General features: G+C 34.7%; 6 protein-coding genes across 20 annotated transcripts; 1 reads left to right on the top strand and 5 right to left on the bottom strand.

Annotated features, from left to right (window-relative positions):
- Positions 1–2,986: 2,986 nt before the first annotated feature.
- Positions 2,987–9,466, bottom strand: LOC141721573 (protein DEFECTIVE IN MERISTEM SILENCING 3-like). 3 transcript variants are annotated; one of them, XM_074524539.1, is made up of 8 exons: positions 9,285–9,463; positions 7,494–7,619; positions 7,261–7,375; positions 6,446–6,662; positions 5,554–5,745; positions 5,135–5,455; positions 4,267–4,489; positions 2,987–3,365 (listed from the first exon to the last, which is right to left on the bottom strand). In XM_074524539.1, exons 1-8 carry the CDS (start codon positions 9,306–9,308, stop codon positions 3,285–3,287), a joined length of 1,299 nt encoding a protein of 432 aa, XP_074380640.1. In that variant the 5' UTR covers positions 9,309–9,463; the 3' UTR covers positions 2,987–3,284. The 3 variants fall into 3 exon arrangements, with proteins under 3 accessions (XP_074380640.1, XP_074380641.1, XP_074380642.1); XM_074524540.1 differs by having other exon boundaries at positions 7,494–7,616; positions 9,285–9,462; XM_074524541.1 differs by lacking the exon at positions 2,987–3,365 and adding an exon at positions 3,917–4,171 and having other exon boundaries at positions 9,285–9,466.
- Positions 9,467–32,106: 22,640 nt separating this feature from the next.
- LOC141720051 (uncharacterized) lies at positions 32,107–32,880 on the top strand. The gene has a single exon (XM_074522405.1). It carries the CDS (start codon positions 32,107–32,109, stop codon positions 32,878–32,880), a length of 774 nt encoding a protein of 257 aa, XP_074378506.1.
- A 3,325-nt stretch (positions 32,881–36,205) lies between these two features.
- LOC141721572 (protein DEFECTIVE IN MERISTEM SILENCING 3-like) lies at positions 36,206–44,280 on the bottom strand. 3 transcript variants are annotated; one of them, XM_074524536.1, is made up of 8 exons: positions 44,092–44,278; positions 40,716–40,841; positions 40,482–40,596; positions 39,666–39,882; positions 38,773–38,964; positions 38,354–38,674; positions 37,486–37,708; positions 36,206–36,584 (listed from the first exon to the last, which is right to left on the bottom strand). In XM_074524536.1, exons 1-8 carry the CDS (start codon positions 44,113–44,115, stop codon positions 36,504–36,506), a joined length of 1,299 nt encoding a protein of 432 aa, XP_074380637.1. In that variant the 5' UTR covers positions 44,116–44,278; the 3' UTR covers positions 36,206–36,503. The 3 variants fall into 3 exon arrangements, with proteins under 3 accessions (XP_074380637.1, XP_074380638.1, XP_074380639.1); XM_074524537.1 differs by having other exon boundaries at positions 40,716–40,838; XM_074524538.1 differs by lacking the exon at positions 36,206–36,584 and adding an exon at positions 37,158–37,390 and having other exon boundaries at positions 44,092–44,280.
- Positions 44,281–57,792: 13,512 nt separating this feature from the next.
- On the bottom strand, positions 57,793–65,808 carry LOC141721571 (structural maintenance of chromosomes flexible hinge domain-containing protein GMI1-like). Of its 3 annotated transcripts, none has more exons than XM_074524533.1 (22): positions 65,509–65,808; positions 65,372–65,406; positions 64,909–64,984; positions 64,628–64,810; positions 64,294–64,452; positions 64,001–64,022; positions 63,778–63,895; positions 63,540–63,656; positions 63,046–63,363; positions 62,786–62,904; positions 62,476–62,656; positions 62,278–62,386; positions 62,056–62,150; positions 61,738–61,833; positions 60,937–61,003; positions 60,181–60,272; positions 59,778–60,059; positions 59,501–59,704; positions 59,060–59,174; positions 58,603–58,804; positions 58,324–58,515; positions 57,793–58,132 (listed from the first exon to the last, which is right to left on the bottom strand). In XM_074524533.1, exons 1-22 carry the CDS (start codon positions 65,582–65,584, stop codon positions 57,808–57,810), a joined length of 3,183 nt encoding a protein of 1,060 aa, XP_074380634.1. In that variant the 5' UTR covers positions 65,585–65,808; the 3' UTR covers positions 57,793–57,807. The 3 variants fall into 3 exon arrangements, with proteins under 3 accessions (XP_074380634.1, XP_074380635.1, XP_074380636.1); XM_074524534.1 differs by having other exon boundaries at positions 62,786–62,895; positions 65,509–65,801; XM_074524535.1 differs by lacking the exon at positions 63,046–63,363 and having other exon boundaries at positions 62,786–62,895; positions 65,509–65,797.
- Positions 65,809–74,132: 8,324 nt separating this feature from the next.
- Positions 74,133–80,635, bottom strand: LOC141721570 (protein DEFECTIVE IN MERISTEM SILENCING 3-like). Of its 3 annotated transcripts, none has more exons than XM_074524530.1 (8): positions 80,442–80,633; positions 78,642–78,767; positions 78,408–78,522; positions 77,592–77,808; positions 76,700–76,891; positions 76,281–76,601; positions 75,413–75,635; positions 74,133–74,511 (listed from the first exon to the last, which is right to left on the bottom strand). In XM_074524530.1, the coding sequence occupies exons 1-8, from the start codon at positions 80,463–80,465 to the stop codon at positions 74,431–74,433; spliced, it is 1,299 nt and encodes a 432-aa protein (XP_074380631.1). In that variant the 5' UTR covers positions 80,466–80,633; the 3' UTR covers positions 74,133–74,430. The 3 variants fall into 3 exon arrangements, with proteins under 3 accessions (XP_074380631.1, XP_074380632.1, XP_074380633.1); XM_074524531.1 differs by having other exon boundaries at positions 78,642–78,764; XM_074524532.1 differs by lacking the exon at positions 74,133–74,511 and adding an exon at positions 75,064–75,317 and having other exon boundaries at positions 80,442–80,635.
- A 6,355-nt stretch (positions 80,636–86,990) lies between these two features.
- On the bottom strand, positions 86,991–105,137 carry LOC141721568 (structural maintenance of chromosomes flexible hinge domain-containing protein GMI1-like). Of its 7 annotated transcripts, none has more exons than XM_074524524.1 (38): positions 103,241–104,786; positions 102,511–102,894; positions 102,379–102,408; positions 102,190–102,276; positions 102,071–102,123; positions 101,457–101,540; positions 100,753–100,825; positions 99,846–99,901; positions 99,639–99,744; positions 99,430–99,498; positions 98,818–98,904; positions 98,041–98,091; positions 97,306–97,441; positions 97,158–97,219; positions 96,339–96,467; positions 95,107–95,197; positions 94,970–95,004; positions 94,507–94,582; positions 94,226–94,408; positions 93,892–94,050; positions 93,599–93,620; positions 93,376–93,493; positions 93,138–93,254; positions 92,644–92,961; positions 92,384–92,502; positions 92,074–92,254; positions 91,878–91,986; positions 91,656–91,750; positions 91,338–91,433; positions 90,535–90,601; positions 89,775–89,866; positions 89,372–89,653; positions 89,095–89,298; positions 88,654–88,768; positions 88,197–88,398; positions 87,918–88,109; positions 87,406–87,726; positions 86,991–87,251 (listed from the first exon to the last, which is right to left on the bottom strand). In XM_074524524.1, exons 2-38 carry the CDS (start codon positions 102,889–102,891, stop codon positions 87,011–87,013), a joined length of 4,839 nt encoding a protein of 1,612 aa, XP_074380625.1. In that variant the 5' UTR covers positions 102,892–102,894; positions 103,241–104,786; the 3' UTR covers positions 86,991–87,010. The 7 variants fall into 7 exon arrangements, with proteins under 7 accessions (XP_074380625.1, XP_074380624.1, XP_074380627.1 ...); XM_074524523.1 differs by having other exon boundaries at positions 103,345–104,785; XM_074524526.1 differs by having other exon boundaries at positions 92,384–92,493; positions 103,345–104,776.
- Between the last annotated feature and the right edge of the window lie 9,191 nt (positions 105,138–114,328).

Below are 114,328 nucleotides of genomic sequence, written 5' to 3'. Positions count from 1 at the left end.
ATTACTTCACTTAATCGACTGCAAATTTTTTGAGTTTGATTATCCAGTTGCAAGTTACTGATCAGTTCAATTATGATTTAGCCTATTAACCCAACATTATCATTCTCGTACTTATCAAGCTTATTAACCCAATATTATCATTCTCGTACTTATCAAGCTGAATCACATTTGATAAAATGTTAATATCTAAAATAATAATTTACATTAAAATGAAAGATTCTGAGTTCTAGTATTTTAGAAAATATTTTTAAATTTTAAAAAATTTATCTACTATTTATTTTTATTAAAATCAAATAAAAAAATCAAAAATTAAAAATAAATAGTTGATAAAATTTTAAAAATCTAACAATATTATCTAAAATAGTAGAACTCGGAAATTTTTATTTGGATGTAATATCATTCATAAAAAATGTGTGAAACTCAATATATAATACTTTTAACAATTTTGACTAACGATAAAGTGATATTTTTGATACAATTTTTAAATGAGTGACTCATTCAATTCTATAATTAGTGACTCACTTGATATATTTGAACGCACTAAGTGATCTACTTGATATTTAACCCAAATGAAAAACAGACTTTCATCAGGAAAGTTAGAGTTGAGGTATTTATGATGAAAGAAGGTACATAATTCATAGACAAAGGTCGTTAATAAGCTAAGATATAACGCCAAAACCAATTGATGATATGCATTGTACAACTAATCCTGCAAGTTTGTTTCCTCAGTTTGCAGCATGAAATGCATACCATAGGCTCATAGTTGGAATTTAGAGAACAATACTAACTAGATGTTCAACCCTTTTTGTTGCAGTCCTTACAATTCATGAGGAAAAACTTTGCAATTCTTAATGTCCTGAAATGGTCTCATTCTTTACTTGTGATTTTATCCAGAATCTCAGTGCTCAGTGCGATCAATGTCGAGCTACTGGACTCTGGTAATCACATCAAAAAGTGTTACAACTCAAACTTCTTTTCATTCATTATGTATATTTAAAACCACAAGTGTGCAAAAAGTAGTCAGATCAATATGCGGAACAAAAGCAGATTAGGCTTGATCACATTCAACTGTATACAACATTCAGGAAATAAAGATCAAAAACCAATGATACACACCAACCACAAAAAATCTTAAATTACCAATAAAGATCAAAGCTTTTTAGCATAAAAATTTTCAATCCAAGCTCACTATTAGAGTGATTGTTTAAATTGTAGCTTAGCAGGTAGAAAATAATCTGTAGATTTACACCCTAGCATACCAAGACATGTTACCCCCACCTAATACATGAGTGCAACTCAACATGATGAGGTGAAAATAAACTCTAGCTTTCCATTTACAAATCCAACGTTCAATTCATCCGTTATTAACTAAAAACTAAAGAAGACTTATTTAACTGTGTGCATCTCATTAAATCGCTTAGTTAATTAAATATTCATTGTTAAACTAAAATCTTCCTATAAATGGGCTTCCGAAAGCTCACAATTCACATATACTTAAGGTGTTCACGGAGACCACCCGAGTAGGGTTACAGATTGTTATCACGAAAACGACTAGTCGACGACAAGTCAATGCAAAGGTACTGGGGCGTCCAGAGTCTCGAAACCCGACTTGTCATCGACTAGTTGACGTGAAGGTCACCCAAGAGTCTCGTACCCTGACTTGGGGCCTTCATAACCATAAATGTGGTGTACTATGCTTATTTTTTTACCATGCATATTTTGAATGTATTATTCTATTACTTTTGATTTAAATTATAAAACTAACATGTTAAGTTATATTATATATTAAATCTAGTAATTTTATGTATAATCCACTTTATAGACTTTTTACGACTTATCGACTAGTCTTCACGAAGGTACTCGGGTGTTTAGAGTCGACTTGGCGCCATGATAACCTACCCTTGCACATTTTTACCTCCCTATGGTTAGTATGGCTTCATTGAAGTAAAAGCCCTCTTCCCAATTTCACAAAGCAAACATATATAATTAGATATCACTACCAATCAACTCTACCCAAGCTCTAACTTTGAGAACCAAGAATCCAGCGGACACATATTACTGACTACTAAATAGTAAATACTAATACATGCGAAATAAATTCCGATAACCACTAAAAGATCAAATATAGCATAAAGTCATTGTTTGATTATATAAAACATGTCATCCATATTGGTAAACACATAAAGAACCAAGTCTACCCAAGTTTCTGATTTTCAAACAAAAAATTAGCTAAAACATCACGAAAAAACAAGTATTACGTACAAATCACAAAATATCGCTAAATCACCAATAAAAATCAAAGCTTTATAGCATGAAACTGTTTGGTGCGAAAAACATGCAATTCATATACAAAACTCATAAAGAATTAAATCTGGCCAAGTTTCTAAATTTGAAAACCAAGAATTAAGCAAAACACATATTTATACTATCTATCTATACTATTTATACTATATATTATAATAGACGAAACATTAAAATTTATACTATATATTATAATAGACGAAACATTAAAAGTTGGTAGTCGGTCTCGATACTTGCTGAAATTACTTAAGAACCCTTATTTAATTATTCTAATTCTAATTATTGAGTCGATCAATTCTAATTCCTATTGATATAATTATTAAGATTTAGTTGATGTAAAATCTTTATACCCATGTAATTCATATAAAAAAAATATAATGAGTATAAAAAAACATGTAATTCATATAAAAAAATATAATAAGTATCAAAACTCAAATCTTCCTAATAATGAGCTTCATAAATTTCACATATAATCGCTATTATTTCACTCTCATCAGAAGAAAATGCCGAGGAGATCAGTTTCTAATGAACAACCGAAAAGCACTACCAAACCGCCCTCTGACAAGAACAATCTGAAATGTACACATGTACTGCTGAAAAACACAGAGACTTTCAACAGGAATTTTCGAACTGAGGCATCTATGACGAAGGGAGGGGCATATTTCAAAGACAAAGGTCGAAAAGCTAAGATAAAATGTGAAACCAATTGACGATATGCATTGTACAGCTGATCCTACAAGTTTGTTTAATCAATTTGCAGCATGAAATGCATACCACGGCTCAAGAGTTGAGAAATAAAGCAACAGTACTAACTACAAGTTCAACACTTTTCTTGCTGTATAAATTTTTCTCCGGTGAAAATAAATGAAACTGTAGAACCAGTCCCCCACAGTACATATGGAAAAACTCTGCAATTCCTTCACAGCAGGAAAAGGACCTCAACCAGCCACAGTTGCCAGAAGTAGGGGTACGCAATAGTACCCTTAATTTCCTGAACCGGTTTCATTCTTCACTTCTGATTTTATCTGGAATCTCAGTGCCGATCCATCTCGGGCTGCTGGACTCTGGAAATCACATCAAAACGTGTTACAAACTCCAACTTTTTTTCATATATGGTGTAAATTTGGAACATACAAAAAGTAGTCAAATTATTATGCGGAACAAAAGCAGATTAGAATTAAACTTTGATCACTTTCAACTGTATAGATGCAATGTTTTCGAAAAATCTGATATTTAGTAATATTAAGTATATACCTATTGTGAACTTGAGGTGCACTAATAGAAAACTTTTCTACTGTGAACTTTCGATTCTCTTTTCCTTATTAAGTAATGTTTTTGAATAAAGCTTAATGTTCTTTGCATAGTATATATTAAGTAATAAATCAGCATAGTAATCATTTATTTAGTAATTCAAGAACATTTTAGGGCCCAGGTTAAACTCTATATAAAATGATTAATAATCCATGTCCTCGCAAAGAAAATCTTCCAAAAACTTATCAAGCAATTTACACACAATTATGACTCACATTGTAGCATGTAAAATTCAAAAATTCTTAATATATCTTTGAAATAGATTTAACGACACGTACAGCTTTTTCAGGCCCCATACAGTTCTTGCACTGTTATATTTGTGACAGATTATTGCTACTAGGACAGATTTAAAAAGCAGTCTTGACTCTTGACACCCAAACACAATCGCTAAATAATACTAAGACATTGAAGATCATTATCAAGTAATTTACATACAGGTATGACTCACATTGGTCTACTCTAGCTTGCAATACTGAAATACGGATAGATTCATGTTCGAAATATAATTTATGATACACATAGCTTTTCCGAGACCAGCACAGTTCTTGCTCTGTTATTTCTGTGACAGGGATTATTGCTACTAGGAAAGAGTTCAACATAGTTTTGAAACCCAGAGAAAACAACTTGTAGTACTTGTTCATTGAAGAGTATTACCTGAACAGTTTTCGAACTCTGTGCTAGGAACTGGATAAGCTCTTCCCTCTGGGCATCGAAGGTGACTTTAGCCTGCTTTAAAAGTACTTGCTCTCTTCGCAGGTCATCCGATATCCGTTCCTTTTCCCACTCTGTCTTCTTTATCTTGTCTTCAATTGCAGAGTAATCGGCAGTTGGACATGGTGGTCCAGAGGCTTTCAGGAATTTTACATCTGCTTCTTCCCTTGAAGAAATATAAATACAAAGGAAACCATATAAGCATAACAAATTAAACATAAAATTAGCATGTCGACCAAAAACATTACAAGGACTAGTTTCAAGTTAAAGAATGAACTGTGCTGATGGTCTCTAGCCAGACTTCTTCTACTTAAAATTACACAAAATTCAACAAGGCATATACAATTCAACTTTAAATGGTCATTAAAGAACAATATGTATATTTACTAATATTAAGCACCAACAACTATTTTATTTTCTTTTCCATAAGAAAGCCTTTGTCTATCAACTTTACATGCAAATTATATTAATGATTTTTTATGCTGAAAGATTTGGCAAAAAGATGTGTTTTGAAAGAGAAACAGATATTTAGCCATACGGCAGAACAACTATCTATGCAAAGACAAATTTTACAAGCTAATAAGTTGTGATTCTCTACAAGCTCAAAAACCAGTGGTTTGTTTACTAGGTAAAAAGAAATTGTTAGCCAATCATAGATACGATTCTTTAACTTCGAAGAACTAAGCATAAAAACCAGGCTCACTAAGCATAAAAACCAGGCTCTTGCACCACTCAGTTACTAGAAAAAAGTGACATACAACTCTTGCACACTCGGTTAATAAAAAGTGATAATAAAGTCAAATGAGCTTACACAGCGCCAAAGATATAATCTCCAGGACTCTTTATTATTTCACCATCCAAAGATATGGCTCCATCAGTTATCAAGGAAACAGCCTGCATCATATCTTTCCTAGTTTGATAAACTTGCACGCGTGAGAACAGATTATAAAACAGGGTCTCTCTAAGGCCATGACCATCATGTGTGACATAAAATAAGTTTTCCCTTTCAATGTGAATCATATTCACAGCATAATCAATGAAGCCATGTGGAATTTCTCCATCGGGTAATCTTGGTTTTTGAATATCAAGCCTTCTTTGTGGGTCATTAGTTATAAACTTGCCAACATATGGACTGCAGGCATACATAATACATGAGACAGAGTAAAGAAATATCAAATAAGAAATAAAAGAAACATGGTATAGGGTCATATAAGAGCAAAAATCATTTACCTAAGACATTCAAGACATATGACACGAAATCGTCCATCTATAGTTTGTCCGATTGAAGCTCCAAGTCCATGAATGCCAGAATTCTTCTTTACTAAGCCTTCTTTATCATAAGACTCCATAGCGTTAACAGTGTCAAGAGTCTTGCAAACAACTGCCAGCATATTGTTTTTCCCCAAGTAACTCGAGAGATGGCTAACACAGAAAAGATTGTACTGTTGTTTTAACTTTGAAATTTTCAATTAAAAAAAAACAAAGTGTCAATATACTAAATTAACAGTGAAAGTCCTAAACAAGTTCAGTAGACCATGTCTGGTATCATAAGATCGGTGTAAAATGTGGAATTGTTTTTGCCCATTGCTTATGCAAATATCAACAATAACGGACTTAGTCTGTTCTAATAGCTTCTCCAGATTGTTCTAACTCTCCCAGATATTCTCTTTATAAAGAGAAAGGAGTTTTAGGATTGGGTATGGGAGTAGGAGTGTGAGGGGAGAGCCGCATCTAGAATATGAATCTATCAGTCCTTGCATCATTATAATTCAAACTAATCACCATTTATACATACCAACATTATATATTTTAAGAAAAATAATCATCAAACTTTCAAAATATATCATAATTTCCCCATTTACAACATATGAGTTTTGTTTTGTTACACCAGACGAAACCAGACAAGGGAGACATTTAAATTAACTTGGGGAAAACTTGGAGCCGTAAGTAGGATATCTTGATCATGCCTGATATTTGTAGTATTTCGGATCAGATCAACAGAATATATATCTAGACAAACTATGAAGGAGGAACCTTTAATTTCTCGAAAAATCAGAAAAACTTAGGACCCATAGAACTTGGTTGAATACAAGATTTACAAATGAATATGAACGGCGCAAACCTGTTTATAGTATCATCATCCACCTTCCCAAGGGTTGCGACAATTCCAAGCATACCCTTCGTCAATGGAAATTGAGAACCCCGAGTACTGTGGCGAGTCTTCAGCTGACACACAATCCCAGCTGCAGAATTTGTGTGCTTCAACTTACGTTGAATATTCTCTAACTCGCTCTCTTCTTGGGCAAGGCTATTTGAAGAATGATACTTGCCAAGAGTAACTGGGAAGTACACATTTATGGAGGTTATACAGAAACAATAATCAGGGAAATTAAAGTTAATTGTACTGCAAAACCACGCTTTACATATAAGCTGTAAAGATTTAGTTTCCAAAATCAATCTCTTTGGTCGGGGAACTTTCTTATAGACAGAGAAATAAAGTTGTACTTGTTATCATTATAAAAAAAGGAAATACTTTATTTTATTATTGGTAGTGAGATACTTTATTTACTATTGGTAGTGAGATACTTTATTTACTATTGGTAGTGAGATGACAAGAATTATGCTTAAAAAATCATGGTGAGTATCACTAAGATTAGAAGTAACTTTTTATATTAAGGACACATGGAAATAGCTAAATAAAGGTTGTATTATTGAATAGAGTTCTAGATATGGAATTTGGTATGCTATGCATTCTTTTCCTATCAGAAGAAGGTAGACAATAAATCAAAAAAGGAAATTTAAAGATTTGTGACGTTATTTTCTGAGCATTAGGCAGAAAAATTCTGACTTTTTATTTTCTGAGCATTCGTAATATGATAATGAAGAGCGTTAATCTCGTGCTGACACTCGAACTAGGTGAATGGTAATACATCATACCTTGCAGGTCTAGAATGGTGTCATTTAAGGTGTTTTCCTGTCTCCTTAAAAACTTAATGTTTTCTTCATGTTTCTTCAGTATTAGACCTTTCTTTTCCAAAGCATCCTGCAATTTCTGCAATATTGAACATAACATAGCACTCAATTATTAATAACAGACAAAAGCGCATATCTATAATTATACAACAATTATACTTGAAGATCACATATTGAACTTTGAAATTTGAAATAACCTTAGAAGGATTAAGAGCTGTTTGTGCCTGTGAGAGTGTCTCACTTTTTGGTTCACTCTTTACAGTAATATCATGCCAATCTTGATCCACAAGTAGTGCCGGTGATGAATTTTGGGCATATATCTGCTGAAAAAAATGATCAAGCATATAGTCAAATATTTGATAAGAAGATGCAATACCATCAGAGAAGGCTCAAATTGAGATAATCTGGAAATTTGGCAATGTTTTTAGAAGAAAATCTGGCAGAGGCATTTCGGCAGTCCGGAACTCCTTCCATTAGGTTTAATTGTTGAGCGACTAGGTAAATAATTTTTTCTCACAAGCAGGCAGACACACAATTCATACCAACTACATGCATGCAAACACACACCTAAAGTGACCACGCCAATAATAGAAACATGACACAAATCATAATTAAGCATAACGCATTGAAATGGTAAAATAACATTAAGAAGTAAAAAATAATTGTGCTTCAAAGTTAAAGACTGCAAAAAAAGGAAATATCACCTGGAAGGCTGGAACAATGTCACTAGTGAAATGTGGATTAATTGTGACACATCACATTGTAATAATTTTTGGTCTTACACCCTAGCGTAATGTGCAAGACAAGTTACACACCGGATACATGAACCTAACCATGATGAGGTGTACTATTACCGAATTTGAAAACCAAGAATCAAGCAAAACACATATTACTAACAACCGCTGATATACACATGTTAAAACAAATCTCAAATTAACATAAAAATCAAAGCTTTATAGCATAAAACCACTGTTTGATGTAAAAGACATGATAACTATATGCAAAAACAAATAAAGAATCAAATATACCCAAGGTTCAGAAAACAAATATCACTAACAACCAGCGACACATACCAACCACAAGATATCCAAATTACCGATATAGATCTAAGCTTTATAGCACAAAATCGTTGTCTAATACAAGAAAACATGTAATTCAAAAATAAAAACACAAAATCTATATACCTGCTCACTATTAGATTCATGGTTTTTACAACTAGTTTTTGTTCCAATAAATTAAATGTTCGGTATCAAACTCAAATCTTCCTAATAATGAGCTTCATTTCATATATAATCGCTAAAATTACCCTCTCTTACCGTCTGACTAGGGTTAATTCTAGCCAAATTTCTGAATTTGACAACCAAAAAATCATCAAACAGATATCACTAACAACCACTGATATATACAAATCCGGAAACTGCCAGTAAAGATCAATACTTTATAGCATAAATAACTGTTTGATACAAGATAAAAATGTTATTCACATTCAAACACACACAAAGAATCAACTTACCAGAGTTTCAGCAAACACACAACACTTACAACCACTGATACACACAAATCATAAAATAAAACCAAGATAACCAATAAAGATCAAAACTTTATATCATAAAATCACTGTCTGGTACAGGAAAAAATGTATTCACATACAAAAACACATAAAGAACAAATTACTCAAGTTTCAGCAAACACAGAACACTTACAACCACTGATACATAAGAAATCATATATTAAAACCAAGATTTCCGATAAAGATTAAAACTTTATAGCATAAAACTACCATTAAATACAAGAAAACATGAAATTAACATACAAAAACACATCAAGAATCAAATTACCCAAGTTTCAGAAAACACACAACACTTACAATCACTAAAAACCCAAGATTATCAATAAAGATCAAAACTTTATAGCATAAAACTACTAATTAATACAAGAAAACATGAAATTCATATTAAAAAATCCAAAACATAAGAAAATGTATATACCTGCTCATTAGAGTGATTGGTCATGATTTTTTGAAGTAATTGTTGTTCCGACAAGCAAAAGAACACAAGTAGAAAGCTAGGAGAGAGAGTGGCTACTGCCCAGGTATAAATTGTTGTCAAATGAAGGGTGGTTGGAAGTTGTAACGTACGAGGTCTATTACACTCGGCAGTTATGTTTTTGGGTGCTTGATAGAACACAACACTATATTTTTAATACTATTTTTATTTTGAAGAGTGATTCCAGCTGTACACTACTTTTTTGAATCGAATAAAATTGAAATAAATGGCTGAGTAAATAAAAAAGATACTCGGTGTATTTTCGTTAAATGCTAAACTAATCTACGATTTATTTATTTCCGTATTTGTATATTTTCGTGCATTATGTATTTTTTGTGTCGTATTTTTGTGTAAAAATTAAATTTAAATATAACTAAAAATAAAGAAAGTTTAAATATTTTATATAAATTATAAAAAATAATATATATATGTATATATATATATATTTAAACCAAATTTAAATATAATTTGTAAAATTATAGATTATTATACAAATAAATATACATATATCTACTATAAATACCCATATTTAAATGTAACTAAATCCATTTCTTGTGCACAAAATCTCTATTGTTAGCATGTACACGGCCGGGTCGTGTTCTCTAATCGAAGACATTAAGAGTGGTGTATTTAATTGGGATTTTAAAGATTTTTTTGGATTTTAAAAATTTCAGGATATTCAATTTGGATTCTAAAAAATGCTTTAAAAACTTATGGTATTCAATAGGAATTGGAAATAAACTTTTAAAATCTGGGGTATTCAATTTAGATTTTAAAAAAGTCCATTAAAATTTGGTGGTATTCAACTTGGATTTTAAAAAATTCATTAAAATATGGTGGAATTCAAAATTTCATGGATTTTTTTTTATTTTATAAAATTGTAGATTTTAATGGATTTGCTAGTGTATTTAATATTTTCAAAAATCTTAGTAAAATCCAAGGATTTGTAGAAATCACTATTCAAATCAATAAGACTTAATGAAATTTATTCAACAACTCCGGTAAAATCCGCGTACAATTAAAATCAGCCAAAATCAACAACAATCATTCAAAATCAGTGAATTATTATAAATCCTCTAAAATCTGAATTGAATACACCCCTTAAATTTTGTATTTTTTTATGATTTGAAAATATTAAAAGCGATTAAATTACAAATGTGCGAGATAAATGAGCAACATGTTGTTCTCTCAGATTTTGTTAAATTACAAAACATAATCGTCGAAATAAAAATCTCATTGTAATGGTTAGATATTGAATGTTATGAAATGTAATACAGATTGGGAGTGAATGTGTTTCTTGGATTGTTATTTGGTTTTTAAGCTAACTGGATTATGGTGAACAAAGTAGATAATATTTGTAGAGATGTAATGTATCACAGAATCACACAGAACACACAATATCAAAAACTCACTTATTTGTATTAATTAAGTTTGTCTTGCTACAAATCTGTGTTCTTAAGAAAATAAGAACTCAGCTTCTATCATGAGAGAATAAAAGAAAATCTAGATATGTTTTTTACTTGTAAACTAAGGACTCGTGCATGCTTTATAGACTAGCAATACGGGTTTACAAAACGTGCACTAAAATGTACTAAACCAATTTCTAAAGCAACCTTGTCTATTTCCTTTTCTGGTGTTAGCAAATTTGTGCAGAATCTTGCAGGTCTGTAATCACCCTTTGTCCAGTGAATATTGGCCCTTAATCTAGTATTCTTCAAGCTGATTTTGTAGACTTTCCAATTCAGTGAATGCATTGTTTGTTGACTGATAATCTTGAATCTTACACTTGTCTGTATTCTGAATTTGAGAAAGTATGTCGAGATCTCCTTTTTAATTCAATAGAGAAGTGACATCTCGATAACTAAAGTGACTTATCGATATGTCTGAGTTCTTGACATATGTTAATGACTTATCGAGATGTCTCTAGTTCTCGATATATGTTAATGACTTATCAAGGTCTCTAGTTCTCGATATGTAGAATGACTTGTCGACATCTTCCAGTTCTCGATATAAGCTTTTGACTTATCAACATCTTCGAGTTCTCTACATGAAGAATTTAACTTGTCGATATCTCTAAGATCTCTACATGCATAATTGACTTGTCGATATCTCCAGTTCTCTACATCTTCATTTGACTTGTTGATATCTCTAAGATCTCTGCATGTATTTGACTTGTCGATATCTATGAGACTTCTCTATAAGTCAATTTGGACTTCTCGAATGACTTCTAGATATACCTTGATCTATGACTTGTCGATATCTTGACTTAGAACATTTTTCATAGAACAACATAATATAACTCCAAGCTTCCACATATTTTCTATGAGGCATGATCATGGTTTGATTTTCTTCCAGAGTTTATTCCTTAGTTTGAAAATGTTCACAGATTAATCCCCCAGTATAATCTACTAAATATTTTTACAGACTCAAGGAATACAATTACAGAATACAAATATTGATTATCAAGAAACTTAATCCTAGGGTTGTCAATTTGACTTGGTCTTGTTATTATACAGGCATATCTTGCACAACAATCTCCCCCAATTTGTGAGAAGATTGCTTATCACAAATTCATGCCTGATAACAAGATTAACCCCAAGTTAAAATTAAATACAATAAATTGACAGAGATACTTATACATTGATTAATTACATATGTTCAAAATTACAGACATCAGGTGAATTTTTCATAACCAGGTTCTTTCCTAATGAGTTCCTAAAGATTTACTAGCACTTGAAATTCTTTAATAATTTTTTCCCCTCTTAAGGCTTCCACCAGTTTGAGTCATTCTTTCAATGAGTAATTGTTGAGATAATTAACCCTGAATCTTGAGAATCTGCCACCTTGAATATTCAGAAAATGTCCATCTTTTGAAATTCTACTTAACGCCCTTGTGTTGAGTTCATTTTATCTTTGTTCAAACATTTCAATCTCCTTGGCATATTGCCTTTCTCTTTCTTCCCTCTCAGCCTTTATCCTTACATGCCTTTCATCCCTTTCTCTCAACCTTTCAGACATCACATCCTTTTACATTCGTGTGCTAGTATCCTTATCTTTCATAAAACTTATCACTCTCTTCAATTATGTGGTTAAAAATGTTTCCATTACTTCTCTGCTCATCAAAATGAAGGAACCATCCAAGTAGTAGATTCTAACTTCTCTCAGACAGACAACCCAAACTTTGAATATATCCTCAACTAGTTGTTGGTAATAGTCATCATCTGTTATGCTCCCAGTTGGAGGTAGAAAATTAGCTTGATCGAAGCAGTTCCAGATAGCACCATCATTAGCTTGAATTTTTTTTGGTGTTCTCCCAACAGTTTCGAAGTGAGTCTGATTGGAGGCTTGAATGAAGGTAGGTTTGAAATTTTCTTTAAAGAGACTTGGATGAATGTGATTGGTATTTTGAGTAAGGAGTTTGTAGTTTATTTGTAAAGGTATTTAGGCTTTGAGGTTGGAGTTGAGTGTTTGATTAACTAGGTTTGAGGGTTTGAGTTAGAGTGATTTGGATTTCTTGGACTTTCTGCTATTTTGTTCCTTTCTCTCCATCCTTCTTTCTTTTCTTGCTATCATATGTCCCCTTCTTTTCTTTCTTATTTTTCTTCTTCTCAACCACCTTACTACCAGCTGCTTTGCTAGACTGACTTGGATTTGAGTCAGAAGGTTTTTGTTCATCTTTCTTCTGCTCATCATCATCCAAGTCATCTCTAGTGTTGATTTTAGTTTTGGGCAACACGGTTTCAGCATTTCTCAGATATTTACCCAAAATCTTAATCATTTCTACATTTTCAATGCTCTTGTTCTTCTCGTGGTTTAATTCTGACTCCAATGTCATGATAAATCTTAAGTTACCCATAACACGGTATTTGGGAATCATAAATTGTTTGCATTTTCAGGTTGTAGAGCAGATGTAGGCCACCCCTTACCTGGTTGAAGACAAGCTTCAGGAAAAATACAGCAATTTGTGCCTTTTTAAGCTCTCCAAGTAGTCGAGTGTCCTCTAGAATCACCCTATTGACTTTCTCAATGATGACATCCAGCTCAGATGTTCTCTTGGATTGAAGATTTGAGAGAGACACCTGCATACACCTGTCTACACCACAATCATTGACATTGGGCAATACTCCTCTTTTCTTTGAAATTTCCATTTGTCACTAACACTACTCTTGGAAAGTTTATGTTCTTAACCAAAGCTCTTTTGTATGTGATGTAGTTGTCATTTAGAGAAACTCTCAGTACTGTAAGCAATTCATTGAACTCCTTGTCAAGGCAAGGTCTTTCTGCATCCAATTGAAGTCTGTCTTTACCAACATCATGTTTATCTTGATTGGTTTGGCTTGTGGATTTTGGCTTGGTCACCATCTCCCCCTATTCTGGTTAGTAGGCATAGTGATTGAAGGTAGAGGAATCTGAGATCTTACAGATTGAGCTGTTTCTGGCAGAGGTACATTTAAAGCTCCCATTATAGCTCCCAAGAAAACTGAGTTTTGCATTTGGAGATGCTTATGGGAGTCTACAAGGGGCTTAATGTCCTGTTGTTGAGATTGAACCAGAGTGGTGGGAGCAGTGACTTGAGCTGAAAGAGAATCATTGGAAGCTTGAAGAGATGAGACTTGTTGTTGCAGAGCCTAGATTTGCAGATTGGTGGATGTGGATGGTATGGATTGTGAGCTGTGAGAGAGAGATGTACCAAAGTGGCATGAACTGAGTTCTTGATTTCCTCCATCAATAAGGCTGGAGGCTCATATCTTGCTTGGTAAAGTTGCTCCGACTTGACCTTTGTGTCATTGTTGCTTGTAATTTGTTGTTGGACAACCTCATGCAAGGCAATAAATGATTGCCTTATCTGACGCCCTCAATCTTGGGGTTAGAAAATGAGGACCCACACACCATTAACTAATATAATAACAGCGGATATAATAAACCCTGATTAAACAGTAACAGAATCAAATATAATTAACTATGAGACAAGATTACAGCTACCAACCAGCATAAATATATTACAGCCCAAAATAGTAACAAATTCAAATTTATTCGATTCTGACATGGAACCGGCAGATAACCCATTGTATCTGATCCAACTTATACAATCCTTCCAACTCAGATGTTTTCTCACACACACAGCTACCTGCTCTGGCATCTGGAAACCTATGATACGGTAGAGACCGCCGGGAACGCTCTGACTATCGGTGCGCCTAAGTCTGGCCATCTTCTTTCTTGACTGCAATGGTTAGCAAAATATATGAGTAAAGAAGCTCAGCAAGTAACTATATAAATAGTCTATAATGCAATAACAATATCAATATCAACATACGAGTCAACATATGAGGCATTCTACTTTAAATATCTAGGTGGCAGATTTCTATCTCCGACTATGAAAGGGTTATGAAGAAGGATTTGGGCTTTCAGGAATCAAGGCTCAAGATAGGGTGAAAGCCGACATTCATCTCAAATCATACACATTAATGAGAAAACAACCAATAGAGATGCGACATCCTATATTTCTGGAAAGTTCTGGGAAAATCTTCTGGGATCTAGGGAATTACTCAAAGCTTAATGTTCTTTGTCATAGTAGATATGTTGAGTAATAAGGTGACTATAGCCTGTTCTAAAAGTACTTGCTCTTTCCGCAGGTCATTCAATATCCGTTCCTTTTCTCATTCTGCCTTCTTTATCTGGTCTTCAATCGCAGAGAAGTCAGCAATTAGATAGGCTTTCAGGAATTTCACATCTGCTTCTTCCCTTCTGTCAAGTAACCAGTCGCACTAAAATCTTAAGGTGATAGAGGAAGGCCCGAATATGATCTTATACTCTCTAACACCTTGAATTAAGCACAGACGAAACCATATATGCGTAACAAATTCAACATATTTTAGCATGTCGACAAAAAACATAACGAGAATTGGTAAGTTAAAGAGCAAACTGTGCTGATGGTCTCTAGCCTTCTTCTAATTAAAATTAAAAAAAAAAATCAACAAGGCATATACCAGTCAACTTTAAATGATCAACGGAAAACAATATCCTAGCTCTAAAATCCATCACATATTCACAGTACGGGAATTCAAGAAATCCTGTAGCTGGGGATGTACACATTTTGTATTTTTACTAATATCACGCACCAACAACTATTTTATGTTCTGATCAGTAACAAAGACTTCGCTCTATCAACTTTTACATGCAAATAATATTAGAGAACTTTTATGGTTAAGATTTAGCACAATGTTGGATTTTGAAAGAGGAAAAGAAATTTAGCCATCCTGCAGAACAACTATCCATGGAAAGAAAAACTTTCCAAGCTAATTAGTTGTGATTCTCTACAAACTCAAAAGCCAGTGGTTTGTTTACTAGGTACCAAGAAATTGTATACCAAAGCATAGATACAATTTTTTTTAACTTCAAAAAACTAAGCATAACCAGAGCTCTTGCACACTCGGTTATTAAAAAAAGTGATATAGATCTCTTGGACATTCCGTTAAAAAAAGTGAAAGCCAAATCAACTGAGCTAACACATTGCCCTAGACATGATGTCCGGGACTCAATATTGTTCCGCCATCCAAAGATAGGGCTCCATTAGTTATCAAGGAAACAACCTTCATCATATCTTTCCTAGTTTGGTAAACCTGCATGCACGAGAACAGATGATAAAACAGGGTCTCTCTAAGGCCATGACCATCAACATGGAATAGGTTTTTGTTAGGAATATATGTGCATTAGTTTGATGATATGTTAAATAAAACACTTAAGTAGAAATCTAGTGTTTGTAGCCTCAACGGATAAGACCACTTTGGCTATCCGTTGATGGTGTAGCTTTACTTAGAAATAAGTCTAGTGTTGTAGCACATTTCAGTCTCTGTATTTGAGTTATAATTCTTAGAAGTTGTGGGAAATTATAAGTCATGTTGACTACTAGAGGATATGAAAATAGGAGGGCTAATTGTAAATACTTTATGCCTTGTAATTTTGTATAAATGAAGTGGTATCAACTGATAACTTAAAGGCCTTCAACGGATGAGAAACAAAGCTTCAACGGATGTCTCTAAAGCTTCAACGGATAACATCCTTCAACGGATGAGTACACCAACGGATAAAACTTCAACTGCTAAAGCATCAACGGATAAAGCATCAACGGATAAGAGTGTCAATAAAGCCATCAACGGATGAAAGCTTCAACGGATACTCAGTTACATAGCAGTTGATAGTGACAGTTTCTAAAGCTGACAGAGGCACATGGGTTGACAGAGACAACTGGAATGTGATAGCCTCTTTGAGGAACAGAAGAAAAAGCAGTCGTTTTAACTCTGGTACAAAAAGGAAAGTCAACAGATAATCCAATATTGTACTGGATAGAAATGGAGTAGAAACAAGTGGAGTACTATTTTATTATTGTACTTTATCTTTGTCTTCACTTGTAAAAACTTGATGATATATAAACCAAGTTGCAGCTAGTAATTAGATGTGAATTTTCCAGAGCTGTTTAGAAAAACCTTGAGAGAAAATCATCTAGTTTGTACTAGGACTCAGCTGTGATCAATTCTTTGTATCACATATTCTTCGGAATACCATCTCTGGTGGAACAACAAATCCACCAGAAAAGTTTTTAAGGTCTTTGTGTTATTTACATTTGTGTTCTTGAATATATATCTGTCTGCACTTGCTTAAAGCAATTCACACACAATTGTATTGTATTCACTTAGTCTTAAAACTGCTCAAAACTTGAAAAAGTTTTGAGATTTACATTCAACCCCCCTTCTGTAAATCTCATTGTTAGTTCTTTATAAATAACAATTGGTATCAGAGCAAGCTCTTGACACACAAAGAGTTTAAAGATCTTGGAAGCTAACAAAGATGAGCAAGAAGGATATTGGTGTAAAGATCCCAGTTCTTGACAAAGACAGTTATCACCACTGGAAGGTGAAAATGCACCTTCATCTACTTTCTCAAGATGAAGGTTATGTAAACTGCATAGAAAATGGTCCTCACATTCCCCATAAGGTAGCCACGGTTGCTACAGCCACAGTTGCTGTTGGCCAATCCATTCCAAAGCCTAGAGCAGAATGGACATTGGAAGACACTGAAGAAGTCCACAAGGATAAGAAGGCCATGAACATTTTGTTTAATGGCCTGGATAAAGACATGTTTGATAATGTGATCAATTGTACAACTGCCAAAGAGGTTTGGGACACAGTTCAGTTACTGTGTGAAGGTACAGAACAAGTAAGAGAGAACATGATGCAGCTTCTCATTCAACAGTATGAGTATTTTCATTTTAAAGAAAATGAATCTTTAAATGACACATTCAATAGATTCCAAAAGCTGTTGAATGGATTGAAGCTATATGGTAGAGTGTACCAGGTGAAGGATTCAAATCTTAAATTTTTAAGATCCTTGCCAAAGGAATGGAAACCCATGACTGTCTCCTTAAGAAATTCTCAAGATTATAAAGACTTCACTCTTGAAAGATTATTTGGAATTTTGAAGACTTATGAACTTGAGTTGGAGCAGGATGAGGTGTTGGAAAAGGGGAGAAAGAAAGGAGGTTCAGTTGCTTTGGTAGCTGAAAATGAAAAAGAAGAATGCAGACAAGAGACTGTGAGATCAACATCAAGCTTCAAGGTTGGTGTAAGCAAGCAAGAATCAAGAAAGGGAAAGGAAGTAGCTGTTGACATTGAGGACAACTCCAGTCAAGATGACTCTGATGGAATTGATGAATATCTTGCATTCCTGTCCAGGAGATTTGCAAAGATGAAATTCAGGAAAAACACTAGAGCCACTGAACCATACAAGAACATGGTTGACAAGTCTAAGTTCAAGTGTTATAACTGTGGTACAAGTGGACACTTTGCAAGTGAGTGCAGAAAGCCAACTTCTGAAAAGAAGAAATTTGAGCAAGTAGATTACAAAAAGAAATATTTTGAACTGCTCAAGCAAAAGGAAAGGGCTTTCATCATTCAAGAAAAAGACTGGGCAGCTGATGGAGCTGAAGCGGATGAAGATGTGGAATATGTCAACTTGGCTCTCATGGCTGATTCTGAAAAAAAATGAAGTTAGTTCATCTAGCAACCAGGTAATCAATACTGATGTTTCACAGCTTACTAAAGAAGAATGCAATGATGCTTTCAATGACATGTCTACTGAATTGTATCATTTGCGTGTGTCTCTTAAATCTCTTGCTAAGGAAAATAGTAGGATTAAAGAGAACAACATGTTTTTAAGTGATAGAAATGCTGTGCTAGAAAATAAGTTGATTGACCTTGAGAAAATCATACTGCATTGTTTATCTGTTGAAAATGAACTAGCTGAATCTGTTAAGAGGGTAGAAATACTTTCTAAATAATTAGAGAGAGAGCAAGAGGTGATTAAAGTCTGGAAAACATCTAGGGATGTTAGTGCTCAAATTGCCAAGGTTCAAGGAATTGAATCATTCTGTGAGAATGCCTGGGAGAAAAACAAAAAGAAAATAGAATTAATTGATGGATTTTCAACGGATGTGGAATCAACGGATGATGAAAGTTATCCGTTGAAGGAAGAAAAGGAGCATCCGTTGAAGGCTCATCAATTAAAACAGGCAAATGATTCTAAAAGAGACAATTTGAAAAATCTCAATAAGAAGTTTGGTTCAACTTCCAAGAACTTTGTCAAAGAAGGAGCAAGCACATCCAAAGATGCCAGTAAGGTGAATATAGGACACATGACTTTAGATCAGTTGAAAAATAGGCTTAAGTTGGTTGAGAATAAAAAGGAAACTAAAAGAAAATCTAATAGAAATGGGAAGAAACACAACAATTACACACCTGATAAGTATGCTCCTAGAAAAAGTTGTGTGCATTGTAAAAGTGTTAATCATCTATCTGATAACTGCAAATCTGTTAAGAATGCTCCCATGCCTTTAACTCCTTCCATGCCTAACATGTCTATGTCACCTCTGCATGCTATGCCTGTTATGTCTCAACAGAATCCTTATGCACATTTTGCAAACATGCCATATGTTAATAATCCTTATTTTGCTGCATTTAGTATGCCTCAATTGCCATACAATATGCCTATATGGAATAACATGTTTGCACAATCCATGCCTTATCCAATTCAACCAAATGTGCTAAATTATTCTGTGACTAACCCTACACTTCAACCATCTACATCTGAGACCAAGGCTAACTCAAAGTTACCTAAGTCAAAAGGTGCAGTAAGTGTGAAGTCTAGGAAAAAGACTAACAAGGCTGGACCCAAGGAAACTTGGGTACCAAAATCAACTTGATTTGATTTTGTTGTGTGCAGGGAAAAAGAAGGAATCTATGGTACTTGGACAGTGGTTGTTCAAGACACATGACAGGAGATTTCACCCTGCTCACAGAGTTTAAGGAGAGAGCTGGCCCTAGCATAATCTTTGGAGATGATAGCAAAGGGTTCACTATGGGATATGGCTTGATTTCAACAGGGAATGTCATCATTGATGAAGTTGCATTAGTTGATGGTCTCAAACACAATCTACTGAGCATCAGTCAACTATGTGACAGAGGGAATACTGTTTTCTTCAATTCTGAAGCATGTGTTGTCACCAGCAAGAAGGACAACAAAGTGGTTCTAACTGGAGTTAGAAAAGGAAATGGGTACTTGGCTGACTTCAACTCTACAGATGCAGAATCAATCACTTGTCTTTTCAGCAAAGCAAGTCAAGAAGAAAGTTGGATATGGCACAAGAAGCTATCCCATTTGAATTTCAAGACAATGAATGATCTAGTCAAGAAGGACCTAGTTAGAGGAATCCCTCTAGTTGAATTTTTAAAGGATGGCCTGTGTGATGTTTGCCAGAAAGGTAAACAAAGGAAAACATCATTCAAAAAGAAGCTTGAAACAACAATTGATGAACCACTACAGCTACTGCATATGGATTTGTTTAGACCAGTCAATGTATTGTCAATTGCAAGGAAAAGATATTGCTTAGTGATTGTAGATGATTTCTCCAAGTTTTCATGGACATATTTTCTTGGCTCAAAGGATGAAGCAAGTGAAATCATTATCAATCACATTAGACAAGTCAACAATCATCCTGACTTGAAGGTTAGGAATATCAGGAGTGACAATGGAACTGGGTTCAAGAATTCAACAATGAGGCTGTTCTGTGAAGAAAATGGAATCATGCATGAGTTCTCAGCTCCAAGAACCACAGCATAATGGTGTAGTTGAAAGAAAGAACATATCCTTGATTGAAGCTGCTAGAACAATGCTTGAAGAATCAAAGTTACCAATATATTTCTGGGCTGAAGCTGTTAATTGTGCTTGCTACACTCAGAATATTTTTTTGGTCAATCAAGCTAAAGGTATGACTCCTTATCAGTTGTTCAAGAGAAGAAAACCAACTCTAAACTTTCTTCATGTCTTTGGATGTAAATGCTTTATACTAAGGAATCAATCTGACCACAAAGGGAAGTTTGATGCAAAGGCTGGTGAAGGAATATTTGCTGGTTATTCAGCTGGTAAATCATATAGGGTCTACAATCTAAGAACCAACATTGTTATGGAATCTGTGCATGTTCTATTTGATGATAAAAAGATTGATGGACTAACAGATGAGGGACACCATGAAGGACTCAAATTTGACAACATTGAGATATATTGTGATGATAGTGAAGATGAGAATGGTGGAGATGACACTTCAAAAGGGATTCAAAATCTGCCTTTGGATAATGCACAAAATACTGCATCAGTTGGAAGTCATAATTCAGCATCCGTTGATAGAGGCAATGCAGTATCCGTTGAAAGACATAGTGCATCATCCGTTGAAGTACATAATGAAGCATCCGTTGATCATAGTTCATCAACGGATAATTGAATTACATCATCAGTTGATAGAACTCCAAGTTCCCTGCAAAGGACCAACAACTCAGGGGGAGTTTCAACCAATCAACACTCTATCTCACATCATGACAATACTGAGGCCACCTCATCTAGAGCAAATTTTCCACCTCAAAGGAAATGGACCAAGAGTCATCCCTTTGAACTGATCATTGGTGATGCAACATCTAAAGTACAAACTAGAAGAGCTACTCAAGATGAATGTCTGTATAGTAGTTTTCTATCACAGGAGGAGCCTAAGAGAGTGGAAGAAGCTTTATTGGATCCAGATTGGATATTAGCCATGCAGGAACAGCTAAACCAATTTGAGAGAAACAAAGTATGGAAGCTGGTACCCAAACCAAAGAACAAGAGTTCTATTGACACAAAATGGGTATTCAGAAACAAGATAGATGAAAATGGCATTATCATAAGGAATAAAGCTAGATTGGTTGCCCAGGGTTACTCTCAACAAGAGGGAATATATTTTGATGAGACATTTGCTCATGTTGCAAGACTTGAAGCCATCAGAATCTTTCTAGCCTATGCAGCCCATGCCAATTTCAAAGTCTATCAAATGGATGTCAAGAGTGCATTTCTGAATGGAGAATTGGAGGAAGAGGTTTATGTGAGCCAACCTCCAAGGTTTGAAGATCCAAATTTTCCAGACTATGTGTACTATCTATTAAAAGCACTCTATGGACTGAAGCAAGCACCTAGAGCCTGGTATGAAACCTTGTCAAAATTCCTTTTGGAGAATCACTTCACTAGAGGTACTGTTGATAAAACTCTCTCCTTTAGGAATGTTAATGGCTCTAGTATACTTGTTCAAATTTATGTAGATGACATAATATTTGGTTCTACAGATGATAAACTTTGTAAAAAATTTGCTAAGCTAATGCAAAGTAAATATGAAATGAGCATGATGGGAGAACTAACTTATTTTCTTGGTTCACGAGTTAAACAAGTTAGTGATGGAATTTTCATTAGTCAAACTAAATACATTTATGATCTTTTAAAGAAGTTTGACTTAATGGAATGTTCATCTGCAAAAACTCCCATGGCCACTGCCACCAAACTTGAATTAAACAAGGCTGAAAAGTCTGTGGACAGTACAAGTTATAGAGGCATGGTTGGTTCACTGTTATATTTAACTGCTAGTAGACCAGATATAATGTTTGCTACATGTCTTTGTGCTAGATTTCAAGCTGATCCTAGGGAGTCTCACTTAATTGCTATCAAGAGAATTTTCAGATATCTCAAGGGTACACCAAATTTAGGTATTTGGTACCCTAGAGAGTCTGGATTTGATCTAATTGGCTATTCAGATGCAGACTATGCAGGTTGTAAAATAGACAGGAAAAGTACAACAGGCTCCTGTCAATTTCTAGGAAATAAGCTTGTATCATGGTTCAACAAGAAGCAAAATTCAGTCTCCACTTCTACAGCTGAGGCTGAATATATTGCTGCAGGAAGTTACTGCTCTCAAGTGTTATGGATGAGGAATCAACTCCTTGATTATGGACTTCATGTTGATAGAATTCCTATCTTTTGTGACAACACAAGTGCCATAGCCATAACAGAGAATCCAGTGCAGCATTTTCAAGGACCAAGCAAATTGATATCAAGTACCACTTCATAAGGGAGCATGTCATGAATGGTACAGTGAAACTTCACTTTGTTCCAAGTGAACAACAAATTGCAGACATATTCACCAAGCCACTTGATGAATCAACATTCACAAGGTTGATAAGTGAGCTAGGTATGCTTAATTTTTCTTAAAAAATTCTTGTCTTTATTGCAATTTGTGTTGGAGCCTGAAATGAATTTGTTGCAAGAACAAAGTTGGCTTTAAGTAAAGATTATTCTATCAATGGATATTCCCTATCCGTTGAAAGTCAAAATTGTTCTATCAACGGATGTCCATTATCCGTTGAAAGACAAATACATCTCTGGAAATTTTATCCTTCAACGGATAAAATTGTGTTGCTTTTCAACGAATGCCAGTTTACTTTATCCGTTGAAATGTCACATCAGTCGATTCAAGTGTATCACAGCCGTTGATTCTATTTTCTTAACTGTTGATACTTATATATACAGCTGTATGTATTTGTATTAAAGGCAGTTTTAAGAATACTTACAGTTTATTCATAAACGGCTGTAATCGACTTAGATATTGTTTAAACATTTTATTTAAGCTTTTTAATTTGAGAAAGTATAAAAGCCCTTTTGATTTCTCATTTTTACTTTACGCTTTCTTGAATCTTCAAAAGCTTTTACTATCCTTTCTCTGCAAAACCCTCAATCTTTTCTCTGCAACTTCTACTCACAAGAATGGCGCCAGTAGTGAAAATAATGTCCCAATCTGGGTTCATTTATGAGAAAAACAATTGCATAGCTTTGGTGGAAAAGAATGAAGCCCACTCAGATTATCACAAGATGATGGATTTCATCAAGAAATGCAAACTAAACTATGCAATGCTGGAGGCCCCAATGATTTACTGTGAAGTAGTTGAGGAGATTTGGACAACTGCTGAGTTCAATTCCACAGATATGACTATCTCCTTCTCTCTCAAAGGTAAAGATCACTATATTAATTGTGATGATATACAGTCATGTCTTAAATTACCTGAGAACAATGCCATGACACCACACACTGATAATGATGTATCTGCCATGTTAGATTCCATAGGCTATTCTTTTAATTCTGCTAGTTTAGGGAGCATTAGAAGAAAGGGCCTTAGGAAAGAATGGAGTTTTCTTGGAGATGCCTTTATTAAGGTTTTCTCTGGGAAGATTAGCAATTTTGATGCCATAACTTCATCTCTTGTTAATATGCTCTATATGCTAGTTTCTGATAGGTACTTTAATTTTAGCAATTATGTTATGCTAAAACTGGGTACTAGGTTAGGTAACAAAGCTAATAAATCAAATAACATCTACTATGCTAGATTCTTTATGTTGTTGGCTAACCATGCTACTGAAGGCTTGGTCATAAATAATGAGAATAACAAGCTCAAATGCTGGGCACAAGAAAAGAGGGTCCTTGCAGACCTTTTAAGGATGGATATAAATAACAGTGTGTAATTGGTATATTTGTCAATCATGAATGCACCTCAGGTAAATGAGGTAAATGCTCTTTCAACTCCTACTACTTCCAACCCCATTATTTCTTTGCCTTCAAGTGTGACCATGGAATCTGTGTCTTTGCCCCAACAGATTCCTACCAAGGCCACCAAATCTAAAGTTTCAAAACCAAAGTCAAAGAAAACCACCTCTGTTGTGTCTCAAAAGGCAACAGTTGTAACAACTACCATAAACCCTGAGGGAAGTGAACAGGGTGTGAGTGGTGAGGGGAGGGGTGAACATCAAGAAAACCCCCAGGATAAGGTAGGAGAGGTGAGTGACACCCCAGCTAGCCAAGCCACAGTTTCTCAAAAAGTTGTGGTGGTTGAAAAGGATTCAAGCTCATCCCTAGTTGCATCCTCCCAAAAGGATGCAACTATTGAAAATAGTCCCCATCCAGGGACACGGAACAAAAAAGGGAGGGACACTGAAGCCAAACACTCACTTGCAAAAGCCTTTAGAAGAAGAAAGAGGGTCAAAACCCAAATTTCTACACAGGGTACACACACTGCACATATACACCCACCTGTATCTATGCCTTCTCAAATTCAGCTTGATGTGACTCCAACAAATGTGGAGTCACAACCTCATTCTCTAACAATTGACACACATCATTCACCAAATTCTCCATCACCATCTCTGGACGTGGACATGTTATTCACATCAATTCCTGATTCTCCTTCTTTACAACTCAGAGAGAAGCCCCACTCAAATGCAGGTGATCATCATCTTTCAGATGATTTGTTGGATCATCTACCAATTCTTTCAGACCTAGTTGTAGGATCTGTGTCACCTAAGTTAAAATCAATCCACACAGATTCAACAATTATGTCACTTTCAATTTCTACTTCTTTTCCTTCTTCAACGGATATCCCTCATCCGTTGACAAGTGGTTGTTCTTCAACGGATAAGCTTAACAGCAGTTATCCGTTGCTACCATCAGTTTCCACTTCAACGGCTGCTCCTCATCCGTTGATAACCTCTACATAATCAACTGAATTAATTCCAAGTATAGAAGAACTGGTTACTGTACAATCACTTCTAGGGCTGAGGGAAGGGAGTGAAAACTTGAGTGAGAGGCTGGGTTGCTCCCAGGCAAAAGGAGAGCTTGAGAGTATAATTATGCATGCTATTTCTTCCAGCATGGCAAAAGAAAGTGAGAGGAGTACCACCTTGGTAGGTGAAGGTGAGGGTGTGAGGCATGTGAGCTAGGGGGAGCCCCTGATGCAAGAAAAGAGAGAAATTGAGAGAAAGGCATGTACAGAGGATATAAGGGTGAATTCAGCCATTGCTAGTTAGTCAATGATTGTGGATGATGCTGAAAAGGAAAGACAATTTCAGCAACCCTACAAAGTTGTAATTGATAACATTTCCTTGGATGCTGATACTTTTACTCATCCTGTGTCAGCCTATCAACTTTTGGCTACTCAGGGCAATGAGGAGGCAGAAAAGACTTTATATCTGGTACATACTTCAGAATCTATTCAAAGGGATAAAGCTGTTGTCAATAGAATGCCTTCTACAGCTGGTGAGCCATCTGAGGAATTTGGAGTAAATTCCAATGATGATGACTCTGTTTCATTTGATGGAAGCATGAACTTAGGGGGAGATGAAGGCCCTAGTTCTATTCCAGATTTACCTGAATGGGAATTGACAAAGGAGTCTACACCAGGACAATTCAATGTGGCCCTAGTCAAACAAGTAATGTCTATCCAAAAGGCCATTCAAAATACTTCAGATGTTGGTACCAAGGCTATTCTTCAAGCCCACTTAGATTCTCTACATCTCATGAAGCTACAACAACTGAGACATAATCCAAGTGTGGATGAACTCAAGAAGGATATAGCTGACTTGAAGTCCTACAACTCTGACAAGCTGGATTCAGTCATGCCCTATGGTACCATGCGGGAATTATTGCTGAGACTGAGAAAAGAATTAAATGCTGATAAGAAGATGACCAACTTGGAAGCAAGAGTTCAAGTTATTGAAAACTCCTTGGTCACCATTCTTCAAAATCAACAGTCTCAGACTAATCTTCTCATGCAGCTGGCTAAAGCGCAGGGCTTAACCCCTATCTTTGATGATAACAAAAAGGGGGAGAATAAAAGAGAGAGTAAGGGGGAGCTATCTACACAAGTTCAAATATCCAAAGTGCTAGTTCCTGCCATCACTACTTCTCCAACACTTCAAATAAAAGGAAAGCTTGATGGAATTGACCTAATCCTGATAGCAGCAGCTGAGATTCAGGTGAAAGAGCAATGGGAGAAAATTGATGAAAGGATACAACAAGTGTTTGGCTCTACAACTAAAAAATCTTTATCTGTGAAACACAGCACAAAAGTTGAGCCAATCATTATGGAGAAAAAGCCAGTAAGGAGGAATAAGGTTGGAGAAACTTCTTCAAGGAACCTAAAACCTATGGTACTCAAGCCAACCACCAGATTCAACAAGGACTCTACTAAGAACCTTCTAAACTTTGCTCAACTAAAGGAAGTGGACTTTCCCCTTCCAAAGCCTGACGAAGACAAAGTTTTGGGAGGTAATATCATAAAGTACAAAGAGACCAAGGATGCAGTGGAAAGAATGAATATGGCTATCATTTATAAAGAGGAAAAGAGTATCTGTGTGATACAAGGACATCCCAAATTCTCAATAGCCAAGAGGGAAGAAGCCAGAAAGTTGAAGGAAGAAGCTAAAAAGCTAAAGGCTGACAAAAGAGCACAAGCAAAGCTTGAAAAACAGCTAAAGTCAAACCAACTTGAAGAAGAGAAGAAAGGGATTGAAGACAGGAGTGAAGGCAAGACTGAAAACTCAAGTGAGGTTGTTGGGAATCTGCTTGGTGAAAGAGTGGAGGAAAGAAGTGAGGAAAGAAAGGAATGGCAGAAGGGTAACATAAGGAAGGCCAAGGCACAAAGAAGGAGTGAAGATAACACTGAGGCAACCAAATCACAATCTAAACCACTACCTTCCATTCCTGAACCTGTTATTGCTGACCCTAATATAAATATTCATGGTGAACCAATCTTTCCTAAAGAGGAACCTATTGATTGGGACATCATCAAATTGCCTACCTTCTTAACTACTTCTCCACCACCAAAGAAACAGGAAAGAAAATCCAAATCTACACCTCCCCCAACCTCAATAAAATTCACTCAGAAACACAAACCTAAGCCCAAGCCACCAATCTCTAAGGATGATTATGTTCACATTTGTGACATAAAAGAATGTTCAGATATTGAACTCTACCTGGATGAACTGGAGGAAGTAAGGGGAATAGATGCTTACAGACACCTACCAGAAAGGCTAGTGTTCAAGTATAAAGGCACAAAGAATGAAAGGACATGCAATCTAAGTTGGATATCAGTGATGAAGATGAAGCTGAATTCTACAGACAAATCCAACTCCAAATTGAGGAAAATGACAGGGGGCTAGGAAAGAAAACAAGGGGACAAAGGAAAAGAAGATGATTTACTCAGGCTAGAGGAGCACCCTTGGAAACACTGTAAATCTTTAATTCCATCTCAGTAAACATACTTTTGCAGCACTTTTGAATTTCTACTTAGTTTCAACTCTTATATCTGTTAAGTGTTTTGTTATCATCAAGTTAACCCTGAATTTATGCCTACAATTCTTATAGACATAAATAGGGGGAGATTGTTAGGAATATATGTGCATTAGTTTGATGATATGTTAAACAAAATACTTAAGTAGAAATCTAGTGTTTGTAGCCTCAATGGATAAGACCACTTTGGCTATCCGTTGATGATGTAGCTTTATTTAGAAATAAGTCTAGTGTTGTAGCACATTTCAGTCTCTGTATTTGAGTTATAATTCTTAGAAGTTGTGGGAAATTATAAGTCATGTTGACTACTAGAGGATATGCAAATAGGAGGGATAATTATAAATACTTCATGCCTTGTAATTTTGTATAAATGAAGTGGTATCAACTAATAACTTAAAGGCCTTCAACGGATGAGAAACAAAGTTTCAACGGATGTCTCTAAAGCTTCAACGGATAACATCCTTCAACGGATGAGTACACCAACGGATAAAGCTTCAACTGCTAAAGCATCAACGGATAAAACATCAACGGATAAGAATGTCAATAAAGTCATCAACGGATGAAAGCTTCAACGGATACTCAGTTGCATAGCAGTTGATAGTGACAGTTTCTAAAGCTGATAGAGGCACATAGGTTGACAGAGACAACTGGAATGTGGTAGCCTCTTTGAGGAACAGAAGAAAAAGCAGTTGTTTTAACTCTGGTACAAAAAGGAAAGTCAACAGATAATACAATATTGTACTGGATAGAAATGGAGTAGAAACAATTGGAGAACTATTTTATTATTGTACTCTATCTTTGTCTTCACTTGTAAAAACTTGGTGATATATAAACCAAGTTGCAGCTAGTAATTAGATGTGAATTTTCCAGAGCTGTTTAGAAAAACCTTGAGAGAAAATCATCTAGTTTGTACTAGGACGTAGCTGTGATCAATTCTTTGTATCACAGATTCTTCGGAATACCATCTCTGGTGGAACAATAAATCCACCAGAAAAGTTTTTAAGGTCTTTGTGTTATTTACATTTGTGTTCTTGAATATATATCTGTCTGCACTTGCTTAAAGCAATTCACACACAATTGTATTGTATTCACTTTGTCTTAAAACTGCTCAAAACTTGAAAAAGTTTTGAGATTTACATTCAACCCCCCTTCTGTAAATCTCATTATTAGTTCTTTATAAATAACAGTTTTCCCTGTCGATGTAGATCATATATTCACAGCGTAATCAATGAAGCCTTCTTTATGGGTCATTAATTATAAAATCACCAACATATGGACTGCAGGCATACATGATACATGAGACAGAGTATAGAAATAACAACAGAAAGATATCTTGATCATGCTTGATATTAGTAGTCATTCTGATCAGATCAACAGAATATATCACTAGACACAATTATGAAGTAGGAATTTTAATTGCTGGGAAAATCAGAAAGACTTGGAACCCATAGCACTTGGTTGAATACAAGATATGGAATACAAGGTTAATGAATGAATATGAACTGCGTAAACCTGCTAATATTGTCATCATCCACCTTCCCAAGGGTTGCAGCAACCCCAAACATATCCTTCATCATTGGAAATTGAAAACCCCGAGTACCGTGGCACGTGTCTTCAGCTGACACACAATCTCAGCTGCAGAATTTGTGTGCTTCAGATTACTTGAAATATTCTTCACCTCACTCTCTTCTGGTGAAAGGTTACCTCGTTCCATCATAGGTCTATTTAAAGAATGATACACACCTTGTAGATTTAGAATGGTGTCATTTAAGGTGTTTTCCTGTGTCTTTAAACACTTAATATTGCTTTCATGTGTCTTGAGTATTAGCCCTTTCTTTTTCAAAACCTTCTGCAATTTCAGCAATATTGAACATAACAGAGCACTCACTTATCAGTAACAGACAAAAGCACGCATTCATAAATATACAATGATACTTGAACATCGCATATTAGACTCTGATATTTGTCGTAACCTTAGTAGCATTAAACACTGTTTCTGCCTGTGAGAGTGTCCCGTTGTCCGGTTCACTCTTTACAGTTGCTGAGGTATAGATTTGCTGGAAAAAAATGAACAGGTATTTAGTCAAATATCTAATAAATACCATTAGTGAAGGCTCAAACTGAAATAGTCCGACATTTTTTTCAGAAAATCTGGCAGAGGCATTCCGGCAGTCCTGAACTCCTTCCATTAGGTTTAATTATAAAGCGGCAAGTTAAACAACTTTTTCTCACTTGCAGGCACACACAAATTCATACCAATAATATGCATGCAAACACACACCTAAATTGCCCATACCAATAATAATAAAATAGGACATAAATCATAATTAAGCACATTGCATCGAAAAGGTAAAACTTACAGTAAAAAGTAAAAAAATAATTGCGTTTTAAAGTTAAAGGCGGGAAAAAAGGAAATATCAGTTGGAACAATTTCACTAGTGAAATGTCAATCAAATATGATTTCACTTGAAACTTATCAATATGACATGGCACATCACATCGTAATAATTATTAGAATAGCAAACCAGTTTTATGTATAAGACAGGAAACCAGCAAACACGTATCGATAAGAACTTATAAATACAAATCACCAAAAATCCAGAAAATTCTAATTACGATCAAAGCTTTATAGCATACAATCACTTTTTGATACCAAAAAAACATATAATTCACATGCAAAAACACATAAGACTCAAACATTGTTATCACAAAGACGACTAGTCCACGACTAGTCAGCGACTAGTCGACACGAAGGTACTCAGGCACCGAGAGTCTCGAAACCTGACTTGTCGTCGACTAGTTGACGTGAAGGTCGCCCAAGAGTCTCGTAACCCGACTTGGGGTCTTCATTACAATAATTGTGGTGTACCGTGCATATTTTAAACTTACTATTCTATAAATTTTGATTTAAATTATAAAACTAACGTGTTCAATTATATTATATATTAAATCAAGTAATTATATGTATAATGAACATTTTGTCGATATTTATAACTAGTTGGGCGACTTATCGACTAGTCTTCACGAAGGTACTCGGGCATCGAGGGTCGACTTGGCGCCGTGATAACCTTGAACTCAGATATACCCAAGTTTCTAAATAATCCACTAAAGGAATCAACAAACATTAATAACCAGTGATACATACCAACCAAAAAAAATCTTAAATTACCAATATAGATCAAAACTTTTTAGCATAAAACTTTTTGATGCAAGAAAACATGTACATCATATACAAAAACAAGAATCGGAATAGAAAAGTAAAGTTATATACCAGCTCACTATTAGAGTGATTGTTTAAATTTTAGCTAAGCAGGTAGAAAATAATCTATAGATTTACACCCTAGCATACCAAGACATGTTACCCCCACCTAATACATGAGTGCAACGTGATGAGGTGAAAACAAACCCTAGCTTTCCATTTACAAATACAACTGTCAATTCATCCGTTATTAACTAAAAATTAAAGAAGAATTATCTAACTGTGTGCATCTCATTAAATCACTTAGTTAATTAAATATTCATTATTAAACTAAAATCTTCCTATAAATGAGCTTCAGAAAGCTCACAATTCACATATACTCGCTAAAAATCCCTTCTTTCACTAAGGTCTTCACAAAGACCACCCGAGTAGGTTACGGAATGTTATCATGGAGGCGACTAGTCAGCGACTAGTCGATGCAAAAATACTCGGGCGCCGAGAGTCTCGAAACCCAACTTGTCATCGACAAGTTGACGTGAACGTCGCCCAAGAGTCTCGTAGCCCAACTTGGGGCCTTCATAACCATAAATATGGTGTACCATGCTTATGTTAAATATATGATTCAATTGGGGTCTTCCTCTAACACCTTAAGGTTTTAGATGAGCTGGTTACTCAACATGGTATCAGAGCTTAGGCTGGCGGGATGACTAAGGTTCGATTCCCAGCCACCCCCAAAGATGGACGCCGGTGTTCCACTCTTCGACCCATAAATGGGCTTTCGAGAGTGAGGGGGAGTGTTAAATATATGATCCAATTGGGGCCTTCCTCTAACACTTTAAGGTTTTAGACGAGCTGGTTACTCAACAGCTTAATGTGGTGTGCCATGCTTATTTTGAGCATATTATTTTATTACTTAATTTAAATTGTAAAATTAACATGTTCAGTTATATTATTTATATATTAAATCTAGTAATTTTATGTATAATTATAAACACTTTGTATACTTTTTACGACTAGTCGGGCAACTTGTCGACTAGTATTCAGGAATGTACTCGGCGTCGAGTGCGCCTTGGGATAAATTGAATGTTTTAGAAGGTTGTCTTAATTGTAATTGTGGAGCTATGAGTAAGTGTACTTGCAATTTGTTGAAGAAGGCTGCAGAGGCTAGTGAGACTAAGAAGTTGATTCAACTTATCTGTGGATTAAACAAGCAGTATGATTCTGTTAAAACAAATTTGCTAAGCATGGAACCATTGCCTTCAGTCCTTAAAGCTTATCATATTCTTCAGCAGATTGAGAAACAAAATCATTTGACTCTTAATGTGTCTAAGACTCCTAAGATCAGTGCATTTTATAGCCAGAAATCAAATCAAAACTACAATTCTTACTCTCAAGAATCTTCTAAAGTGATGAACAATGTCAAGAAGGATTTCAAGAAAATGAAGTTGGACATGATTTGTGACTATTGCAAGAGGAAAGGTCATGGTGCTGATCAATATTTCAAGCTGGTAGGCTATCCAGATTGGTACACAACTCTCAAAGGAAAAACTCAACAGGCTTCACAGTTTTCTCAAAGGATGGCTGCAAATGTCTCTGACAATTCTGGTATGCTTGGAATGGCACCTGCTGATGTTTCAAAATCTTCTACAGTGGACTCTGAAATGGTTTCAGCTGTCTACCAGGAAGTCTTGAAAATGATGCAACAACATCCAAGTTCTCATATCTCTGATGATTTTCAGCAAGCATCAGTAAACTTTACAGGTATTGTCTCTGCATTTCAAGTAGACTTTGTAGAGTCTGATATGTCTAATGCATCATAGATCATTGATACAAGAGCTAGTGACCATATGGTTTTTAATTCTGTGTTGTTTACTGAAATACATGATATCCCTACTCCTATTACAATTTGTTTACCTGATGGTACCATTAAACTAGTTAATCAGATTGACAATGTCAAATTGACATCCAATGTTCTTTTGAAAAATGTATTGAAAGAATGAATGTGCTCCTTGAGCTGTATTTACATGAGTCTATATATGATCCTAACTAACTTGTATGTATAGCTGTAATTCCTAACTAACTATCTGACTGTACATGTTGACTGTGTATATCTAATAATAAAGAATATTTAACTCAATATTAACCCCACCTAATACATGAGTGCAACGTGATGAGGTGAAAACAAACCCTAGCTTTCCATTTACAAATCCAACGGTCAATTCATCCGTTATTAACTAAAAACTAAAGAAGAATTATCTAACTGTGTGCATCTCATTAAATCCCTTAGTTAATTAAATATTCATTGTTAAACTAAAATCTTCCTATAAATGAGCTTCAGAAAGCTCACAATTCACATATACTCGCTAAAAATCCCTTCTTTCACTAAGGTCTTCACTGAGACCCCCCGAGTAGGTTACGAATTGTTATCACGGAGACGACTAGTCAGCGACTAGTCAATGCAAAAATACTCGGGCACCGAGAGTCTCGAAACCCAACTTGTCATCGACTAGTTGACGTGAACGTCGCCCAAGGGTCTCGTACCCCAACTTGGGGCCTTCATAACCATAAATGTGGTGTACCATGCTTAATGTGGTGTGCCATGCTTATTTTGAACATATTATTTTATTACTTAATTTAAATTATAAAACTAACATGTTCAGTTATATTATCTATATATTAAATCTAGTAATTTTATGTATAATTATAAACACTTTGTATACTTTTTACGACTAGTCGGGAGACTTGTCGATTAGTATCCAGGAAGTTACTCGGCGTCGAGTGCGCCTTGGCGCCAATGTTACGGCTTCATTGAAGTAAAAGCCCTTTTCCCAATTTCACAAAGCAAACATATATAGAGCCCGTTTGGAGTTTCTTAATAAATGTAAATTATGACTTAAAATTGGAAAGTGTCGTGATATGAACATGATAACTTATAAGTTATTTTAAGTGTTTGGTTAATTTTATGTATAAGTTACTTATAAATTGATAATGTGTTTGGTAAATCGTAACTCAAAAATTATAAATTTTTAAAAGAAAAAAAAATATAAATTACAAATTACATAAATTAATAATTTTAATACATGAATATAAAAAATAGAAATCTAAAAACAAGTAATAAAATTATACGATTGGAAAGAGTTTTGAAATAAAATTAAAATCAAAGATAACTAACCATCATTTAAAATTTTAAATGTACAAAATTCATATCTAAAAAATTTCATCAAATTAATTTTAAAAAATTTAATAATAATAAAAATATTTAATATATTATACGAGTTTTAAACTAATATAAATTTAAAAAGAAGAAGTTAGGAGACAAAGTAAATAATGAAAACTAAGAATGAAAAGGAAATGTTAGGATTTCTAACACATATCACTCTGACTACTAAATACTGATACATGCGAAACAAATTCCGATAACCACTAAAGAGTAAAAAAAAAAGATCAAATATAGCATAAAGTCATTGTTTGATTATATAAAACATGTCATCCATATTGAAAAACACAAACAACCAAGTCTATCCAGGTTTCTGATTTTCAAACAAAAAATTAGCTAAAACATCACGAAAAACAAGTATACGTACAAATCACGAAATTACCAATCAAAATCAAAGCTTTATAGCATGGAAATGTTTGGTGCGAAAAACATGTAATTCATATACAAAAAATCATAAAGAATCAAATCTGGCCAAGTTTCTAAATTTGAAAACCAAGACTCAAGCAAAACACATACATCCTGTTAGGCGTTAGCTCAAAATTCAATATGACACTCAGATATAGATATTAGGTAATAATAACAGCACTCCAACCATATCACCTGTTAGCAAAAAATTTAGATATTTCATTTTTGTTGAATATATAGGCGTTAGCTATATCTTCCACGTCAGATTTAATTCATATTTAAACCTAAATCCACACATTAATACATACATATATTTATATAATATTTAATACATAAATATTAAAATTAATATTTTATATATAATATTTTTAATTTATATAATATTAAGTGTGAAAATATTGTTCTCTTAATAACAAAATTTATTAATTATTTTAAACAAACAATATATATATAATACAATATATATTAGTAACTTTTTATTAAATATATTTTTGTTATATTTATATGTTATAATATTTTCAGTTGTAATAATTATTAAATTAAAATTATATATTTTTTCATGTATTGAATTAAGTATTAACTAAATTTATTTAACTATTTAAAGTTTATATATATATACATATAAATCTGAAAAATAGGAATAAAATAATATTTTCAAATATAGTTAATGATTATAGCTAATACTACTGGAGTGGAGTGCATAGACTTACAGGTTCAATAAAATTTTAGTTATCATGGTATGCTCTAACAAGTAAAAACCACTGATACACACGTAATAAAAAAAAATCTTAAATTAACAATAAAGATGAAAGCTTTATAGCTTAAAACCACTGTTTCATATAAGAGACATGATAACCATATGCAAAAACACATAAAGAATCAAATATACAAAATTACCGATAAAGATCAAAGCTTTATAGCATAAAATCACCGTGTAATACAAGAAAACATGTAATTCATATAAAAAATATATAATAAGTATCAAAACACAAAAATCTATATACCCGTTCAGTGTTAAACTCAAATCTCATCAGTTTTACTAGGGTCTTCAAGGAAACGACTCCAATACGATTACCATTGCATACTTTTTACCTTCTATGGCATGTATAAATTAAGACAATTTAACTAAAAATGTGTTTATTAAATTACGCATATCATATTTGTCAATTTAACTGAATACTTGCATATTCAGTGTTAAACGCATGTTGTGAACCTCGTAAATCTTGAGCGAAGATTAATCTCGTAAATGCCTAAAGCTAACATTGCCCGGGGTTCCAACACTAGTGTTGCGAGCTACCGGATAGAATGGAATGGAACAGAGTGAGGTCGGAAAAGAAGAAAATGCCGAGGAGATCAGTTTCTAATGAACAACCGAAAAGCACTACCAAACCGCCCTCTGACAAGAACAATCTGAAATGTACACATGTACTGCTGAAAAACACAGAGACTTTCAACAGGAATTTTCGAACTGAGGCATCTATGACGAAGGGAGGGGCATATTTCAAAGACAAAGGTCGAAAAGCTAAGATAAAATGTGAAACCAATTGACGATATGCATTGTACAGCTGATCCTACAAGTTTGTTTAATCAATTTGCAGCATGAAATGCATACCACGGCTCAAGAGTTGAGAAATAAAGCAACAGTACTAACTACAAGTTCAACACTTTTCTTGCTGTATAAATTTTTCTCCGGTGAAAATAAATGAAACTGTAGAACCAGTCCCCCACAGTACATATGGAAAAACTCTGCAATTCCTTCACAGCAGGAAAAGGACCTCAACCAGCCACAGTTGCCAGAAGTAGGGGTACGCAATAGTACCCTTAATTTCCTGAACCGGTTTCATTCTTCACTTCTGATTTTATCTGGAATCTCAGTGCCGATCCATCTCGGGCTGCTGGACTCTGGAAATCACATCAAAACGTGTTACAAACTCCAACTTTTTTTCATATATGGTGTAAATTTGGAACATACAAAAAGTAGTCAAATTATTATGCGGAACAAAAGCAGATTAGAATTAAACTTTGATCACTTTCAACTGTATAGATGCAATGTTTTCGAAAAATCTGATATTTAGTAATATTAAGTATATACCTATTGTGAACTTGAGGTGCACTAATAGAAAACTTTTCTACTGTGAACTTTCGATTCTCTTTTCCTTATTAAGTAATGTTTTTGAATAAAGCTTAATGTTCTTTGCATAGTATATATTAAGTAATAAATCAGCATAGTAATCAATTATTTAGTAATTCAAGAACATTTTAGGGCCCAGGTTAAACTCTATATAAAATGATTAATAATCCATGTCCTCGCAAAGAAAATCTTCCAAAAACTTATCAAGCAATTTACACACAATTATGACTCACATTGTAGCATGTAAAATTCAAAAATTCTTAATATATCTTTGAAATAGATTTAACGACACGTACAGCTTTTTCAGGCCCCATACAGTTCTTGCACTGTTATATTTGTGACAGATTATTGCTACTAGGACAGATTTAAAAAGCAGTCTTGACTCTTGACACCCAAACACAATCGCTAAATAATACTAAGACATTGAAGATCATTATCAAGTAATTTACATACAGGTATGACTCACATTGGTCTACTCTAGCTTGCAATACTGAAATACGGATAGATTCATGTTCGAAATATAATTTATGATACACATAGCTTTTCCGAGACCAGCACAGTTCTTGCTCTGTTATTTCTGTGACAGGGATTATTGCTACTAGGAAAGAGTTCAACATAGTTTTGAAACCCAGAGAAAACAACTTGTAGTACTTGTTCATTGAAGAGTATTACCTGAACAGTTTTCGAACTCTGTGCTAGGAACTGGATAAGCTCTTCCCTCTGGGCATCGAAGGTGACTTTAGCCTGCTTTAAAAGTACTTGCTCTCTTCGCAGGTCATCCGATATCCGTTCCTTTTCCCACTCTGTCTTCTTTATCTTGTCTTCAATTGCAGAGTAATCGGCAGTTGGACATGGTGGTCCAGAGGCTTTCAGGAATTTTACATCTGCTTCTTCCCTTGAAGAAATATAAATACAAAGGAAACCATATAAGCATAACAAATTAAACATAAAATTAGCATGTCGACCAAAAACATTACAAGGACTAGTTTCAAGTTAAAGAATGAACTGTGCTGATGGTCTCTAGCCAGACTTCTTCTACTTAAAATTACACAAAATTCAACAAGGCATATACAATTCAACTTTAAATGGTCATTAAAGAACAATATGTATATTTACTAATATTAAGCACCAACAACTATTTTATTTTCTTTTCCATAAGAAAGCCTTTGTCTATCAACTTTACATGCAAATTATATTAATGATTTTTTATGCTGAAAGATTTGGCAAAAAGATTTGTTTTGAAAGAGAAACAGATATTTAGCCATACGGCAGAACAACTATCTATGCAAAGACAAATTTTACAAGCTAATAAGTTGTGATTCTCTACAAGCTCAAAAACCAGTGGTTTGTTTACTAGGTAAAAAGAAATTGTTAGCCAATCATAGATACGATTCTTTAACTTCGAAGAACTAAGCATAAAAACCAGGCTCACTGAGCATAAAAACCAGGCTCTTGCACCACTCAGTTACTAGAAAAAAGTGACATACAACTCTTGCACACTCGGTTAATAAAAAGTGATAATAAAGTCAAATGAGCTTACACAGCGCCAAAGATATAATCTCCAGGACTCTTTATTATTTCACCATCCAAAGATATGGCTCCATCAGTTATCAAGGAAACAGCCTGCATCATATCTTTCCTAGTTTGATAAACTTGCACGCGTGAGAACAGATTATAAAACAGGGTCTCTCTAAGGCCATGACCATCATGTGTGACATAAAATAAGTTTTCCCTTTCAATGTGAATCATATTCACAGCATAATCAATGAAGCCATGTGGAATTTCTCCATCGGGTAATCTTGGTTTTTGAATATCAAGCCTTCTTTGTGGGTCATTAGTTATAAACTTGCCAACATATGGACTGCAGGCATACATAATACATGAGACAGAGTAAAGAAATATCAAATAAGAAATAAAAGAAACATGGTATAGGGTCATATAAGAGCAAAACTCATTTACCTAAGACATTCAAGACATATGACACGAAATCGTCCATCTATAGTTTGTCCGATTGAAGCTCCAAGTCCATGAATGCCAGAATTCTTCTTTACTAAGCCTTCTTTATCATAAGACTCCATAGCGTTAACAGTGTCAAGAGTCTTGCAAACAACTGCCAGCATATTGTTTTTCCCCAAGTAACTCGAGAGATGGCTAACACAGAAAAGATTGTACTGTTGTTTTAACTTTGAAATTTTCAATTAAAAAAAAAACAAAGTGTCAATATACTAAATTAACAGTGAAAGTCCTAAACAAGTTCAGTAGACCATGTCTGGTATCATAAGATCGGTGTAAAATGTGGAATTGTTTTTGCCCATTGCTTATGCAAATATCAACAATAACGGACTTAGTCTGTTCTAATAGCTTCTCCAGATTGTTCTAACTCTCCTAGATATTCTCTTTATAAAGAGAAAGGAGTTTTAGGATTGGGTATGGGAGTAGGAGTGTGAGGGGAGAGCCGCATCTAGAATATGAATCTATCAGTCCTTGCATCATTATAATTCAAACTAATCACCATTTATACATACCAACATTATATATTTTAAGAAAAATAATCATCAAACTTTCAAAATATATCATAATTTCCCCATTTACAACATATGAGTTTTGTTTTGTTACACTAGACGAAACCAGACAAGGGAGACATTTAAATTAACTTGGGGAAAACTTGGAGCCGTAAGTAGGATATCTTGATCATGCCTGATATTTGTAGTATTTCGGATCAGATCAACAGAATATATATCTAGACAAACTATGAAGGAGGAACCTTTAATTTCTCGAAAAATCAGAAAAACTTAGGACCCATAGAACTTGGTTCAATACAAGATTTACAAATGAATATGAACGGCGCAAACCTGTTTATAGTATCATCATCCACCTTCCCAAGGGTTGCGACAATTCCAAGCATACCCTTCGTCAATGGAAATTGAGAACCCCGAGTACTGTGGCGAGTCTTCAGCTGACACACAATCCCAGCTGCAGAATTTGTGTGCTTCAACTTACGTTGAATATTCTCTAACTCGCTCTCTTCTTGGGCAAGGCTATTTGAAGAATGATACTTGCCAAGAGTAACTGGGAAGTACACATTTATGGAGGTTATACAGAAACAATAATCAGGGAAATTAAAGTTAATTGTACTGCAAAACCACGCTTTACATATAAGCTGTAAAGATTTAGTTTCCAAAATCAATCTCTTTGGTCGGGGAACTTTCTTATAGACAGAGAAATAAAGTTGTACTTGTTATCATTATAAAAAAGGAAATACTTTATTTTATTATTGGTAGTGAGATACTTTATTTACTATTGGTAGTGAGATACTTTATTTACTATTGGTAGTGAGATGACAAGAATTATGCTTAAAAAATCATGGTGAGTATCACTAAGATTAGAAGTAACTTTTTATATTAAGGACACATGGAAATAGCTAAATAAAGGTTGTATTATTGAATAGAGTTCTAGATATGGAATTTGGTATGCTATGCATTCTTTTCCTATCAGAAGAAGGTAGACAATAAATCAAAAAAGGAAATTTAAAGATTTGTGACATGTTATTTTCTGAGCATTAGGCAGAAAAATTCTGACTTTTTATTTTCTGAGCATTCGTAATATGATAATGAAGAGCGTTAATCTCATGCTGACACTCGAACTAGGTGAATGGTAATACATCATACCTTGCAGGTCTAGAATGGTGTCATTTAAGGTGTTTTCCTGTCTCCTTAAAAACTTAATGTTTTCTTCATGTTTCTTCAGTATTAGACCTTTCTTTTCCAAAGCATCCTGCAATTTCTGCAATATTGAACATAACATAGCACTCAATAATTAATAACAGACAAAAGCGCATATCTATAATTATACAACAATTATACTTGAAGATCACATATTGAACTTTGAAATTTTAAAATAACCTTAGAAGGATTAAGAGCTGTTTCTGCCTGTGAGAGTGTCTCACTTTTTGGTTCACTCTTTACAGTAATATCATGCCAATCTTGATCCACAAGTAGTGCCGGTGATGAATTTTGGGCATATATCTGCTGAAAAAAATGATCAAGCATATAGTCAAATATTTGATAAGAAGATGCAATACCATCAGAGAAGGCTCAAATTGAGATAATCTGGAAATTTGGCAATGTTTTTAGAAGAAAATCTGGCAGAGGCATTTCGGCAGTCCGGAACTCCTTCCATTAGGTTTAATTGTTGAGCGACTAGGTAAATAATTTTTTCTCACAAGCAGGCAGACACACAATTCATACCAACTACATGCATGCAAACACACACCTAAAGTGACCACGCCAATAATAGAAACATGACACAAATCATAATTAAGCATAACGCATTGAAATGGTAAAATAAATTAAGAAGTAAAAAATAATTGTGCTTCAAAGTTAAAGACTGCAAAAAAAGGAAATATCACCTGGAAGGCTGGAACAATGTCACTAGTGAAATGTAGATTAATTGTGACACATCACATTGTAATAATTTTCGGTCTTACACCCTAGCGTAATGTGCAAGACAAGTTACACACCGGATACATGAACCTAACCATGACGAGGTGTACTATTACCGAGTTTAAGTATCCGTTGTCCCATCTACAATCCACAGGCTACATTATTTGGCATGCACAGTTACGTGCCTCTTAATTCAACGCATGACTACAAGCACTAACTTTCCATTTACAAATCCAACGGTCAATACATCCATGATTTATAAAAACTAAAGAAGCCCTCTATCTGACTGTGTGCATATTATGTAAACCTTTTAAAAAATTAAATGTTCATCAAGTTCATGAATAATCGCTATATTCCCCTCTCTTACTAAGTTCAAGGAAACAGCTCGTGAAGGTTTACATACTTTTTACCATCTATGGTATATTGGTGTGCATGGCTTCATGGGGTAAAAGCCCTCTCCCAATTTAACAAAGCGAACATAAAACATTTGATATCAGTACCAATCAACTCTACCCAAATTTCTGAATTTAATAACCAAGAAACCAGAAAACACATATCAATCACAGCCACTGCTTTATACGAATCACAAAAACCCTGAAATTTGCCAATAAAGATCAAAGCTTTATAGCGTAGAATCACTGTTTGATACCAAAAAAGCATGTAATTCACATACAAAAAATATATAAGGGCTCAAATATACCCAAGTTTCTGAATCTGAATAAACCACTCAAGAATCAGCAAACATATCACTAGAAACAGCATTACGCACAAACCACAAAGAATCTTAAATTACCAATAAAGATCAAAGCTTTATAGAATAAAACTATTTGATACAAGAAAACAGGTAATTTATATACAAAAACAAGAATCAAAACAGAAAAAGAAAAGTTATATACCTGCTCACTATTAGAGTGATTATTTAAAATGTAGCCTAGCAGGTAAAAATTATTTGTAGATTTACACCCTAGCATACCCTAGCACCTAATAGCGTAAAATTGATGAGGTGAAAACGAACCCTAGCTTTTCATTTACAAATCCACCGGTCGATTCATCCGTTATTTACTAAAAATAAAAGAAGACTTATCTAACTGTGTGCATATAATAGGACCGTTTAGGTAAATTAAATGTTCATTGTTAGACCCAAATCTTCCTATAACTGAGCTTCAGAAAGCTCAAATATACTCGCTAAAAATTCCTTCTTTCACTATGGTCTTCACAGAGACAACCCGAGTAGGGCTATGGTTAGTATGGTTTCATTTGAGTAAAATCCATCTCCCAATTTTACAAAGCAAACATAAATCGTAGATATCACTAACAGTCAACTATAATACCCGAGCTCTAAATTTGAAAACCAAGCAATCAGCAAATACATATCACTGACAACCACTAATACATACAATACAACAAACCAAAAATTCAGATAACCAATAAATATCAAATATATCATAAAGTTACTGTCTGATTAAAGAAAACATGTAATCCATGTTGGAAAACAAGTGAACAACCAAATCTACCCAAGTTTCTGATTGTCAAACAAATAATCAGCAAACACATCACTAACAACAACTAATACGTAAAAATCAAAAACCAATTAAAATCAAACCTTTATGGCATGAAACAACTATTTGATACAAGAAAACATGCAATTCACAGACAAAAACACATAAAGAATCAAATCTTACCAAGTTTCCGAATTTGAAAACCAAGAATCCGGCAAAACACATATTACTAAAAACCGCTGATACACACATGTTAAAACAAATCTCAAATTAACATAAAGATCAAAGCTTTATAGCATAAAACCACTGTTTGATGTAAAAGACATGATAACTATATGCAAAAAAAAATAAAGAATCAAATATACCCAAGTTTCAGCAAACAAATATCACTAACAACCAGCGACACATACAAACCACAAGATATCCAAAATTACCGAAAAAGATCAAAGCTTTATAGCACAAAATCGTTATCTAATACAAGAAAACATGTAATTCAAAAATAAAAACACAAAATCTATATACCTGCTCACTATTAGATTCATGGTTTTTACAACTAGTTCTTGTTCCAATAAATTAAATGTTCAGTATCAAACTCAAATCTTCCTAATAATGAGCTTCATTTCATATATAATCGCTAAAATTACCCTCTCTTACAGTCTGACAAGGGTTAATTCTACCCAAATTTCTGAATTTGACAAACAAAAAATTATCAAACAGATATCACTAACAACCACTGATATATACAAATCACAAAAATCCGGAAACTGCCAGTAAAGATCAATACTTTATAGCATTAAATCACTGTTTGATACAAGATAAAAATGTTATTCACATTCAAACACACACAAAGAATCAACTTACCAGAGTTTCAGCAAACACAAAACACTTACAACCACTGATACACACAAGTCATAAAATAAAACCAAGAAAACCAATAAAGATCAAAACTTTATATCATAAAATCACTGTCTGGTACAGGAAAAAATGTATTCACATACAAAAACACATAAAGAAACAAATTACTCAAGTTTCAGCAAACACAGAACACTTACAACCACTGATACATAAAAAATCATATAATAAAACCAAGATTTCCGATAAAGATTAAAACTTTATAGCATAAAACTACCATTAAATACAAGAAAACATGAAATTAACATACAAAAACACATAAAGAATCAAATTACCCAAGTTTCAGCAAACACACAACACTTACAATCACTAAAAACCCAAGATTATCAATAAAGATCAAAACTTTATAGCATAAAACTACTAATTAATACAAGAAAACATGAAATTCATATTAAAAAATCCAAAACAAAAGAAAATGTATATACCTGCTCATTAGAGTGATTGGTCATGATTTTTTGAAGTAATTGTTGTTCCGACAAGCAAAAGAACACAAGTAGAAAGCTAGGAGAGAGAGTGGCTACTGCCCAGGTATAAATTGTTGTCAAATGAAGGGTGGTTGGAGGTTGTAAGTTGTAACGTACGAGGTCTATTACACTCGGCAGTTATGAAGAGTGATTCCAGCTGTACACTACTTTTTGAATCGAATAAAATAAAATTTGAAATAAATGGCTATGTAAATAAAGGAGATATTTGGGATATTTTCTTTTCCAATTGTGTATATTTTAAATGCCAAGTCTAGGCGAAATATTATTTTCAGAATCATTTTTTTATTTTCAGAAAAAAAGTATGAAATTATCAAATTATTATTGTCTTGTTTTTTTTCCAAAAAATATTTATTGTATATGTAGGAGACAGTTTTGTCTTTGCGCTTTTTTTACTCTGAAAATAAGAAATTAGCTATGAAAATTATATTTTCTTAAACCCAAACACGTCTGATTTTTTTAATTTTATTTTGTTCGTATATATTCATGTTATGTGCCATGTGTCATGTTTTCGTGTAATAATAAATTTAAACATAAAAAAAATTCAAAATAAAAAAAAAATCAGAATTTTAAGTATAATTTTTACAATGTATATTATATAAATAAATTTTTATAATCATATTTGCATAAAATATTATAAAATCATATAGTATTATAAAGATAAACATATATGTATTTCTAATAATATAAATATTTAAATGTAAATAAACTGAATTATTTTACGTACCGACACCAAATCTCAATCCTTTTTTATATCATGTTCTAGATCGTAAAAGCTAAATTTTCCCGTTGAATATTAAATTATTGTGTCAATGGCCGACAATAATATATGTATATGTTACATTTTTTTCTAAAATAAGTGTACTTGCATATATTAAATAACTTCCAAATCCAGGTTATAAATAATGAAATTCGGGCCGTTATAATGTCACTCCCGAAAATCTTACATAATTTTTTTCAACAAGTGGGTCCTATATATAAAAATAACTAATATTTCGTCAAAGTATTTCAAGATATGTTACAAATAATTTATTCTAAATTTTTACGACGATGTGCACGTATACACAAAGAAATGCTAGGTACCCGAAAGAGTTCGCGAAATGGTTTGTAAATAAAATGAAACGGCTCACTTATGCATTCATACGAATCTTACTAATAAAATGACATATCATTTGAGAAAATATTTGAAATTTTTCCGGGTATGTTGCTTTTGAACAAAAGTCCAAACTTTTTAATATAATTCAAAAATATTCAAATTGTATTTATATTACAAAAATATAAAAATGATTTTAAAAAAACCGACATCCGGTCGGCCTGGCCTAGTCTGCTCGCTTACGTAGGCCTGGTTATTTTGAGCGAAATCTATATATTCTAAATTGCTGGATAACCCTTACCTAAGGTTTGGTATCCATATTTTGGTTTGGATATGATTTTTAATTTTAATTTAATCCAATGGACTATCCATTTTTAGGTTTGGTATCCATTTTTAGGTTTGGTATCCATATTAAGTTTATAAAAGATCCATGTACTTATTATGACCCATTTTAATTATAGAAACTTTGCAATACAATTTTAAATATGAATTGTGTTACTTATGGTAAGTTTTTAATACAAATTCGAAGTAAAGTTTAAATTTTAATAAATCTATTTATAGAAATAATCTCATAAAATATATAACATAAAAATAATATATGTAACGAAAGTGGTTCTTAAATAAATTTATTATAATATATAGATGCAATACACTTATTATATAGATAATATTATATAGATAATTTAATTTTTCATAATCATATTATTCAATTTGAATTATAAATTTATTTATTTATTTTATTAAATAATTTTTGAGATCCCCGTGTGCGTAGCACGGGCTATAAAGTAGTTAGGAAAAAAAGTGAGGACAACTCCGATTTTTGTGCAAATCTTATGATAGCTAATTTGAAATACCGATTCTTTGATGAGCGTTGTTTTAAAATCAGTTTATATGTAAATCAACTTAGTAGATGTATTCAATTGAGATTTAAAAAAAAAATTGAATTTTGAAAATCTTAGGTTATTCAATCTGGATTCTAAAATATCATAAATTCATTAAAATCTGGTGATATTTAAAAGTACATGAATTTTTTTGTATTTTATAAAATTATAGATTTTGATGGAATTTGTAGTGTATTTTATATTTTCAGAAATCTTAGTATAATCCAAGAGATTTTGATGGATTTGTAGAAATCATTACTCAAATACTTATGAGATTTATTCAACAACTCAGCCAAAATCAGTGTACAATTAAAATCAGCCAAAATCAGCGATAATCATTTAAAATCAATGGATTGTTATAAATCCTTTGAAATCTGAATTGAATACACCCAACAATACAGAATTGAACTAAACTATAAACTCCACTAGAGATGAGCAAGATTACAAATTGTATTTTACATAATTGAAAAGAGACAACAAGAGAGAGTATTTTAGAGAGATAGATCTGAGAGAGATTGAAGTTCTATCTTCTAACTAACTTTGTGAAAATATATAGATAAGAGTTTGTTACGTGAGATGTACTGAGGTGTGCTAATATGCACATGTTTAACCTGGACTATCAATACTACCAATAGACTCCCTCAAGTTGGAGGATGTTTGAGATGAAGAGCACGTAAACCCACCTTACTAAGCAACTCTTTGAAATGCGGAACAGGAACATTTTTATTAAGAACATCAGCTTGTTGATGTTTGGTAGGTAAGTAGTGCATGAGCCCTTCAAGTACTTTATCATGAGTAAAGTGACAATCAAGTTCGATATGTTTAGTTCACTCGTGAATTGAATACCGGATTCTTGACAATATACAAATGGAGGCTGGTTGTCACAATGTAAAGTAATCGAACGCCTTGTGTCTTGGCAAGAAGCCCAATCAGAATCAAAGAGGGCTTGCACCTTAAGAGTATTCGAAACTTTGAGCAGGATCCCCTGTCCAATAGAATGTGCTACATAGCACAGAATATGATTAAGAGCATGAATATGTGGAAGACGAGGGCTCTGTAAAAAATGGCTAAGGGTTTGCACTACATAGGAAAGATCTGGTCGTGTATTATGAGGTAGTTTAGTTTACCAACAAGTGACCCATACATTTCAGGATCATTAAGTAAAGATCCATTAATCAAATTCAGTTTCAAATTTAATCGCAAATTAGTAGTAACATGCTTAGATATATCCAATGAACAATATTTGAGAAGATCATTTGTAAACTTTTGATGAGTCAATAAAAATGCCTTCTTGCACATATCTAACTTTAAATCCCAAAAATTAGTGCAAGATTCCTAAATTTTTAATGCTAAAAACTCGATCAATATGAGATTTTAAAGAATTGATCTCAAGTTGATTGTTTCCAATGACGATAATATCGTCCACATAAATAATAGATGGTCAAACCATCTCAATTTTTGAGAAACAAAATATAGTCGTTTTTTTATTGTTTATAGCCTTGAAAAAATAATTCTTGAAGCAATTTAAAGAACCACTCAAGAGAGGCTTGTTTTAGGTAATATAGAGATTTTTTAAGACGACAAACCTGATTTGGTTTGTGAGGAACACCATTAAGAACTCTTATGAAAACCTCTTATTTTAAATCCCCATGCATAAACGCGTTATTAATGTCTAACTGATAAAGTTGACAGATTCTGTTAGCTGCTAAAATAATCAAACAACGGAATGTAATTATTTTGATAACTTGGGAAAACATTTCATTATAGTCGATCCTGTGTTTCTAGTTAAATCCTTTCACAACCAATCGTGCTTTACAGCATTCCAGAGAACCGTTTGCTTTAAGCTTTACCTTAAACACCCACTTATTATCTATGGCTTTCTTTCCATGTGGTAAGTCGACCAAATCCCATGTATTATTGTCTGCAAGAGCCTTAAGCTCCAGAAAGCAAAGCATCATATTTGACTAAATTACACCAATGAGATGTTCTCTGCAGATTGACAAGATTGAACTGATAAAAGGAGAGATATGAAGGTGGCTTTTTTACTCTGGTAGATTGTCTAATAGGTATGACATGTACAATTGCTGAATCAGAAATAGGGGATGCATGTGAAGATCCTAGTAATGAAATATCAGACGTAGAAGGAGGATCAAGTATCAACTATCTATGTGTAAATGAACATTTTGTGTCAATACTAGGACTATCAACAATATTAGCTGGACTATCAGTGGTACTAATATTAGCAAACAAATTTGAATCATCAGTATCAATGAAAGTATAGGTGACAACTGGCAAGAAAATGAAAGATGAATAAAATTGTGGTGTGATAGAGTTAGACAAAACATGAAAAGGAAAGTGGTGTTCTTAAAAAGAAACATATCTCGAAATAGAGAAAATTTTGGTAGCTAAATTTAGAACTTTATAAGCCTTTTTATTTGGTAGATAATCAATAAACACACAAGGTATGTTGAGTATTGCCTTTAGTGTCCACATTAAATTGTGAGAATATTGGGGGTGGCCGGGAATCGAACCTTAGTTCTCCCGCCAGCCTAAGTTCTGATACCATGTTGAGTAACCAGCTCATCTAAAATCTTAAGGTGTTAGAAAAAGGCCCCAATAGGATCATATATTTAACAAGGTAAGGATCGCGGGTCAAACTCAGACCTATATGATGTAGTATTGGACACATAGCATAGACAACTGAATATCATGAGGTTATCTAATGATAAAGGTTGATTGTATAGCTTTTGATAAGGGGTCATATAAGAAATATTTTTCAAGGGCATCATGTTAATCAGATAGTGTGCACATAACACACACTCTCCTTAGTAATTGGGAGGTAAATTAGGCTGAAAAGAAAGGGACATGCTGGTAGTCTCCAACAGGTGCATATGTTTGCGTTCAACTACTTCATTTTGTTGAGGAGTGTAATTGCGGCTAGTCTGGTGTATTATACCTTACTGCTGGTAGATTTCTGCTAATTTTCTTCACTTAATTCTTTTGCATTGTCATAATGCAAACACTTTATATTAAAATTGCATCTTGAATAGAACATTGTTGCTGAATTAGCTTGAGTTGAGTAAAAGGCAAATGTCCTGGTATGAGATACCATAGCTTGGCTTCATCTGAAACACTGATACAAACAGTCTTCTTAGTAGAAAATTTTGAATTTGGAGGAGTATCAGTACTACCAGCAACTGTATAAAGTGGCCTGGAGATAACAATGAGATTCAAAAAAATGAAGATTAAAATGCATATCTTTGCACAAATTATGCACATATATCAACTTATACTTGATTTCATGAACAAGTAACACATTATGCAATGTGATCTGTTCTGTCAATTTAACAAGCCATGTATGAGTCGTTTTGATTTTCCTATCATTAGGAATAGTAATATTATTATCAATGTCATTCACAATCCGAAAAGTGGTAAAATCTTGCAAACTATTAGTTACTAGCCTATGACCCGATGCACGAATTACTTTTAACACTTAAATGATTTTTAATAATATATTTTATGTTAAAATTATTTATATTTTGATATATATTTTTCATAATTGAAAAATAAATTAAAAAATATAATAAGTTGTAATAATAAATATTTTTTGATAATATGAGACTAGACTGAAAATAAATAATATAATATAATATGTTGTTCGCGGGACTCGAGCCCTGTACCTGTAGGAATTTTTAAAATAAAGAATATAAAAGTTTAAATATAATAAGTTGTTTAAATATTAATATAATTATTGGTAGAGAAATTCGGTATCAACAAAGTTTGAGGTTAGTCGCCGGAATCAAGATCTACGATGGTGGTTCTTCACCTGAAAAGTGAGCGAAGTGTGGAGGTTGTGATGAATTAGGGGCTGAGATTGTTTAGGATTGGTGGTGACTCCTTAAGGCTCTCGCTACTACCCCTTGCAATTTGCCTACGTATCCCTATTTATAGAGAATCTAGCCAACGTAGTTCTTGGAAAACAAGAAACCTAATGGGCTTAGATTTCTCATCCCGAGGCCCAGTAGGAAACCTACTGGAAACAGTCTTCTACTAGCTTTAAGAATGTCCGTCGATGAAGCCCAACCACAAAGACCCAAGGCTTGTCCACAGCTTCAAGACTTCGCGGACAAGGCATCTCCCCGGCCGAGGATAACCCTCCACAACCAGCTATTTCTCTAGTCCGTGGACGCAGGTATAGCCGTGGTTCACCCCAAATGCTGGACACATCATTTCCCCCCGGATAAGGAGCTCCTACCAGATTGCAGTACAAGTGATCTCAAGCTTTTGGGTGCAAAGTGCAGGATACTCCGAAGTCTCCCAACGAGGACACTCATTGACTACAGAGACAGAGCTCCCAAAGCACACACCAGAATTTACCCCACATCCTCAATGAGGACAGTCATTGACTACAGGAGAAGGCCTTCCATCCAGGCATACCCCTGGAGGTCTCTTACCACGGATACCGCATTAATGCGGTTGCATTACAGGAATGAGTTCTTCAATAGAGTACCTGTAGAAAATATGTTAGTAATAATCATTCATCGTCTTCCTATACTCACGAAGCGTCCAAAGAATCTGCCTAAAAATCCAACTGCTGCCAGAAAAATAACAGAGAGCCCCTTAATATCTATATAAGTTAGAGCGCGCCTGATTTCCTCCATTAGAGGGTGCGCCCTTTCTTTATCAGAAAGGGGGGAAGCACTAATTTGAGATGATCTTCATATTTTTTTCCAATTTTATCCAATTGACCCGATTTTGACCCAAATATTGCTCGTACCAAATTTTGGACATAACAACTTCCCCCCAAATTTCATATGCCATTGGAAATGGGATTGAAATTTTAAACCCCCTGTCAAACTTAAAAGATTTGTATGAGTTTCTACCAATTTGTGGGTGTGCCCTTATGAACTTATTCATTACCCTTTCTTTATCCTTCTTCATTTCTTCTTTAAACATCATTGGGCGCGCCCTAGATGAATGCGCATATCACGAATCTGTATAACAACTTCACACCCCAAGCGTAAAATTTGTCACTCTCTACCGCTTCTCTTCTTGATGGCTTTAACCTTGGTTTGTCTATAGAGTTTACCATTTATGCACCACATCTCTAAGCTTACACGAGCTAACTCGGCGTAAGAAACAAGAGAAATCATACAAAATTGTGCGCCTCGCATACCTTGGAAAAGCACAATCCATTAAAAAAGGTTTGAGGATTTTCTCAAACTTTTTCATCCCAATATTGGTCTCCTATGGGCGCGCCTTAAACTAAAAGTGTCATCATAGGAGGGCACGCTCAAAGGGAAGGCGCGATCAGAATAAAAGACTAGTTCTCTGATCTTCAAGTAATAAATAATCATTGATGCCAGGAGGACGTGCCTTGTTGGTGAGAGTTATCCTTCCACCGATGACACAATACCATTCAATATTTGATTTCTTGCTTCTTGCCAAATCATAACTCCAAATCGTTGATCTCGTCCTTTTCACAAATAGTGTGATTCATTTATTCAAATCAAAGTCAAACTTTTACGATCTTCTACAATCATCTATTTTTAGAGGGTGCGCCTTTTATAGTGGCGGCATCTTTTTCAAATAATTAACATCATTAGAGGGTGCGTCCTCTTTACGAGGAGTGTCTTCCTCGACAAAGATAACTTTCTTGGAGGGCGCGTCCTCTGTAACAGGAGTGGCTACCTCGACAAGGTTTTCATCCTTCGAGGGTGCGTCCTCTTTACGAGGAGCGTCTTGCTCGAAAAAGGTATTCATTCTTGGAGGGTGCATTGCTTGTATGAGGCTCGTCTTCCTCAACAAAGGTATTCATTCTTGGATGGAGCTTTATCTGTAAGAGGCGCGTCCACCTCGACAAGGTAACATCCTTGGAATGCGCGTCCTTTGTAGGAGGCGCGTCTACCTCGACAAGGGAAATCATTCTTCGAGGGCGCGTCCTCTGTAAGAAGCGCGTCTACCTCGACAAGGTAACATCGTTGGAGGGTGCGTCATTTGTATAAGGCGCGTCTACCTCGATAAGGGAAATTCTTGGAAAGCGCATCCTCTATAAGTGGAGCGTCCACCTCGACAAGGGTATCATTCTTGGAGGGAGCTTCCTCTGTAAGAGGTGCGTCTATCTCCACAAGGGGAATCATCCTTGGAGGGAGTTTCCTGTAAGATGAGCATCTACCTCGACAATGGTATTCATCCTTGGAGGGCGCGTTCTCCGTAAGAAGAGCATCTACCTCGATAAGAGTATTCATCCTTGGAGGGTGCGTCCTCTGTAAGAGGAGCATCTACCTCGACAAGGATATTCGTCATTGGAGGGCGCGTCCTCTATTAGAGGAGCATCTACCTCGACAAGGAGAATCATCCTTGGACGGAGCATCCTCGGTGTGAGGAGCATCTACCTCAGCAAGGGTTTTCATCCTTGGAGGGCGCGTCCTCTATAAGAGGAGCATCTACCTCGACAAGGGGAATCAACCTTGGAGGGCGCATCCTCTATAAGAGGAGCATCTACCTCAACAAGGGTTTTCATCCTTGGAGGGCGCGTCCTCTGTAAGAGGCGCATCTACCTCGATAAGGGGAATCATCCTTGGAGGGAGCTTCCTTACAGATGAGCATCTAACTTGACAAGGGTATTCATTCTTGGAGGGCGCGTTCTCTGTAAGAGGAGGATCTACCTCGATAAGGAGAATCATCCTTGGAGGGAGCTTCCTTACAAAAGAGCATCTACCTCGACAAGGGTATTCATCCCTGGAGGGCGCGTCCTCTGTACGAGGAGCATCTACCTCGACAAGGGTATTCATCCTTGGAGGGTGCGTCCTCTGTAAGAGGAATTTGGTATCAACAAAGTTTGGGGTTCGTCGCCGGAATCAAGATCTACGATGGTGGTTCTTCACCTGAAAAGTGAGCGAAATGTGGAAGTTGTGATGAATTGGAGGCTGAGATTGCTTAGGGTTGGTGGTGACTCCTTAAGGCTCTCGCTTCCAACCCCTTGCAATTTGCCTACGTATCCCTATTTATATGGAATCAAGCCAACGTAGTTCTTGGGGAACAAGAAACCTAATGAGCTTAAATTTTTCATCCCGATGCCCGGTAGGAAACCTACTGGAAACCGTCTTCTACTAGCTTTAGGAATGTCCGCCGATGAGGCCCAACCACAAAGACCCAAGGCTCGTCCACGGCTTCAAGACTTCGCGGATAAGGCGTCTTCCCGGCCGAGGATAACCATCCACTAACAGTTATTTCTCTAGTCCGTGGACGCAGGTATACCTGTGGTTCACCCCAAATGTTGGACGCATCCTTGTCCCCCGGATAAGGAGCCCTTATCATATTGCAGGACAAGTGATCTCAAGCTTTTGGGTGCAAAGTGCAGGATACTCCGAAATCTCCCAACAATGACCCCGTTAACTATAGAGATAGAGCTCCCAAAGCACACACCAGAATTTACCACACATCTCTAATGAGGACACTCATTGACTACAGGAGGAGGTCTTCCGTCCAAGTATACTACTAGAGGTCTCTAAACACGGACACGCGGACACCGCCTTCATGTGGTTGCATTACGGGTAGAAAATATGTTAGTAATATTCTCTGTGAGTTTTTTCTTGAGCAACCATTCGATAAACTTGAGTCAAATCAGGTAGAGGCACCATCATTAATATATTTGCTCTGACCATTGAAAATTGATCATTCAGTTTCATTAAGAACAGCAATGTCTATGGTTTTGCTGCATTTGTTTCATTCTTCCAGATAGAAGACGAGTGCACTTGTCACAAGCACAATTTGGTAACGGATCTGCATCATCCATAGAATCCCATACATTCTTAATATGTGTATAAAATTCAGAAACTGATAACTGTTCTTGTTTAATCTCTGAATATTTTTGCTCTAGTAAGAAAATCTGAGTACCAGATGTTTATCCAAGTCTCTGTTATAAAAAAACTTCGCAAGAAAACTCTGCAATTTTAATGGCAGATTTGAAGTTTTGATGTTGTTTAACACCGATTTTATGAAAATTCTCGCTCTGATACCATGTTAGTTGATGCAAATCAACTCATTAAACTAAGAAGACAATACAAAAATGAAGCAATATTACAAACTTTATTTTACATGATTGGAAATAGAGAACAAGAGAGAGTATTTTAGACAGATATATCTGAGAGAGATTGAAATTCTATCTCCTAATTAACTAACTTTGTGAATATATAACGAGAAAGTTTGTTACGTGAATATCAAATCAAAAATAGTCGGAATAAGTCCAATGCATAACTATATTTAGTTTTATAGCTATAATATATGATTAAAATAAAAAAAATCAATTTCAATATATAGCTAAAAATAAAGAACAATGGACCAAAATGTCATTTTTGAGTGCTAAATGGTCCAAAATGTCACTGTTGAAAATAATGGCCCAAAATGTCACTTCATAACGGTACTTCGTCTTCCGTTTTGTACTTTAATTTATTTATTTTTAATTTTTTTATAATGTGCAAAACGGTGGTTGAAGTAGCGTTTTGGCTCAAAACGGTACATCATATCGCGTTTTGTACCAAAACGGAACTTTATCTACCATTTTATGCATAAAAAAAAATTCAAAATGCCAAAATATTACACGAAGTTCCGTTTTAGATGTTTTGCATAAACGGTATACGATGTACCATTTTAAAGTGACATTTGGGGCCATTTTTAACCCCAAATTGACATTTAGGGCCACCACCCAAAAATAAATGAGTAATTGGCAGTTTGTAATCCACATTTATTTTCATTTTTGCGATTTGTGTCTACATTATTTTCTCCGTCAACATGCACCCCATAAAAATTAATTTCGCTTCTATTTGCACCCCAATGACGACTTTCCATCCAAGATAACCGTTAACGTTAATGGAAGCGAGGGCATTTCGGTAAATTACTAATTAAAACATAATAAAATAAGAGTAATTGGTATTTTGTAACCCATTTCTTTGGGAGTTTTTTCAATTCGGATCTATATTATGTTTCCTTGCAAGTTGCACCCTTAACTTTAAATTTCACTTTGTTTTACATCCCTGGATTGTTTTTAACTTTTATATTAGGGGTAAAATCGGAAATTTCTGGTCTCCAAGAACAAATCGCTGGATCCTTCGATTTCCCAATCCAAACCTACAAATAAATACATGAATCCATTGCAAATAACAAGCAAAAATATCAAATTTTATGAAAAAAGCCCAGAAGTCAAACCCTCAATTCAAAATAAGAAACATATTATCGAGTTTAATTTTTATTTTAGCGGATATGAATCAGCATATTAAAGATTCGATCCAGGATTCAATCCGATAAAAAATCTAATTATAAATTGAGCGAATATTTAATAGGCCGATCCATATTCGCTAAAATAAAAAATTAAACTCGATTCTAGGATTCTTATTTCAAATTGGGGGTTTGATTTTCGTGTATTTTTCATGAAATTTAATATTACAAATAGCTTTTGCTTGTTATTTACAAATGGGGATGAGCATTCGATCGGTTGGGTCGAAAACCGGACCGAACCGAATAGACCGGAAAACTGAATTATCATTTTTTCTTGGACCGAACCGGACCGAAATTTTATTATGGACCGGACCGGACCAAACTGAACCCAAATAATTCTATTCGGCCCGGTTTTGGACCAAACAGACCGAATTTTTTTTAAAAGAAAAAAGAAAATTGTATTAAAAATTTCAAACCAAAAAATATGAAATCTAAAATATAATTAAAGTAAGGTGATATGTAGAATTCTAAGAGTGTACGAGTATAATTATAAATTAAAAACGACGATTATAATTTTTAAGATATATGTAAACATATAATAAAAAATTACAGTATTTATGATTTGGTCTATTCGGTCTATTCGGTTCGAACCGAAATATTTTTTAAAAGAATCGGAACAAACCAAATTTTATTTCGGTCTATTTGGTCCGGAGAGAATAGAACAAATTTCTGAAAAATCAGGACCGAACTACATTAGTACAAGTTCGGTTCGGTTTTTCGGTTTCGGTTTAATTTGTTCAGCCCTATTTACAATCGATTCATGTATTTATTTGTTGGTTTGGACTGGGAAATCTAAGGATCCGGCGATTTGTTCTTGGAAACCAGAAATTTTCGATTTTATCCCTGATATAAAAGTTAAAAACAGTCCAGGGGTGCAAAACAAAGCGAAATTCAAAGTTAAAGGTGTAACTTGCAAGGAAACATAATATATACCCGAATTGAAAAAACACCCAAGGAAATGGGTTACAAATTACCAAATACTCTTATTTTCTTCTAGTTTAATTAGTAATTTACTGAAATGCCCCCGATTCCGTTAAAGATAACGATCAACTTGGATGGAAAGTCGTCAACAACATGGTGCAAATAGAAGGGAAATTAATTTTAATGGGGTGTAAGTTGACAGAAAAAATAAATCAAAAAAATGAAAATAAAAGTGGGTTACAAACTGTCAATTACTCAAAATAAATGGATAAATGCATAAATCAATATTTAGTCTGATACGTAGGACCAAAGATAGTTATAGGTTTCTTGACACATCATCAAATAACTAATAACTAATAATGGAGTACAAAGAGATTCTCTTTAAATTAAAGTGAATGATTGAATAAAATATTATTTAATTATGAAAATTCTTGGTTGTAAAATAGAACTAGTATATAAGTGCAAAAGTTATTTTAGCAAAAAAACATTTTTTAATGCCAAATTATAACAATAGCCATAGTAATTTTACATCTTGGAATTGCTCTTACAAACTCAAACTTCTTTTCATATATAATGTAGATAATAAAACCACAAGTACACAAAATGTAATCAGAACAATATGCTCAGTTGAACAAAATCAGATAATGTTCTATCGACACAGTTAAAAGCAGCCTTGAAACCCAGACATGTATATCAAACAATATACTGAAGAGCATTGCCTGAACCTGAACAGGGTTTGAACTCTGTGCTAGGAACTGGATAAGCTCTTGCTTCTCGACATCAAAGACCGACTATAACCTGCCTTAAAACTACACATGCTCTGTTTGAAGGTCCTCCAATATCAATCATTTCCCCATTATGTGTTCTTTATCAAGTCCTCAAATCAACAAACTTAATGTATATGCAACTTTAAGTTCAGAAGACTACGAAGCTCCTCACTCTAATTTTCAACCCATCAATCAAGTACCTATCATTCTGTACAAAATACATGATTTCACCTGGGACAAGCATGATTTTATAACAATGTACTCCCAAAAATTGTAGTAATATTTTACTCTGACTGCAAAAAACAAACCACAAATGTGCTGTATAATCAGCTAGGGGGAGTTCCATGCACTATCATTGAACTGTTGCAGTAATGATGCCTTTGCATCCAAGAATTTCGCATACTTGTTTTTGCTCTTCTCAAACTTTTTCAGGGTCTCGTCATATAATTCATTTTCTTTGTCTAGCTGGTCATTTATTGTTCTCAACATGGACTTCTTTGCATCAATCATACGTTGATAGCGAGAATTTTGACTTTGAGGTGCAACAACTGGAAAGTGTATAGAGGGTTTCCCGAAGAAATGAAAAGCACTGCACGTCAGATACTATAGTCTTGTGACATAGATTTTTAATCAAACTTAGGGAGAAATGGGGGAAGAATTCAGAAAGGCCAGACTGAAAGCTCATAACAACATACATATAACTAATTGTAAAACAAATATCTTACCCACATCCTAGAGAAATAACTCCAGTTTTCCTTACGATACCTCCATCCAAAGAAACCGCACCATGGTGGATGCATTCTAGTGCTTTTCTCATTGTTTCCCTAGTTCTATAAACCTGTACCTCACCTAAAATATGATAGAATAAGGTCTCCCGTAGACCTTTACCTCCAGAAGTCCTTGTGTATAACTGATTAGCATCCAAATATATCATATTGACAGCATATCCTGAAAATCCTGGTGGAGTCTTTCCATTTGGTAATGTAGGATCAGACAACAAAAGCCTTCTCTGAGGATCTCCACTGTCACATTCGCCTTCGTATGGCCTGTTACACAATAGGTTGCACATCACTCTTCACAATAAAAGTCTGAACATTAAAATCACGTCTCTCTGTTTAAAGTGTAACAAGTTGCACATCTCTCTTACAAGTAAACTAATATCTACCGGGAATAACATATTCGACGAAGAAGTATCTAAATAAGCAACAGAAAGTATTTTCATCATTCTTTACAGTACCTTACATCTTCAAGACAGATAACAGAATAACGTCCATCTAAAGATGTGCCAAGTGCAGATGCCAATGCTTGAAGACCAGTGGAACAGTTCACATTTCCATGTACATCACACGTTTCAAGATTATGAGCAGCTTTATAGGATTTACACACAACTCCAAGCATTTGCTCCTCTCCAAGGAACTCTGTCAAAATCCTGTGTCAAGGAAAAAACAGAGAAAATTATGCACAGGCTTCTATCGTGTAAGTTTATTAAACTAAAAATTCATTGGTAGAAAGAGACCTGGCAAGCTCATTTGTTTCAACACTTCCAAGAAGCGCAACCACACCTAAAATATCTTTTGAGAAATCATGATATTTCTTGTCTTTCAGTACTTTGCAGACAACAGAAGCAGCTGTGTGAGCCCTTGATTCAATCTCTCCCAACATTCTCTCTTTTTTAGGTGAATTACTTGAATCCCCATTAGAATTAGCTTCCAGTGAAGCTGAGGAGAAATCAAACAACAGTCACTTAAATTTTAGTACCAGTTAATTTAACTACTTTTGTAGATATCATGTAAATTAACTAACTGAAAGAATACACAAAGCATTGATTAACAACAAAATCATAAGATGGATTTTTGTAAACTATTTTTATTGACAGTGTCTGCCACTCCCATCAGTGTTATATTATTGAATCATTTAAGTATCTTCACATTAAGAACATAACAGAGAGAGACTAAGAGTTGTTGCATTACAACCTTGCAATTCGGACAGGGCTTTCTCATATTCCAACCGTTGGGCATGGAATGTTTTAAGCTTTTGTTCATGCTCTCCAATGCGCCTTCCATCCTGCAAAAACTTGTCTTCAAGTTCCTGCAAGGTGAGAGGCACATTTGACACACAAAAAAAGAGGCTTGATAAATAATAGAAGTCAGACTATAAGCTAAACTTTTTATTGTTATATATTTATTTATGAAATATTCATATACATGGGGCGTCTCAGCTAAAGCTTTTCAGTCATATGAGCAAGTTGGACTTATTGCCAATAAGATCAGAAATCTGGGACGAAATATAAAAGATCTCAACAGGAGATAGACATAGCATTTCTTCGATACATCACTATAAATCCTTTTTTTTTTCTTTCTAATTTACGATATAGACTCCGTGCACAACTTCATATTTTATACAAAGCAGTATACCTTCCGCTCATCATAAAGGCTCTTAACTAAGTTTCCTATGCTCTTAGCAGAGTCTGGGCTTGGTCCCAGCACCATTGCATTATCGTCATGCTCCACTTTTGGAATTCTAAAACCAGATAAATTATTTTGGAGTGAGATTTCTTCAGCTGTACACTGAGGCTGGCTACTCTCATACACAATTTCAGGGGCTGTCTCTACAAGCACCTACAAAAGAATCACAGCTATCAATATAGGGATCACTATCATGTTAGAAAATTTGCAAGATAGAATTTGTAACCGTTATGGTCATGTTGAGCTTTGGGAAGCGAGAATGTGCAGCACGAAAGGAGAAGCTTCCTTCTATTTCAGGGAGCTGAATAGTACGAACAGTGCAGCAACCATGACGAAAGCTGTATTTCACAGTATCATCCATATCTGTTGAATCAGACTTCAATACAAGAGAATGGGACATGTCACCCTTCTCGTTATCATCGATTGTTTCATCCACAACACCATCAGAGTTAACAATTTCAAACACAACATCTTCCAGTTGAGAACCAGCACAACATTTCTCAGGTATCTGAGTAAAAAAGATGAGGAAAATCAATTCAAATTAAAAAACTTCGGCAAATATCTGCTGCACAACTTCAACTGAATTGAAAAAATGTAATGGGAAAATAGAAGATAGACATGTTACAAACCTTAGTTGCAACTCTAAGCATTCTTTTCTCAATTTGGGACTTCACTTTAAAAAGCAATTTGTTGCTTTTGCTTGAGAAAACAGAAAGGGATACTGCACAGAAAAAGGCATCATATTGAATGTGAACTGCAACTCTGCAGATATTATTTGTTTTAATAATAGTACTAACAAAGAAATCTCAAGAACATATACAGATGATCAGTAGTATATTATCCTCGTATATAGATTCATAGAGTAGGTTCAAAACCTCACACTGTATTCAAGTGTAGCTCCAAATATATCTGTTTTTTGTTTTTTGCAAATAATATTTGTGTTACTATATCACATGTGTGAATATAATTCACTTATTAGTTTACAGCGCAGCATTGGGTTTTGGGAAATCTGAAAAAAGTAATTTCAAACTAATTGAGGTAAGAAACAATTATTGATGAGAAAAAAGTAAATTCAAACTAATTGAAGTACGAAAATTTTAGAATTCTTTTAGAAATTTAGCAAAATAAGTAATGAGAAGGAATCAATAACTAACTGAAGAAGTTGAGAATGAGAATACATTTTTACAAAAAAAAAATTACAAGATGAGAACAAACTAATAGACAATAACGAAATAAAAAAAATGATCCTAAAGCAGATTAGCGAACATTGAAGCTAAGCATAACTGATTAGCTAATAGAACAAGATGCACCAGGAATGGCAAGTAGCCAAGAAAATTCTAAATTATGAGAAACATGTCATGCCTTTGAAAAGAAATTAAGCATACCACTTTCCCCATAGCCTTTTGAAACTTTCAAGAGACCACTGAGATCAACACGTCCATGATCATCCACCTGTGAGGCAACAATAGTTCTTGTATAAAAAACTGATGAATGAACAAAATATCGGAATTAGGACAGCCAAGTAGCATTCAGAGTAAAAAAATAAGCATAGAAATTAAAAACAGCAACGGAAAAGAAAGGCACAGGCTAGCTACTCGACAACTGGCTTTCTAAATTACATATATCAACCCAGCAATATATAAACTGATATATAGTTATATGATCCGGCATACAAGTGGTATGTATATACGTACATGGGTATTATACATATACACATACAATGATACAAATAAAATCTACAGACCGCAGAAAGTACACCAGTGAATAATTATCAAATTTGATTTTTAAATCTTACCTGACAAATCAAAACCCAACGAAATACCACCTTAAACACAATATAGCTTTCTTTCTATTTAGGACAAACTTTGCCATTTTTTTCATCCTAGCCCCCCACTAGTTATTTGATACAGCATCAGCCTTTTTTCTAGAATGAGGCAAAGCTTCCATCAACTACCCTTAATATTTCTTCCACTAAACCATTACTAATATGATTATTGTTTTATGTTGATACACAGCACCCAAGTGGCAGGCTGATATGTTAGTACTAATTGTGTTAAAAACCATGAAATTTCATAATTATGGAAGTACCTAATAAATTTGACAGATATATACTGTTTGTACTTGCTGGTGCATGGGAAGGGAAACAAAATAGAAAGTATCAGTAGAAGTTCAGTAACAGGACCCACCTGTACTATGTTTGTTTTCTGTTGAAAATGAAATCCATCCACACCCAATGACAAATCTGAACCTTGTTTAACGTGATTACCATAGGCATCAAACACCTGTTAAAAACTCAGAATTAAATATGTATAAAGACAAATAAAAGAAAATGGCTTCCTTAATTAAAAAAACATTAAATCACGAGAAGAAAGTAGTAAGGGATGAAATAATCCTGCTATATATACGGATTTTCAGAAAGCCAATACATACTGTATCTCTTTAATGAGTATCTAAATCAAAGTTTCTTAAGGCAACTGATTTCAAGGTCTTGAAATTTCTTTAACCTCTAGTTCGAGCTCTTGCACAACATTTCCAGGAAGTAGATGCTTCATAAAATCTTTTGGTTTAGCATTAAGATGGTCTATTGATCCTGGAAGAACTGAGGCAAATGATACAGTCAGAAGACAATAAAAGCTGACCAAATATTTCTAGTCACATAGTAACAGCATTAAAAGGTCTATTGATCAGAAAGGGAACCATTTTACTATTGGCTAACATAGGGATACCTTTGCATGGAACGCTCACGTCAAAGGGTTCATCTTTTGAACATATCGTTAACTGGGCTTCATAGCCAGGGCGAATTAGGTCCACTTCGCTACTTTTAACCAGTATGTTCTACAGATAAATTGAGAGAGTCTTTAATGGAAAATGTATATGCTTAAAACTTCAAAAGAACTCAAATAAAGGCTGTGAATATATTATACCTCTGCCGTAATAACTGAACATTTGGATAAAAGATGCGATTTCAGTGTTTCAGATTGAAACAAAATAACACCCTGCTTTGTTGAAACTTTAGCTATCAATTTAGGGACATGCCGAAATGATGTACGGTTTTCATAGACATCGTAGCATGCAATAGAAATTGGGGGGAAATGCGAACCAACCCTGAGCAGAAATTTTGTTTAGTTCACACCAGATATTGTTAGTTATAACGAAAGAAGACATTTACTTATATTACAAATTTTTAGAGAAAATAATAAAACTCAGGAATATGATAGATGGTCACCATCTTACCTTACACTAAGCTTTGCATGTTGCATATCACTCACAAGCGCCCACCTCTTAACCTGGGACTGTGCCTTAACCCTTACACTATTAACATAACTACTGCAGTCCGATTCTTTCTGAAGAATCTCAAAGCCATGACATAAAACAACAGATGTGGGAAATGTTGCATTCAGTATCTTATGACATAACATAAAGGAATGAATAGTGAAAGGAAAATGTGTATAATAACATAACATTAAGCAACTAGCATGTCACTAATTACTTACAATGTGAAAGGAAAATGTATATTCACCAGCTTTTTCAAATATCAATTTGGGGTTCACTGAGAATATATATAGACCACGAAACCCTTTACGAGATGAAGGTGAAGCACGAAAAGAATGAACATGGCTAGTTTTTTGTAGATCCTTATCTTCAGCATTTAATTTTATTTCTAGAACCATATCTAAGTCTGTCACTGCAATATGCTTCTGGTCTAATTTTTCAGAAACCGCCACACTACCATAAGAGGCAGGACGAACAACTGCTATAACTTCGTCGGGAGAAGCATGACCAGCAGTGACGACAGCATCAAAAGGCAATGACTGAAAGATAAACCAAATTTGTAACGACTGCAGTAGCGACCTTATAGAACCAGTATAAAAGCAAATTAAAAAGCAATTAAGGTAACTAAAAACTTTTTTTCAATGTGATTGCAGAGGGTGTAGCTATGATGAAATGTGCATTACAGTTTGTAATTTATAAAACTTGTAAGACTTACCCCTTCAACTTCCAGTTCTTCACAATGACTGGCACTAAGAATATCGATTGATGATGGAATTTTCTTCTGCCGCTTTTCAAGTTGCGAAATCCACTCGGCAGTTTCAACAGACAGACACTGGTGAGGATAAGTTCAATCAAAAAACTTACCCCAATCATATTAGAACAAGACTTATTACACTGAAAACAAAGCAAAATGTGACGGTTTTGTGTGACTAGTGTTGATATAAAGGTTGAACCTTTCCCGTATCAATAATACTAATAGGAAGTGACTTAGATTCACGGATATCTATTGCTGGATTTCCGTCTTCGTCCTCAAAAATAAGGCATCCCTTTTCATCTGAAATACCTAACTGCCTTCCAATTGTTTAAGTAATTATACAAAAAGCAAAACAGGTACAAAAGTCAGTAAAAAGAACATAGGCACATAAAAACAAAATTTCAGTTAAGTATCTCATGTACCTGCAGATAATTCGAGTTTCCCCTTTGAACAGAAAGAGAGGGAAGCAAAAAGACAAAAAGAGATGGGGTTAGATTCCTTAAGTTAACAAAGTTTAGGTCTAAACTATTATATAAAGTGTTACATAAGTACACGATGTCAGATATTGAACAATTAACTCTTTTGAACAAATACAGAGAGTTCTAGAAGAGGTTTTTATCCATTTATTGCTAGCTCTACCTTATTTAAACACTACAAAATTTCTGGTACAGCGTATTGGTGCGGAAAATGTGCATGTAATTTGAATTTTACTTACCACCTGCATCGCCTTGAAATCCTTCTAAAAGAATGTATTCTAGAACACAATAGATATTGTTTTTATAAACTCCTGAGCACGCTCCTTTCAAAACTTTAATTTTCTGTCCCGACCGCCAGGATTTTCCCTTCCTCCTGATGTGTCTATGAACCCTGATAACTGATCCATAAATTGCACCAAAAGTGAGCAACATGGAAAGAAGCATACTTAAAAAATAGAGAATGGAAAAGGGTATATACTCTTCTTCTACTCGTGCTAAATAATATCCACAAACAGAGAGCCAACATTGACAACATCAGAAGTACAATAATATGAACAGAATCCTACAACTTACCATCTGAAGAAATCACAAGCTGTTTCTTGTTTGAGGGATTAATGATGATAACATGTTCATCCTCACCACAATCACTCTCTTCATCATAGAGATTATGCATCTGGAAAATCCAGTCTTGATATTGTTTCTCCACTTGCTGAAGTGATAGTTTCTTTCCATCTTTAAAAATTTCAACATTTACATCTGAAGATCAGTAAAAGAAAATGTGAGTGACAACAAAACTGACATTAAAAGGCTCCAGGCACAACAAATAATACAAATACATAGCGGAAATAAGACACCTCTATCTTTCTCTAAAGACTTCTGGCCAAAGTTCTTCAAAGCAGTGGTGTAACAATGGTGATGTGATAAATCGGTCTACAGAACAAACAATTCACTATTATCAGTCATCAATTACATATAAATTGGAGAATATAGAATATATTCATATATTAAATAATATTACATCAGTCAAGGATACACATCATCAAATAATCGAGGTATATAATCCAACTACATGATCTAGCAATATTTGTTTGCAAAATGAAGAGTCCGGGTAACTAAGCTTGTTTGTACTGTAAATGAAGCAAATAGATAAGAATGCAATACACATTACACAATATGCCAATATTATAAATTTGTTCATTCAGAAAGTGCAATATACTCTCAACGTCATGTAATTTCCCTGTAATCCTATAAAAATGGTCATATTCCTATGACAATGCATCTTGTCACGTTTGCAGGAAGGGAAATCGATCCACATACCTTCGATGGGGTTGGGTAAAAGCCACCATCAGTTTCTGCAAAAATAAGTCAATCACCTAATTTGCGAAAGCAATAATGACAATGAACAGGTAACAAGTTAGGACTGTCTATATATGAGCCAAAGCAATCTCTCATACCAATGAAGCATTTCACTCTTGAGCAACATGTCTTCAATATTTGGGCCCTGTCAACCTTTCGTTGCTTAAGATCCATAAAAGGAAGCCACGCCTGTTTTATAGTAAGAATACTGATCAATTTCTCTTAACAATTTAAAGCTATCCGAACAAGTATCCATAACTATACATCAATGCAACTTAATTTTACACACATTAAGGATTATGTCACTTCGGCTGTGCATAATTGGCTTAGGTGTTTATAATTTCATGTCAGAGGCCATTAAGATAATCTAGATCAAAGATAATCTAGATCAAAGATAATCTAGATCAATTCTCAACCATACAGTAAGTAGTTGCATTCTTCAAGTAGTTGACATGTGCAATACAATTCCTACAAAGGGTCCTATGTATCTTTCTCATTTCTCATCAATACTTTCTTATTGTTTTGTTCATAAAGTTTTTAAAACAGAGGAGGCAGTGAGCTTAAAGGTACAAGTCCAAACAGCAAGGCTGCAAATAAAACAGATTACTTTTCTGAATTTCCCTCAACTATGATGGGAGGTTCTTGTCCTTGTGGGCTAAGGAAAGAGAGTATCAGGGTAAGCGTCTCTTGCAAAACCTTATTCACATATTAATAATATAGATGTATATTTACATTCTTTTTCAATCTCTAATTCTAATCTCTAAAAGAGCCGTCAGTTATTTTTTATCAAATCAGGTGAAATCAGGCTAGTTCTCAACCACAGTTTTCTGAATTATAATACTAATCAGTTAAACTATTAGTTTTATTGTTTTATCAGTAATACGAATCGGTCCTAACACTAAAATTTGAAGGTAAATATTATCTCTATCTAGGATGCAAACATATACAATTTCTCTCTTTTCTGAACTGGTTACTGTACAATCACTTCTAGGCTGAGGGAAGGGAGTGAAAATTTGAGTTAGTGGCTGGGTTGCTCTCAGACAAAAGGAGAGCTTGAGAGTACAATTATGCATGTTATTTCTTCCAGCATGGCAAAAGAAAGTGAGAGGAGTACCACCTTAGTAGGTGAAGGTGAGGATGTGAGGCATGTGAGCTAGGGGGAGCCCCCGATGCAAGAAAAGAGAGAAATTGAGAGAAAGGCAGGTACAGGGGATATAAGGGTGGATACAGCCATTGCTAGTGAGTCAATGATTGTGGATGATGCTGAAAAGGAAAGACAATTTTAGCAACCCTACAAAGCTGTAATTGATAACATTTCCTTGGATGCTGACACTTTTACTCATCCTGTGTCAGCCTATCAACTTTTGGCTACTCAGGGCAATGAGGAGGCAGAAAAGACTTTAAATCTGGTACATACTTCAGAATCTCTTCAAAGGGATAAAGCTGCTGTCAATAGAATGCCTTCTACAGCTGGTGAGCCATCTGAGGAATTTGGAGTAAATTCCAATGATGATGACTCTGTTTCATTTGATGGAAGCATGAACTTAAGGGGAGATGAAGGCCCTAGTTCTATTCCAGATTTACCTGAATGGGAATTGATAAAGGAGTAAATATCCAAAGTGCTAGTTCCTGCCATCACTACTTCTCCAACATTTCAAATCAAAGGAAAGCTTGATGGAATTGACCTAATCCTGATAGCAGCAGCTGAGATTCAGGTGAAAGAGCAATGGGAGAAAATTGATGAAAGGATACAACAAGTGTTTGACTCTACAACTACAAAATCTTTATCTGTGAAACACAGCACAAAAGTTGAGCCAGTCATTATGGAGAAAAAGCCAGTAAGGAGGAATAAGGTTGGAGAAACTTCTTCAAGGAACCTAAAACCTATGGTACTCAAGCCAACCACCAGATTCAACAAGGACTCTACTAAGAACCCTCTAAACTTTGCTCAACTAAAGGAAGTGGACTTTCCCCTTCCAAAGCCTGATGAAGATAAAGTTTTGGGAGGTAATATCCTAAAGTACAAAGAGACCAAGGATGCAGTGGAAAGAATGAATATGGCTATCATTTATAGAGAGGGAAAGAGTATCTGTGTGACACAAGGACATCCCAAATTCTCAATAGCCAAGAGGGAAGAAGCCAGAAGGTTGAAGGAAGAAGCTAAAAAGCTAAAGGCTGACAAAAGAGCACAAGCAAAGCTTGAAAAACAGCTAAAGTCAAACCAACTTGAAGAAGTGAAGAAAGGGATTGAAGACAGGAGTGAAGGCAAGACTGAAAACTCAAGTGAGGTTGTTGGGAATCTGCTTGGTGAAAGAGTAGAGGAAAGAAGTGAGGAAAGAAAGGAATAGCAGAAGGGTAACAGAAGGTAGGCCAAGGCACAAAGAAGGATTGAAGATAACACTGAGGCAACCAAATCACAATCTAAACCACTACCTTCCATTCCTGCACCTGTTATTGCTGACCCTAATATAAATATTCATGGTGAACCAATCTTCCCTAAAGAGGAACCTATTGATTGGGACACCATCAAATTGCCTACCTTTTTAACTACTTCTCCACCACCAAAGAAACAGAAAAGAAAATCCAAATCTACACCTCCCCCAACCTCAATAAAATTCACTCAGAAACACAAACCTAAGCCCAAGCCACCAATCTCTAAGGATGATTATGTTCACATTTGTGACATAAAAGAATGTTCAGATATTGAACTCTACCTGGATGAACTGGAGGAAGTAAGGGGAATAGATGCTTACAGACACCTACCAGAAAGGCTAGTGTTCAAGTATAAAGGCACAAAGAATGAAAGGACATGCAATCTAAGTTGGATATCAGTGATGAAGATGAAGCTGAATTCTACAGACAACTCCAACTCCAAATTGAGGAAAATGACAGGAGGCTAGGAAAGAAAACAAGGGGACAAAGGAAAAGAAGATGATTTGCTCAGGCTAGAGGAGCACCCTTGGAAACACTATAAATCTTCAATTCCATCTCAGTAAACATACTTTTGCAGCACTTTTGAATTTCTACTTAGTTTCAACTCTTATATCTGTTAAGTGTTTTGTTATCATCAAGTTAACCCTGAATTTATGCCTACAATTCTTATAGACATAAATAGGGGGAGATTGTTAGGAACATATGTGCATTAGTTTGATGATATGTTAAACAAAACACTTAAGTAGAAATCTAGTATTTGTAGCCTCAACGGATAAGACCACTTTGGCTATCCGTTGATGGTGTAGCTTTACTTAGAAATAAGTCTAGTGTTGTAGCACATTTCAGTCTCTGTATTTGAGTTATAATTCTTAGAAGTTGTGGGAAATTATAAGTCATGTTGACTACTAGAGGATATGCAAATAGGAGGGCTAATTGTAAATACTTCATGCCTTGTAATTTTGTATAAATGAAGTGGTATCAACTGATAACTTAAAGGCCTTCAACGGATGAGAAACAAAGTTTCAACGGATGTCTCTAAAGCTTCAACGGATAACATCCTTCAACGGATGAGTACACCAACGGGTAAAGCTTCAACTGCTAAAGCATCAACGGATAAGAGTGTCAATAAAGCCATCAACGGATGAAAGCTTCAACGGATACTTAGTTGCATAGCAGTTGATAGTGACAGTTTCTAAAGCTGACAGAGGCACATGGGTTGATAGAGACAACTGGAATGTGGTAGCCTCTTTGAGGAACAGAAGAAAAAGCAGCCGTTTTAACTCTGGTACAAAAAGGAAAGTCAACAGATAATCCAATATTGTACTGGATAGAAATGGAGTAGAAACAAGTGGAGAACTATTTTATTATTGTACTTTATCTTTGTCTTCACTTGTAAAAACTTGGTGATATATAAACCAAGTTACAGCTAGTAATTAGATGTGAATTTTCCAGAGCTGTTTAGAAAAACCTTGAGAGAAAATCATCTAGTTTGTACTAGGACGCAGCTGTGATCAATTCTTTGTATCACAGATTCTTCGGAATACCATCTCTGGTGGAACAACAAATCCACCAGAAAAGTTTTTAAGGTCTTTTTGTTATTTACATTTGTGTTCTTGAATATATATCTGTCTGCACTTGCTTAAAGCAATTCACACACAATTGTATTGTATTCACTTAGTCTTAAAACTGCTCAAAACTTGAAAAAGTTTTGAGATTTATATTCAACCCCCTTCTGTAAATCTCATTATTAGTTCTTTATAAATAACAGTTTTCCCTGTCGATGTAGATCATATATTCACAGCGTAATCAATGAAGCCTTCTTTGTGGGTCATTAATTATAAAATCACCAACATATGGACTGCAGGCATACATGATACATGAGACAGAGTATAGAAATAACAACAGAAAGATATCTTGATCATGCTTGATATTAGTAGTCATTATGATCAGATCAACGGAATATATCACTAGACACAACTATGAAGTAGGAATTTTAATTGCTGGGAAAATCAGAAAGACTTGGAACCCATAGCACTTGGTTGAATACAAGATATGGAATACAAGGTTAATGAATGAATATGAACTGCGTAAACCTGCTAATATTGTCATCATCCACCTTCCCAAGGGTTGCAGCAACCCCAAGCATATCCTTCATCATTGGAAATTAAAAACCCTGAGTATCGTGGCACGTATCTTTAGCTGACACACAATCTCAGCTGCAGAATTTGTGTGCTTCAGATTACTTGAAATATTCTTCACCTCGCTCTCTTCTGGTGAAAGGTTACCTCGTTCCATCATAGGTCTATTTAAAGAATGATACACACCTTGTAGATCTAGAATGGTGTCATTTAAGGTGTTTTCCTGTGTCTTTAAACACTTAATATTGCTTCATGTGTCTTGCGTATTAGCCCTTTCTTTTTCAAAACCTCCTGTAATTTCAGCAATATTGAACATAACAGAGCACTCACTTATCAGTAACAGACAAAAGCACGCATTCATAAATATACAATGATACTTGAAGATCGCATATTGGACTCTGATATTTGTCGTAACCTTAGTAGCATTAAACACTGTTTCTGCCTGTGAGAGTGTCCCGTTTTCCGGTTCACTCTTTACAGTTGCTGAGGCATAGATTTGCTGGAAAAAAAATGAATAGGTATTTAGTCAAATATCTAATAAATACCATTAGTGAAGGCTCAAACTGAAATAGTCCGACATTTTTTTTCAGAAAATCTGGCAGAGGCATTCCGGCAGTCCGGAACTCCTTCCATTAGGTTTAATTATAAAGCGGCAAGTTAAACAACTTTTTCTCACTTGCAGGCACACACAAATTCATACCAATAATATGCATGCAAACACACACAATGCATCGAAAAGGTAAAACTTACAGTAAAAAGTAAAAAAATAATTGCGTTTTAAAGTTAAAGGCGGGAAAAAAGAAAATATCAGTTGGAACAATTTCACTAGTGAAATGTCAATCAAATATGATTTTACTTGAAACTTATCAATATGACATGGCACATCACATCGTAATATTTTTTAGAATAGCAAACCAGTTTTATGTATAAGACAGGAAACCAGCAAACACGTATCAATAAGAACTTATAAATACAAATCACCAAAAATCCATAAAATTCTAATTACGATAAAAGCTTTATAGAATACAATCACTTTTTGATACCAAAAAACATATAATTCACATGCAAAAACACATAAAGACTCAAACATTGTTATCACAAAGACGACTAGTCCACGACTGGTCAGCGACTAGTCGACGCGAAGGTACTCAGGCGCCGAGAGTCTCGAAACATGACTTGTCGTCGACTAGTTGACGTGAAGGTCGCCCAAGAGTCTCGTAACCCGACTTGGGGTCTTCATTACAATAATTGTGGTGTACCGTGCATATTTTGAACTTACTATTCTATAAATTTTGATTTAAATTATAAAACTAACGTGTTCAATTATATTAAATATTAAATCAAGTAATTATATGTATAATGAACATTTTGTCGACATTTATGACTAGTTGGGCGACTTATCGACTAGTCTTCACGAAGGTACTCGGGCATCGAGGGTCGACTTGGCGCCGTGATAACCTTGAACTCAGATACACCCAAGTTTCTAAATAATCCACTAAAGGAATCAGCAAACATTAATAACCAGTGATACATACCAACCACAAAAAATCTTAAATTACCAATATAGATCAAAACTTTTTAGCATAAAACTTTTTGATGCAAGAAAACATACATCATATACAAAAACAAGAATCGGAATAGAAAAGTAAAGTTATATACCAGCTCACTATTAGAGTGATTGTTTAAATTGTAGCTTAGCAGGTAGAAAATAATCTATAGATTTACACTCTAGCATACCAAGACATGTTACCCCCACCTAATACATGAGTACAACGTGATGAGGTGAACATAAACCCTAGCTTTCCATTTACAAATCCAACGATCAATTCATCCGTTATTAACTAAAAATTAAAGAAGAATTATCTAACTGTGTGCATCTCATTAAACCACTTAGTTAATTAAATATTCATTGTTAAACTAAAATCTACCTATAAATGAGCTTCAGAAAGCTCACAATTCACATATACTCGCTAAAAATCCCTTCTTTCACTAAGGTCTTCACGGAGACCACCCGAGTAGGTTACAGATTGTTATAATGGAGGCGACTAGTCAGCGACTAGTCGATGCAAAAATACTCGGGCGCCGAGAGTCTCGAAACCCAACTTGTCATCGACTAGTTGACGTGAACGTCGCCCAAGAGTCTCGTAGCCCAACTTGGGGCCTTCATAACCATAAATATGGTATACCATGCTTATGTTAAATATATGATTCAATTGGGGCCTTCCTCTAACACCTTAAAGTTTTAGATGAGCTGGTTACTCAACATGGTATCAGAGTTTAGGCTGGCGGGAGGACTAAGGTTCGATTCCCAGCCACCCCCAAAGATGGACGCCGGTGTTCCACTCTTCGACCCATAAATGGGCTTTCGAGAGTGAGGGGGAGTGTTAAATATATGATCCAATTGGGGTCTTCCTCTAACACCTTAAGGTTTTAGACGAGCTGGTTACTCAACAGCTTAATGTGGTGTGCCATGCTTATTTTGAACATATTATTTTATTACTAAATTTAAATTATAAAACTAACATGTTCAGTTATATTATTTATATATTAAATCTAGTAATTTTATGTATAATTATAAACACTTTGTATACTTTTTACGACTAGTCGGGCGACTTGTCGACTAGTATTCAGGAATGTACTCGGCGTCGAGTGCGCGTTGGGATAAATTGAATGTTTTAGAAGGTTGTCTTAATTGTAATTGTGGAGCTATGAGTAAGTGTACTTGCAATTTGAAAACCAAGACTCAAGCAAAACACATACATCCTGTTAGGCGTTAGCTCAAAATTCAATATGACACTCAGATATAGATATTAGGTAACAATAACAGCACTTCAACCATATCACCTGTTAGCAAAAAATTTAGATATTTCATTTTTGTTGAATTTATAGACGTTAGCTATATCTTCCACGTCAGATTTAATTCATATTTAAACTTAAATCCACACATTAATACATACATATATTTATATAATATTTAATACATAAATATTAAAATTAATATTTTATATATAATATTTTTAATTTATATAATATTAAGTGTGAAAATATTGTTCTCTTAATAACAAAATTTATTAATTATTTTAAACAAACAATATATATATATATATAATACAATATATATTAGTAACTTTTTATTAAATATATTTTTGTTATATTTATATGTTATAATATTTTCAGTTGTAATAATTATTAAATTAAAATTATATATTTTTTCATGTATTGAATTAAGTATTAACTAAATTTATTTAACTATTTAAAGTTTATATATATATATACATATAAATTTGAAAAATAGGAATAAAATAATATTTTCAAATATACTTAATGATTATAGCTAATACTACTGGAGTGGAGTGCATAGACTTACAGGTTCAATAAATTTTAGTTATCATGGTATGCTCTAACAAGTAAAAACCACTGATACACATGTAATAAAAAAAAATCTTAAATTAACAATAAAGATGAAAGCTTTATAGCTTAAAACCACTGTTTCATATAAGAGACATGATAACCATATGCAAAAACACATAAAGATCAAAGCTTTATAGCATAAAATCACCGTGTAATACAAGAAAACATGTAATTCATATAAAAAATATATAATAAGTATCAAAACACAAAAATCTATATACCCGTTCAGTGTTAAACTCAAATCTCATCAGTTTTACTAGGGTCTTCAAGGAAACGACTCCAATACGATTACCATTGCATACTTTTTACCTTCTATGGCATGTATAAATTAAGACAATTTAACTAAAAATGTGTTTATTAAATTACGCATATCATATTTGTCAATTTAACTGAATACTTGCATATTCAGTGTTAAACGCATGTTGTGAACCTCGTAAATCTTGAGCGAAGATTAATCTCGTAAATGCCTAAAGCTAACATTGCCCGGGGTTCCAACACTAGTGTTGCGAGCTACCGGATAGAATGGAATGGAACAGAGTGAGGTCGGAAAAGAAGAAAATGCCGAGGAGATCAGTTTCTAATGAACAACCGAAAAGCACTACCAAACCGCCCTCTGACAAGAACAATCTGAAATGTACACATGTACTGCTGAAAAACACAGAGACTTTCAACAGGAATTTTCGAACTGAGGCATCTATGACGAAGGGAGGGGCATATTTCAAAGACAAAGGTCGAAAAGCTAAGATAAAATGTGAAACCAATTGACGATATGCATTGTACAGCTGATCCTACAAGTTTGTTTAATCAATTTGCAGCATGAAATGCATACCACGGCTCAAGAGTTGAGAAATAAAGCAACAGTACTAACTACAAGTTCAACACTTTTCTTGCTGTATAAATTTTTCTCCGGTGAAAATAAATGAAACTGTAGAACCAGTCCCCCACAGTACATATGGAAAAACTCTGCAATTCCTTCACAGCAGGAAAAGGACCTCAACCAGCCACAGTTGCCAGAAGTAGGGGTACGCAATAGTACCCTTAATTTCCTGAACCGGTTTCATTCTTCACTTCTGATTTTATCTGGAATCTCAGTGCCGATCCATCTCGGGCTGCTGGACTCTGGAAATCACATCAAAACGTGTTACAAACTCCAACTTTTTTTCATATATGGTGTAAATTTGGAACATACAAAAAGTAGTCAAATTATTATGCGGAACAAAAGCAGATTAGAATTAAACTTTGATCACTTTCAACTGTATAGATGCAATGTTTTCGAAAAATCTGATATTTAGTAATATTAAGTATATACCTATTGTGAACTTGAGGTGCACTAATAGAAAACTTTTCTACTGTGAACTTTCGATTCTCTTTTCCTTATTAAGTAATGTTTTTGAATAAAGCTTAATGTTCTTTGCATAGTATATATTAAGTAATAAATCAGCATAGTAATCATTTATTTAGTAATTCAAGAACATTTTAGGGCCCAGGTTAAACTCTATATAAAATGATTAATAATCCATGTCCTCGCAAAGAAAATCTTCCAAAAACTTATCAAGCAATTTACACACAATTATGACTCACATTGTAGCATGTAAAATTCAAAAATTCTTAATATATCTTTGAAATAGATTTAACGACACGTACAGCTTTTTCAGGCCCCATACAGTTCTTGCACTGTTATATTTGTGACAGATTATTGCTACTAGGACAGATTTAAAAAGCAGTCTTGACTCTTGACACCCAAACACAATCGCTAAATAATACTAAGACATTGAAGATCATTATCAAGTAATTTACATACAGGTATGACTCACATTGGTCTACTCTAGCTTGCAATACTGAAATACGGATAGATTCATGTTCGAAATATAATTTATGATACACATAGCTTTTCCGAGACCAGCACAGTTCTTGCTCTGTTATTTCTGTGACAGGGATTATTGCTACTAGGAAAGAGTTCAACATAGTTTTGAAACCCAGAGAAAACAACTTGTAGTACTTGTTCATTGAAGAGTATTACCTGAACAGTTTTCGAACTCTGTGCTAGGAACTGGATAAGCTCTTCCCTCTGGGCATCGAAGGTGACTTTAGCCTGCTTTAAAAGTACTTGCTCTCTTCGCAGGTCATCCGATATCCGTTCCTTTTCCCACTCTATCTTCTTTATCTTGTCTTCAATTGCAGAGTAATCGGCAGTTGGACATGGTGGTCCAGAGGCTTTCAGGAATTTTACATCTGCTTCTTCCCTTGAAGAAATATAAATACAAAGGAAACCATATAAGCATAACAAATTAAACATAAAATTAGCATGTCGACCAAAAACATTACAAGGACTAGTTTCAAGTTAAAGAATGAACTGTGCTGATGGTCTCTAGCCAGACTTCTTCTACTTAAAATTACACAAAATTCAACAAGGCATATACAATTCAACTTTAAATGGTCATTAAAGAACAATATGTATATTTACTAATATTAAGCACCAACAACTATTTTATTTTCTTTTCCATAAGAAAGCCTTTGTCTATCAACTTTACATGCAAATTATATTAATGATTTTTTATGCTGAAAGATTTGGCAAAAAGATGTGTTTTGAAAGAGAAACAGATATTTAGCCATACGGCAGAACAACTATCTATGCAAAGACAAATTTTACAAGCTAATAAGTTGTGATTCTCTACAAGCTCAAAAACCAGTGGTTTGTTTACTAGGTAAAAAGAAATTGTTAGCCAATCATAGATACGATTCTTTAACTTCGAAGAACTAAGCATAAAAACCAGGCTCACTAAGCATAAAAACCAGGCTCTTGCACCACTCAGTTACTAGAAAAAAGTGACATACAACTCTTGCACACTCGGTTAATAAAAAGTGATAATAAAGTCAAATGAGCTTACACAGCGCCAAAGATATAATCTCCAGGACTCTTTATTATTTCACCATCCAAAGATATGGCTCCATCAGTTATCAAGGAAACAGCCTGCATCATATCTTTCCTAGTTTGATAAACTTGCACGCGTGAGAACAGATTATAAAACAGGGTCTCTCTAAGGCCATGACCATCATGTGTGACATAAAATAAGTTTTCCCTTTCAATGTGAATCATATTCACAGCATAATCAATGAAGCCATGTGGAATTTCTCCATCGGGTAATCTTGGTTTTTGAATATCAAGCCTTCTTTGTGGGTCATTAGTTATAAACTTGCCAACATATGGACTGCAGGCATACATAATACATGAGACAGAGTAAAGAAATATCAAATAAGAAATAAAAGAAACATGGTATAGGGTCATATAAGAGCAAAAATCATTTACCTAAGACATTCAAGACATATGACACGAAATCGTCCATCTATAGTTTGTCCGATTGAAGCTCCAAGTCCATGAATGCCAGAATTCTTCTTTACTAAGCCTTCTTTATCATAAGACTCCATAGCGTTAACAGTGTCAAGAGTCTTGCAAACAACTGCCAGCATATTGTTTTTCCCCAAGTAACTCGAGAGATGGCTAACACAGAAAAGATTGTACTGTTGTTTTAACTTTGAAATTTTCAATTAAAAAAAAACAAAGTGTCAATATACTAAATTAACAGTGAAAGTCCTAAACAAGTTCAGTAGACCATGTCTGGTATCATAAGATCGGTGTAAAATGTGGAATTGTTTTTGCCCATTGCTTATGCAAATATCAACAATAACGGACTTAGTCTGTTCTAATAGCTTCTCCAGATTGTTCTAACTCTCCTAGATATTCTCTTTATAAAGAGAAAGGAGTTTTAGGATTGGGTATGGGAGTAGGAGTGTGAGGGGAGAGCCGCATCTAGAATATGAATCTATCAGTCCTTGCATCATTATAATTCAAACTAATCACCATTTATACATACCAACATTATATATTTTAAGAAAAATAATCATCAAACTTTCAAAATATATCATAATTTCCCCATTTACAACATATGAGTTTTGTTTTGTTACACTAGACGAAACCAGACAAGGGAGACATTTAAATTAACTTGGGGAAAACTTGGAGCCGTAAGTAGGATATCTTGATCATGCCTGATATTTGTAGTATTTCGGATCAGATCAACAGAATATATATCTAGACAAACTATGAAGGAGGAACCTTTAATTTCTCGAAAAATCAGAAAAACTTAGGACCCATAGAACTTGGTTCAATACAAGATTTACAAATGAATATGAACGGCGCAAACCTGTTTATAGTATCATCATCCACCTTCCCAAGGGTTGCGACAATTCCAAGCATACCCTTCGTCAATGGAAATTGAGAACCCCGAGTACTGTGGCGAGTCTTCAGCTGACACACAATCCCAGCTGCAGAATTTGTGTGCTTCAACTTACGTTGAATATTCTCTAACTCGCTCTCTTCTTGGGCAAGGCTATTTGAAGAATGATACTTGCCAAGAGTAACTGGGAAGTACACATTTATGGAGGTTATACAGAAACAATAATCAGGGAAATTAAAGTTAATTGTACTGCAAAACCACGCTTTACATATAAGCTGTAAAGATTTAGTTTCCAAAATCAATCTCTTTGGTCGGGGAACTTTCTTATAGACAGAGAAATAAAGTTGTACTTGTTATCATTATAAAAAAGGAAATACTTTATTTTATTATTGGTAGTGAGATACTTTATTTACTATTGGTAGTGAGATACTTTATTTACTATTGGTAGTGAGATGACAAGAATTATGCTTAAAAAATCATGGTGAGTATCACTAAGATTAGAAGTAACTTTTTATATTAAGGACACATGGAAATAGCTAAATAAAGGTTGTATTATTGAATAGAGTTCTAGATATGGAATTTGGTATGCTATGCATTCTTTTCCTATCAGAAGAAGGTAGACAATAAATCAAAAAAGGAAATTTAAAGATTTGTGACATGTTATTTTCTGAGCATTAGGCAGAAAAATTCTGACTTTTTATTTTCTGAGCATTCGTAATATGATAATGAAGAGCGTTAATCTCATGCTGACACTCGAACTAGGTGAATGGTAATACATCATACCTTGCAGGTCTAGAATGGTGTCATTTAAGGTGTTTTCCTGTCTCCTTAAAAACTTAATGTTTTCTTCATGTTTCTTCAGTATTAGACCTTTCTTTTCCAAAGCATCCTGCAATTTCTGCAATATTGAACATAACATAGCACTCAATTACTAATAACAGACAAAAGCGCATATCTATAATTATACAACAATTATACTTGAAGATCACATATTGAACTTTGAAATTTTAAAATAACCTTAGAAGGATTAAGAGCTGTTTCTGCCTGTGAGAGTGTCTCACTTTTTGGTTCACTCTTTACAGTAATATCATGCCAATCTTGATCCACAAGTAGTGCCGGTGATGAATTTTGGGCATATATCTGCTGAAAAAAATGATCAAGCATATAGTCAAATATTTGATAAGAAGATGCAATACCATCAGAGAAGGCTCAAATTGAGATAATCTGGAAATTTGGCAATGTTTTTAGAAGAAAATCTGGCAGAGGCATTTCGGCAGTCCGGAACTCCTTCCATTAGGTTTAATTGTTGAGCGACTAGGTAAATAATTTTTTCTCACAAGCAGGCAGACACACAATTCATACCAACTACATGCATGCAAACACACACCTAAAGTGACCACGCCAATAATAGAAACATGACACAAATCATAATTAAGCATAACGCATTGAAATGGTAAAATAAATTAAGAAGTAAAAAATAATTGTGCTTCAAAGTTAAAGACTGCAAAAAAAGGAAATATCACCTGGAAGGCTGGAACAATGTCACTAGTGAAATGTAGATTAATTGTGACACATCACATTGTAATAATTTTCGGTCTTACACCCTAGCGTAATGTGCAAGACAAGTTACACACCGGATACATGAACCTAACCATGACGAGGTGTACTATTACCGAATTTGAAAACCAAGAATCAAGCAAAACACATATTACTAACAACCGCTGATATACACATGTTAAAACAAATCTCAAATTAACATAAAGATCAAAGCTTTATAGCATAAAACCACTGTTTGATGTAAAAGACATGATAACTATATGCAAAAAAAAATAAAGAATCAAATATACCCAAGTTTCAGCAAACAAATATCACTAACAACCAGTGACACATACAAACCACAAGATATCCAAAATTACCGAAAAAGATCAAAGCTTTATAGCACAAAATCGTTATCTAATACAAGAAAACATGTAATTCAAAAATAAAAACACAAAATCTATATACCTGCTCACTATTAGATTCATGGTTTTTACAACTAGTTCTTGTTCCAATAAATTAAATGTTCAGTATCAAACTCAAATCTTCCTAATAATGAGCTTCATTTCATATATAATCGCTAAAATTACCCTCTCTTACAGTCTGACAAGGGTTAATTCTACCCAAATTTCTGAATTTGACAAACAAAAAATTATCAAACAGATATCACTAACAACCACTGATATATACAAATCACAAAAATCCGGAAACTGCCAGTAAAGATCAATACTTTATAGCATAAATAACTGTTTGATACAAGATAAAAATGTTATTCACATTCAAACACACACAAAGAATCAACTTACCAGAGTTTCAGCAAACACACAACACTTACAACCACTGATACACACAAATCATAAAATAAAACCAAGATAACCAATAAAGATCAAAACTTTATATCATAAAATCACTGTCTGATACAAGAAAAAATGTATTCACATACAAAAACACATAAAGAATCAAATTACTCAAGTTTCAGCAAACACACAACACTTACAACCACTGATACATAAAAATCATATAATAAAACCAAGATTTCCGATAAAGATTAAAACTTTATAGCATAAAACTACCATTAAATACAAGAAAACATGAAATTAACATACAAAAACACATAAAGAATCAAATTACCCAAGTTTCAGCAAACACACAACACTTACAATCACTAAAAACCCAAGATTATCAATAAAGATCAAAACTTTATAGCATAAAACTACTAATTAATACAAGAAAACATGAAATTCATATTAAAAAATCCAAAACAAAAGAAAATGTATATACCTGCTCATTAGAGTGATTGGTCATGATTTTTTGAAGTAATTGTTGTTCCGACAAGCAAAAGAACACAAGTAGAAAGCTAGGAGAGAGAGTGGCTACTGCCCAGGTATAAATTGTTGTCAAATGAAGGGTGGTTGGAGGTTGTAAGTTGTAACGTACGAGGTCTATTACACTCGGCAGTTACGAAGAGTGATTCCAGTTGTACACTACTTTTTGAATCGAATAAAATAAAATTTGAAATAAATGGCTATGTAAATAAAGGAGATATTTGGGATATTTTCTTTTCCAATTGTGTATATTTTAAATGGCAAGTCTAGGTGAAATATTATTTTCAGAATCATTTTTTTATTTTCAGAAAAAAAGTATGAAATTATCAAATTATTATTGTCTTGTTTTTTTTCCAAAAAATATTTATTGTATATGTAGGAGACAGTTTTGTCTTTGCGCTTTTTTTTTTACTCTGAAAATAAGAAATTAGCTCTGAAAATTATATTTTCTTAAACCCAAACACGTCTGATTTTTTTAATTTTATTTCGTTCGTATATATTCATGTTATGTACCATGTGTCATGTTTTCGTGTAAGACTAAATTTAAACATAAATAACATTTCAAAATCAAAAAAATCAAAATTTTAAGTATAATTTTTACAATGTATATTATATAAATAAATTTTTATAATCATATTTGCATAAAATATTATAAAATCATATAATATTATAAAGACAAACATATATGTATTTCTAATAATACAAATATTTAAATGTAAATAAACTCAATTATTTTACGTACCGACAACAATCTCAATCCTTTTTTATATCATGTTCTAGATCGTAAAAGCTAAATTTTCCCGTTGAATATTAAATTATTGTGTCAATGTCCGACAACATTACAGTATCTTTTGTGAAATTACAATAATATATGTATATGTTACATTTTTTGATAATATGAGACTAGACTGAAAATAAATAATATAATATAATATGTTGTTTACGGGACTCGAGTCATGTACTGTACCTGTAGGAATTGTTAAAATAAAGAATATAAAAGTTTAAATATAATAAGCTGTTTAAATATTAATATAATTGTTGACAGAGAAATTCGGTATCAACAAAGTTTGATGTTGGTCGCCGGAATCAAGATCTACGATGGTGGTTTTTCACCTGAAAAGTGAGCGAAGTGTGGAGGTTGTGATGAATTAGGGGCTGAGATTGCTTAGGATTGGTGGTGACTCCTTAAGGCTCTCGCTACTACCCCTTGCAATTTGCCTACGTATCCCTATTTATAGGGAATCTAGCCAACGTAATTCTTGGAAAACAAGAAACCTAATGGGCTTAAATTTCTCATCCTGAGGCCCAGTAGGAAACCTACTGGAAACCGTCTTCTACTAGCTTTAGGAATGTCCGTCGATGAAGCCCAACCACAAAGACCCAAGGCTCGTCCACAACTTCAAGACTTCGCGGACAAGGCATCTCCCCGACCGAGAATAACCCTCCACAACCAGCTATTTCTCTAGTCCGTGGACGCAGGTATAGTCGTGGTTCACCCCAAATGTTGGACACGTCATTTTCCCCCGGATAAGGAGCTCCTACCAGATTGCAGTACAAGTGATCCCAAACTTTTGGGTGCAAAGTGCAGGATACTCCGAAGTCTCCCAACGAGGACACTCGTTGACTACAGAGACAGAGCTCCCAAAGCACACACCAGAATTTACCCCACATCCTCAATGAGGACAGTCATTGACTACAGGAGGAGGCCTTCCATCCAGGCATACCCCTAGAGGTCTCTGACCACGGATAACGCCTTAATGCGGTTGCATTACAGCAAGGAGTTCTTCAATAGAGTACCTGTAGAAAATATGTTAGTAATAATCATTCATCGTCTTCCTATACTCACGAAGCGTCCAAAGAATCTGCCTAAAAATCCAACTGCTGCCTGAAAAATAACAGAGAGCGCCTTAATATCTATATAAGTTAGAGCGCGCCTGATTTCCTCCCTTAGAGGGTGCGCCCTTTCTTTATCAGAAAGGGGGGAAGCACTAATTTGAGATGATCTTCATATTTTTTTTCAATTTTGTCCAATTGACCCGATTTTGACCCAAATATTGCTCGTACCAAATTTTGGACATAACAACTTCCCCCCAAATTTCATATGCCATTGGAAATGGGATTGAAATTTTAAACCCCCTGTCAAACTTAAAAAATTTGTATGAGTTTCTACCAATTTGTGGGTGTGCCCTTATGAACTTATTCATTGCCCTTTCTTTATCCTTCTTCATTTCTTCTTTAATCATCATTGGGCGCGCCCTAGATGAATGCGCATATCATGAATCTGTATAACAACTTCACACCCCAAGCGTAAAATTTGTCACTCTCTACCGCTTCTCTTCTTGATGGCTTTAACCTTGGTTTGTCTATAGAGTTTACCACTTATGCACCACATCTCTAAGCTTACACGAGCTAACTCGGCGTAAGAAACAAGAGAAATCATACAAAATTGTGCGCCTCGCATACCTTGGAAAAGCACAATCCATTAAAAAAGGTTTGAGGATTTTCTCAAACTTTTTCATCCCAATATTGGTCTCCTATGGGCGCGCCTTAAACTAAAAGTGTCATCATAGGAGGGGCACGCTCAAAGGGAAGGCGCGATCAGAATAAAAGACTAGTTCTTTGATCTTCAAGTAATAAATAATCATTGATGCAAGGAGGACGTGCCTTGTGGGTGAGAGTTATCCTTCCACCGATGACACAATACCATTTAATATTTGATTTCTTGCTTCTTGCCAAATCATAACTCCAAATCGTTGATCTCGTCTTTTTCACAAATAGTGTGATTCATTTATTCAAATCAAAGTCAAACTTTTACGATCTTCTACAATCATCTATTTTTAGAGGGTGCGCCTTTTATAGTGGCAGCATCTTTTTCAAATAATTAACATCATTAGAGGGCGCGTCCTCTTTACGAGGAGCGTCTTCCTCGACAAAGATAACTTTCTTGGAGGGCGTGTCCTCTGTAACAGGAGTGGCTACCTCGACAAGGTTTTCATCCTTCGAGGGTGCGTCCTCTTTACGAGGAGCGTTTTGCTCGAAAAAGGTATTCATTCTTGGAGGGTGCGTTGCTTGTATGAGGCTCGTCTTCCTCAACAAAGGTATTCATTCTTGGATGGAGCTTTATCTGTAAGAGGCGCGTCCACCTCGACAAGGTAACATCCTTGGAATGCGCGTCCTTTGTAGGAGGCGCGTCTACCTCGACCAGGGAAATTATTCTTCGAGGGCGCGTCCTCTGTAAGAAGCGCGTCTACCTCGACAAGGTAACATCGTTGGAGGGTGCGTCCTTTGTATAAGGCGCGTCTACCTCGACAAGGGAAATCCTTGGAAAGCGCATCTTCTATAAGTGGAGCGTCCACCTCGACAAGGGTATCATTCTTGGAGGGAGCTTCCTCTGTAAGAGGCGCGTCTATCTCCACAAGGGGAATCATCCTTGGAGGGAGTTTCCTGTAAGAGGAGCATCTACCTCGACAATGGTATTCATCCTTGGAGGGCCGTTTTCCGTAAGAAGAGCATCTACCTCGATAAGAGTATTCATCCTTGGAGGGTGCGTCTTCTGTAAGAGGAGCATCTACCTCGACAAAGGTATTCGTCATTGGAGGGCGCGTCCTCTATTAGAGGAGCATCTACCTCGACAAGGAGAATCATCCTTGGACGGAGCGTCCTCGGTGTGAGGAGCATCTACCTCAGCAAGGGTTTTCATCCTTGGAAGGCACGTCCTCTATAAGAGGAGCATCTACCTCGACAAGGGGAATCAACCTTGGAGGGCGCATCCTCTATAAGAGGAACATCTACCTCAACAAGGGTTTTCATCCTTGGAGGGCGCGTCCTCTGTAAGAAGAACATCTACCTTGACCAGGGGAATCATCCTTGGAGGGCGCGTCCTCTGTAAGAGGCGCATCTACCTCGACAAGGGTATTCATTCTTGGAGGGCGCGTCCTCTATACGAGGAGTATCTACCTCGACAAGGGTATTCATCCTTGGAGGGTGCGTCCTCTGTAAGAGGCGCATCTACCTCGATAAGGGGAATCATCCTTGGAGGGAGCTTCCTTACAGAGGAGCATCTAATTTGACAAGGGTATTCATTCTTGGAGGGCGCGTTCTCTGTAAGAGGAGGATCTACCTCGACAAGGAGAATCATCCTTGGAGGGAGCTTCCTTACAAAAGAGCATCTACCTCGACAAGGGTATTCATCCCTGGAGGGCGCGTCCTCTGTACGAGGAGCATCTACCTCGACAAGGGTATTCATCCTTGGAGGGTGCGTCCTCTGTAAGAGGAATTTGGTATCAACAAAGTTTGGGGTTCGTCGCTGGAATCAAGATCTACGATGGTGGTCCTTCACCTGAAAAGTGAGCGAAGTGTGGAGGTTGTGATGAATTGGAGGCTGAGATTGCTTAGGGTTGGTGGTGACTCCTTAAGGCTTTCGCTTCCAACCCCTTGTAATTTGCCTACGTATCCCTATTTATATGGAATCAAGCCAACGTAGTTCTTGGGGAACAAGAAACCTAATGAGCTTAAATTTTTCATCCCGAGGCCCAGTAGGAAACCTACTGGAAACCGTCTTCTACTAGTTTTAGGAATGTCCGTCGATGAGGCCCAACCACAAAGGCCCAAGACTCGTCCACGGCTTCAAGACTTCGCGGATAAGGCGTCTTCCCGGCCGAGGATAACCATCCACTAACAGTTGTTTCTCTAGTCCGTGGACGCAGGTATAGCCGTGGTTCACCCCAAATGTTGGACGCATCCTTGTCCCCCGGATAAGGAGCCCTTCAGATTGCAGGACAAGTGATCTCAAGTTTTTAGGTGCAAAGTGCAGGATACTCCGAAGTCTCCCAACAATGACACCCGTTGACTATAGAGATAGAGCTCCCAAAACACACACCAGAATTTACCACACATCTCTAATGAGGACACTCATTGACTACAGGAGGAGGTCTTCCGTACAGGTATACTACTAGAGGTCTCTAAACACGGACACCGCCTTCATGTGCTTGCATTACAGGTAGAAAATATGTTAGTAATATTCTCTGTGAGTTTTTTCTTGAGCAACCATTCGATAAACTTGAGTCAAATCAGGTAGAGGCACCATCATTAATATATTTGCTCGGACCATTGAAAATTGATCATTCAGTTTCATTAAGAACAGCAATGTCTATGGTTTTGCTGCATTTGTTTCATTCTTCCAGATAGAAGACGAGTGCACTTGTCACAAGCACAATTTGGTAACGGATCTGCATCATCCATAGAATCCCATACAGTCTTAATATGTGTATAAAATTCAGAAACTGATAACTGTTCTTGTTTAATCTCTGAATATTTTTGCTCTAGTAAGAAAATCTGAGTAACAGATGTTTATCCAAGTATCTGTTGTAAAAAAACTTCGCAAGAAAACTCTGCAATTTTAATGGCAGTTTTGAAGTTTTGATGTTGTTTATCACCGATTTTACGAAAATTGTCGCTCAGATACCATGTTAGTTGATGCAAATCAACTCATTAAACTAAGAAGACAATACAAAAATGAAGCAATATTACAAACTGTATTTTACATGATTGGAAATAGAGAACAAGAGAGAGTATTTTGGAGAGATGGATCTGAGAGAGATTGAAATTCTATCTCCTAATTAACTAACTTTGTTAATATATACCGAGAAAGTTTGTTACGTGAATAGCAAATAAAAAATAGTCGGAACAATTTCAATGCATAGCTATATTTAGTTTTATAGCTATAATATATGATTAAAATAAAAAAAATTCAATTTCAATATATAGCTAAAAATAAATGGATAAATGCATAAATCGATATTTAGTCTGATATGTAGGACCAAAAATAGTTATAGGTTTCTTAACACATCATCAAATAACTAATACTAACTAATAATGGAGTATAAAGAGATTATTTTTAAATTAAAGTGAATGATTGAATAAAATATTATTTAATTATGAAAATTCTTGGTTGTAAAAAAAGCGCAAAAGTTATTTTAGCAAAAAAACACTTTTTAATTCCAAATTATAACAATAGCTATAATAATCGCTCTTACAAACTCAAACTTCTTTTCATATATAATGTAGATAATAAAACCACAAGTACACAATGTAATCAGAACAATATGCTCAGACATGTATATCAAACAATATACTGAAGAGCATTGCCTGAACCTGAACAGGGTTTGAACTCTGTGCTAGGAACTGGATAAGCTCTTGCTTCTCGACAACAAAGACCGACTATAACCTGCCTTAAAACTACACATGCTCTGTTTGAAGGTCCTCCAATATCAATCATTTCCCCATTATGTGTTCTTTATCAAGTCCTCAAATCAACAAACTTAATGTATATGCAACTTTAAGTTCAGAAGACTACGAAGCTCCTCACTCTAATTTTCAACCCATCAATCAAGTACCTATCATTCTGTACAAAATACATGATTTCACCTGGGACAAGCATGATTTTATAACAATGTACTCCCAAAAATTGTAGTAATATTTTACTCTGACTGCAAAAAACAAACCACAAATGTGCTGTATAATCAGCTAGGGGGAGTTCCATGCACTATCATTGAACTGTTGCAGTAATGATGCCTTTGCATCCAAGAATTTCGCATACTTGTTTTTGCTCTTCTCAAACTTTTTCAGGGTCTCGTCATATAATTCATTTTCTTTGTCTAGCTGGTCATTTATTGTTCTCAACATGGACTTCTTTGCATCAATCATACGTTGATAGCGAGAATTTTGACTTTGAGGTGCAACAACTGGAAAGTGTATAGAGGGTTTCCTGAAGAAATGAAAAGCACTGCACGTCAGATACTATAGTCTTGTGACATAGATTTTTAATCAAACTTAGGGAGAAATGGGGGAAGAATTCAGAAAGGCCAGACTGAAAGCTCATAACAACATACATATAACTAATTGTAAAACAAATATCTTACCCACATCCTAGAGAAATAACTCCAGTTTTCCTTACGATACCTCCATCCAAAGAAACCGCACCATGGTGGATGCATTCTAGTGCTTTTCTCATTGTTTCCCTAGTTCTATAAACCTGTACCTCACCTAAAAGATGATAGAATAAGGTCTCCCGTAGACCTTTACCTCCAGAAGTCCTTGTGTATAACTGATTAGCATCCAAATATATCATATTGACAGCATATCCTGAAAATCCTGGTGGAGTCTTTCCATTTGGTAAAGTAGGATCAGACAACAAAAGCCTTCTCTGAGGATCTCCACTGTCACATTCGCCTTCGTATGGCCTGTTACACAATAGGTTGCACATCACTCTTCACAATAAAAGTCTGAACATTAAAATCACGTCTCTCTGTTTGAAGTGTAACAAGTTGCACATCTCTCTTACAAGTAAACTAATATCTACCGGGAATAACATATTCGACGAAGAAGTATCTAAATAAGCAACAGAAAGTATTTTCATCATTCTTTACAGTACCTTACATCTTCAAGACAGATAACAGAATAACGTCCATCTAAAGATGTGCCAAGTGCAGATGCCAATGCTTGAAGACCAGTGGAACAGTTCACATTTCCATGTACATCACACGTTTCAAGATTATGAGCAGCTTTATAGGATTTACACACAACTCCAAGCATTTGCTCCTCTCCAAGGAACTCTGTCAAAATCCTGTGTCAAGGAAAAAACAGAGAAAATTATGCACAGGCTTCTATCGTGTAAGTTTATTAAACTAAAAATTCATTGGTAGAAAGAGACCTGGCAAGCTCATTTGTTTCAACACTTCCAAGAAGCGCAACCACACCTAAAATATCTTTTGAGAAATCATGATATTTCTTGTCTTTCAGTACTTTGCAGACAACAGAAGCAGCTGTGTGAGCCCTTGATTCAATCTCTCCCAACATTCTCTCTTTTTTAGGTGAATTACTTGAATCCCCATTAGAATTAGCTTCCAGTGAAGCTGAGGAGAAATCAAACAACAGTCACTTAAATTTTAGTACCAGTTAATTTAACTACTTTTGTAGATATCATGTAAATTAACTAACTGAAAGAATACACAAAGCATTGATTAACAACAAAATCATAAGATGGATTTTTGTAAACTATTTTTATTGACAGTGTCTGCCACTCCCATCAGTGTTATATTATTGAATCATTTAAGTATCTTCACATTAAGAACATAACAGAGAGAGACTAAGAGTTGTTGCATTACAACCTTGCAATTCGGACAGGGCTTTCTCATATTCCAACCGTTGGGCATGGAATGTTTTAAGCTTTTGTTCATGCTCTCCAATGCGCCTTCCATCCTGCAAAAACTTGTCTTCAAGTTCCTGCATGGTGAGAGGCACATTTGACACACAAAAAAAGAGGCTTGATAAATAATAGAAGTCAGACTATAAGCTAAACTTTTTATTGTTATATATTTATTTATGAAATATTCATATACATGGGGCGTCTCAGCTAAAGCTTTTCAGTCATATGAGCAAGTTGGACTTATTGCCAATAAGATCAGAAATCTGGGACGAAATATAAAAGATCTCAACAGGAGATAGACATAGCATTTCTTCGATACATCACTATAAATCCTTTTTTTTTTCTTTCTAATTTATGATATAGACTCCGTGTACAACTTCATATTTTATACAAAGCAGTATACCTTCCGCTCATCATAAAGGCTCTTAACTAAGTTTCCTATGCTCTTAGCAGAGTCTGGGCTTGGTCCCAGCACCATTGCATTATCGTCATGCTCAACTTTTGGAATTCTAAAACCAGATAAATTATTTTGGAGTGAGATTTCTTCAGCTGTACACTGAGGCTGGCTACTCTCATACACAATTTCAGGGGCTGTCTCTACAAGCACCTACAAAAGAATCACAGCTATCAATATAGGGATCACTATCATGTTAGAAAATTTGCAAGATAGAATTTGTAACCGTTATGGTCATGTTGAGCTTTGGGAAGCGAGAATGTGCAGCACGAAAGGAGAAGCTTCCTTCTATTTCAGGGAGCTGAATAGTACGAACAGTGCAGCAACCATGACGAAAGCTGTATTTCACAGTATCATCCATATCTGTTGAATCAGACTTCAATACAAGAGAATGGGACATGTCACCCTTCTCGTTATCATCGATTGTTTCATCCACAACACCATCAGAGTTAACAATTTCAAACACAACATCTTCCAGTTGAGAACCAGCACAACATTTCTCAGGTATCTGAGTAAAAAAGATGAGGAAAATCAATTCAAATTAAAAAACTTCGGCAAATATCTGCTGCACAACTTCCACTGAATTGAAAAAATGTAATGGGAAAATAGAAGATAGACGTGTTACAAACCTTAGTTGCAACTCTAAGCATTCTTTTCTCAATTTGGGATTTCACTTTAAAAAGCAATTTGTTGCTTTTGCTTGAGAAAACAGAAAGGGATACTGCACAGAAAAAGGCATCATATTGAATGTGAACTGCAACTCTGCAGATATTATTTGTTTTAATAATAGTACTAACAAAGAAATCTCAAGAACATATACAGATGATCAGTAGTATATTATCCTCGTATATAGATTCATAGAGTAGGTTCAAAACCTCACACTGTATTCAAGTGTAGCTCCAAATATATCTGTTTTTTGTTTTTTGCAAATAATATTTGTGTTACTATATCACATGTGTGAATATAATTCACTTATTAGTTTACAGCGCAGCATTGGGTTTTGGGAAATCTGAAAAAAGTAATTTCAAACTAATTGAAGTAAGAAACAATTATTGATGAGAAAAAAGTAAATTCAAACTAATTGAAGTACAAAAATTTTAGAATTCTTTTAGAAATTTAGCAAAATAAGTAATGAGAAGGAATCAATAACTAACTGAAGAAGTTGAGAATGAGAATACATTTTTACAAAAAAAAAAAATTACAAGATGAGAACAAACTAATAGACAATAACGAAAAGAAAAAAAAATGATCCTAAAGCAGATTAGCGAACATTGAAGCTAAGCATAACTGATTAGCTAATAGAACAAGATGCACCAGGAATGGCAAGTAGCCAAGAAAATTCTAAATTATGAGAAACATGTCATGCCTTTGAAAAGAAATTAAGCATACCACTTTCCCCATAGCCTTTTGAAACTTTCAAGAGACCACTGAGATCAACACGTCCATGATCATCCACCTGTGAGGCAACAATAGTTCTTGTATAAAAAACTGATGAACAAAAAAAATATCGGAATTAGGACAGCCAAGTAGCATTCAGAGTAAAAAAATAAGCATAGAAATTAAAAACAGCAACGGAAAAGAAAGGCACAGGCTAGCTACTCGACAACTGGCTTTCTAAATTACATATATCAACCCAGCAATATATAAACTGATATATAGTTATATGATCCGGCATACAAGTGGTATGTATATACGTACATGGGTATTATACATATACACATACAATGATACAAATAAAATCTACAGACCGCAGAAAGTACACCAGTGAATAATTATCAAATTTGATTTTTAAATCTTACCTGACAAATCAAAACCCAACGAAATACCACCTTAAACACAATATAGCTTTCTTTCTATATAGGACAAACTTTGCCATTTTTTTCATCCTAGCCCCCCACTAGTTATTTGATACAGCATCAGCCTTTTTTCTAGAAAGAGGCAAAGCTTCCATCAACTACCCTTGATATTTCTTCCACTAAACCATTACTAATATGATTATTGTTTTATGTTGATACACAGCACCCAAGTGGCAGGCTGATATGTTAGTACTAATTGTGTTAAAAACCATGAAATTTCATAATTATGGAAGTACCTAATAAATTTGACAGATATATATACTGTTTGTACTTGCTGGTGCATGGGAAGGGAAACAAAATAGAAAGTATTAGTAGAAGTTCAGTAACAGGACCCACCTGTACTATGTTTGTTTTCTGTTGAAAATGAAATCCATCCACACCCAATGACAAATCTGAACCTTGTTTAACGTGATTACCATAGGCATCAAACACCTGTTAAAAACTCAGAATTAAATATGTATAAAGACAAATAAAAGAAAATGGCTTCCTTAATTAAAAAAACATTAAATCACGAGAAGAAAGAAATAAGGGATGAAATAATCCTGCTATATATACGGATTTTCAGAAAGCCAATACATACTGTATCTCTTTAATGAGTATCTAAATCAAAGTTTCTTAAGGCAACTGATTTCAAGGTCTTGAAATTTCTTTAACCTCTAGTTTGAGCTCTTGCACAACATTTCCAGGAAGTAGATGCTTCATAAAATCTTTTGGTTTAGCATTAAGATGGTCTATTGATCCTGGAAGAACTGAGGCAAATGATACAGTCAGAAGACAATAAAAGCTGACCAAATATTTCTAGTCACATAGTAACAGCATTAAAAGGTCTATTGATCAGAAAGGGAACCATTTTACTATTGGCTAACATAGGGATACCTTTGCATGGAACGCTCACGTCAAAGGGTTCATCTTTTGAACATATCGTTAACTGGGCTTCATAGCCAGGGCGAATTAGGTCCACTTCGCTACTTTTAACCAGTATGTTCTACAGATAAAGAGAGAGTCTTTAATGGAAAATGTATATGCTTAAAACTTCAAAAGAACTCAAATAAAGGCTGTGAATATATTATACCTCTGCCGTAATAACTGAACATTTGGATAAAAGATGCGATTTCAGTGTTTCAGATTGAAACAAAATAACACCCTGCTTTGTTGAAACTTTAGCTATCAATTTAGGGACATGCCGAAATGATGTACGGTTTTCATAGACATCGTAGCATGCAATAGAAATTGGGGGGAAATGCGAACCAACCCTGGGCAGAAATTTTGTTAAGTTCACACCAGATATTGTTAGTTATAACGAAAGAAGACATTTACTTATATTACAAATTTTTAGAGAAAATAATAAAACTCAGGAATATGATAGATGGTCACCATCTTACCTTACACTAAGCTTTGCATGTTGCATATCACTCACAAGCGCCCACCTCATAACCTGGGACTGTGCCTTAACCCTTACACTATTAACATAACTACTGCAGTCCGATTCTTTCTGAAGAATCTCAAAGCCATGACATAAAACAACAGATGTGGGAAATGTTGCATTCAGTATCTTATGACATAACATAAAGGAATGAATAGTGAAAGGAAAATGTGTATAATAACATAACATTAAGCAACTAGCATGTCACTAATTACTTACAATGTGAAAGGAAAATGTATATTCACCAGCTTTTTCAAATATCAATTTGGGGTTCACTGAGAATATATATAGACCACGAAACCCTTTACGAGATGAAGGTGAAGCACGAAAAGAATGAACATGGCTAGTTTTTTGTAGATCCTTATCTTCAGCATTTAATTTTATTTCTAGAACCATATCTAAGTCTGTCACTGCAATATGCTTCTGGTCTAATTTTTCAGAAACCGCCACACTACCATAAGAGGCAGGACGAACAACTGCTATAACTTCTTCGGGAGAAGCATGACCAGCAGTGACGACAGCATCAAAAGGCAATGACTGAAAGATAAACCAAATTTGTAACGACTGCAGTAGCGACCTTATAGAACCAGTATAAAAGCAAATTAAAAAGCAATTAAGGTAACTAAAAACTTTTTTTCAATGTGATTGCAGAGGGTGTAGCTATGATGAAATGTGCATTACAGTTTGTAATTTATAAAACTTGTAAGACTTACCCCTTCAACTTCCAGTTCTTCACAATGACTGGCACTAAGAATATCGATTGATGATGGAATTTTCTTCTGCCGCTTTTCAAGTTGCGAAATCCACTCGGCAGTTTCAACAGACAGACACTGGTGAGGATAAGTTCAATCAAAAAACTTACCCCAATCATATTAGAACAAGACTTATTACACTGAAAACAAAGCAAAATGTGACGGTTTTGTGTGACTAGTGTTGATATAAAGGTTGAACCTTTCCCGTATCAATAATACTAATAGGAAGTGACTTAGATTCACGGATATCTATTGCTGGATTTCCGTCTTCGTCCTCAAAAATAAGGCATCCCTTTTCATCTGAAATACCTAACTGCCTTCCAATTGTTTAAGTAATTATACAAAAAGCAAAACAGGTACAAAAGTCAGTAAAAAGAACATAGGCACATAAAAACAAAATTTCAGTTAAGTATCTCATGTACCTGCAGATAATTCGAGTTTCCCCTTTGAACAGAAAGAGAGGGAAGCAAAAAGACAAAAAGAGATGGGGTTAGATTCCTTAAGTTAACAAAGTTTAGGTCTAAACTATTATATAAAGTGTTACATAAGTACACGATGTCAGATATTGAACAATTAACTCTTTTGAACAAATACAGAGAGTTCTAGAAGAGGTTTTTATCCATTTATTGCTAGCTCTACCTTATTTAAACACTACAAAATTTCTGGTACAGCGTATTGGTGCGGAAAATGTGCATGTAATTTGAATTTTACTTACCACCTGCATCGCCTTGAAATCCTTCTAAAAGAATGTATTCTAGAACACAATAGATATTGTTTTTATAAACTCCTGAGCACGCTCCTTTCAAAACTTTAATTTTCTGTCCCGACCGCCAGGATTTTCCCTTCCTCCTGATGTGTCTATGAACCCTGATAACTGATCCATAAATTGCACCAAAAGTGAGCAACATGGAAAGAAGCATACTTAAAAAATAGAGAATGGAAAAGGGTATATACTCTTCTTCTACTCGTGCTAAATAATATCCACAAACAGAGAGCCAACATTGACAACATCAGAAGTACAATAATATGAACAGAATCCTACAACTTACCATCTGAAGAAATCACAAGCTGTTTCTTGTTCGAGGGATTAATGATGATAACAGGTTCATCCTCACCACAATCACTCTCTTCATCATAGAGATTATGCATCTGGAAAATCCAGTCTTGATATTGTTTCTCCACTTGCTGAAGTGATAGTTTCTTTCCATCTTTAAAAATTTCAACATTTACATCTGAAGATCAGTAAAAGAAAATGTGAGTGACAACAAAACTGACATTAAAAGGCTCCAGGCACAACAAATAATACAAATACATAGCGGAAATAAGACACCTCTATCTTTCTCTAAAGACTTCTGGCCAAAGTTCTTCAAAGCAGTGGTGTAACAATGGTGATGTGATAAATCGGTCTACAGAACAAACAATTCACCATTATCAGTCATCAATTACATATAAATTGGAGAATATAGAATATATTCATATATTAAATAATATTACATCAGTCAAGGATACACATCATCAAATAATCGAGGTATATAATCCAACTACATGATCTAGCAATATTTGTTTGCAAAATGAAGAGTCCGGGTAACTAAGCTTGTTTGTACTGTAAATGAAGCAAATAGATAAGAATGCAATACACATTACACAATATGCCAATATTATAAATTTGTTCATTCAGAAAGTGCAATATACTCTCAACGTCATGTAATTTCCCTGTAATCCTATAAAAATGGTCATATTCCTATGACAATGCATCTTGTCACGTTTGCAGGAAGGGAAATCGATCCACATACCTTCGATGGGGTTGGGTAAAAGCCACCATCAGTTTCTGCAAAAATAAGTCAATCACCTAATTTGCGAAAGCAATAATGACAATGAACAGGTAACAAGTTAGGACTGTCTATATATGAGCCAAAGCAATCTCTCATACCAATGAAGCATTTCACTCTTGAGCAACATGTCTTCAATATTTGGGCCCTGTCAACCTTTCGTTGCTTAAGATCCATAAAAGGAAGCCACGCCTGTTTTATAGTAAGAATACTGATCAATTTCTCTTAACAATTTAAAGCTATCCGAACAAGTATCCATAACTATACATCAATGCAACTTAATTTTACACACATTAAGGATTATGTCACTTCGGCTGTGCATAATTGGCTTAGGTGTTTATAATTTCATGTCAGAGGCCATTAAGATAATCTAGATCAAAGATAATCTAGATCAATTCTCAACCATACAGTAAGTAGTTGCATTCTTCAAGTAGTTGACATGTGCAATACAATTCCTACAAAGGGTCCTATGTATCTTTCTCATTTCTCATCAATACTTTCTTATTGTTTTGTTCATAAAGTTTTTAAAACAGAGGAGGCAGTGAGCTTAAAGGTACAAGTCCAAACAGAAAGGCTGCAAATAAAACAGATTACTTTTCTGAATTTCCCTCAACTATGATGGGAGGTTCTTGTCCTTGTGGGCTAAGGAAAGAGAGTATCAGGGTAAGCGTCTCTTGCAAAACCTTATTCACATATTAATAATATAGATGTATATTTACATTCTTTTTCAATCTCTAATTCTAATCTCTAAAAGAGCCGTCAGTTATTTTTTATCAAATCAGGTGAAATCAGGCTAGTTCTCAACCACAGTTTTCTGAATTATAATACTAATCAGTTAAACTATTAGTTTTATTGTTTTATCAGTAATACGAATCGGTCCTAACACTAAAATTTGAAGGTAAATATTATCTCTATATAGGATGCAAACATATACAATTATATAACTCATTTGAAATGGTGTAGAAAATCAAAAAAATTGTGGTGTTAGTAAAGGTAGATTTGAATGTATTATGATTTATAGCACTAGATGTTAGCAATGTCTCTTGGAAGTGTATAATGATTAATGATGGCTGTCAAGGAATTCCAGTGTTAAGCAGTTTTCGCTTGATCAGATCTCCATAAGTCACTTTGTTATCGCGAAAGATTAATAATGAAAAACATTATACTAAGTATTCATAGTGAAATAAGAAAGTACTGAATATATTGGTGGCAGCAGTAAATGTTGGTAAAACTCATAAATATTTATATAGCATATCAACATTTCAATAAGGCTAAAAATTTACTGACTGGACGGACTATAAACTAGTAAATGAAAGTTCAGAGTATAACACACCCAGCGAGCATCTGGAAGAAGACGTCCTAAGCATCGAATGGAAGCCCGACTAAAGCTTTCAAAGGTTTCGGCGACACCACATCCTTCAGCTTCTAGCTTCTCTAAAATCCTATCAATGTTTTCTTTACCCTATATTGACCATAAGTACAAGCATATTAAACTAAATCTGAATGTACATTGTAGTATTTCACATTTCTGCTGGAGCTTATATTAGCACGCATGCAAATAATTGCTTTTGAATATACATATGAGAGAGTATGAAGTCTAAACTCATGCTCACATAGTACAATAACACTGTGATTTGCACATGCATTACAATTACTATATGAATCCACATGAACAGGACACAAAGAGAGGTATTACTTCATCTGCCCATATTACCTCTCACCTCGCACATGTATTACAATTATGATATCCACTTGAACATGACACAAAACGAAAAAATTGCTTCATCTGCCCATATTCCCTCTCACTATCGTTTTTCAAAAGTGCCAAACCATATGCTTCTGTATACTAAACTTTTCTTATGCTACCCTTGAATAAGCTAGAATAATAAGTCTGTTAGATATTTTTACAAATGGATTTGGTTCGTAAATACTGTAACTGTGTATAAGAAGATACTCTCGTGGGAAAACACGTTAAGTTACAGTCTTCATATAAGCTGCATTATAATTACTTGGATTCTTATAATTACATTATGGAAAAACAACTTTTTAATGGAGAAAATGTGCTAAACACGTTAAACACATATATTCTTTAGAATTATATTGGAGTGATATTGTCTGCTAAAATTAAACTTAGACAGCTAAATATGTATACCTGAACAATAGGTAAGTATACAAACTTTAACCGTGCATTTGCTTCTTGAGATGCTCCTTTACCTAGTGAATATAATGAAGCCAAACTTGTCATGTGATCAACTACAACTGCAAGTATTGTGCATTGCAATATAGTGTATAGTGCTTACTTGGACTCTTTTGCAAATGAACTTCCTGATTGGAAGTAAAATGCAGTTGTAAAACAAAGTGTGGACCATGGCAGGAGTTTAAGTTGGTAATAGCTACTTCGCCACCTTCTACTTCTGCTAAATCAATTCCATTGACCTAAAAAGCACAATTCTTACATAATGAGAAATTTTGACATACAGGGATAGATAACGGTAGAAAAAATATTTCAATTCCCATTGCTCGCTAAAGCACATAATAAAAACTACGCATCGCACTAACTTCTGAAAGAGTTCGGCTAATAGAAGCAAGAAAGTTTTTTAAATATGGTATTTAAAAAATGCGCATCGCTTAGTGGTATTTTAATATGATCCAAGCAAATCTTGATTTTTTTCAAATCATAACGATATGCTTCATAAGATCCTTGAGTAGAAGAAATTAACATTTGTTCTTTATTTTAAAAAAGGATGACACTCGACATCGATTGCATGAGTCTAATCATAAGACACTTTTTTACTGAAAACAGGAACATATTAGGCAAGGACGAAGTCATCCAGTGAAATCAACTCAAATCTACAAAAAACCTCTTCAGCGAACATCACCCAAAAGAAGTGCCTTCAAAAATCTTCAAGGACAGAACCAAAAGCATTCAAATAGGATCAACTATCATTAGAATACATAATCCGGAATCTACGAAACAGCTCAAGGAAATCCAAGCAATTTCCAGAAATACGATACGGACAGAGTACAGATCAAACCTGAAACTCGATTGGTGTGATGGTTTTGCCTGTCTTGGTGTTGTCATCACACTGTCAATTTAATTAACAAAATTTAAGAATATCATTAATGTAAATTGTGCATAAAGAATAGTGACAATGAATAGTTTATTAATTCATCTATCTTACAACATCCCAGTTTCAAAATAGCAGGGGATAATAGGAAGCAGAAAGAAAAGAACAGAAAAAGGCGCTGAGAATTATAAGAAAAAGTTAGAATGCAAAAGTTGTAATTGTGGTAGTAACTGTATTATTATATAGTAACCCCTTAAAAGCTGATCGATATTTTATCATGTATACGATCATGTATCATCTCTCAATGCGGAATCAAAAGGAACTGCAGATGTAGAGTGATGTCTTCAAACTACAAGTCTCAACTATGGGGCTATATAAAGACAAGAATGAAAAAAATTATTATGGAAGATAGCATCAACTACATAATCAAACAGTTGTAGGAGTCATACAATTTGGAATACCAGAATTTTACAACTACAAAGTAAATCCGATGCTATAATTCTGACATCTTCTAATGAACGAGTCAATATAGTTACAATTTATTACGAGCATAAAAGGAACAAAGATTTCATCCTAGTTCCTTATTAAAATACACTACTAATCTTGATGTTTTCAGTTACACATTTCATAGAACTTGGGAAGAAATAAGAGATTATATAAAGTATAATATCTTATCACACATCATACTTAAATGAACACATCCGCACGAGCACAGATACAAAGCTATCACTAATTTAGGCAAACCTGTATATAAGGAAAATAGATGTCCTTTAATTTGCTTTGCAGGTGAGCTACATTTAAACTTCTCATTTTCATCTGAAACATTTCAACCTGCCAAATTGTTTGGCAGAAATAGACATAAGAAAGGTCAAAAGGTACATAATACATAAAGTTTTACAACCAGTATCTTTACCTTGAGATATAATAACATCACATTAAGATGCATCAACATGCATATAATCAGGTTAAACAATTATATACCGACATAAAAAAAGTTCCCCAACTCTATTTTTTCCTTCCAATATTTGCAATTGGAGCTCAAGAAGTGAATTTTTGCAACAAGGAAAAAATCAGTCATATCAAGATTGGGAAAATAATCATCTACTAAATTAATCCAAAGATTGGAATATGTTGTTTTCCTTACATTCTGATTTCAGACATGAGCTTAATTTCGAAATATTAAAATCAACATGTTTAGTGATCGTTAAGATAAGATTTTCCCCAATAGCACTATAATCTAAATCGCATAATATCATCAAATGAACTTTACAATGCATAAATATTAATAATGAAATCATATGCTAGCAGAGCTACTGGACTGTTACCAAGAAAAAAATATGTAATAAAGCTAGTTACCTTTGTGAAGCTTCCATCAGGTGCCAATTTCATTTCATTTTCTGAAGGGTCTCTTAGGCCGCCAGGCGCCTAAATTTGACATATTTTATGTATACAACTCAGAGATGGCAGTATAACAAAGATATGAGACTATAACTTTAAAGAGAAAAATGAGAAAGTGGCAATGGACGCTCGTAGCTTCAGATAAACTGTACCAAGAAGTTAATTACCTGCCAGGTCTTGTCTGAGCCGGAACTGCTTAGTAAAGCATCTCTTCGAAGATGTAGAGTATAAACTTTCTTGGAATTCTTTGTCTTGGAGGAAACGATAGTATGGCTACAGCAATGCAATACATGAAGATAAAGTAAAGGCAACACAAAGATCAGAATTACATGTGTCCAAGTAGAAAACCAGTACAGTGTTTTTCATGCCCATACCTTGCTAGATGCATAGATGAAATAGGTCCCCCATATCCAAACATACCAAAGAAAGGCTGCATTGAGCAATAAACCTCAAATAGGATTTAGTATGAAGCCATGCAACGGCAGAGGACAAATAGCTAACTATGCATTCCAAAGTAGTAATATCTAATTATATAAAACTGTGGTCAAATTGCTCCATGCTAAATGCAAAACTTGAAGCTTATTATATATGAAATTAGATATACCTCTTTTGTTTTTTGTAAGCAATGTTAAGATTTTCATTGGTGGTAAGATTCGTAATTCATTTAATTTCTCAAAGTAAAATTTCACTACTTGCCTAATAAAGGGTCATCCTAAACTGCTATAACGAGCAGAGTAGCCTACATAAACTATTATCAATCATATGTAACGGTCACCTTTTATCTATTATCCTACTGAATTCAAAACAACCCAAAGTTACACATGATTTACACCTTCTATACATACTACAATATGAATCACCTAAACTTGAATTACACATGGAAAAGAAAATGATCATTATTTATATTAATTCCAAAATTAGGAAAAACGGGAAAGGGTCATTATTTGCTGATACTAATCCTCCATAAATGGTCAAGTAATACAGCTATAATCTTTCAAGCCATCAACTCTACATCATAACTAGATTTTTAAAAGGTAACATCATTGTTATATAATTCTTATCAGCACATAATAGGAAACCAGGAATGATTCGACATAATTCTTCAGGATCATATGAGCTTTATAAGTTCCAAACCTAATTTTTCCACAAGGCAGACTATAAACTTACGTAAAGGCTATTTATGTTTAAATTAAATGCCTTTTTATGTGTCCCGGTGTATAAAAACTGTTGTTACATAAGGATTAAATAGAATAGATGGATGAATCCACATCTATGATTTACCTTCAGGTACGGAGGCTTGCCACCAATTGCTCGTCCTCTATATGATCTGTGAAGCGAGGAACCCATCTTCCCCCTAAAAAGTAACCAATTCATAAACTAAGTAAAAGCATAACATTGATAACCTTGATTCACGGATAATCCGAAATGATTTGACATCAACATAATAATTATGACATGTATATTATAATTTTCATATTTAGGCGATACAGTAGCTTCTTGCAATGAGGAACCCAAAGACTGACAATACTGAAGACATGATATCCTAGAATGACCGATAAAGTCCAAGATACATTTATATGGAACACAAGATGCATGCAATTAATATCCAGGAAAAGAATTTATGACCACTTCGTCAGTAACTGGTCAATAAGACAGAAAACTAATTTCTTAGAACTGGTAAATTCAGAAAGCAAAATCTTTAATTATTACATAAGATAGCATTCCCTTGGCCCATTTTGTCTATTCACATTCACTTTAAAGTTGTCCAAATCTAGGCAAGAGTACTACAATCTACTCCTAATTCTTTAATTATTCTTAAACATTGTAATTATGATTAATTTGTTCTAAAAGATTAATGTCAAAATACCAATTCTTCATGCTCTACAAAGCAAGCCATTCTCCATTGTCGAAACACTTGAAAAAAAAACTTTATAATCAGCATTCAGTTAACAGTTCATCGAAATTAAGAAACACACTATATTTACCACTTTACAATAGAGTTATCCTCGCTATCATCCATGCCAGGACCATTGTCAAATATGGAAATTTTGTCTTCGCTTAAATCCACACTGCAATGAAGTAATTATCAAGCATTGCATGTCATGCAAATTATTTGTTTAGATTTCAATCAAATTCATGAAGTATATTAAGGAACAAGTATGTGCATTGGAAGGATTAATTACTACTGGCAGCAAGATCCAAAAGTTCTACAACAAAAACAAATAACCAAATACAGCCTACTTTAGTGACATCACTTAAAAAAAGATTCCAAAATTCATTTCAGTTCTTCTAAATAAAATGCCACATCAATAATAAATATCGATGACTATGATAGGTACTAATAAAGTTGGGCAAAGTAAACATTTCTACGATTCAATAGCTGGCCAACACGGGTACATGAGACTTGTGCCTGGCCTCGAACACAGATTTCTAGTTATTTCAAAATCTATTATAAATTTATGCTGTTAAATGCCATAAAACTTTGAAATTATGCTTTTACATATATTGTCATACACTAGCATAGATTAACAAAACAATAATGCCTTGCTATTCTTATTATACGATCATTAAGTAAATACGAATTCAAGTTTTCTCTTACCTAATCAGTCTTCTCTTATTACTGTTAGACCATACAGCTTGAAGTGAATTGTCCTAATTAGAAAAATTAGTCAGCACGCAAACAAAAACACGGAACACAAAGCAAAGCATAGTACTCACAATCAAGTCAGCCAGCGCACTTTCAAACGCATATTCTTGGGGAAGCTCACTCAACAACTCAACATCCGGGGTCAAATCCCACATGTTCTACACACAGACACAGTGTAAAAACCCCCAAAAATTAACTTTCTGAAAACAAACAATCATACATATACATAATCACCTCACACCTAAATCAAAATTTTTTACCTCATAAACTTCATCTCCATTGGATCCATCCTATTTCAACCAAAAAAAAATCAAGATGAGTAAAACAAGAAACCCCATAAACTAATATTCTAAAAATATACTAAATCAATCAAATGCATTACAAAAACTCACATTAAGCCTCAAGGTGTACACCTTATCAGTTTCATAAATCTCGAAACAAATCACATCTTTTATATGATTCTCGAACCGATCAATAAGACACAAATCAGGACTATCCCAATCAATTTCCCTCCTCCTAATCCTACTCCCCACTCTTTCATACTCCTCTTTAACCAAATCAGCAAACACCACAACAGGCATTTGGTTATTCGGAGGATCAACAACTCGCATCGTAACACAATCACTATTAGGCAAAAGAACACGAAACTTGTAAACTTTCTCAACAAGTATCAAATCTAAACACTTCATCTTTTTCACTTTATGAGGCCTGGTGGAATCATTATCATCAGAACTAGCCCTCTTGCTTGCACTGCTTTTATTACCTGAAGCCATTACCTAATTTCAAAACACAACAAACATCAATCAAATACTTTCACAATATATCATAGATTATCAAGAAACAATGTGTTCTTGTTCTTTTTCTTACAGGGGGTTTAAAGAAAAAGCACTACCTAATTTTCAAAAACAAAACAAACATCAAACACCTCTGTAATATATTACAGATGATCAAAAAATAATAAGTTCTTGTTTCTTTTATCTTACAAGGGGTTTAAAGAAAGAGCACTACCTAATTTCCAAAACAAAACACACATCAAACACTTATGTAATATATTAAAAAAGAATCAAGAAACAATGTGTTCTTGTTCTTTTTCTTACAAGGGGTTTAAAGAAAGGGCATTACCTAATTTTCAAAACATCAAACACTTGTGTAATATATTAAAGATGATCAAGAAACAATAAGTTCTTGTTTTTTATCTTACAAAGGGTTTAAGAAAAGAGCATTACCTAATTTTCAAAAACAAAACAAGCATCAACACTTGTGTAATAGTATTAAAGATTATTAAGATTCAAGAACTAATGTGTTCTTGTTCTTTTTCTTACAAGGGGATTTAAGGAAAGATTTTAAAGTGTGGAAAATGAAGGGTGTTTGATTTTGAGTTTTGTTGTGTAAGAAGCGTATGCGGGGGGTTTGGTCTGAAGAACAGAGCTTATTATGTTTTGTACTAGTAGTCTAGTACTATAAACTGCATGGCAGACGGTTCAGTTTCCGAGACAGACGGTTTGTTTCTGTTTTAGTGTTTGAAACATCCTTTTAACGTGCACGAGTGTCGGGTGATGCTTAAAGTAACGGAGTTATTCCAGAAATGGATGTATTAACATCTTGGCTATCTCCTTTATTGTTATTTTATCTGATTATCTGATAATTGTTAAATGAGTATTTTATTAAATATATGATCTCATTGTGCCTTTACTCTAACACCTTAAGGATTTAGATAAATTGGTTACTCAACATGGTATCAGATGTTGCTTTAATTAGAGAAATTAAAGATTTTGCTTAGTGCTTGCATAAGATACATTCTGATTCCATTTGTTTCTCATAAACAGCTGTGTGTGTATTTGTGAGGTTCTTGCTGGGTGTTAAAACCCTAGATCTGGTAGTGTGAATTTTTGTTTTCTTGAGTGTGATTCATGGCGTCTGGGGAAGCAAATTCACCTTTGCAGATATGCAGAACCCTCTGTTTCTGCATCCGTCTGATGGCCCTACCTCCATTGCTGTTCCGAAGCTACAAGGTGCCTCTGACTACAGAGCATGGTGTAGATCTATGGAGATTCAGCTTGCGTCTAAGAGGAAAATGCGATTCGTGGATGGCTCAGTGAAGAAAAGCACAACTGATGAAACAGATGCAACCCAATGGGAGACTTGCAACAACATGATATCAGAGTTTAGGCTGACGGGAGGACTAAGGTTCGATTCTCAGCCACCCCCAACATTCTCACAATTTATTGTAGACACTAAAGGCAATTAATGCCCCAAAGATGAGCGCCAGTATTCCACTCTTCGACCCACAAATGGGCTTTCCAGTGAGGGGGAGTGTTAAATATATGATCCTATTGGGGACTTCCTCTAACACCTTAAGGTTTTAGATGAACTGGTTACTCAACATATTTGTTAGAAATATGTTGTGTACTTGATGATAAATCAAACAAAACACCTTGGTAGATTTAACTTAGTGAATTTTGTAGCACCCGACGGATAATCAATTATAGTCCCGACGGATGATTCAATATAGTCCCGACGGATGACTAATTGATATTCATCGGGTGAGTAGCTTATGTAACAATAAGTAATGTAGCACATTTCTGCAAACAATTTTGTATAGATTCTGTAGTAGCTTATGAATCATGTAGACTGCTAGTAGATGTGCAGAATAGGTTGATTAAATGTAAATATAAGATGTCTTGTAATTCTTCACAAATAAAATGGAGTCAAATGATAAATGGCTACCCGACGGATGATTAACAAAGCTACCCGACGGATGATCAACAAGGCTACCCGACGAATAATAAGCATGTACCCGACGGATGATCAATTCAAATATCTGTTGACAGTGACAACACAGTCACATGCGTCGAGTGTTTAAAAAAGGAATGTGGCAGCCTATTTAGCTGGATTTTTGAGAACAAAGAAGCATTACCATTTCCATGCTATTATGAAGATATTCAAATATGCTGGAATAGAGTAGTGAAGCAGCATGGTATTAGACTTGATAGGTTTTATTTTATTATCTTGTCTTATTACTATGTAATCTTGGTGATATATAAACCAAGAGTAGCAAGTAGAAGAACAATATGACTAAGCAAATACATTCTCAGAGAAACATTTGTAAGCTGAATCCTCTAGCATTTCTCTGCAAGTTTAGTTGTTCATATTTGTAAGCAGCTGTGAGTTATTCAAGTTTCACAGGGTTCTCTTGATATATATATATATGGTGGATACATTCAAATCCACCAAAAAGTTTTAAAGACTTGTATTTTTATTACTTGTGTTTTGATTTATCTAACTCTCCATTCCGCACTTTGCAAATCAAACACTTATATATTATTGAGTTAGAACCATTTTTCTTAAATCTCAAAAAGAATCCAGAATTACATTCACCCCCCTCCCTTCTGTAATTCTTGTTGTATTGTTAAGGAATAACAATTGGTATCAGAGCAAACTCTTGAAGTACAAAGAGTTTAAAGATCACAACAAAACAGCAAGATGAACATGAAGGATGTTGGAGTCAAAATTCCGTTTCTGGATAAAGATAATTATCATCACTGGAAGGTGAAGATGCACCTACATATTCTCTCTCAAGATGAGGCCTATGTTGATTGCATAGAGAGAGGTCCTCACATTCCAATGAGATCTGTTACTGGCAATGAGCCCTCAGTTCCCAAGCCTAGGCATGAACGGTCAGATCCTGATATTGAGTAAGTCAGGAAAGACAAGAAGGCCATGAATATATTATTCAAAGGAGTTGATGGTGATATGTTTGATAACATCATTAACTGCAAAACAGCCAAGGAGGTTTGGGATACAATTCAGATTATCTGTGATGGTACTGAGCAAGTAAGGGAAAATAAGATGCAGCTGCTAATTCATTAATATGAGCATTTTCATTGTGAAGATAGTGAGTCTCTCACTGACATCTTTAGTAGGTTTCAAAAACTACTGAATGCTTTGAAGTTGCATGGAAGAGTCTATCAGACAAAAGACTCCAATCTCAAGTTCCTTAGATCTCTTCCAAAGGAATGGAAACCAATGACAATCTCATTGAGAAACTCTCGAGATTACAAGGAGTTTACTTTGGGGAGACTGTATGGCATCCTGAAAACTTATGAGCTTGAAATATAGCAAGATGAGAGGATGGAGAAAGGAAGGAAGAAAGGAGGGTCCATAGCACTGGTTGTTGAGTTGGAGAAAGAGAAAGAGGTGAAGGTAGAAGCTGTTGAGTCTACTACAAAGGTCTGTGAAAACAAGGGCAAGGGGCTGGTAGCTGAAAATGAAGATTCTTTGAGCCAAGATGATATGGATGATATTGATGAACATCTTGCATTTCTTTCCAGAAGATTTGCCAAACTCAAGTTCAAAAAGAACTTTGGAGCAGCTAAGCCAAGTAGAAACATGGTGGATAAATCAAAATTCAAGTGTTTCAAATGTGGCTTAGCAGGGCATTTTGCCAGTGAGTGTAGAAAGTCAGATTCCAGCAAAAAGAAGTTTAAGCCTGTGGATTATAAATAAAAATATTTTGAATTGCTCAAACAAAAGGAAAGAGCTTTCATTACACAAGAGAATGACTGGGCAACAGTTGGATTGGATGAAGATGAAGATGTCAGCTATGTCAATCTAGCCCTTATGGCCAAGTCTGATGAAATAGAAACAAGTTCTTCAAGTAATCAGGTAATCACCACTAACCTAGCACATTTATCTAAAACTGAGTGTAATGATGCTATCAATGATATGTCTACTGAATTATATCATTTGCGTGTTACACTTAAGTCACTCACTAAAGAAAATGCTAAAATTAAAGAAAACAATTTGCTTTTAAGTGAGAGGAATAATGTGCTAGAGTCTCAGTTTATTAAATTTGAAAATTTGAGAATTGAATGTAAGATTGCTAAGGATGAATTAACTGAGTCCTTGAAGAAAGAGGAGATTTTGAAGAAGCAGCTTGAACGAGAACATGAAGTGATTAAAAATGGAAATCATCTAGAGATGTTCATGCTCAAATCACTAAGGTTCAAGGAATTGAGTCCTTCTGTGATGCAGCCTGAAAAAAGAGTAAGGAGAAGCTGGAATCCAATTTGGTTGAAGGATTGCTAACAGATGTAGACTCGACGGATGATGAGAGTCATCGGTCGGATAACCAAAAGAATTATCTGTCGAATGACATAAATCCTCATCCGTCAGTTGTGAGCAAATCTGTGAGCAAAGCCAAACTTGTCAAATTAAATGAGAAATATGGATCAGTTTCCAAAAACTTTGTTCCAGGAGAATAAAGTCAAGTGAAGAAGGAGAAGAAAGTGAATGTTGGTCATCTGTCCATCAAGCAATTGAATGACAGATTAGAAAAGATAGAGGTTAAAACAGAAACTCAAAAGAAAAACAATAGAAATGGGAAAGTGGGAATTAACAAACATAACTACTACACACCTGATAAATATGCTCCAAGAATTTTTTTTGTTAAGTGTGGTAGTATTAATCACTTGTCTGTTAATTGCAAACTTGTCATGCCTACTCCTATATTTGTACCCTCTTCCTTTCCCAACATAAATGCCATACCTTCTATGCCTATGAATGCTATGTCTACACAGAATATGAATGCACAATTTGATAATATGTCATTTGCACCTAATCCTTACTATGCTGCATTTAGTATGCCTCAAATGCCATTTAGTATGCCTTGCTGTAATAACATGTTTGTAAACAGCATGCCTTTTCCTATCAATCAAAATATGCATGATAATTTTATTTTAATGACTGGTTTCAAAGGTCCAACTCAAATGACTAAGGATGAATCAGATATCCCCAAGTCAAATGAAATTAAATCTAAGAAACCAAAGAAGAAAGCTAATAAGGCAGGACCCAAGGAAACTTGGGTACCAAAATCAACTTGATTTGATTTTGATGTGTGCATGGAAACAGAAAGAATCTTTGGTACCTGGATAGTGGTTGTTCAAGGCACATGACTGGAGATTCTACCCTGCTCACAGAGTTTAAGGAGAGAGCTGGCCCAAGTATTACTTTTGGAGATGACAATAAGGGTTATACTGTGGGATATGGCTTGATTTCTAAACATAATGTCATCATTGAGGAGGTTGCCTTAGTGGATGGTCTCACACACAATTTGTTGAGTATCAGCCAGCTTTGTGACAAAGGCAATTCAGTAACCTTCAATTTAGAAGCTTGTGTTGTGACCAACAAAAGGAGCAACAAAGTGGTTCTCACTGGAGTAAGAAAAGGAAATGTGTATCTAGATGACTTCAACTCATCAAATGTAGAATATGTTACTTGCCTTCTTAGTAAAGCAAGTCAAGATGAAAGTTGGTTGTGGCACAAGAAGCTATCCAATCTAAACTTCAAGACCATGAATGAACTTGTCAAGAAAGAACTGGTTAGAGGTATTCCTCAAGTGGAGTTTTCTAAGGATGGACTGTGTGATGCCTGCTAGAAAGGAAAGCAGATTAAAGCATCATTCAGATGAAGCTTGATTCAACAATTGAAGAACCTTTACAATTGCTACATATGGATTTGTTTGGACCAGTCAATGTGTTGTTCATCTCAAGGAAAAGATTTTGCTTAGTAATTGTAGATGATTTCTCAAAGTTCTCTTGGACATATTTCCTAAAATCTAAAGATGAGTCTAGTGAAATCATCATCAATCACATAAGGCAAGTCAACAATCATCCAGATTTTAAAGTTAGAAGAATCAGGAGTGACAATGGAACTGAGTTCAAGAATTCTGTAATGAGAACATTTTGTGAAGAGAATGGGATTATGCATGAGTTTTCAGCAGCAAGAACTCCACAACAAAATGGAGTAGAGGAAAGAAAGAACAGATCTCTTATTGAAGCTGCAAGGACAATGCTTGAAGAATCAAAGTTACCAACATATTTCTGGGCTGAAGCTGTGACAACTGCCTGCTACACTCAGAATATATTTTTGATTAATCAACAAAGTGTATGAAACCCTATCAATTTTTCAAGAACAAGAAACCAACTCTAAATTTTCTTCATGTATTTGGATGCAAATGTTATATCTTGAGAAATCAGACTGATCAACATGGGAAGTTTGATACTAAAGTGTGGCGTCCTCCAAACCTGGGTTAGAAGTTTGGGGTCCACAACATAAACACAATATATCAATATGTATAAGAAATATTATGTATAATGACCCTACTTCACAAAACCACGGATCGCAACAGGTTAAAGTATGAAAACAAGCCACAACCTTAATTTATTATATCGTACCAATCCCGACTGACTTAACTTACAATTGATGATAAAGTTTTTCTTACGATCGTACTATCTCTCCACTGTATAAAGCTTATGCTAGCTCGATCCAACTCAAACTGGAACCTTAGCCCGCACTTTGGACTGATGAACTTCTTTATCAACCATATTCTTTTTAACTGTAAAATATATAAAAATTTCGCAAGAGTGAGCTAACTAGCTCAGCAAGTCACAATAACGATAACTGAGGTTAAACAATGATCAAATGAGATGATTCAGAGGAATCAAGGTTCTTTTCAACTAGTCATTATAATTGGATATTCATTTTAAGTTTTGAAAACCAAGGTTAGGCTGATGATCAGTCACGCACTAACCTCGAGCGAAGCACACAGCTCTGCTCTTACGAACTGGATCCAAGGCACACATTGGCCTAATTCGACCACGAATCTGGTCCACATAAAGAAAACTATCCAATTCTAAAACAATTCAGTATAATAAACAATGTAATTCAATAAGCCAGATCATAATCAACAGCAATAAAGCATTGGTATAAAAACGTAATGCGATTCATGAGTATCACAAGGGTATATCTGGATATGTAAAAGAAACGGTTTTCAGTTTGTAAAAGCATCAGGTATTAGTTCAGTAATGATTTTTTTTCAAGGTATAGTTCTTTGATGTTATAAGGATTGGTTGGGGTATAAAAGTTTCTGTGTTTTCAACCAATTTTCTTCCAGTTTTTGGTGTTTGGTAATAAACATTTGGGGAGTAGTATCATATATGTGTGGTTTGGTATCTGAGGTATCCATACGATTTAATCCTTGGGTTTCCGAAATAGTGTATCAACAAAGTATGGTTTGCAAAGAATAAGGCTTACGGCTCAAGATCAAGAAAGAATCAGGGTTCAAGGGTAAATAGTTTAAAGCACATGCATTATAAAACAGGAGTTATGTTTAATAATAGCAACATGTTATGAAACAGTTCGAAAATATTGGTAATATATCTTGAAGAAAAGTTTAGAAATACTTGCCTTACAAGGCTTTACAACTATTACTGATCAACTCTGAGCCGACTCTGCTACTCAGGCTCTAACGTCCAACCACTAGATCCCATTGGATTCGACTTTGACACTCAGGTCTTTCTGTTGAAACTCTACTGAGCTCGTCAAATGACCACTAGGTTATCTTTAGTCCATCGTCCACTTTCAGGTTCCCGACTATAACCTACAGGGTCGAAATACCCTACGTTAGACGTCTAGGTATGCTTGACATATCCTCGATACTAATTCTTACCCAACGATATTCAAACCCGTCTCGTAATTATTCATATTAGAATAACACAGACAACAATTAGGGTTCACATTCTCGAAATCGATCCAGTGTTCATTTTTAGAAAATACGTATACTCGTCATTTTACGAAATTAGGGTTACCGTGTTTTGGACAAAACATACAACACAATATACAATCAGGTTCTGTATAAAACATACATATATGTATTTACTTATACTCGCTCGACGTTCCGATAATCCTCGGATACACTCCCGTATTTACGTAATTCAGTTTCCGAAAATCGGACAGCGTCTCCTTTGTTTATCGGACTACCCGTCGAAACATTAATCGACGTCAATTCAACAACAACAATCCAATTTAAAACACGACAACCAATCAGACTCGCAAATTCCAATCACCGATACAATTTAGTAATCACCACCAACTTAACCATCACGATTCAATATTTGCTAATTAACTATTTCGATCCAGAATAAAAACACAACACGACTTTTATTTAATAAAAATATTAGGACTCAGAATCGTGTCATCACCGTCCACCGTTGACTCACCGAAGTTCATCGTCAACGGCGGTAAAATTACGGGTACCCGATAAATTTCGGGTTTCCAACGTAATTTCACCGATTACAAAATAAATTCCCGCACGAATTATAATATCACGGAATCAGTCAACAATATTCCTGCACAATTACAGAAGACCAAATCAATAATCACAACATTGCAAATAACTGTACGGCCGGAGGAAATAGGCCGGAAAGTAACCGATCGGAGCCAAACACAGGGGCAACACAACACTAAATCCAACTGTACATGCACATATATACACACAACATACATATATGTATGTATATATACCAAATGAACAAAAACGGAACCAGGCCTGTGAACCAGAAATCACCAGCGACGGCCGGCAAAACCCAGCGGCGGCGATAAGAAATTCCCCACACCGAGGAACTAACACAAGGAGAGAAAAGAAAATACACAAGGAGAGAAAGACAGAGCGAGTGCAGAGAGATTGAGACGAGAGAGTCGGTGAGGAACAGAGAGGGGTGAGTTCGTGTGTGTGTTTATGTCTTGTGTTTTTGTTGTTTTTTTTTAATTTCCTCACAACCCCTGAACAATTAACACGTGTTACACTCAAGTTATAAGAGTGTGACACGAATCAATTAACCTGACATTATCCCCTGAGTGGCCTGGTTTCGTCCCGCGGTTCGCAATTAATCGAACAACTTAAGGGTAAATATTAATCAAAAATTACCAAATTAGTTTTAAAATTTTATAAATATCCCGAGATTAATAAAATAAAATTTTCATGATTTTTAAAGCACTTTTGAAACGCAACTCGTACCCGTATTTCACAATTAATGAACCGAGCCGCACTTAAAACAAATCCAGAAAATCACGAAAATAATCTTAAAATGTTAGAAATATCCCAAAGTAAATAAAAACGTAAATTTCGTAAATTTAAAATAATTTCTAAAACGCACTTTATAACCGCTTTTAACAAATAAACGAAACAACGCGCGGGTGAAATTAATCCCGAAAATTTTCAAAATAATTTTAAAATTCTCAGAATATTATAAACTTAGAAAAATATGAATTTTTTTATTTTTAAGAAACTCTGGAATTAAATACGGGTTTTATGAGTAAAAGAAATCGGAAAATCATTTAAAAATAAATAATCAATAAAATATTGATTTCTCAATTTTATAAAATCCTAAAATAATTATTGTAATTATAAAATCATAAAAATAATTTTAGAGACACTTCAAATATTTATACAAATAAATTTGCATTAAATCCACTTTAAAAGTGAAACAATTCAATACAATTCCTTAATTAATCACGCGAACTACCCGGTACATCATAAATCGCACCTAGATAAAAAATCAAACAACACATACCGGTCAAAACCAATACACATATTTTATTTAATAATTTCCATAATAATCACATATTTAGATAATTCAAAAATACATGGGTCGTTATATAAAGTAGTTGAAGGAATTTTTGTTGGATATGTTGTGGGAAAAGCATATAGAGTCTACAATCTTAGAACCAACATTGTTATGGAATCAATACATGTTGTGTTTGATGATAAAAAGATTATAGGACTGCAAGATGAAGATTGTCATGAAAGTCTCAAATTTGATAATGTGGAGATGATTAGTGATGACAGTGATGATGAAAGTGATCAGGAAATAATGGCAAAGGATAATGCAGAAAAATCTACTACTAATGAAGCACAAAATTTAACATCTGTCGAGTTGGAAAATACTTCATCCGTCGGGATATAATCTACTTTATCCGTCGGGAGACAATCAGCTTCATCTGTCGGAACTCAAAATGCACCATCCGTCGGGTCTTCAAAAGAAGTTGAGAGTCATAATAGATCACTTACAGAAAGTTCCCCTTTCTCAAATCAAAGATCCATGAACTCAGAGGGAGTTTCTAATAATCAAAACTCAGTTACACATCAAGACAACAATGAGGCCTCTTCATCTAGAGCTAATCTACCTCAACAAAGAAAATGGATAAAAGATCACCCCTTTGAGCTCATCATTGGTGATGTATCTTCTAGAGTTCAAACAAGGAGAGCAACTCAAGAAGAATATCTATATAGCAGCTTCATATCTAAGGAAGAACCAAAGAAGGTAGAAGAAACTTTGTTGGATCCTGATTGGAGTTTAGCTATGCAGGAGGAGCTAAACCAATTTGAAAGGAATAAAGTATGGAAGCTGGTACCCAAACCTAAAGGGAAGAATCCAATTGACACCAAATGGGTATTCAGAAACAAGATGGATGAAAATGGCATAGTGGTCAGGAACAAAGCTAGATTGGTTGCTAAGGGCTATTGTCAACAAGAAGGAATAGATTTTAATGAAACTTTTTCTCCTGTTGCAAGACTTGAAGCCATCAGAATTTTTTTAGCCTATGCAGCCCATGCCAATTTTAAGGTCTATCAAATGGATGTCAAGAGTGCTTTTCTAAATGGAGATTTGTAGGAGGAAGTCTATGTCAGTCAGCCTCCTGGTTTTGAAGATCCAAATTTCCTAAATCATGTCTACTATCTTTTGAAAGCACTTTATGGACTGAAATAAGCACCTAGAGCCTGGTATGACACTTTATCAAAGTTCCTTTTGGAAAATCACTTCACAAGAGGTACTGTAGATAAAAATTTATTCTTTAGAAATGTTAATAGCTCTAGTATACTTGTTCAAATTTATGTAGATGATATTATATTTGGCTCTACAGATGAAAAACTTTACAAAAAGTTTGCCAAATTGATGTAAAGTAAGTATGAAATGAGCATGATGGGAGAGCTAACTTACTTTATTGGCTTACAAGTTAAGCAAGTTGGTGATGGAATATTCATTAGTCAAACTAAATACATTCATGATCTTTTAAAGAAGTTTGATCTAATGGATTGCACATATGCAAAAACTCCCATGGCCACTGCAACTAATTTTGAATTAAACACTACTGAAAAGTCTGTGGATATTTCAAGTTATAGAGGCATGGTTGGCTCACTTTTGTACTTAACAACTAGTAGGCCAGATATAATATTTGCTACTTGTCTTTGTGCTAGAATTCAGGCTGATCCTAGAGAGTCTCATTTAATAACCATAAAGAGGATTTTCAGATATCTCAAGGGAACACCAAAACTTGGCATTTGGTACCCTTAGATTCTGGTTTTGATCT

Source organism: Apium graveolens, chromosome 4, assembly GCF_009905375.1.
Source record: "Apium graveolens cultivar Ventura chromosome 4, ASM990537v1, whole genome shotgun sequence".
Taxonomy (NCBI): domain Eukaryota; kingdom Viridiplantae; phylum Streptophyta; class Magnoliopsida; order Apiales; family Apiaceae; genus Apium; species Apium graveolens.
Note: the sequence above shows the minus strand (reverse complement) of the source record. Positions and strands in the feature narration are given on the sequence as shown.

Coding starts and splice junctions, on each gene's coding strand:
- LOC141721573 (XM_074524539.1), bottom strand. CDS start 9,308: ATGACCAATCACTCTAATGAGCAG. Junction 7,620..9,284: donor CCAATCACTCTAATGAGCAG/GTATATACATTT, acceptor CATTTTTTTCAG/CAGATATATGCCCAAAATTC. Junction 4,490..5,134: donor GATTATATCTTTGGCGCTGT/GTAAGCTCATTT, acceptor TATTTCTTCAAG/GGAAGAAGCAGATGTAAAAT.
- LOC141720051 (XM_074522405.1), top strand. CDS start 32,107: ATGTACTCGGCGTCGAGTGCGCCTTGGGATAAATTGAATGTTTTAGAA.
- LOC141721572 (XM_074524536.1), bottom strand. CDS start 44,115: ATGACCAATCACTCTAATGAGCAG. Junction 40,842..44,091: donor CCAATCACTCTAATGAGCAG/GTATATACATTT, acceptor CATTTTTTTCAG/CAGATATATGCCCAAAATTC. Junction 38,675..38,772: donor ATATGTCTTGAATGTCTTAG/GTAAATGAGTTT, acceptor GTATGCCTGCAG/TCCATATGTTGGCAAGTTTA.
- LOC141721571 (XM_074524533.1), bottom strand. CDS start 65,584: ATGGATCTTAAGCAACGAAAGGTTGACAGGGCCCAAATATTGAAGACA. Junction 64,453..64,627: donor GCTTGTGATTTCTTCAGATG/GTAAGTTGTAGG, acceptor TTTATGGATCAG/TTATCAGGGTTCATAGACAC. Junction 63,364..63,539: donor AAGAACTGGAAGTTGAAGGG/GTAAGTCTTACA, acceptor TTTATCTTTCAG/TCATTGCCTTTTGATGCTGT.
- LOC141721570 (XM_074524530.1), bottom strand. CDS start 80,465: ATGACCAATCACTCTAATGAGCAG. Junction 76,892..77,591: donor GATGATGATACTATAAACAG/GTTTGCGCCGTT, acceptor TTTCTGTGTTAG/CCATCTCTCGAGTTACTTGG. Junction 74,512..75,412: donor AGAGTTCGAAAACTGTTCAG/GTAATACTCTTC, acceptor TGTGATTTCCAG/AGTCCAGCAGCCCGAGATGG.
- LOC141721568 (XM_074524524.1), bottom strand. CDS start 102,891: ATGGCTTCAGGTAATAAAAGCAGTGCAAGCAAGAGGGCTAGTTCTGAT. Junction 102,277..102,378: donor ATGGAGATGAAGTTTATGAG/GTAAAAAATTTT, acceptor GTCTGTGTGTAG/AACATGTGGGATTTGACCCC. Junction 89,299..89,371: donor AGCTCAACATGACCATAACG/GTTACAAATTCT, acceptor ATTCTTTTGTAG/GTGCTTGTAGAGACAGCCCC.